We start from the raw sequence: 144,179 nt of genomic DNA, 5'->3' as shown, positions 1-144,179 counted from the left end.
TGAATTTCCTATTATGACCATTTCTAAGAAATAGATCTTCCTTTAGACATGGACACATCTGTGCTATGTGCTGAGCAGTAGATAGCTTATGTTTGTCATTCCCGAGGATTTGCATACTGCCCTGTATATTCATAAATACTTAAATGTAACTCAAAATTATTTGCACAATGAAATATCATACAAAATCTATACTTTGCAGTTGTTTAGACATTTGTATCTATATTGCAAATGTCCCTTTATATTAAAAATCTTATTTTAGATGGTCCATGAAGTCAGAGATAAATCTGAACACATACTATCCAGTGTGGGATGCACTGTATAATATATAAGTCTTATATATGGTGTACACAAATCACTTAGCTGAATAAGATAGAAATTCTATGACTAATTGTTAGTGATTTTATTTATATATAGTTAGTCCTGTAACTCTGATTTCTTGTCAAGACTACTCCTGACCTCTGTAGGACATTGTTTAACAGAATAACATTTAAAATGTAGCAATTAGAACTTACAACCACAAATAACTTCCCATACAACTGAATAAAAATTAAAATGTCTGCTCTGAGGCATCAGTACATTCGTGTTGTGGTAAATCCAATGCTTTGAATCCATTAACCTTTCATTGTGCGGCACTATCATCCACTGCTAAAGATTAGCTACTGACACATTTATCAAAGGATGATAAATGAGCTGTCCTTTTAGATGTCTGATTATTTGACCTTTATTCAGTTAAAAGCACAAGGGGCTGACAGTGTTAAGTGCTTGCCAGTTTAGAATGAAATTGAACCCAGGAAATGAATGTTTGGAATTGTCTTCAATAATGTTATGTTACTCAGTTAATTTAAGTTTAAATTAAACAAAACAAAATCTAATGTAAACTGTTATTTCATTAATGTGTTTCTTATTGAAAAAACAAAGTGGCCTCTTTTTTATAAAATCTTTTATAAGGCTTTGTCCTATCAAATACCCTGAATCCATTGAAGTTTATTCTAAAAGCTTCACTAAAACATGAAGTTGAAACAGTTTATGCCATCGTTATAATAATCTTAGGAGAAGTTCTGATCTCACTTACTGGTATGAACGAGAATGATTGTGATATTTAGCTTGTTGAGGAAAGGCTGTCATTCAGCCCAAAATGGCTTTGGTCCCTTAAAGAATTACCATGAGTCATCTGGACATCATTGGAGGTGGAAAGTAAAGATACATAGATCTTTTAGACTGCATGCTGGAAACAAAGTACAATAATCAATCAAACAAATTTAACAACCCAAGCTGATGGTTTTTGGCATGTAATGTAATATAAGCTGTGCTAATATTTAGAATAATAGGCCTCCAAGCTGCAAAGACCCCAGCACCTGCACAGAGCTCCCTGGAAGTCAACAGGTTTCTCCCATGAAAAGACTATTGCAAGAGTGTCCATGGTTGAGCCAAATTGGTTTAGGCTGAAGTTTATTCCCAATTTTGAAAGATGCAGTACAACTTCCTCCAAAAGAGGTATTATGTGAATGACACCACCCCATAAAATATATGGAGAACCCTCTTCAGTTTACAGAGACCAAATGTTCAATTCAGTCTGTATTAATAAACATATATCTGGTGTCACCAGCAGTGCTATTATACATGGTCTTTCCAGTTCTTTTCCTTGGCATGCTAGCAAAAGTTTAATGTTGGGAAGACTCATGTAGCTGGTCGTGTTGGGTTGTGCAAGGTTCTGTGTATAGGGAGTGGTCTTTCAAGAGGGAGAAGGAAAGATTTCTGTCTGCCTGAGTCTCTCATTAGAGTCAATTCTTGAGGCAAGTATTGGGAAGCAAGTATTGATGTTAGACTGAGATTTCTGAAAGAAGCCCTCTATACCAACATTCCACACAAAGATGGACTACGAGCCATCAGGAACAGTATCCCCGATAATGCCACGGCAAACCTGGTGGCTGAACTTTGTGATTTTTGTCCTCACCCACAACTATTTCACATTTGGGGACAATATATACCTTCAAGTCAGTGGCACAGTATGCCAACATTTTTATGGCTGACTTAGAACAACTCTTCCTTAGCTCTCGTCCCTTAACTCAACTTGTGCTACATTGATGACATTTCATCATCCGGACCCGTGGAAAAGAAGCCCTTGAGGAATTCCACCATGATTTCAACAATTTCCATCCCACCATAAACCTCAGCCTAGACCAGGACACACAAGCGGTCCATTTCCTAGACACTACTGTGCTAATAAGCGATGGTCACATGAACACTACCCCATACCAGAAACCTACTGACCGCTATACTTACCTACATGCCTCCAGCTTCCATCCAGGACACACCACATGATCCATTGTCTACAGCCAAGCTCTAAGATACAACCGCATTTGTTCCAATTCCTCAGACAGAGACAAACACCTACAAGATCTCTATCAAGCATCCTTAAAACTACAATACCCACCTGCTGAAGTGAAAAAACAGATTGATACAGCCAGAGTACCCAGAAGTCACCTACTACAGGATAGGCCCAACAAAGAAAATAACAGAACGCCACTAGCCGTCACCTTCAGCCCCCAACTAAAACCTCTCCAGCGCATCATCAAAGATCTACAACCTATCCTGAAAGATGATCCCTCACTCTCACAGATCTTGGGAGACATACCTGCCCTCACTTACAGACAGCCCCTCAACCTGAAGCAAATACTCACCAGCAACCACACACCATACAGCAAAAACACTAACCCAGGAACCTCTCCTTACAACAAAGCCTGATGCCAACTCTGTCCACATATCTATTCAAGTGACACCATCATAGGACCTAATCACATCAGCCATTCCATCAGAGGCTCATTCACCTGCACATCTTCCAATGTGATATATGCCATCATGTGCCAGCAATGCCCCTCTGCCATGTATATTGGCCAAATCGGACAGTCTCTATGCAAAAGAATAAATGGACACAAATCTGACACCAGGAATCATAACATTCAAAGAACAGTAGGAGAACACTTCAACCTCTCTCATCACTCAGTGACAGACGTTAAGGTGGCAATTTTGCAACAGAAAAGTTTCAAAAACAGACTCCAACGAGAAGCTGCTGAACTTGAATTAATATGCAGACTAGATACCATTAACTTAGGTTTAAACAGAGACTGGGAATGGCTCGGTCATTACACTAATTGAATCTTTCCCCATGTTAAAGTATCCTCACACCTTCGTATCAACTGTCCAAAATGGGCCATCTTGATTATCACTTCAAAAGTTTTTCTCCCCTGCTGATAATAGCTTCTCTTAATTAATTAGTCTCTTACAGTTGGTATGGGTACTTCCACCTTTTCATGTTCTCTGTATGTATAAATATCTTCTTACTATATGTTCCATTCTATGCATCTGATGAAATGGGCTGTAGCCCACGAAAGCTTATGCTCAAATAAAGTTGTCAGTCTCCAAGGTGCCACACGTACTCCTGTTCTTTTTGCTGAAAGAAATAGTTGCCTTACATGCTGTTTCTGGCCTTTTTTTTTTCTCCAAGACTGGTGTTTATTTGTTAAAAATCAAATTATAGGTAGAATATACCCAGGATCCATATCACTGATATCTCTTCCACTAGGAAGCCAGCTTGCAAAGTACTAAACATCTTCTACCGATTGGTAGAATGAAGATGCTGGTGTCAGACTGGGACACTGGTGTCTGGGGATGAGGCAACAATATTTAATTATTTATGTATTTATTTATATGGCAGTAAAGCTTAGGAGCCCTAATGAGTGCCCCATTGTGCTAAGCACTGTTTGAAGTTCAAACATACAACATAAAGAGGGTTCCTGCCCTAAAGATCCCACAGTCTGTTTTTTAAAATCCCCTATACTTCACGACTCCAGCCAGGTTGCATTAAATATCTTTAAAGTGACAAAGCCATAGAAATTTGTAGCAAGTTCCACATCCTAAAGAAAAGTCCACTCTTCTCATCAGTCAAGATGGGTGGGGGGAAAGCTTCTAGCTAGTAGTTGTGCTTGAGAATCTGAGTATAACTTGATCCCAAGATTGCCAACCTGAATAATATATGATTCAGTAACAAACTCAGTCAGTGAGGCTGATGTTGCTATATACTGATCGGATCCCACTGAAATCAACAGCACAGCCGTTGACTTCAGTAGGTGCATTCTCAGGCCCATACATTTTACCATCCCTTTAAACTGCTTTCCCCTAAATTGCCACAGTCTTGCTTGACAGATCCAATCCCTGCTCATTCCAGCTCCAGTCTCAATCATCTATAGGTCTCAGAGTGCTTTACAAAACATCAAAGATATCATTTCCCCCATTCATAAAGGGAGAAACTGAAGTGCAGCGAGGTTTATTTGCCCATTCCAAGGTCATATGGGTCAATAAAGCCAGAAATAATACCCAAGTCGTCCCATCTTCTGTTCTTTGCCTTGTCCACTAGATATCAGCTCCATAGTTTAAATGACTAATTAGGAGTGGGAGAGTTTTAGAAGATTTGATTCTTAGTTGAAACTTATCAAAACATTCAGAATGTTTGTCCATTCTTAACATTTGAGTAAAAGGCTTTTGCCACTCACTCTGTGTCCCTCACCTCACCCTGCATAGTGAACTTGTGGTCCTAAAATCTCTACTTTCAAAGGAGCATCTTCTTATTGATGATTATTTTTTTGAGTTTGGAAGATGAATGGACTTCAACTGCCCTTTCCCTTTAACTTGGCTGTCTGTTAATACTATGAAGAGAAATATCCATCAGTGGCATCCAAGTGTACTAGTCTGTTTCCATTCCAGCAGACTAGCTGACAATCCATCACACTCTACTAGGCTCCTGGGCAGCCCATAGGGATGCTCTGTCAAGAATCTAGATGAAGTCTGAACAGCTGATTACAATTTATTGAGATTCCCGACAGAACATTCCCATAAGACTGCCTACTAGTCTTATATACTGTAGGGCAAGGATTATACTTTCAGAATCAACATTAAGGGCTATAATTTAATATGTTACCTGTACTAGTCCACCAATAAACAATCCTGTAAAAAAGGTAAGGTGTTACAGAGGGGCGGGGGGAGTTTGAATTGTCTCTAATCTTTGAAAATGTCCAGTCAGTTTTCAGGACTCTCATCCAGGTTTTATCTAACAATTGTTTCCATATCTGTAGCTGTTGGGTGATGGCTTCTGCAAACCTCCTGCTTCTCTCTTACTCTCTTCCAAACTTATATGAGGTGAGCAAAGAATATAAACCCTCATACTTCAAGGCATCCAACGATTTTCAGGTTAATGGAGCAGGAGAACTGGAAGAAATGTACACTGTGAACAGGTAATGCCATAACTGCTTTTCATAGGAGGCTTTCAAGGAACTTTGCCACTCTCAAAGAATATTTGACTAGATGGACCCCTGGACTGATCAGGTATGATGATTTCCACGTATCATGACTTAAAATCCTATTTTCAAGAAGATGACATTCAAAAATACAGTGATGCTTAATTTGGAAATAATAATGGCATTAAAATGCTTTTCCTACCGTGTGCCTCTGTTTTTCAAAGAACCTGAATTTTCTCATTTGGTTTATCTTTTGTCTTTTGATACTGTTACCACCTTCTCTTGGTTTAAACTAGCATAATCTTCCAAATCCTGTTATTCTAACATCACCACTAGATTTATGGTATTTCCAATTAAACATAATCCTAAAAAACGTACCGTATGTTGAAGCAAGACATTTCCCATTCAAAAAGTGTGTTCAAAATTATTTCAAATTTCCAAGAATTTAATTCTTAAATCTTTAATTAGAATGGATGCTGGTCAAGGGCTAGGCTGTAACTTGACTATGTGCTCTGAGTGAGGGATGGGATATAGCTTTTGCCCCAGGAACAGATCAGAGAATGAATAGTGACAAAAATTCACTTTTCCTCCCTTATTACGTATAGGGGAAAAAATCCTCCAGCCCTTTCTTAGTGGAGCTGATTAATCTCCTTGTGTACCCCACCTGCTATTTACAGTGGCCACTCTCTGACCCTCTCCATCCCCACTGTACCCACTTACTCAGAGTGGGGTACTGCAGAGCAGGGCCCTTGCTCACCTCCTCATGACCAAGGTCACAATCAGAACAAGGCCATGCAGGAAAATGGGGGGAATCTTCCTCTCCTGGCCTTCTGAGTAAGGGCTGTAACAATCTAGCCTGATACTTTGGATGAAGTACTATTCGTGTCTAGATTTTATCACAATATTGAAATCCTCCTGAACAACATCCACACCCAGGAGATATGCAAAAGGTTGAAAGCAAAAAGGATATATATACCTAAAAGAGGTTCACTTGATAGATACACATAATCATACAATTAATAATACTCCATGCTTCTAAACAACAATTCTTCTGAAAATCAGAAAACACTTTGCATGCAGTACCTAATTATGACACATCCCTTATGGTAAGTTCACTTATCTCTTCACTATCCGCTTGAGTGAAACACAGAGGATGTCTAACAGCACACAACAGCAGCACAAGACAGGGACTGAAGAATGACTCCATATCCAGTTCAAACTGAAGGGAAAATGTAGGTGAGCGCACTATAATTCACCAAGTTGCCAGAATCAAGAATTTGACTCTCACAAAAATGGTCACGGGTTCTTTAATGATCATGGTTGCTTATATCCCTGGTTTTATATTACATCTGAAAGGTGGTATTTCCAGCAGCACTGAGTCCCCAAAATTCAGCTGGGACATTGCTCTAGGATTATATCAGACAGAAGATTGCCACTTCTGAATCACCAACACCAGCATTACTTGAACAGAATTGTCCATAAATAAAAGAGTTGTTACTTTTTAACGGTATTTCTTAACATTGCCATTTTTAAAACCCTAAACTGCTGCACAACATTCATTAAGATACATCAGTTCCCTGCCTGAAAGGTTTAGTTCGATAAACGAGTTGTGTACAGTTATTCTATCAAGTTTAATTTAAAATGCTATAGTGGAAACTGATAGAAACTATTGTTACTAATCCCAGAGGTTAGTTAAAGTAAAATATCCTTTGCATTAAGAGATTGGCTTTATTTGGGAGCAAAGAAAAACAATCTCTTTTAATTAGGAAAGATAACAAATTAGCTCCTATTTTTCTCCTTCACATTTGCATGGGACCTTTGGATGCAACTTAGCTCATTAGATTGTTGATGGCTACTGATGTAAATGGTCTACTGGAGGTAATTAATGGAGATTTGTTCAATAAAGTGTGACCTCAAGTTTTGTCATTTAAGATTATAGACTTCTCTGGAGACACGCAAGACGAGCCTGTAAACAAGACTGCACACATACACAGAAAATAGCAATCTGGTGCACAACGATAGTATGCTACAACCAGCATATCTGACGGCCTATAGATTGATTGATCTAGGCCTGAGCAGGTAGACAGATAACTTATTTACATTAAAACTTGGAGAAGTCAGGAAGGCACACCTGATGAGAGAATTTGTTTCTCTCTCCCTCCACCCCCACTCCAAAGATGAGTCTTGTCAAGTTCCCAAGACTCACAAGCCTAATTAAAATCAAGGTGACATTTTAAAGTCTGGAAAAAATTGAAGGAGTGTAATATAGTAAACAAAATGCAACAATGATAACAAAAGACTACAGCAATCAATAAAACCCCAGGAACAGCTACAGAGGATCTGATGACAGGCATTATTGATGAAAGGGCTAAACTGTCAAGGAGAGTAAATATCATGTACCCCACCATTCAGACTTCTAACAACAAAGCATATACATATAGAACAAGTCCGAGACTGATCTATTAATACAGTAACTGATATAACACAGCAATGTAAAAAAATATTAGCCCCTAGTGCTAATTCCAGAAACATGCAATATTTTTGTCCTAATCCTAGTGTTGCCACAGCAAAAACTATGAATCCTACAAAAATGCAAATTATCAATTGGAGGATGACTCAAACAAGCTGGTATATTTTATGTAGACAGTTGGCAACAAATATTGTCATATCTTGCATTATCAGTATTTGAATCTATAAAAGTAACTATGGGCAGAGCATCTCAATGAAGAGTAACAGTATAAAAAGGCAGTGACCAGGGGTGAAAAAAATGTTTCTTTCTTGAACAGATTGCTTTTTACAGTGTTGTAAAAATGTACTTGAGGTGGAGAACTGTTAACAAAAAGGGTAGTGAGATCTGACAATATATTGAGTTGTGAGGGAGGTGTCTAAAAGTTACAAGTCTTATTTAATTCTTAATTCAGAATCTGGAGGAAAAAATAATCATCATATGAATCAAATTAACAGATGATACTAAACTTTAAGGAATTGCTCATACTAGTGAAATGAGGAAATAGTACAAATCAAGATTGACCTAGGAGACTTCTGAAAATAGGCAGATAATAAAATTATATTCATCTAGAAGAAATGTAAGGCAATACATCTGGGAAAACATCATCTGAAACACATATATTCAACGGGAAGGAGAAATCATGGGAAGGAACAATGCTGAAAAAGATTTGGGAGCCATAGCAAATTGGTCATCAGTTTGCGAAGAGATATGGCAGTGTAAAAGACCAATGATGTTTTGGGTTGCATAATCTATAGGGCAAGAGACGACAGTCTCTTTCTCTGAAAATCAGATGCAACTGCACTCGAAGTATTTTGCTCCATTTTGGGAACTTCATTATCAGACAAATTAGATAATAAAACTTTAAAAAGCTGGAGCAAGCATTCCGCTTCCCCCCAGTTATAGCAGCACAGATATGATCATATCTGCTATATTTTAGGCCTTACCTATACCTGGAATTCATCAGCTGGTGACTAGTGACCAATGTAGGAGGATACTGCAAAACCCAAACATAGAAACTGATAGCCACAATTTGCACCAATTAAGCTTACTCTTGCTTGATAGGTCAACCAATAGAAATAATGATTTTCCTTGTCTGTGCTTGGGGTTTGTATCAAAATAGCTATTCTGGTTCCTAACTGCTGAGTGCTTAATCCAAAGGCCTACTGTATGATATATGAAAAAGAGACAATGGTAAACGTTTTATAAATATTTTAGATGACTAGTTCATGGATTCAAAGAGTTCAAGGCCAGAAGTGACCATTATGTCATACAGTCTGTAGCCCAATAAATTGTATTTGCCTAGAGCATATTTTCCAGAGAGGCTTCCAGTCCTGATTTGAAGACATCAAGAGTTGCACAATCCATCACTTCCCTTGGTAGTCACTTTCAGTGGTTATTCACCTTCACTGTAAAAAAAAATGTGCCTTATTTGTAATTTGAATTTGTCTGTCTTCAACTTCCAGCGTCTAGCCATTGGGTCTTGTTATGCCTTTCTCTACTAGATTAAAGAGACTTTTAACAGACAGTATTTTCTCCCTGATACTTGAATTGAATTGATACTTGAATCAAGTGAGTTCTCAATCTCCTTGTTGATAACCTAACCAAATTGAGATCTTTAAATCTCTTACTTAAGACATTTTCTCCAGCCTTCAAATCATTTTTGTGGCTCTTTACTACATTCTCTCCAATTTTGCAACATCCTTTTTAAAATGTGGACATCAAAACTGCACACTGTATTCCAATACTAGTCTCACCGATGCCATATACAGAGATAAAAATCACCTCACTCACTACTCCACTGTTTATACATCCAAGGGTCCCATTAGCCCTTTTTGCCACAACAGCAGTTCATGTTGGGTTACTTGTCCACTATGACCCCTAAGTCCTTTTAAGAGTTAGTGCTTTCCAGGATACAGTCTCTAGGGTAATCTGTTTGTGGCACATTGATAAAGGAGCTGTTTATGTGCAATGAAATTTATGAGTCATGGTATTATATCAGTATTTTATGCTTGATTGTTTTTAGTATGTTGATGAACATTCTGAGCCAAATTATGGCAGCTTATGTGCACCCATGCACAGACATCTCTTCTCTCCTTGCATTCATATAAGGAGATGTCATAATGGACAGCATGTAGCTGGTCAAAATGTGTGTGTGTGGGGGGGGAGGGTTTCTGCGGGAAAAAAATGATTTTTTTAACTAAAACATTTCAGTTTTGAAATTCATCTGCAGCACTTCATGAGAGTTGTAGCTGAGATGCTTCTTGGTCCTATTCTTCTCTCTAGGCCAGGAGCCCTGATTGGAATATATCTCCCCTGGTGCACCAAGTTCTCCTATCTTGGTGAGGGGAGGTAGTGTATCATGAGAAACGTATGGCTGCTCAATATCATAGGAGATTAAGTCCATCTGAGAAGCCTGGTCCATAAAGGAGAATGGAGGCATGAGGAAATTGAACTACAATCCTATGAGACCTCTTAGCATTTCAGAATCAACATATTTCTGTTTTCAGAAATATCTGTTTTCAAGCATTTGATTTTTGATGAAAAATCAATTTTCTTCTATCAAAAGAAGATCCTTTAAAAACATTGTTTTGTCAAAAACCCAACTTTCCATTGAAAACCAATTACAAAAAATTCAAGGAGCCTGAGTTCCATAATCTCCTTGATGGCAGTGATTTGGGGGTAGTACTTTCAACAGTGCTGAGTCCTCCTGAGGAGTTCCATTATACTATGCACTGTAAAAACAAAAACTAAGAGACAGTCCTCAACCCAAAGAGCTTTGTCTAAATAGACATGACAAGAGTGGGGAACAGAGACTATTGTTTTGCCTATTTTGCAGATAGGTAATTGTGGGACACAGAGAGTCAGGGCTGTTAGCTGTTAGAAAGTTAGCTTGACTCATCTAGGTTGCTCAGGGGTGTGAAAAATTCACACCCCATGAAAGATGTGGTTAGTTGACTTAAACCCCCATGTAAACAGTGCTAAGTTGATGGAACAATTCTTCTGTCAACCTAGCTACCGCCTCTCAGAGAGATGGATTTTCTACAGTGATGGAAGAACCTCTTCTGTCACTGCAGTAAGAGCCTACGCCAGGGATCTGCAACCTTTGGCACATGCCCTGTCAGGGAAAACCACTGGCGGGCCGGGCCAGTTTGTTTACCTGCAGCATCCGCAGGTTCAGCCAATCGCAGCTCCCACTGGCTGCTGTTCACTGCTCCAGGCCAATGGGGGCTGTGGGAAGCAGTGGCCAGCACATCCCTCAGCCTGCACCGCTTCCCGCAGCCTCCATTGGCCTGGAGTGGCAAACCATGGCCAGTGTAAGCTGCGATCGGCCGAACCTGAGGACGCTGCAGGTAAACAAACTATCCCAGCCCGCCAGTGGCTTTCCCTGATGAGCCGCGTGCCAAAGGTTGCCGATCCCTGGCCTACACTATAATGTTACAGCCGCAGAACTGCAGTGCTGAAGCTGTAGCATTTCTAATGTAGACATAGCCTAAGTTACTTGCTAAAAATTATAGAGATAGTTTGTGGAAGAGACAAGAATTGAACCCAAATCTTCTGAGTTCCAGACCCTTTTCCCTCTCTTGTGAAGCATGAGGGAGTGAAATATTGGTTCCACTTAATTCAGTGGCAAAATTCCTATTGACTTCCATGGGTTGGAATTTCACCGCAGGTGATTGTTTTTTTTCCTACAGCTGTTTCATAGCTCAAGCGAACGTGGGTGAAGGGAGTATCAGAAATGGTTTTCTGAGAGGCGTCACTAGTGCTGTTCCAAGTACAAGCTGGTTGATGTTTGACTGATTGACCCAACTCAAAACTTGTTCTAACCCACTCTTCTTTTTTCACTCACTAGATAAAACCTGTAGAAAGGGCTGACTTACAACATACCAGAATGATGTAGCTGCTCTGTTACCTACAAAACTCTGATGTCATGCTTAATAGATAAAGCTATTTATATACATTGATGTTTATTAGTTATCACCCAGACTCTATAAACACAAATCAAATTAAATTTCCTGTAATTGCAATTGTTTGAAAGTTGTTAAAGAAAAACAAAATTACTGAGACACAAAAGAAAACCCATCTGGCCTTTCAAATTTGCTCATTGGTCATTTTTGCTAGTTTTATTTGAATAGATTATGATTGCTTGTCTGTGGCTGAATTATTTTCTTGCTTTATGCTGCAGTTACTGTGACCATCAAATTAAAAAAAATCATAGATAATGATATCAATACTGCTATTTTTTTACATTGTTTAAGAGCAGATGGCAATAGTAACACTTAGTGAGAAAAATTGTCTTTTAGAATTCATTTTGAATTCTGTCAGTAATCTTGAAGTGTAACATTCACAGTCATTGATGCTTCTGCAGCACATTAAGCTTTTATGAAAGTAAAAGTTAATTACATATGATGACTAAACTCCAGGGATCATAATTAGCTGTACTGAATGACTGCACATCAGTAATTAAATGTCATTCCTCTTCATCGTTCTGAGCCCTAAACCCAACCCTTAAAATGTCATAGGTGTTGGATTCTGCTGTATCCATACGGGTGTTACTGCAGGAAACATGAATGCTGAAGACTACACAGAAGTTTATTAAGTGGAAACAATAATTAGGTGCTAGGTATATTGCTTTCTCATTAGACAGATCAAGCTTTTTCGAAGGCTGTCTGCAGAAAAGATGTTGTGATTTAGACAGATCTTTTATACTTGGGCTCTTTTTTTTTCTTTTTGGATTTATGCATGAATTCTCTGTTTCTTCCTGATTATTTTCTGCATGGCAGGGCAACTGAATTGCCTGCACAGTATTCTGACCATAGAATATCCAAAAATAAACTATCACACATCAGCCTCTGGGTAGTGTTTGACTGATGGTGCATTAGAGTGAGGGTTTTGTACAGAAAAAAGATCATTTATTTTAACTTTACTATAACCAGGGACAGTTTTCTGCCACAAAAAGGCAGCCTGCATCTGTAGTGCTGTGCAGGATCTTGGGACATAGCTGGTAAAATTGCTTCTGCACATGCTGACCATGCTGATGCTGCAGGTGTTGCCACTTCTGATGTTTGCAAAGCTTCTGTTTCCACATCCTATGCCACTAGTTCCTGCCAAATGGAGGCTGGATAAAAGAACATCTGGATCTTCATGTGCCAAGATGAGGATATTCAATCTTAATTCCCCCCCCCCTAGAAAGATACCCCAAATCAGTTCTTGTTGGGAAATAATAAATTGAGCCAAGTTCTGGCACTGAAGTCCTGAAAGGAACACCTCTGAAACAGACATAGCTGCTTGGAGGAGACATCTTTATGATTAACTGAAACTTGCGTGAAGTATATGGAATAATTTGTCCACTTGTCCAAAATCTCAGTGAGATTTGCCTTATAATTGATATGATGAATATGTTTGACCAAATTTTCTGCTGGTGTAAATCAGTGGACTTTCAGCAATGTATACCAGAAGATAAATTGGCCTGTTTGAAAATAGAGAGAATGAGCATGATTGTTACAGGATATATATCTGTGCACATGGTATGTGTACACCACTTTACTAACTGGAAAAAATATTACTTCTGCAGTGTAGATAATCCTGTAGTTTTTAGTCAGTCAAAATTCCAACTGAATGAAGGATACAGGCTGCAGATTTTGGTGCATATTAGTAATATGAATAGGGTAGGATCACCAGGAGTACTGTGGCACACTGAATCTTTCCATTCACTTGGTGACATGCTAGGGGTACCACAGTTTTAAGATTAACTTCAGCTGTTAAGCTGCATAGGTTTTACTACTTGGTGCAACCCCAGTAAGCACCTTCTCTGTTTTTGCATGAGTGTGCGCACACACACATATACACACACACTTACTTTAGCTACTTTGGTGCAGTCCAAGGGCAGATATAAGGATAGCCTTGTCCCTTAGATCGTCACAGACCTAGGACCTGGGCTGTCTTTTTACATCTGTCCTCATGGATGTTCACCTTTAGATCTCAAAGGTTTGAACAGGGTCCTGGCATCATCAGTGGTCTGCTTAGGGACTCTCCAACCTCTCCCAGATATGTCACTTCATTGAGAATAACTGTAGACAAGACCCTGTGAACTCTTCTGCAAACATTACTCTGCTGTAAGATTTCTAAAGTCTGCAGTAGTCTGAACAATCCAATCAGTAGAGAAGCCCCTGTGCTATTTATTTGGACACTGAAATCCACTTATTTTAAACTGCACCCTGTATCTTCAGTTTTCAATTTGTCAAATATTTTGTATATTGAGAACACAGATCTGCACTGTAGTATTGAGAAGTACAGACCACACCTGATCCTGATCAGCAGTTAGATTTGATAAAATCAGAACCCAAGGGTCTTGTCTACAAACAACATTTAAAAAACAACTTTTTAGATGGTCCCTCCCAAATACTATGTCACAGAGACCAAGCAGGAGTCCATGGTGCAAAGTTCTTGTTTTATTCACCTATGTACATTTCATCCAATTCCTTAAAAATGTATGTAAATCATGAAAATGTTTAAAATGCCATTCTGCATATTCAATGCATAAAAGATAAACTGTAATTGCTATTATGTAGTACAATTTGTTTTGCTCGGCTGGATTAAGCATCCTACTACCATATGTCAACATTTCTTCTTTTCCATTCACCACCTGAGACAATATTGACCAATGCCAGTACCACAGGAATAAGAGTCCAGCACAAACAGATGGTCAAATTGTAGGAATGCCAAAACTTGAAGACTAGTCAAAAGAGGTTTTTTTAGTTTGCTGAAAGCACTTTGACCTTCAGAAGTCCCAACAAAGTCAGTAGAAGCCTTAATCAGTTCAGAAATCCTGATCTAAACATGGATATAATTTTTTTCAGAAACTTCTCTAAACAGGATTGAATAATAGAGTCATACAGAAGAATATACTGTACTTGTCCATATCAGCTCTCTCAAAGGTATAACGTAAATCATTTAGAGCATACAAATGTAAACAAAGTTATTAACTTTTCTGTTCTAGATTACCTTTAACAACTATTCTGCATGTTCATGTACATTAACCAAATAGATAATCATAGTAATGATAATACATGTTATTTTTATGACAACTATCAACTTTAAATTTCTAGTAACCCTGGAATCACACTGGTCTCCTGTGATGACCTTTGGTTCGCAGAGGAAACTAAATGGTCCAAAAGGCTGATAAAAGTAAACGCCTATTGACTCCTCCTCTTAAACAACCTTGAACTGCATATATTCAATTGCAAAGTCTATGTCTGAGGAATAGTTAGCGATAACCAAGTCAGCATTAACCAAGATATAACCAGTAGTTAGCTGTAACGAAGTTTTTATTGTCACCTTGCCTAGGAAGCAAACAGTAGCCACCTTTCTCCCAGTCCAGTTCCTCCAGGCAAGAGTCAATCGCTGGCCTCATTACCACTCCCACTATCCAGTGGTAGCAGGGAGAGGGCAGAGAAGAAAGGGAAAGAGGGAGAATTAGCCCACATGCATGCTAATGGCAAGTGAGATTAAAGCAGGTAGCTGAGGAAGCCTGTGGAGCTGAGATCTCCTTCCCCATTCTCCAGGGTTTCTCCACTGCTCCCAGCCCCATCAAAGCTGCACCATGGCCAGCAAGGTGAGCATTTTTTGTTCCACAGAATAAATTTGTTTCTAAATGAACATCTAATTGACATGATAACAGCACTATTTCCTTCTATGGGTGTGTCAAAAGAGAGAACAAGGTTCTACTACACCTGAAAGTATTTAAGATATGAATTGTTTGCTGTCAGTAAATTAACTTCAGAAAGAAAACGGGATGTTTTGTCTGCATTAGTTTGTGATAAGAGTCCATTGTTGTTTTACAATTTAATTGTAATAATAGAGAGAATTTAATACAGCTTCAAGCAACAAAGCTCTAACCCTTGGACTAAATCCAACATATTCATTTATTAATTTATTCATGCATGTATTTACAAGCACCTATCCATTGCTCCAGGGGCTTTTGGGAAAATCTAAAATATACATCAGTAAAAGAATAAAAATCAGATATGGAAAGGCCTGCCCTGTGATAGCAACAATCTCCTGCCATACTGCCCCACTAAACAAAAACCTCCCCCTCCAGCAAACCGATCCCTCAACAAGTTCCCTTGAAAAGTACCCATAAAATACCATTGCAACATGCCCAGAATGTCAACAGTTGCAGGGTTTGATGGACCAGGTGAGTAGTCACAGGACCCTCTTCCACTCTTTTTAAAAATAAATGTTATGGGTTCATAGTTAGAGCTATAATGTCAGCTCCCTGTATTTTAAACTAGGTGGAGGTAGTTAACTTGGGCTTCTCGGCTGATCTCATGGAAACTGCCCAGGCAGGTAGCTTGCTTTATCTACTGTAAGAAAAATAGGGTATGAAGCAAACCTCAGTTAGGCAACTTATTACCACCCATCTTAGGCTTCTTTTAATTTAAAAAAGAACTCAGGAGTTGAATTTAGTTTTAAACAGTTTGATAAAGTATCCTAAACAACAGCAACTAACAGTACAGGATATAAGAAGGTAAAAATAGTATTGGACTATGAATTGTTAAGAGAACCTAGAAAACTGGTTGATATTACTATTGAGGTTTTCAGAATCAAATCACACAACCACAGTAGAAAATAACACTGATCTATAATCACTCTCTTGAGAAGGTAACTTTGTTTTGATTTTTGACTGAATCCCTCAGAATATGGTTATCAACTCTGGTTTTGCTAACACAACAGAGGGGGGAAATGATCCAAACTAAAAACATAAGACAATTTGGTCAATTGCTTATATGCCAATTCACCATAGTTTCCTTGACACTGCAAGCACTGGTGGAGTGAAAGGCAGACTTGATTAGTCTTTAGTGAGCTAACAGGCAACCCAAATTGTTGGAATATAGAAAAAGACAGTTAAAGGTGCCTAGATGGGAAAGGTATTTGATGTCACTAGGAGGACTCTAGGTGGCCAGCCCCTTCCCAGTCTTCTCCCTTCCAGGTGTCTTTGTCTTTCAGGGAGTGATGTATGCTGAAGGAGACAGGCTGTTTTAGCCCATTTCTGCTGAGTAGTCTAATTTAGTTCCTAATTTTGGAGGTGCTGGTGTGGACAAATCAGATGGTGACCCATACTTCTGCCAAAGATTCACAATGTCCAACCAAAATGTTACTCTGAAAAAGATTTGTGGTTTGTGGTGGATAATCAGCTGAAAATGAGCTCCCAATGTGAATCTATAGTTAAGGCTAAGAGTTTGTCATGGATACCTTTAGTAAAAGTAGTGGAGAGGTCATGGGCCAAAAAGAAAAGTTAACACAAGCGATGACCTGTCCGTGACTTTTAGTAAAAATATTCAATACAAAATGGGGATCTGCGGCATCGAGGAGCTCGGGGGTTCTCCTGTCACCTGGGAGCTCGGGGATTCTCCGCCACCACTGCCATGTGATTTCCATGACCTCTGTGACTAAATTGTAGCCTTATCTATAGTCAAAAGAGCTAATGTAATCCTTGGATGCATAAACTGGGGAATCTCAAGGAGGAGTAGAGGAATATACCTCTCTATTTGGCACTGGTGAGGCTGCTGCTGGAATACTGGTTCCAGTGCTTGTGCCCACAATTCAAGAAAGATGTTTATAAATTGGAGAAGGTTCAGAGAAGAGTCACAAGAATGATGAAGGGATTAGAAAATATGCCGTATATTGATAGACTCAAAGAGCTCAATCTATTTACCTTAAGAAAGAGAAGGCTAAGGGGTGACTTGATTAGAGTCAATAGTTTGCTCACCGGTGTTCTATGGTCTGTGTTATATAGGATGTCACATTGGATGATCACAATGGTCCCTTCTGCCCTTGGAATCTGTGCACCATTTTAGGACATATCTTGGACATTGGCTGGTTTGATTAGGTCAGCAACTTACCCCTTCAAGTCATTTTCCCTGGGCCCTCTGTAGTGCATCCCTTGGCCAACTTTGCAGTTGCTCAAGTTGCAGTTTCTCCATCAACTCATCGGCTGCTGAAATGTTCAGTTTAAAAGTTCATATAATTCATAAAATGTCCCTCCGTATTCTTTGATGATCTTTAAACTTGTTTTAACAGTCCATTGTACAATGCAAAGTCACTTCAAGAACTATTGTTCTCTAGCAGGCCAGAACCAGGGTATAAATCTTCCACTTCTATTCTCCTTGTTTTAACAACAATGGTGGGACCTTGGTATTTATGCCTGAGCTGCGTCTATGCATTATTAATAAAACAGTTACAATTCTGATTATTCCACTCTGTGATCAAGTGTCCTTATAAATACGCTATTTGGTTTCAGTTCCTTTTATTTACTGACTCTTTCAGCACAGGTGTATTTCATGCTTATGCTACCTATGATAGCATAAGCATGCTTTATTGCAAATATTAGCCTTACTTCTTCACTTTGTCACTAAACTAAAAGAAATCAATATGAATGTAACACCTTCCTGTCCCTAGCAGGATTGCCCATGAAGTAAAACCTGTCATTAAAGTTTACAATATTTTGCCAACACTGTATCACTCATAGTTGACTGCCCTTTCAGAAATATAACTTCATTTATATTCCCCATTTTACACTACGGTATCTGACACATCGTATAATATCTTACTGTTTTATATCAATTTTAAAATTAATTCATTCACAGATAGGTGAAAAAAGAAGTTTCTTTTTGGCTGCCCGAGAAACACATTCTCATGAAAAGCTGCAGAGATTGTAAGTTTCCCCAGACAAGCTGAAGAAATCTCGCTGTTAGATCTCAATTTTTTTCTCTTGACCCTCTCTCCTAATGGTTCTACACAGCCTTGATGCCTGGGCAGTTCTTAAATAGTAATAACTCACAATTTTGGGGCCTCATTTACTACGCTACTTTGTTTTCCAATGGATGGATTGTCTAGAAAACTCATCAACATAGTACTCAAATATTGCACAGGTAAATAGTTCTTAAGAGTGAGGTATATTAGACATTACAGAGGAATCTACTCTTCTCTCTTTCTGGTTTCTCAGAAACTCTTCCTCCTCCCCCAATTCCTTCTTCAGCCCTCATTCTTTTAAAGGAAGGGGCACCTTTGCTGAAAACAGCTTCAATGGTTGCCTCCTTCTCATCTAGTGAAGAGTGGAAAACAAAACACTGTCCACTCAGTAACACCTTCAAATTTAACACTCGCCCTAAACTGCAAATCTGAGTCACACGTGGCTGGTACCATCACCTCCAGTGAGCTGATTTTGATTCAGATTACATCTTTAAGGGACAACTCTGTTTAAAGGATGCTGGAGAGCCACCTCCCCATGGGGAGTCTGAGAAGGAATTCTGCTACAGAGAGACCCAATCCTACCTGAGCTTCCTCTGCACAGTGGTGGTACACAGGCTGCATTCAGGCTGTAACGTAAGCCAGTGACGAGGAGTGTAGATAAAAGGCCATGTTCTCCCCTTTTCTTGGCCCTTTTATCCACTTGTACAAGGGCCAGTCCTAATCTGGTATAGAATCTCTGCCATTTATCCTGATTGTATTGTTCAGCCATCCAATCTTCTATCCCATTAGAGCCCCAAACTCAGCAAACCACTACATAAATTGCTCAGCTGACCCAGCCCTAAAAAGTGATAGAAATGAACATCATTAGCATATGAAAGGCACTGTAATCCACCCTTCTAGGGCCGCATGTATACAATGGATAAGATTATTCCTCAAATGCCAACAACTTGCAATCCACTGGTTAGTTTATTATGGGAGTCATTGTAGAAGTGGCTCTTCAGGAGGAATTTAAATGAGGATAGTGATCTTGTGGTTCCACTCAAGAAGGGAGTTTCACAAGTAGGGGATATTTGTGGAAGAAGACGTATGGATGCTTACAGCAGATAAGAAGTGTTGAGGATGGTACTACTGGTGGAGTGGAGGATTCGGGGGTGACACAAAAACAGATTCAATAGATAAGAAGGAAGGGGCATTAAATGGCACAAGGAAAGGAAAGGAATTGCATCATTATCTAGAGAGAAAACATCAAGCAAATGGACAGGATAAAAATTATATTTCCCAATCTAGACTAACATCTATTATACACTGTTCTATCCTTGTGTCCCCTCTATCCTTCTCCCACCACAGAGATCAAGAAGGAAAAGCCCACCACAACTAGTCAGCATCCTGAGCCACTGCATCCTCAGGCATTGGCAACATGGTCCAGTCCTCTCAGTCACCACAAGTCTTCATCCTGCCACATAGAAACAATAATATTTCTTACCTTAACAATGAATTCCTTGGAAAAAGGGAGCAGACAAAGGGAGACAGAGACAAATGTAAGAGAAAATTATTACCCCTATATCTGAGAATGGGGAAGGAATGCATAGCTTAGACTGACTCATTCTCCCACTTACAGGAATATTTGTTTTAAAATATAGTAGCTTACTAGCATGGTTGGGTTTGGACAACACTGAACATTTATGGTTTAGGAGTTTTTTTAATTGTGACAAAACAAAGAAATAGAAAACTAATTCAAGTTAAAATGTGGGAGAGGTATGGCTTTTATGGCTGGTAATATGATTCAAGCCTTAGACCTGTAGATCACTTCTTCAAGACTTAACCAGATCGGTAGAGACAGGAAGTGTTCCCCTCTGACAGCTGTGCAATGGCCTATGCAAAATGATTTAGTGGCTTTAGTCCCAGTCCTAATGGACAAGAATCCAGATTACAATTGGCATTAACTGGCACACTCGCTTGCAGTCTGAGCAGAGGCCAGTGCCTGAACGGATCTTAAAGATTTAAAAAAAAATCTCTCACTCACAGTGAAGGTTCAGGTATAGTGGCAGAGGTGTATAGTAGGAAAGTTTTCCTGGCTGATAACCATGCTGTACAAAGTCTGCGGTTAAATAGAAAACTGCAGCTTTTAGTGCTGAACCTTTCATAAGCACTTAAATCTACTTGAAATTGCTAACAAAATACAAAATGAAGAAATCATAAAGTATACAAATGATTTGATGGATTAAAAGAGATTCACAGATATGGGAAAGAGAGAGCCAGTCAAATACAAAAGGATGGGGGAGATCACAGAATGATATTTCAGAAATCTTTAATTGGGCCTGCTAAGCTAGGTTGAAAGCTTATTAACTAACCAGTAGCCTCTAGTCTGCTACCCTTTGATCCCTAACCTCTTAAGAATCCTTGATGGGGTAGGGGGACAGTTAGCTCAGGTAGATCAGGGGTTTAAAAAGCCAGCTCCTAAATGACCAGAGTTGCTAACAAACAGCAGAACAGGGAGCAGCAAACAGGGAGTTTGTGAGGAAGTGTGAGAGGCTGATACACCTAACAAACATACTCTAAACTTAGGCCAACAACCATCCCCCAGAAATAAAACAAAACTAAAAACCCCCACAAGAGTAAAAATAATGCAGGCAGAAGTTCAGCAGCAGAGTGGGGAATATCCAGTTTATTGCACTGTAAGATTACCTGCCTTGTTGGCAGGTGGAATAGGGCTGCATGCATGCAAGCAGCCCTCGGCCTTCAGAGACACAACACAGGCCAGAATAGCTGAACTGAAGGAGCAAATGGAGACAGAGAGGTACACAGAAGAGATTTTCAAGGACACAGTAGAATGGCCCTAGCCCCCATCTGACAGCTTCTGTCATGTTCAGGAAAATGAAAGTCTAGGGAAGAAGAATATCAAACTGCAGCAGAAGGAAGTGATCCCATAATTAGGACCCTCCTTCCAGATGATGTCCTGGTATCATTTAGCACTGATAATAGCCCTCCTGGGGAGGGAACCACAGTTACGAGGAAGAGCCAGATAACAGTAAAGGGGAATTAAATTATTAGAAATATATACACAATGTACAGTCAACCTGTGAAACTAATTGCCAAGGCCAAAAGTATTACTGGGTTCAAACAAGGATTAAATAAGTTCATGGAGGATAGGCCCATCAATGGCTATTAGCCAAGATGGTCAGGGAAGCAACTCAATGCTATGGTTTCAGAGTAGCAGGCGTGTTAGTCTGTATCCGCAAAAAGAACAGGAGTACTTGTGGCACCTTAGCGACTAACAAATGTATTTGAGTATAAGCTTTCGTGGGCTACAGCCCACTTCTTTGGATGCATAGAATGGAACATATATTGAGGAGATATATATATACAATACAGAGAGCATGAAAAGGTGGGAATTGTCTTACCAACTCTGAGTGGCCAATTAAGTAAGAGAAAAAAACTTTTGAAGTGATAATCAAGATAGCCCAGTACAGATAGTTTGATAAGAAGTGTGATAATACTTACAAGGGGAGATAGATTCAATGTTTGTAATGGCTCAGCCATTCCCAGTCCCTAAATTGATTGTATCTAGTTTGCTATGGGTGACTCTAAGCCTCTGACTGCCAGATGCTGGGACTAGATGACAGGGTTTGGATCACTCAGTAATTGCCCTGTTATGTTCATTTCCTCTGAAGTATCTGACATTGGGGCCAATGTTTAGGAAGACAAGATACAGGGATAGATGAACCATTGGTCTGACCCAGTATCACAATCCGTATATTCTTATGTTATGTTCTTCTTATGTTCTTAGATAGTTGGGCTTGTGATGACCAGGAGAATCAAATGACAATTTGCCTTCAGGATGTGAAGGGTACAGATCTCATGAGACATCTAGTCAGATGTATGTGCAGTTCTGGAAAGAGACGATGGTTATGGCACATATAGGACCAGTGACATAGAGAAAGGTAGGAGAGAGGTCCTGGAGGCCAAATTTAGGCTTCTAGGTAAGAAATTAAAATCCAGGACCTCCATAACAGCATTTTCTGAAATGCTTCCAGTTTCACATTCAAGGTCATTAAGACAAACAGAACTGCAGGGTCTCAATGTGTGAATGAGATGATGGTGTAGGGAGGAGGGGTTTAGGTTTATTAGGAATTGGGGAACCTTTTGGGAAAGGAAGAGCTTATGTAGGGAAGACAGCCTCCATGTAAACCAAAAAAGAACCAGACTGCTGGCATGTAAAATTTAAAAAGTTGCAGAGGATTTTTTAAACTGGGAGCTGGGGAAAATCTGACAGGTGCAGAAGAGCACACGGTTTGGGTGGAGACATCTTTTAGGGATGAATTTATTACAGGGGGAACTACTTGGTCACCTTTGGTTCATTATAAAATGTACTTATGAGACCAAATAACCAATGTCAGTCAGGTTTATTTCTATAACCCAATAATAATATAGTAGAGGAAAAAGGTTTTATATGCTACTGGGAAGCCATCTCATGCAGCGATGTTACTTCTACCTTACGCAGAAGGTGTGTGTGAATATGGCATAACTAAGATATGTTTTATGCAAGATGGGTCATGTGAGATATCATTGGAAAGGTTTTGATTTACTGAATGTGTTTATCCAATTTGTATGCATGTATCTTTTCTGTATCTAAAGTTAGGAATATTGGCTATGTAACACTTACAACTGAGTGTGTACTTGGTAAATATCCACCAGAAACAGGCCATCAGTCTTGATGGGCCATTAGGAAGAAACAATAAGATTTTGAAGATACTAATTTCTCTCTTTCCTAAGAACCATCCTGGGATATTGCTTTGACACTACATGGTCAGATGGTCATGTTACCTGGTACTAAACAGCATCTTGGACTTCTAGTGATTTTCCACTAAAAGGAGAGAGAGGTCAAGACTGGGAAACAAAAGGTTCCCGCCTTATGTAAATTCTATTTAAGGCTGGGGAGTAAGTTGATCTTGGTTCACTCTTCACTGAATCCCCACCCAGGATGACGGCTGGAAATAGCTGAGAAACAAAGACATGGGAGGGAAGGAGGCAGAAGAGTTGAGCTCAGGCTGGAAAAGAGATCTGGTCTGCGAATATGGTGTCTGAAGATTTGAGCTGCAATCAGGGTAGCTAACCTTCAAGAGGAAGCTAGTTAAATAGAAATGAAAAGAAACAGTCTCAGGGATGAAATACTTGTAAACTGCCTTGGAAACTTTTAAAAACACCATAATACAGGCTCAAAATAAATGTATACCTCAAATAATAATTATAACAATTAATAAATAATATAAAGAGGACCATAAAATGTCACCATGGCTAAACAGCACAGTTAAAGAGGCAGCTAGAGGCAAAAAATCATCCTTTAATAATTAGAAGTCAAATCCTAGCGGGGAAAATAGAAAGGAGCATAAACTTTGGTAAGTCAAGTGTAAAAGTATAATAAAGCAGTCCAAGGAAGAATCTGAAGAGCTCTAGCTAAGGACATAAAGACTAATAATATATTTTAAGTATATCAGAAGCAGGAAGCCTGCTAAATAGTCAATGGAGCCACTGGATGATTGAGGTGCTAACAGAGTACTCAAGAGAAGACAAGGCAGTTGCAGAGAAGCTGAATGAATTATTTCCATTGGTCTTCACTTTGCATCAATGTTTGCATCAAGCCATTCTTTGTAGGTGACAAATTTGAGGAACTATCCCAGACTGAGGTGTCAGTTGAGAAGGTTTAGGAACAAATTGATAAATTAAATTGTAATAAGTCACCAGGACCAGATGGTATTCACCCAAGATTCTGAAGGAATTCAAATATGAAATTGCAGCACTATTAACTGTGGTATATCACTTAAATCAGCCTCTGTATCAGATGACTGGAGGATAGCTAATGTAACACAGATTTTTTTAGAAAAGGATCCGGAGGCAACCCTGGCAATTACACACCAGTAAGCCTAACTTCAGTACCAGGCAAATTGGCTGAATCTACAGTAAAGAACAGAATTATCAGACACATAGATAAACATGATATATCGGGGAACAGTCAACATAGCTTTTGTAAAGGGAAATCATGCATCACTAATATATTAGAATTCTTTGAGGTGGTCAGCATGCACTTGGACAAGGAAGATCCAGTCAATATAGTATATTTGGACTTTCAAGGCTCTTAAGCAAACTAATCAGTGAGGTTAAGAGGGAAGGTTCTCTCATGGATCAGTAACCAGTTAAAAAGACAGAAAACAAAGGGTAAGAATAATTGGTAAGTTTTCATAATGGAAAGAGGTAAATTGCTAGGACATGTGCTGTTCAATATATTCACAAATGATCTGGAAAAGGGGGCAGGCAGTGAGGTGGAAAAACTGGCAGACTCTACAAAATTATTCAAGATTGGTAAGTCCAAAGCTGACTGTGAAGAGTTACTAAGAGATCTCACTCAGGTGGGTGACTGGACAACAAAATGGCAGATGAAATTCAATGTTGATAAATGCAAAGTAATGCATACTAGAAAAAATAATACCAATTTTACATACAAAATGATGGGATCTAAATTAGCTGGCACCACTCAAAAAAGAGATCTTGGAGTCCTTGTCGATAGTTCTCTAAAAACATCCACTCAATGTCCAGCAGTACTTAAAAAAGCTAACAGAATCTTAGGAACTATTAGTAAAGGTATAAATAATAAAACAGAAAATATCATAATGCCACTATATAAATTCATGGTACACCCACACCTTGAATACTGGGTGCTGTTATTTTTGCCCCATCTAAAAAAAACCATTTATTAGAATAGGAAAAAGTGCAGAGAAGGGCAATGATTAGAGAGTTGGAACAACTTCCTAGGAGAGATTAAAAAAGACAGGGACTGTTCATCTTAGAAAAGAGACTACTAAGGGGTGGGATGTGATAGAGTCTATAAAATCATGAATGGTGTGAAGAAAATGAATAGGGAATGAATTACCCAAAAAACCGGAAGTCACCTGATTAAATTAATAGGCAATAGGTTTAAAACAAATAAAGGCAATGCTTCTTCACACAACACAGTCAACCTGTGGAACTCATGACCAGCAAATGTGAAGGCCAAAGTATAAGTGGGTTCTAAAAAGGATTAGATAAGTTCATGGATGATAGGTCTATCGATGGCTATTAGGCAAGATGATTGGATATGCTACCCCTTGCTCTGGGTGTCCCTAAACCTCCAGAAGTATCTGGTATTGGCCACTATCAGAGATAGGATACTAGGCTAGATAGATATTTGGTCTGACCCAGTGTGGCTGTTGTTGTGTTGTAGGTTGGGGATTAGGGTAACAGTGTCAGTGATTACTGTATTCTTGCTTTCAACCTTGATTTCTCAAATTTGGTTCTGACTATCAAGAGCAAACCAATTGGTAATTAAAAAGCTCTCCTAACTTCTGAGCTCTAGCCCTTTTCTGAAAACCAAATAATTTTAAGGTTTTGAAATTTTTAAATAAAGTCACCTCCTCTTCCCCACTTCTGGTTTGCAAAACTACCATGAGAGAGGTTTTCCTTGTGAGAATTCTAGCTATGGTGGGAAGTAGAGTGCCAGAAATCTAGATTTCCAGCTTCCTTTTTTGACCAATTTAGAAAAGTTCCAAGTGTGTATATATTTTGGATGCTTCTGTAAATTGAATTAAGCTTTGAACATTTTGAGATGTAGCCATCACTAGTTAGGGCTGTGAACACAATGGAGTACCCATGACGTGGTGCTGCATACAGGCAGGCTTTTAGTTGTACATTTGGATGGATCTGTGTTTAGGCACAGCCCTGAGCAAGGAAAGGTTGATAAATTGCATCAAAGAAAGAGCACGGCTGTAACCCAGAATTTGACATTTCCATGTGTACCCCAGAATTTGACTGTACTGTAGTCAGCCATTTTGTATGATGAACCTCTGCCAGCTGAAACTCTTCACCACACAGCTAGGGTTGGCTTTAGGACTCTGAGAGGCCAGGTTGTGCAGCTGCACATTTGCAGTTTTGCTATCAGAAGGGGAGGTTGGGACAAGGAGTTAAGGTTTCATGAAAATAGAAAGAATGTTTGGACAGGCAACTTTGGTTTTAGTTGGCTCTAATATGTAAGTTTTCTTGTTGTTATGACTAGAAATGCTTTGCTGATAAGGAGAATAATGAATTGCTATTGGCTGTTGCTAGGGAAACTGTTAACTTATTAGGGGCTATTATGTGTTATGTGTGTTGTCCAGAAAAAAAAATTATAAAAAGTTTAGTTAGAAAGTGGGCTTTCGAACAGTCTGAGGAAGCTTTCTTTGGGGAAGGATTTGACGCTTAAGTTCCCCAGCAGCTAGATGGAAGGAGTGCCCCCCTGAAGCTTGACTACTGATTCTTCAAAACCATCTCTTAACATTAGGTAAATATAAATGCTTTAGAATTCTATGAATCTACTACAGCATACATGAGTGTGTGTGTGTGTATGTGTGCTTGAGACCAAATAAAAAAGTATTTTTTATTGTTTGTATCACTATTGTTTCTACCAATCATATATCAGACGGTGGAGCTGTGCCCCCATTGATTTAATTCCTGACATCGCCTGGAGAGAAACAGTAAAGTTACCACTGCTTTGGGTTCTGAAAACCCTGGGTAACAGTGCCACCCTGTCAGTCAAATCCTCATTGCTCAGGGTGGTAATTTACTGCAGGCCTATGCCAGTATTAAATGTTTACTGCGGCCAGAGACTAGAGGGGTGGAGCCTTGGCTCCACCCATTTCCCAACCATTCTTTGATGAATTACTTCCATGAGGAGGTAAATAGTCAAGTACCCTCATTTATTCTGTGCATTTGGACCCTATATCTGGATAGACTGTGTAGGAATTAAAAGGATTTCTTATGTGGGTGCATAGGCTGAGTCACAATCTAGCTGGGTGCAGGTGTTTCCCCTTATACTTAGTGGGGTTAGCTGTTCCTGGTCCTCAGATGGTGTGGAAACCCTTTTGGTTCTTAAGTCTCTAAGGGATCAGTATGGAAACCCAGGCCCACCCATTCCAGTGGGTTCAAATTCAGGGCCCTGACACCGGGTAGAAAGAATCAGTCTCCAAGAACTTCTCTTGCTGTGTCCTGAGCTCCTTCCTATCTCCCTTGGTTCCAGCCTGTAGATCCAGCTTCCCTTCTCTAGGTGGCTTCTCACCAGTTTACTGGCAGGACTTTCTTCCTCTAGCCTGCTCACTCCTCTGGCAGCCATCCCACCCCTCTGCTTCTCAGTTCTTTTATTTTCCAGGCTGTTGTGAGGCTGCCAAGCCATGCTGGCTGGTGGTTGCTGCATTAACTCCCTCCTTAGTTGTCAGGCCAGCACGGGGTCTATACATCCCATGACAATGCCCCTTTGTTACACAATATATATGGTAAACTCATCTGGAAGCCCTGGGATTTTGTATTTTATTAATAGGGGATCTCGGAAGAATGAAACATGCTTTTCTTTATTTGTAGTGTTGCTGTAATCATGTTGGTTCCAGGATATTAGGGGTTCAAAGGATATTACCTCATCCACCTTGTCATCCTTGCCTTTAGACAGGAAAGTCAAACAATGGTGTGAATATCATGTTTGTTTAGGTAATAGCCTGAATTCTCTGCCAGTGGAAGATAACCAAATACTAGTGCTTGGGCAAGTTCTCCAATGTTAGCAGATACCAGAGTTTTAGCCAACTCTTTCAGTCTATCTCTTGAATTCCGGTGTTTTTGATTACTCTGGGTTTTTTTGTTTTTTTGTGGTTGTTAACTGGTTAACTCATACCCCGTTATATACAAATGTTAGAACTAAATCAGGCACATTTGACAGATGCCACATCTGATTAGATTGTAATGCAGTTCAACAGATTCCTCTGTGATGGCCCATTAGAAGGGTAGTTATGAAGAAATTGCTGATCCATAAAGAACTCTCTGCAGCAAGCCACACTGGTCTTTTTATATTGCTTGTCTTTTACAATCAAGAAATATTGTATAGTTCTTTGCTATAAATGAATATTCAGCTTGAAATTAGTATCAAAGAGCGTAAAATAAAGGCTTTATTAAGCCAGTCTATCTTTTATATCACACTGATTTATCCCATTGATGGGAGTCAGGCATCTTTCTGGATATTAAAATGGTTCTGTAATAAAAATAGGAATCCTCTATAGAATAGTTCTACAGCTATTATTTTAATATTTTAATAGACATATAACATAAAAAACCAATCAAGAACATGTTCTTTAAGCAAAAAAAATCTCACTAAGTTTAGTTTTATCTCAAAAAAGCCAAACAAGTTAAAAATGAAATCCAGCAAAGAACAAAAGCTGTTAAACAAATATTCTCCATTGGTATCTATACAACTAACAAGTAAATGTGCCTTGTATTAAGTAAGCATGTGGGTTTTTTTGTTTTTTGTTTTTTTGAAAAACTCTTCTTCCAGAAAGCCCACTATAAAATATTATCCACCCACTAGTACTAAAATTCCTCCAAAACTGAGCCTTTCTCTTGATCACCCAATGTATTGTGTTGTCCCATTTAGACTGCAAGTTTTTTGGGACATAAACTATGGCTTCTTTAATAATTGTACACAGTACTCTTGTCAATATCTAGCAAATTAATACCTTTAAAAATAATATTATACAGATTTGTCAAGATAACATAATAGAACATAGTACGCAGAGATGCAATAAAATAATAACACTGGCTCCAAACATTGTGGGAAAAGTTCAGATCAAGATCTGAACTTTGTAGCTTTGTCCATATCCAATATCATGCTAGCTTATGTAGATGAAGACATCACTTGAAGAGTGAAAGAGAATAATGCCTCTTTATTCAGCATTGGTACCAATATGCTTGGAATACTGCTTATATGTAGAAAATTAGGTGACTGAAATATCAGAGACTATTGCTCTCCATTGCTGTTTGTGTAGACCCTGCTGTTGTTTTTTCATATATAAAAAAATGTATATATATTTCTATTTTTTATATATATCCCCTTTTCTAAAAAAATAAATGAAGATATGGTTCATTTTACTGAATCAATATTTATTTTATTGATAAGGAAAAGGTAAACACACACATGCAATCATCATAGACAAACACATTCATCTCATATCATAATATGGATTTCTAAGTGACAGATACATACTTCTGTGATTGGTATGATTTAAATATGTGAAGAGCTGAACTGAGTGAACACAACCCTGATGAATATACATTAACATGGTAGTTCAATAAGGGGGTTGTAGCTTTCCTTCTCTCCAAACCATTTTAAAGTGTAAGTCCCATATTGGGTGAAATATTTGAGTTTCTCGTGCTTTCTGAAAGGAACTCACTCTATATTTAAGGCATAGTAAAATTGTTATTCACTGGTCTTCACTACGAATGGAGTGTTTTAAATAAGCTGTACATTAGGTTCTTCACTTGGTAACTGCTGTAGCACTAAGGAACCAAACTTTTATTTTAAAGCAAGTGCAAGGACAAATAAATTGAACTCAGTAAAAGACATTCAAATGTCAAATGCAATTTCATCCTCAGCATGAGATTATACAGGCTGCTAGAGATAATGTAAAACTTTAAAATACTAATTATTTAGAATAATATGTAAGCCTATATAGCATTGATAGAGGATACATTTTCCTATATTTAGTTGTACAAGGTGCTGAACTCACCTGTGATGTGGTGAGCACCCAAAATGCCCTTTGGTTCCAGTGAGAGTTTAGAGTATTCAGCATTCTGATTGAAGCTTGCCTTAGACTGTAGTATCAAAGGGCTTCTTTCCTCTCTGTTATTGTTGAGCAATAGGTAAAAGAGTTACACATACTGAATTATGTAAAATATTAAGGTTGAAGTTTTCAAAGGGTCAGTTAGATGCAGAATCTAACCCTAAATGCATATTAGGAAGATCTACGAATGTACATCAACAGAAAATGATACTAAAGTGTAGACAGAGTTTTGCTTTTTCTTTATGACAATTAAATGTTTTTATTTAATATAGCGAACATATGGCCAAAGTCTGGATTTAATTGGACCCATGCAACGTTGACATCAAGGGGATGTAATTAAGGTGAGAATTTGGCCCATTATCTCTCATTTGTTGTTATAATACAATGGGTGAGGTTTCTTATACAATTGTATCTTAAATAAAAACAACTTTTGTGCGTGTTCACCTCTGAAAAACACCAAATGGGTTTTGCACAAAGAATTCCTAGGATTCACCTGTGCAGACGTTACCTCCCAAGAAAGTGCATTCACATATTTGTACTCACAAAAGGAAGCCAGACTGTGGGTCCCTGGAAAATTAGACTTTATATTATGTACAGAAATTAAAGAAAGATATTTCATGAAAAAATGTATTTAAAAATAATGAAAAAAAAAGATAATGCCATGCTAACTGCAACTGCTATAGTGCAACTAACCCACTGCGTAGGAAAGATAGGAAGTATGGCAAGAGATCATGCTGGCTTAACCAGCCAACGGTAGTGGTATATCTTGACTTTAATAAAGCTTTTGATACTGTCCGCATGACCTTCTCATAAACAAACTAGGGAAATGCAATCTAGATGGAGCTACTATAAGGTTGTTGCATACCTGTTTGGAAAACCATTCCAGGGAGAGCAGTTTTCAGTGATTCACAGTCATGCTGCAAGGGCATAATGAGCTGGGTCCCACAAGGATCAGTTCTGGGTCCAGTTCTGTTCAATATTCTCATCAATGATTTAGATAATGGCGTAGAGAGTACACTTATAAAGTTTGTGGGTGACACCAAGCTGGGAGGGATTGCAAGTGCTTTGGAGGATAATATAATTCAAAATGATCTGGACAAACTGGAGAAATGGTCTGAAGTAAATAGGATGAAATTCAATAAGGACAAATGCAAAGAACTCCACTCAGGAAGGGATAATCAGTTGCATTCATAGAAAATGGGAAATGACTGCCTAAGTAAGAGTGCTGTGGAAAGGGATCTGGGGGTCATAGGGGATCACAAGCTAAATATGAGTCAATAGTGTAACACTTGCAAAAAAAGTGAACATCATTCTGGGATGTATTAGCAGGAGTGTTATAAGCGAGATATGAGAAGTAATTCTTCTGCTCTACTCTGCGCTGATTAGGCCTCCACTGGAGTATTGTGTCCAGTTCTGGTGGCCACAATTTCTGGAAAGATGTGGACAACAAATTATTAAAGGTCTAGAAAACATGACCTATGACGGAAGATTGAAAAAATTGGGTTTGTTTATTCCAGAGAAGACAAGGCTGAGAGGGGACGTAACAGTTTTCAAGTACATAAAAGGGTGTTACAAGGAGGAGGCAGAAAAATTGTTCTTCTTAACCTCTGAGGATAGGACAAGAAGCAATGAGCTGAAATTGCAGCAAGGGGGGTTTAGGTTGGACATTAGGAAAAACTTCCTGTCAGGATGGTTAAGCACTGGAATAAATTGCATAGGGAGGTTGTGGAGTCTCCCTCATTGGAGATTTTTAAGAACAGGTTGGACAAACACCTGTCAGGGATGGTCTAGATCAGGGGTCAGCAACCTTTGGCATGTGGCCCATCAGGGTAATCCACTGGTGAGCCGCAAGACATTTTGTTTACTTTTACCATCTGCAGGAATGGCAAACCGTGGCCATTTGGAGCTGCGTGGGGCCGTGCCTGTGGACAGTCAATGTAAACAAAATGTCTTGCAGCCTATCAGCGCATTACCCTGATGGGCCATGTGCCAAAGTTTGCCGACCCTGGTCTAGATAATACTTAGTCCTGCCATAAGTGCAGGGTACTGGACTAGATGACCTCTCAAGGTCCCTTCCAGTCCTATGATTCTATGATTCTATGCAGATATAGATCAAGAAACTCCATAAAGTGCAATACAAGAGACAAGAATTAAACATTGAAATTCAAAAGTAATGGAGAAATGCCAATTAGTGCTAAGCAAAAGTCACAATTTCCATCTTTTGAATAACTCCAATATGTCAACGTTTGTCTTTCTCGCAAACCAGGATAAAAAGTTGAAATATCAAACCTTTTCATGGAACAAAAATTCAGATACATTTTGATCTGGAAATGGTGAATCATTTTATTTCAGCATTTTCAGACCAAATAAAACATTTCCTGAATCAAAATATTTTGATTTGTTAGACTGATCTGAAACATTTAGTTTGGTCAGTTCAACACTGAACTGTGTTTCCCTATGGTGGTCCATGCATCATGGCAGTTGTAGTTTGGGGAACTACAATAGGGAAATAAATATAATGTTGAAATGCCTTGAAACAGAACTTTCTGGGTAAGTTCAACTCAACAAAACATTTTGATTTCGGTCAAACTGTCTCAAAATAAAGTTCTGCACCAATTGCAACTTACCTACTGAATCCGATGCCTAGCAGCCAGGGGCGGCTCTATGTTTTTTGCTGCCCCAAGCATGGCAGTCAGGCAGCCTTCAGCAGCGTTTCTGCAGGAGGTCCGCTGGTCACGTGCCTTTGGTGACCTCCCGCAGAAACGCCGCCAAAGGCTGCCTGACTGGCAGTGACCGGCAGGCCGCCCCCCATGGCTTGCCACCCCAGGCATGTGCTTGCTGTGCTGGTGCCTGGAGCCGCCCCTGCGAGCAGCATTATAGGGTCAATGTCTTCCTTGTCATCATTGACTCTATTCAGTCAGGACTTACATGTCAATTTAAGTCACTGTGACTAATGTGTACCCTTTTGGGGTTTCTTTGGCAGTTCAACAGACTGAGTAATGAAGATCTACTTTCTCCAGCTGAACAATTTCAGCAACAGTACAACAAAGAAATCTCAGTGACAAAGTCATCTTCCTCAAATGAATATATTCCACAAACTTTAAACAGGATTGCAAGCCAAAGGAATTGCTTCAAGAAATACTAGAACTTGGACTCTCTGGGGTATTTCCTAATATCACAATTGCATTGTGCATGTTTGTCAGTTTGCCTGCATCAGATGCTTCATGTGAATGTACCTTCAGCATGTTGGAGCAGGTAAAGAACTATCACCATTCAGCTATGGGATGAGCGTGTTTAAATGAGCTCGCCACGCTTAATATCAACTGTGATATTGTATGAAAAATAGATTTTTTTTCTCAATAATTAGTGCATTTGCACAGAAAGGCTAGAAAAGCATCTGTTAAATAAAAAATATTCAAATTATGTCTCACTCTTTTCTGGTGCCTTATTTTCTTTTCATGTGTCATCATTTTTTATTTTTATTATGGCTAGGGCCTCAAAAGCTGGAAGTGGTCCGGGCCACTCTGGATCTCTGAGAGAGCCTGCTGCCATACTGTGTACTATGAGCTTTTGTGGTTAATGAATAAGGTCTAAAACCTGCAAAGATTTACACCTTTGCTTATCTTCACTACCAGAGATGATTAGAAATTCTTCTGGAGCATTTTTCAGACAGAAAAAAGGTGATTCATTAAAAACTGAATGTTCTGTGAAATTTCATTTTAAACCAGTTTCTGAAGGAACCCTGTCTGCTTGGCAAGTTTCAAAACCTGCCTGTTTTTCTGCCAGCTCACTTGACTAGTTCCTCAATCACCCACTGGGCTGACTGTGAGGGAACCCCAGATTTCAGGCTCCTGGCTCCTCAGCAGCTTGAGCTCCAAGAGCCTCCAGTCTCCTCAAGCTGCCTGGCTTCATTCCTCGGAACCTTTAGGAAAGTCCCAAACAAAATGTCATCTTGACTTTTTCAAAATGACATTTTGGAATTTCCATTCTGTGGGGAATTTGGAGATTTTTTTTTTAATTTTGAAGTTGACAACGGAATTCGTATTCCATTGTCTCCAGCAAGCTCTGTGTTACATGCAGAGCATAAAGGTGAACAGATGCACGTGTGTTTGATATATGTAGCGGGGTGGTCACTCCTGCCCAGATGGGTTAAAGCAGCCAGGGGAGAGGGATGCTCCGGGAAGAGATAAACCTTTATGCTCCAGCTCCTGCAGGCCTTTATTGAAAGGCCAGGAAGGGTACTGGGGCAGCAGAAGTGCAGCCCAGGGTAGGCCAAGGCAGCAGGTCCAAACCGCCCTTGCCAATGATGAGTGGCCTTTACAGACTGCAGTCTGCCCCAGTGAATGGGAGCTAGATGGTAACTGGTAGTAGCCACTGAGGTGAGGTGGGGATAGAGGATTGGGGGTTCCCTAGGCAGGGGAGACCCAGATTTGTGGGGGTTGCTGCAGTGGGCAGAACCCCTGGGTAAAGGACACCAGGATCTGGGAGGGACATGGGGGCCAGCAGCAAGTGGGACACCAGCCTGCAGAGTGCGCTCTGGAGCTGGAAAAAGAGCTAATTCCCAGGAAACCAGCAGGAGGCGCCCTGCCGGTGAGTCGTCGCCCCACCACAATATACCCTTCTAAACCAAGCAATATTTTTCTGGGGATCTTTCTTTATTCTCAATATTGAGCCCTAACAATGAAACCGTCTAGCATATAAACATTGCAAGCAAGAAGACAATCAGGCCTTTAAAATCAGATATGGTACTTAGGAAAAGGAATTCAAATTCACTTTTCGGACTGCTCCAAATGATTTGCTTAGAATTTGCTGCTTCAGCAAACATTCCTGCCAGTAAAGTCTTCTGCTAAAATCACTACAGAAACAAATACAAATGCGTAGGAAGTCAGTCAAAGTTAGTTGGCTTAAATATTTGAGTAACTATTCACAGAGGGTTTGTTTTGTTTTTTGCAGTATTTACCAAGCTCTACTGATAAAGAAATATTGCCTATTTGCATTCATTTTTCATCCACAGATATCTATATTGTGATCTTTTCTTTCTGTATACAATATTAGTTTGTATATGAAGATAGTTCATTTTTATTTAATGTACTGCAAAATTTATAAGAAAAGATATTGAATTATAAAATACCAGACAATCCTATCTGTGAAGTAACATGGCTGAATTTTAAGAACATGGTTTTGGCTATAGTTTTATGAGAACAGCAGTTATTAATGTGGTTCAAGAAATGCATTTTAAAGGTTCACTTCTTTCACATTTTGAGTGTTAAGGGGAGGGATGCAGATGTTTTAAACCAGGTATTTCCTGTTGAGATTTTGCACATTTAAACATGTTTAAAGCTTTATGAAATCTGCAATTTTGAATTAGGGTGAAGGAGCAAGTTTTGACTTGTCAATTCCAGTTATGTCAGTTACTTATCATTTGTTGGAAACAATTTTGGAATTTTTTATAGAAATTTTCCAAGGGGATATAAACATTCTGTTCATAAATGTTGGGCTCTTGGACAACAAACAAGAGTCTTTGAAACACCTGTGCTTAATTTTCTATGCTAATTCACTGAGAAACTACAATTCAATGGCCTTCAAACTATACTAATTATTTGTAATAGTATGGTCTTGCGGTTGCAAAGTGGACTAATATTAATTAATTATGGTCACACTTAGGAGCTGTAATCATGCACCAGGATCCCATTGTGTAGGTGCTAAACAAACAGAGAACAAAAGCAAGGTTCTTCTTGCAAAGAATTTCCAATCTAGAGTGTGAAACAGTGAATGAGCACTTAAGAATTTGTGTTTTATGGCTTAAAATGTATAGTGACCATCTTTCTAATATCTACTTATATTTTGTTGTTGTTCAGAATCACTATAAAGAAATTTAAGTGCTATGGACGTGATACTTAGTTACTCTGTTCCTGCGCTTGTTTGGCTTTAGATGCCTAGATGCTGTTGTAATCTGCTCTAGTTTACACTTGCTTTCCATGATCCTGTGAAGGTAAGAATAGCTGTAGTGCAATGCACTACATACTGCAACATACCTCCTGCACTGATGGCTGGGAGCAGAGCCTGTGTACATTCCTTATGCCAGCTCTGTACCTTCCAGAGAGGCCCTCTGTGCAGGGAATAGTTTCAAGAGGCTACCAACATGGCATAAAGGGGGTTCAATGTAGCTGAAAATTAGGTCCTATGTTTCTAAAAGGTATTTTGTTAATGACAAAAAGGCACACAGAAGTCAGACACAGATTGAGAGGAAAATTCCTATGAGAGATAAAATATCTTGAGAGCTTGATTCAGCTTGGTCTGGCCCAATTGTCAATGTTCTCTAATACTGCCAAGAGGTCCAATAGTATCAGTATCAGCCCTTCATCTTTATTCATTATTAGATCCCTAGTCAGTAAAATCAGAGTAATTTCCCCATGATATGCATGCCTAAGCCTAAAGTAAGTCTGAAAAGTCCAAGGAAGGCAGAGGGCCCCAGATGATGCCAAAGTTGCTCTGTCAATATAATCTCAGTAACATTTTCCAAAGAAAGAGAGATGGAGACAGAGCAATATTTAGCAAGATTGTTAACATCATAATTTCTTCAACATCATCTTATGTGCCAATTGCCTGATATCTCTTCCCATTCTGAAAATAGGGATTTACAATCTCCAGTAATATCAGACTCGTACTCCATTTTCTCCAGTTATGAAGGAGATGAGTCCATTACTTCCCCAGAAAATCTACAACCACTATGGTAAGGTTTGCCCAAACTGAACCCAAATTGTCCAACATTTTCAAAAGTGACTAGTGATTTTTGGTGCCTCACTTGTTGGAGGCCGTTCCTGAGACACCATAAAGGGACTTGAATTTCAGAAAGCAGTGAAAACCTGATATCTGAAAATCAGGACCCTGTAGAGGTATGTTTGTGGAAGATTATAATATAGAGATGCTCCCTCATAAGGGATAATATTATGAATATAGGTGTAAGCAGAGTCAGGATGAGCTCTACCCTGACATCTGGTAGTGAAGTATGGGGAGTGTGGAAAGGAATTTTAGGTATTTGCATTGGCACACCCACCCCACCTAGGATAGTTAATGGCAGCCTGGGATGGTTATTTTGACAGCTCTGGGATCCCCAATTTCTTTGATTATTGGGGCAGGAGGAATAAAGTGTTGTCACCCTGATTATGTGAATGAGGAACTATGAGACTGCGGTCACAGGTCGGCTGGAGGAGCGGCACAGCTGGTGGAGTGGAGCTGGTCGTGGGGAAGGCTGCAGCAGAACTCCACGGAGTGGCGGAGCAGTTGGCCCCGGCCCACGTAAGGTGCCCCTTAACACCCTGTGTGCGCCCCCCGTCCCAATTTCCACTCAGGCTGGGGGGGTAAAACTCTGCAGATAAACTTTTGAACTCTGGGGTGGCACTGACCAGAGACAGAGACGTTTGGGTTGTTGGACTTTGGGGTGATTGGACTTAAGACCCTAAGGGGGAAAGGACCTTGCCAAACGTACTTGGAGGTGGATTGGTTTTTTTTTTTTTTGGTTATGGTTTGTGTTATAATCCGGTTTGTGGTATTTCTCCAATGGTGACTCCGCATTGTCTCCCTCCTTTATTAAAAGGATTTTGCTACACTCGGACTCCATGCTTGCGAGTGGGGAAGTATTGCCTCCTAGAGGCGCCTGGTGGGGTGGTATGTAATTGCCCCAGATCACTGGGTGGGGGCTCGAGCTGGTTTTGCATTCTGTTATTGAAACGGAACCCCTGGATACTGAACCCGGCCCTTGTTGCTGCCAACTCAGAGGGGCAGAAGGGTTACACAGGGATTTAGAGATGTGCCCTGGAAGCTGGGGTTCAGAACACAGGGTAGCTGTGTACAGCAGTTCACCACAGAAGCTCTCTAGTTTGTTTTATTAAAAGTTTTATTCCTTTCTCATTCATTGGTTTGTTGTTTAATGAACTCCAAGATCATTACAGTCATTTGGATGTCTCCGAAATTGGGTACCCCAAAACTGAAGCACCTAAAATCATTAGTCAAGTTTCATATTTATCCTTCCACTATATCACAGAGGCAGCTAGTCTGGTCTGAATCTACTCAATCTCTGCAAGAAAAATGGAAAATTTCTCAGAGTGACATACATTTGAGCTATTAGCAAGTAGAAACAATTCAGATTCATCACTTGAAGCAGTTCCATTCTTTGGGATTTAATAGATGCTACATTTTAGTTTCCCTCATTGCAGTTGTTTGATATATATGGGAACACATTCAAAGCATAATTTCCCACCCACCCTCATAGATCTCAAGTATACTCTCCACAATCTTCAACTATCACCAGTCATCTGTATACCAGCTTGACTTATGAGGATGGTATAAAAAGACTGAACATATAGGAGTAACCATAGCATTAGAGAAGAGCAAGAGAATATTATATTGCTCTACAAGGCCTTTAAGGGAGTAGTCTGTTCTGTAACCTATTTGGTTCCATTAATTTCTAAAGGCAAAAGGTAAAATGGTTTTACTGCCCTGACAGGAACAATGATAAATCTGATTTTGGCCATTGCTGGTAACTTCTTTTCAGTACTTGCTCCCTGGTTACTGGTCAGTAGTTATCCTGTTCTCAGTGCATTCTTCCTTCTTTGCAGAACATCCATTTTTTTTGTTAGGGAAAATGTCTATGGAGGCTTTCAATCTATCTTCTATTTATTCCTCTTCCCATTTGCTACATTATTCTATCTGCTTTCTTGTCCCTTTATAATCATATTATTCATGATCTCACATGCTGCATTGTTTCAATGATTCCTTCCTTCATATTTCATCCACCTTTGTTTCCTCAATATCCCCAATATATATCCCAGAAATCAGCTTATACAATAGAACCTCAGAGTTACAAACACCTCAGGAATGGAATTTGTTTGTAGATCTGAACAAAACATTATGGTTGTTCTTTCAAGAGTTTACAACTAAACATTGACTTAATACAGCTTTGAAACTTTACTATGCAAAATGTTGCTTAATTTAAATGAAACAAGCACAGAAACAGTTTCCCCTACCTTGTCAAATGGTTTTTTTAAAACTTTCCCATTATTTAAGTTTACATTTAACACAATATTGTACTGTACAGTATATGATCTTTTTATTTTTTTGGCCTCTGATACCTGATTACATACTGCCGGTTCCAAACGAGGTGTGTGGTTGTCTGGTCAGTTTGTAACTCTGATGTTTGTAAGTCTGAGGGTCTACTGTACTTGCTATCTATGTAGGCTACCTTGGTTCTTTTAATAAAATGACTTCTGCACAGCTTCTACATCAGACTGGCTGTACTCCATCTATGCCAATTATATATCCATGGTATATTATTTAAGATAGTTCCTTCAGTTGTTGTAAATGTCCAGACATTTCAGCCTCTGCATTTCAGGACTTTACTTCTGGAACTTCCTCAGTACTCACCTCTTTGCAACTCTCTGTCTGCAGCTTATGGAATTCACTGGATCATAAATATATGTAACTCTTCCACCAGAAGCAGGATTATGACAGCCTCGTGCAAAGTGCCAACAGCCAGGCTTCTGAGTCAAGCCCTGAAAATGTGTAAAAAAGTTAGATGATTTGTATTCATTTTAGCATGGGAGAATGTGGCAATTTTCATTTCCAAATATTTATAGAATCTGTTTCTAAGAAAAAAAAACAACCACCAAAAAAATCTTTTGATTGTTTTAAAGTAATATTAAATACTGGAGTGGTCTGTTGCAGTGGTTCAAACAGTCAACTCAGGGTCCAGAGGGTCATTGATGGAGCTTGCACAAAACAAGATTAAGTGTGCTCATGCAAAGCAAAGGACAAGATTTATTCATTGATTGATTAATTTGATTGATTACCAGTCTGACAGAAGAGGCAGTTATGGATGTGTTGTGGGTACAGTAATAGAAAATGCAGAGGGCATAACTGTGCAGGGAAGGGCACGGTTCTGCAGCAGCAGCTAGTGATGACTACTTAAATAATTCTCTATTTGCCTTTTACAAAATAAAGTTGAGGACCATTAGTGTAGTGTGTACACATGCCTGAGGACTAGGTAGGGACAGGAGAATATACTTCCATTTTTCTCCTGATCCATATACAATAAAATATAAATACAGCTAATTTTACCGTTAAGAATGAAGAGTTTGTGTTTGGCCCTTTTTAGAGATAAAGAGAGATTTGCAAAATTCAGATCCAGATCTGGGTATGAATTTTGGTGGTGCATGGTTTAGGTTTTAATATTCATCAGTTCCTATCACTCTTCGCCTTCAGATAGCTACCAAAGACTCCCTAGTTCATTGAAGCACTGAAGCTACAATAACACTTTTTGCTGCATCTCTGTTTTATTTTATTTTGCTCTGTATTGTATATTCAGGGGAAAACTGTTATTTTCCTGACATATTTTACAAATCCAGGGCATTACTCACCTCTGTGCAGAAACAATAAATCACAATAGCAATAATATGGTAGAGTCTCTCCCTCTAAAACTGTGATCAAATATTTAAATATTGGTTGATTCAGATGTCCAACTCTTGACTTGGTTAATATCTTACCCATTCGTTTAATGATAGGCCATTAAAAACAAATCTATTTTACTTAGTCATATGGCACTATACTGGATGTCAATTCAGCTACAGTATTAATGGCATTAAAATGAGGGATGAGTTCACCCCTGCAGTCTGTGCCTTATTTTTATTGCACACCTTCCGAGTCTGCATCTCCCAATGCATTGTGACATCATTACATCAGAAGCAGGATGGAAGCATGGCAACATGTAGTAAGAATACACAGTACAAATCACCTTAGCCAATTGTTGGCAGCTGTGTTGTGGAGGAGGGGGCACCTTCGCAATCTCTCTATTGATTGCTGTATGCACCTGTAACAAAATGAGTTCCTCTTCTTTTTCTAAAAAGAGCCACTTAGTGTGCCTTTCTGTTCCCTTCTACTAGCCAGACCTTATACAGGTTTATCAGCCACTATTGCTGGAGCTAAAAGACAAGGTCTGACATGAACAGCTGCAGCAAGACGTGACAGATCCCACTTTTCTTGACCCCATGGGCTAACATCTTTAATCCATTTGTACACAGAGAGCAAAGAAGAGAAGAGGGAGGTGATCTTCTCCTTGAATGCATCCATTACTGATCAATGCTGTCACAAGATGCTTACTACAGTGGAAATCAATTATAGGAAGTACAATGTCATTACTGTTAAACTGAAGGTTGGCCATAAGAGGAGTGAAAGTCATGTGACATGCATGCTAGTAATTCAAGACTTTCACCCAGGATAAGCAGGTGTCATTATGCTATTGATACTGTACTATGATATTTCACTTCAGAAAATCACCTAAGGTATTCAGCAGCCACTTCTCATTCTGTCCCAGGAGACAAACTGGGTGCATTCACCAGCTGAACAAATCACAATCTGAACCACAAAACACCAGTTACCCGACTGTTCTTTATTTAATGTAATGTCTAAACTTCTGTAGTGTTTGTGTGTTGCATTTCACCAGATCTCAACCACATATAGTACATTATGAAGCATCACAGCTAGCCACTACACAAGCCAAACCAACAATGGAAGTGGAATATGAAACTATGAAATAAGATTCTGTCTATGGGTTAGAGCAACACAGGGGTAGCCACAGATATATAGAAGATCAAGGGGTTAAATCCTAGCTTCATTGAAATCAGTGGCAAAACTTCCGTTGACTTTAATGGGGGCAGAATATCACCCAAACTGTTTTACTGAATAACACACAGAGCAACATACATTTATCCTAAAAGCATTTTGTATGACACTGTAGAACCTGAAGCTGTCATAATCACTCACACTTAGTAGTGCGAGAAGATCCTTTTAAATCAATGGAACTAATCACATGAGTACATGCTACTCAACATAAATGTTAGTGGAATTGGGCCCATAGTGTTTGGCTAGTACAGAACAGCAAAATAATAATGCAAAATATGGTACATGACTTACTGTCAATGGAAAACATGAGGTTTTTCTAGCTGAAACACTGCATAGGTAATAGCCCATGTGGTATTGCTAGGACTAGGGGAATGCTGCAAACAATCTACCACAAAACATTTTTAAGTAAATCTGTGTTGACAGGGACCTTCTGTGTACACTTTACACTAATAAGCAAATGAGCTTAGTGATAGAATATTCAGTGATCAAAAACAAATTTAAGCACACATTGAAGAATATTGGTGGAAAGTGAATTCTGAATCTTAAGCTTGAGGTTTCACACTAGAAGCTTGATTCTAAGTGTCATCCCTTTGGGGAACCAAAGTATTTCATATGACCTGTGTGTCCAATAAATAAAAACAATGCTATCTTTCAATACTGAATAATCATAAAAAACTGCTTACAGATGAGGCACAGGGCAAGAATCATTTGCAGAAGTTATTCAACAAATAAATTCAAATAAGGAATTTATCTGAGTACATAATAATCTGTTTCTTGACAACTGGCAAACAGAAAGAGGCAAAATCTGTCAGATAAATTACACATCGTGAATTATTCACTCAAATGCTGCAACACATTCCAGTGTTTCTCAACCTTTTTGATACCAGGGACCTACTTGCTGCCTTCCTAAACTGTGTCAGGGATATCTCAGGGACTGGTGCTGGTCCATGGACTAGTTGTTGAGAAACACTGTATTATACTCAGTAATCAAATACTGTGCAACACACTTTACTTCACTACAGAGAGTGAGGAGTGCAAGAGAAAACTGGGTTCTCAGCATACCATCACCCTGAGGTTCCAGAGTTCAGAAAAATAGCTGGGTCTTACCGTTTTAACTCTTCTAATAATTTGTCTCTACAATTTGGATTGTATGATATAAATCATAAGCAAAAATCAATATAAGATTTCCCCCTCCTTATTTTAACAGCATGTTTGATCCCTTTCTGTCCTGTTTGTGAACTGTACTTTGTGGCTCATATGATTTCTGTCTAATGTGTTTCTACATACTGGAGGAAAACTAAACCTTTCCTCTTAAGCAAGAAACCTCTATACTCTGTTCTTCAAGACCAAAGCAGGTCTCAGCAATTTTTGGACTCACATTTTGGTGCAAACATTAGCACACCATAGTGAGATACCACACCATGAGTTAATTATTCCTTGTCTCTGCTTACTATATAACTAAGAATGGTTAAAAATCAGTATCATCATCCAGTCAACAATACCAAAAGTGCTTCAACTGGTCATTGAAAAGAAGGGAGAAGCCACAGCGATGTGGAAGGAAGGAACACCTTATTGCACAATAAACAGAGCTGTGTAAGTGTATTCAGAAATTATGACAGTTAAAAGAAATGGACCCTTGTAAGGAGTCATGAACATTGCATTTGTCCCAGAGAGAGAGAGGCATTACTAGTATTAAACAAGGACTACACATGGTCTCTCTCTCTAACTGCTGTAAGAAGTACCGCATGACAAATAAAATCATAAATAAAGTAGGTACTAAGAAGGGGAGGTGTGGGGCAAGTGCCACAGATTAACATTAAAAAGATTTTTTGCAAACATAGCATCAACATCATTCTTCATGGCATGAGTAAGGGAATCACTGTACAGAGCAATACACCATACTGCAGACTGTTATGGCAAATGTTAACAACTTAGAAAATGAAAGAGCCGGTTCAGCCGCTGTGACTTATGGCATGAAAAGATAGCATGTGATTACTCTGCACTTCTATCCAACAGAAATTACATGAGAAATGGTAGGAAGAAAAGATGCAGGATGCTAAGGGAGGCTGAAGCCCAAATGCATACTGCACTGTTTATTTAGGAAGTGAGCATGTCCATCAGATAATCCATTGTCAAACTCAAAATGCAGTTCACCATGCCACCACACACACACATGCTGGACAAAGCTGGTAAAGAAACTTCTGTGCAACACCTGGCACGCTGTAAAGATATTGCAATACATTTAATTTCCATAGCTTTTGCCATATGGCATTGTCATGAAAGTGCAAGAAAATACACAGAATGTTGACTGTTAAATTAGCAATAAACAGAAGTTTGCACTGTGGGGGTTGACACCAATTTCTGAGTGCCATTATCTTTGTACAATTGAAACTGTGCTGATGGTAGCTGCCACAAGTATACCATAGACTAAATTCTGTAAAGTGCTGAGTGTTTCCAGTTCCTACTGAAGTCAGCAGGGACAAAGAACTATCAGCACCTCACAGGAATGCTCAGTACCTTGACACATCTAGCTCATAAGGAATCAGTTTGTGAGCTACTTGGATTTTCAAAAGATCCAGATTGCAATGCAGAATAGCACCACTCTCAATTCATGTTTTCTATGGATGAATACACATTACAGAGAACAGATTATAATGAATACATTATGATGGTGAGTTTAAGATCCATCTGAAATGAGTAAATTCTGAAAAAGAAAATCCTTGTGCTCTGCCAGAATGAACGTGACCTAAAAGATAAACGTTCATTCATACATACCCACCGCCTTGGTGCACCTCACCCCAGGAAGTGGCCCTTTAAGAAGAGAAGGGCAGTGCATTTGGACTTCCAGGGTTGCCTAGAAAGGCCTCCCGGATCATCCATTGATGAAACCAGTGAGAGTGTTCCTCCAGCCGCTAGAAGTGCTGGGAGCAGGCAGAAGCCAGTCAGTACCCAGCAGGCCAAATAAAAAGGCTGGCTGCCTCTATCAAATGGCAGTTCCTGCATGAATCCAGTGGAGGGAAGATGGATCTGACTTGAACATAACCCAATAAACCAGGCTTGTTCAGGTCCTATTGTTGACCACACTTTGTGTTTAAGTCACTGAGAGACATTTTTTAGTTACTTTGTGTGAATGGGAGGCCATGGAGGGCCAACTTGAGTTTAGACATCAGTGGATATTGAAAACTAGGTGAGCTTACTTCATAAGACACTCCTTGAGCCACGCAAGCCAGTGATAGCAGTCAGTGCCTCTGTGTCAATGCTGAGCACTGTTGTGTCTCAATTAAGTTAATTTATATGATCAACAAAATGAATAAAGAATGAATAGAAGGAGAAAAGTGAAAGTTAAAAAAAATGTGATATCAAGCAGTATGGGAGCTACAGCATTCTGAGGCCTAAGAATAGTGGACATCAGAACCATAGAAGATGAGGGTTGGAAGGGACCTCAGGATGTCATCTAGTCCAACCCCCTGCTCAAAGGGGGACTAATCCCTAGACAGATTTTTACCACAGTTCCCTAAATGGCCACCTCAAGGATTGAACTCACAATGCTGGGTTTAGCAGGCCAATGCTCAAACCACTGAGCTATCCCCCCATACTCCAGGATATTTTTCAGATGAACAGTTAATGGACTTCCATCCCCTCAAGGGCAGAAAAGGAAATGCAGTGAGTATCTCATGCAGAATAGAAAAGATTTGTCAGCATTCAGTTTGAATAATTTTGATAGGCATGTCCAACAATCACCACATCCCATCACATTAACTATATTTTGGAGAAGATGAAGTCACAGGTCACATATCACTCTGAGAGATGATGAGGGCAGTGATTGAAGATGTTGTCAGAAGTACAAATTGTCTGAAGACAACAAGCATCCTTACTGACAGCAGAGAACTCTTTACCCGCTAATGAATGAATAATAAAGGTTTCCCACGCACAAAGCACCCAAACTTAATTCATTGTTGGTCACCAAGACACTGCTCTTTAGGCGTCCTTTTCAATGTAAAGCATAATGAACCAGCCACCATCTTGCCTACCCCTGCTCTGAAGCAACTAATAAGCAACTTGTCTTGCTTTGTCCTCCCCTTCTGCCTTCCTTGGCACACACAAATACATTTTATCCACTTTATCAGTGTTCTTAACCACTCACTTAGCAGCTTCTCGCATAAATATCTCCATGCTCCCACACAGCCCTATGTCACAACCTCCCTGAGCCCATGAAGGCCCTTGTCCCCTCCACCTTTAAATCCTTCAGTAAGTCTTACATCTGTCACATTTACAACAGTCTGTTATGGGAGTGCTCTATGCAAGAGATATGTCTAGAGATATATGGACAGCTAGTTAATACAGCACCATCTACTGGCAGATAAAAATATGTAACATTGTCAGCAAGGTAGTAGCTGCAATTAAGTTGTTGCTACTTACTGCAATGTGAGGGGTGCTCACCCCACACTTGCCCTGAAGCTTAATGTAGATTGAGAAGGAGAGAATTAACCCAACAGGCCACAGTTGAGGGGAATCAGGTGGCTAGGTAATCCCCTGACGGAGTGAGGGAGCTCAGCTGAGGAAGAGTGAACTGGGCTGGGCTTATGAAGGCAGGAAATTGCCAGCAGAAAAGGGCTGCTGAGCAATAGGATACAGTCTCTCCCTGGGAGAAGGTATGAGTAGGGTTGCCAACAGTTGCCAAAAAGGGACAACCCTTATTTAAATAGAAAATTGCCTGTCCCATACGAAATCAATATGGGACGTCTTTTATCCTGTATTTCAACAGTAAGGGTCAAGTACTCCCAGGCACATCTTTCGGAAAGCAGATGGGGCCATGCTCAAGCACCATTTAAAATAATGACTGACTGTTAATTGCTAATTTTATTCTTCTGGTGAAGAATTTACTTAGTGGGTTAGACTACTTAAGTGGAGACATGTCTATATCCTAGAGCTGGCTGAATAATGTGAAGTATCAGGGGATAGCCATGTTAGTCTGTATCCACAAAAACAACAAGGAGTCCAGTGGCACCTTAAAGACTAACAGATTTATTTGGGCATAAGCTTTCGTGGGTAAAAAACCATGGGCAGCTTTGACCCTTCGCCCCCAAAAGTAAAAATTTCCTGTAAACATATTTTGTTTGTTATCAAAAGTTAAAACCAAAAACTAAAACAACTTTTTGGGTTCTTTGGCTTAAAAACAAAGTAATAATTTTCAGTTTCTAAAAATAAAAATTGTTACAGAAAAGTTTTATCAAATAGTTTTTTCTACCAATATGAAAATGTTTTATAAAAACTGCAGTTTGGCCAAAAAGCCATATTTCATTGCTAAACAAAATGTTTTGACAAAAAAATTAAACAATTTACACCGCTGAGGTGTAACAATTTACACCATCTGGCCTTACATTTCTATTTTTTGGCAACTACATTTTTTATAGTGGCTCATTCATGGTATGTTTAAGAAAACAAGTTTTTAAGCAGATCTAGGGTCTAAAATGAATGAGCAGGAATTGGAAACCTAATTATGCATGTCATTTATAAGAGTTTGGACTTAAATCCTGAAGAGCGGTATTATCAACCATGATCCTATCTGGTGAAGTTCAAAACAACATATAGGACTTGTTCTCAGTACTATTTTTAAGCTTTAAACAAGAGTTGTTAACTTTTTTTCACTTAAATAATAATAAATCATAAATATTAACTGTCAATCCCCTAAAGATATACAGGTCCAACAAAGTAACATCCAAATGGACTAATGGAGATACTTTGTGTCTTCCCATGTTCCTTTTATTCAAATGATGGTGCCACAATGCAAAGAAGTAGCTCATGAGGTTACATTAGTATAACTTGTTTAACAGAGTGGTGGCTGCAGATAATTTGGCCCAATTATTCAGAAATCAATGGGGTTAACAAAAAAATTTGCTTTTTCAACTTCTTACTTCTTCATCTTCATTAAATATTAAAAAAAATCTTCTTTTCAAACCACTAAAGTAGTTTATAAATGAAAAAAAGAAATGGAAAGCAGTTTCTTTTCTAGCTGCTATTGGGTCAAATTAATCTCTGAAGGAACTCTAATGACTTCTATGAAGCTCCATTTAGTCTTAAAAATTTATTTTTCAAATTCACTTATTTAGGAAATGAGTAGCTCTAATATATTGTATTTATATAAAAATAAGTTGCGTGTAAAGAATTTGTCAGCCACTGCATAAATTTACAGTTTTAAATATTAAAACTTGTTTTCCAGCATCTGAGTGGCTCTAAATATTAAATAAGTTGGAGCTGCTCAGTGCCTGAAAAAGCAATTTGGAAGTACTTTTTTTTTAAGTACTTCTTTTCCATCTGCCTAACTTCACAACAGCATAAATATCAAACTTATTTTTTTCTAGAAATCAGGCAACTGGACAGTGAGCTCAACTCAAGCAATATCATTGGAATGCTTCATATCTCAAGCAAACATCTTGTAGAACCAGTACTACCAAAAATTAAAGATGAAGTCAGGCCAAGTTGACCAACAAATTTATACCTTAAGAGAAATAATTCTTCAGAAGACCCAGAAAACACTTAATCTGGGGGATCCAAAGAAATCAGTGTTCTGATTAAATAAACAGCAAACCAAACTATGGTATATTTAAAGATAGCCAGAAACAAATATAACTACTTCTCATAGAGTAATACTCACAATGTTGTACATTCCTGGCAATTTGCGCCAGAATCTAGCACAAACTGGCAGTTTTACCCAGCTCAGGATGCAAACATTGTCTGGATAAATAATTAGCAGAGAATTCTGCCAGTGTAAACATGGAAGAGTTTTTATGTTCACCAGGCACACCTTTCAAACCTTGTGTAAAGGGTATGTCAGGGGAAGTGGGAGATATGTCAGTGGCAGGCACACACACAAATCCTATAGAAAACCTGCAGAAGAAGGTCAGAAGGCCATTTACTCTATAGCTTTGTCTCACAGAGTTTCTAAGTATCCCTAAAGGTGGGGGCCTTGTTAGACAATTTCCCAGTTAGATATAATGCAGTGTCCTTCAGAACAGACAAGAGGCAAGACTCAGATGTAATGAATATATAGATTTGACTGAGTCTATTAAACACAGAGAATACCCTGTACAGAATTTCACGATGGATCTCTAGGTCCCAAAGCAAGCATCTGTTTCAAAGCTTGGGATCATGGGCAATTTAGACATAACTATTCCACTTCTGGTCACCACACAGGATCTATCTAAAACCTGGCCTAGGCAAAGCCATCACAGAAGAGACTGCTGACTAACTTATAGGTATATAGGTAAACAAGATAGTCTGAGACTATCACACCCATTAAAACATTTGCATTTGCCAACAGTTACAACACAGTGGAATCTTTGGTGCCTTAATATTTCCCTATAGTTAGAATAGGAAACAGCTGTACTGTTTCATGTAAGTTAGTAAATGCTGATATATTAATTGTGATCTCTGTTTCTACTTCAGAGAGACCCTGCCAAGTTTTCAACCTCATATTCAGGCCACTAAGAATATATATACTCTTATTTTTCTTTCTGAGGAATTGATTTTCTGTATTATTTTGTTTGGTTTTCCATTTTTATTCAAATTTACAGATTAAACCAAATATCTCTGTAATTTCAAAGCAAACTTCATACTTACCAGAGGTTCCTTCCCCTGCATCAGGCTCACTCGTGCTCGACTGTTGGGACTGGCTGGATTGCCGTGGAGTCAAAAACATGTCATGACTCACTGTGCAGCTGGATCCCCTGGTTGCCTGTCCCCTATACACCTCTTCCTCTTCCTCATCCACCTCCTCCTCCTTGCTGTTCATGCCAGGAACCTGTGACTTGGGCTCCTTGGAAGTATCCAGGGTGCTCTTGGGGTGGTGGTGGTGTCTCCACCAAGGATGGCTTGCAGTTCTTTGTACTGGATCAATTGGCCTGCCATAGCTCCTCGGCTTTCACACGGACTGCTGTTTGTCCCTGTTGTATCCCCTTTTCTGCATCTCCTGAGGAATCTGATCATAGATGTCCACATTTCTGTGGCTTGTTCAGAGCTGTACCTGCACAGCCTCTTCTCCCCACAGGCCCAGGAGATCCAACACCTCCCTTGTACTCCAGACAGGAGTGGGCCTGCAGCTTGTAGCTGCCATGGTCTGATGGGAAATTGCACACAGTAATGGAGCGCTTCTAGGTATTTTCGCCAAGCTGTGCAGCCAGGAAAAGGAATTTCAAAAATTCGCAGGGCTTTAAAGGGGAGGGGGTCTTCCTGTCTACCTGTCCTCCAGAGTTTACAATGGTGACCAGAATAGTCAGTGTGGGTGATTGTGGGACAGCTCCTGGAGGCCAGTAACAGTCAATGTAAGTAATGCAGTGCCTACAGTATCACTGCATTAACCTAATTACATCAGCTGTGATGCTACACTGCTTAGGGATGTAGTGTAATTAAGTCAGTGTAGCGGGGCACTTACATCAGCAGGCACCAAGTTTAAGTGAAGATACATCCACAGCTAGGTTGACATAAACTGCTTTGCCAAATATACACCTCCAAATTCACAGGATTACAGCTTTCAGCTGTTAGGATTGTTCTTTTCAATGATGATATTCAACGTGGCCACTTAGGCTTGAGATGAAGCACAGACTTTAATAAATGTGCAGCTGCTAAGTAAGGGCAAATCCTCAAAGTCTTAGAGGTATGGTTTAGATAAATGCTCAAAATTGCAAATGCTTATCTGCTCTATCTGAACTTCTTAGCTCAGGAAAATTGGACTGTAAATCATGAAAACAGGTTTGCTAGTGGGATTTCTGGTGCTAGCTTTTGGTCTGGCTAGAAATGTTATGAGAATATCCTCACTGGCAGTAGTTTTAACTTATTCTTTCTGATCCAAGCAGAAACCTCAAATTTCAGAGGTGTGTGAAAATGAAAAATACTGACCAAAGTTAACTCGTTTAATACAAATAAAAAAAAACTGACCAAACAAAGAAACCTCAAATAAACTTTAGTTTGGGTTGGTTCAAATTCTGGACAAGTTTTTGAAGAAGTTTCTTATTTATCCTGAACTAATTTGTATCTCCCTCAACTTTAAAGGGCATTAGATGTTAATACTAGTTTTTTTGTCTTCTGTAGGTTTTGAACCTGTGTTAAATCATAAGTAAAAATAAATTTACTAGTCTGTCCTTTGTCCCCATTTGTCTGCATCAGGGAGCAGCCACTCTACCTGACAGTACCTAAATCATTAAGAAGAGTCACCAGTTAATGTCATCTATTTGCTTATATTGAGTGTTAATTTTCCTAAAAATATAATGCAAATTTTAAAAATTTCATTGCATGTTTAGGCTTTTCAATTTGACACACCCAAACACTTTTTGTCAGCCTTTGCTCAACAGAAACCCAGGACTGCAAAGGCAGAATGTATAAGTCAAGACTGAACTACACTGGCAAAAGTTATGTGCAAATTTGGCACAATAAACGCCCACCCAGTGCCTGGCTCTTGACAGTGCTGTTACTCCTTCACTTTCACGAGCACAGAAAAACAAATTTATTTTTGAAGTGATAAAAACAAACCATTAAACCAGCAAGACATGTAAACCATTCACTTCTAAGTATGGAAATCACTATAATGTCTGAATTTTAAAGTAATGGTAAGAATAAGTTATCTGTGCAAACTTTTCTTTTGGTGGTAGCAGGCTTGTGAAACATTAATTTTGCTGCCAAGAAATATCAAACCCATTAAGTTATTACCAGATTTTTAGGTTTTGAACTTCTATGTTGCCTTGAAGTACTTATATGAATATAGCCTATAACTGACAGGTTTATTTTTAATAGTAGATACATGAGCTTCTGATTTCAGTCTGTGAATGAAAACTCAGACACATTACAAGCAGAGCAGGTAGGAAAATTTCTAGCTCACATTATCTGACATTTTCATTACAAGATCCCATTTTCAATTGCTTATAACTTTGCAAACTTTAAGCATTGAGGCTTTAATTTTTCCATGCCAGAATGACATTAGAGAAAAAGATGTTTTGCTGCATTAAAATACTGTTTTGTAGAGAAAATCTAGCACCTCTTTATCTTGGAACAAGGACTTGAAATTTGGCAGGAGGATTATCCTGGAGTCTGGATGTGCCTTTGGCTGGTCCCATGAAAATCTGCCCAAATTTGGCCAATTTATGAGCCTCTAAAAATCTGAGTTTGCACATGCTCAATAGAGACATGTGGTTTTGCAGTTATTTCTCTAAAGATTCCATCAAAGGGTGACCTGACTGATCATGCTCAATCCCAGGGTTGCAGGGTCTGAGCAGGACTTTCCCTAAAATTGCTTCTCCAAACTCCTGGTAAGTATGGTGGCAAGAGACACAAAACTGTCTCTTTTACAAAGGGTCATGGCTGATTCTCTATCACTAGCATTTTGTAAATCTAGATTGGCTGTGTTTTTCTGAATGATATGGTCTAGGAGTTGTTTTGGTAAAGTTCTATGGACTGTGGTATAGAACAGGTCAGACTAGATCCGGGATCGGCAACCTTTGTCACACTGCTCACCAGGGTAAGCACACTGGCAGGCCGGGCTGGTTTGTTTACCTACCATGTTCACAGGTTCGGCCGATCGCGGTTCCCACTGGCCGTGGTTCACCGCTCCAGGCCAATAGGGGAAGTGGTGGCCAGCACATCCCTCGGAATCTGTGAATCTCTCACAGAATGTCTTTCCAGTGATCTAAATGCTCCCACTAGTGACACCCTGACAAAATGGAGAACATGGAGGAAGCAGGAACATGAATGCAGAGGAGTAAGAAGCTGGGCCTGGAGATGTGGTGAGGGAGGTAACTGTGGCCAGGCACATGACTAGGATGAAAAGCCCAGGGTGTGTGGAAACTGGGATGAGGAAATAATAGGGGATTGCAGAAGGACTGGGTCATAAAGTCAAGTGGGATGGGGAACTGGGAAAAAAATTGGGGGAGAGTCAGGGATTGGGATGAGGATCTGAGGATCCAGTGGAGCAGGGTGGGGGTTATGACTGGGATTTGGAGCCAAGGATAGGTTGGGGACACGGGGTGGGAGGCTGGGACATTCAGCTGAGGAGGGTGGCTCTGGGTCTGGGTTGTGGAGCTGAGGAGTGGACAGGTTCAGGGGTAGAGGATTGGGTCTGGGCTGTGACTCCAAGGGAGAAGACTGGAACTGAGACTGGGAAGTGGAGCCAAGGGAGATGAAGGTAGACTGGTGTGATGAACTACCTCTAAGCCTGAGCCTTCCTAAACCTGAATGACCTCTGAGACTGAGTCTGTTTAAGCATGATGAGTCATCCCTGAACCAGAGAGTGTGATGAGTCATCAGAGGCAATTACCTGCAGGTCTTGTGATAGGTCCCATGCCATTCAACCAGGGTTCAGCCAATCCACAAGCAAATACTCAGTCAGATGATCCCTAGGCTGGGATATGGGCTCCTAACGTAAGCAATCTCTCTAGTCCACTCAGTGTCATTTGTGGGCTGAGAACATTCCTATTGTCTAGTAGTTCTAAACCGACTGTTCCAGTTCCAACCTGCCATTGCTCCTTCTCCTGCTCTTGCCTGATCCCACACTAGCCAAATGCTGTTCCAGACTTGGGCTGCTCCTGCCTCAGCCACCCACCTGTTGATTGTGATAACTGGGAATGACTTGTTCAGCTTCACAAATAAGTTGGAGAAAGCGTTTCAGAAATTTGGAATCTAAGGGCACAGGCAGAAGACTGGTAGGTCCAGTTAATAAAGTGGATACTTGGCTTATGTTATACAATGAATTTGAAGGTAAACAGAAGGAAATTTTATTATTTTTTCTGGGTGATGGAAAGCAAAAAATAAATAAACACCAGGGTTCATCTTGGAGATCTGGAGATTGTGGAGACTGAAACCCATGTACGTCCCATGGGAGGAAGCCAATCCCAATAGGGCAATAGGGGGAACTCTATAAAAGGCACTTCAGAGAACTTTTCTTCCCCTATGCTTGTCCCTTCACAGTCATTTTCCTGCGGGACTGAATGATCAGGCCACTTTTAAAAATGGAAGTGATGAGTGCAAACACAAGACAAATGTGTGCCTACAAGAAGGGTTAGGCGTCTGATGAAAAAGAGTAACACAAATAAGAATATAGGCTTGTTTAGGTTTGTCATGAATGCATTTTGGTAAATCAGTTTGTGAAGTGGGATATTGGGGTTTTGTGGCATATATTCTTTGCACATTATGGGTTAATGTAAGTAATTATTACAATTTGTCCTCTGATTGTCCTTCTCCTTTCCTGCTATACATTCCTTTCATTTATTTGCATGGAAAACTGTGAAAATAAGTGTAAAAGAGAGCAAGAAAATAACTGAGGAGTGGGCATTTTGTTTCTGAAGAAAGCAATATAAGAAATCCATAAAATGAGAGGTGAGACTATGATGTCACAAGTGTAGCATGGGCACTGGGGGTTTGGGATTCATTTAGATCAGCGAGAGGGGAAAATAACAGAAATAAGACAAGAAGATCCATTATTTCTGTGTGTGTGCAAGTATGTATGTATGTGTGTGATAGAGATTTTGTTTAAACCATATAAACTCTATAAAAGAAGGAATGGTTAAGCTTGCAAAGGACTGGTAACATCAATACAGATCATAATTAAGTATTCCAAAACTTAGATTTCATAGTAGCTGAGAGGAAGAATGGTCTGGTGGTTAGAGTACTGGCCAGGGACTTACAAGACTTGGCTTCAGTTCCTTCTTCTTCTGCAAACTTCCCTGTTGGACAGGTCACTCAGAGCTAGGGTTACCAGATGGCAACTGTGAATAAATGGGACAGGGGGTGGGGGGCAATAGGCGCCCATATAAGAAAAAGTCCCTAAAACCAGGACTGTCCCTTTAAAAATGGGATATCTGGTCACCCTACTCAGAGTGAGAACCATGAAGTGACTCAGGAATTGCAACGTTGAACACCATGGTTCGTAGAAAACCACAGGAACAATGCTGTGATCCACAAAGCTGAGTTAGGTGCCTATGTTCCCTATGCAACAAATAGGAGAGATAGGAACCTAAGAATGTAATCCACAAATGCCAGCATGCTAAGTATGGAGTCACCTACATTAGCCAGTAGGAGATGCTAATGAGAGGGTTGTGTCCTAATCCTCACCCCTCTCTCAGAGATAGAGATCATCTTAGTGATCCACAAATAGGAACCCACTGTTTGGAGTCAGGTGCTTAGGAGCCTAGGATGCTTTGTGAGGAAATGAGTTAGGTGCTTGCCTCACTCTTTCACTCTACACAAAATGGTGGCAGCAGGAGGAGAAGGTAGTAGTGTGGCTGTGCACTTTATAACTTTTATCCTGGTGGTTAGAGCACTTGCCTGGGATGTGGGAGACTCAGATTCAATTCCCCCCTCTTTGCCAGAGGGGAAGGAAGGATTTGAACAGGGGTCTCCCAGTTCTCAGGAGAGTTCTGAGTTACATGCCAATAATTTACATTAAATTATTCAATAAATAATTGTGAATATACAAGAAAAAGCATAATATTGGCAAATAAAAAAGTGCAAAAATTTAAATAATTTCCCTGTACAAATTATTTGTCTAGCTCGAGTAAGATGATAATAAAATGAATGAGAGCCACTTTTCATATCTGCTTGCTAATGTAAATAAAAATAATGGGTATCGTACATCTGATATTTGCTATGTCTACTTTTTTATGCACTTCTGTTGTCCATTGTTCTTCCTCTCATCTTCCACATTGGATTCTGTGTTCTTGTTATCACATCATTCAGTTAATACAGTCTACCTCACCACACCCTTTTTTCTTTCTCCAAACCTCATTACTATACTTTTTTTCTATTCTTCTCCATAATTCTGGGCCTCTTTTCCTATTCCTGTGCACCAGTGTCCTGATCTAATGTCCATTGAAGTCAGTGCTTCCATTCACTTCAATGGGTATTTGATCAGTCTCCAGGGATCCACATGATATTCACTGATAACCTTCCTGAAAAATCCTTTCTTCCAAAGATCTCTAAATATAACTTATTGCAACAAAAGCTGTTACAGTTCCATTAAATTAAGCAGCTCACCCCATTCTCTGGGTTTCTCGTTGTTTCCTTGTTTTTCTCCATTTAAGCTGTAAGCTTCTAAAGGCACGGTTAATGTCTTTTTATAAATCGTAGAGCACTTACCTCAGTTATGACACTTAACAAATAACAATAAATAAAAACACTAATCTCTCTCATTATAAGAATACTGCAGAAGCTGCAAGGGAGAAATTAACTGAAGAGCCACTTTTTTGTTGCCTATATCATGCTATTAAAAAGACGAAAAAGTAGGATTTTATTTTTTTTCCTTGTGTGCTCGTGTGACATGCAGAGATAGAGACTGTACAATATTTGAACTGAAGCTCTCCCACACTCATTAGGTTTAATTGGTGCACTTTATACTTATCCTTGTCCTCCAGGATGAGAAGAGTTTAGGCGGTGTGTGTGTAATTTTGTTATCCAAAAAAGCTGCAGGAGCCAAAATGATCGGATATACTGTTGACAGTAGGCACCCGGGTGCATAGAATTCAGATGCTTCTTCAGTCGTTGAGCCTTTAGCAAGTAAATATGCAACATTTCCCCAGCAGTGCATTGGGAGATTTTACTGCTTGACACTTTATATACATTTAGTGTTTGGAGGCGGAAGGAGATAATCCCTCCATTTCATTTGCTTTATCCACCATCACCACACTCAATAAATGGCCTACCTCAAGGCAGAGCTCTCTGGAGCTGAGAGGCTGGATGTGGTTCCTTAAAGAGTACGTGAATGCCACTCAATATCAATTGCAGCAAATGTACAGTATACAAATAGTGACTGAGGACAATAGCTTTAAAATATTACTTGAAAGTCAATAGAGTTCCTATGTTACAGCTCCTGCCTGAAGTTGAAGGCCTGGGCAATATTACAAAATGGAAAGAACTATTTTTCCACAGGGGCTATTTCCCGCCCTGGTTCTTTCTCTCTGAGCCAGTCTGTACTTATTGGGGCTGCCTTCACCTTCTGCTGCTTTACCAAGGCAGAAGCAATATTCAGGGGAGGACTGGAAAATTCTGGAGGTTTGTCCTTTCAGCTAGAGCTGCCTTAGGCTGAGAAGGGGCAGCATGTGGGGGTGCAGCTTCTGCCTAGCCCCAGCAGGAACTTACTAAGAAAGAGTGTCTCTCTAATCTATGCACCTATCACCTTAGTGCTAAATAGTCACTGCAGGGCAGCAAAGCACCCTTCCCTTAATCCCCTCAGGTTGTGACTCCTGCTGAGTCCCCCTTCCTGCCAAGTGGATATCCGAGCCAGCCTGCAGAGACGCTGGAAGCAGCCAATACATTTTTGAGGATCTTCGTATAGGACAGTGGTTCTCAACTCGGGGTCCAGGGGTCGCTGGGGGACCCTGAGTAGGTTTCAGGGGGTCCTCCAAAATAAATCAGAATGCTGGGCCGGCATTGTACTTGTTGGGGCCCAGGGCAGAAAGCTGAAGCCCGAGCCCTGCTGCCCAGGGCTGAAGCCCAAGCCCAAGCCCACGCCCCACTGCCCAGGGTTGAAGCCAAAGTCTGAGCAACTTAACTTCGCAGGGCTGCCTGTTGTGTCAGGCCCCAGGCTATTCCCCTGCCTGCTACCCCACTAATGCTGGCCCTAGCTTTTAATCTACTGGATATGCAGAAAAAACAGTTATTGCGGCACAGACGGGCTGTGGATTTTTATGGCATGTTGGGGGGGCCTCAGAAAGAAAAACGTTGAGAACCTCTGTTCTAGGGGGGAGTCAGGAGGTATGTAACTGGCACTTGTTGCTACTGGTAGTGCTTTTCAAACTGACACAGCACATGTGAGTGATGACAACTAATAGACACTATTGCCCTCCCACCTGAAGGTCAAAAGAAGAAATCTATTTTTAATCATCTGACCAGTTTTAATCAAGGGGAATTATTTAAAAAAAATTAAGAATGTTGAATATCTCAAGGGACCTATCCTGTTCCCATTGTACTTAATTTAAAATGCATCACTGCCTTTAATAAGATCAAAATTGGCCCCTAAATATTTATGTACATAACACTCAGTTTACATGGATTAAACATAAAGTATTGAAACTTCTTAATGAATTTCACTGTTATCATGGCCAAAAAGTCAAACCAGGTTACTTAACATTAGACTCCTAAGTCTGGGCTAGATTGTGACTAGCTGTGGCGTAGGCGAGCATGAGGCAATCTCTTACTTCCCTGAACTGGCTACCCCTATTACTGGCAACAACACTGGGGGAAAAGTGCATCATCTCCAGGATCACCCCCCACCCACCCACACACACACACCACTCCCTCTCGCACATGCGGATAAGCAGGGGTGGAGGATGGACAGATCCAAGGCTCTGTGCTCCCCTCCCCCCTGCATACCCCAAACACATTGGCCAGCATTTGAAGGGAAGAAATCTGTGTCAAATATAGGACTGTCACACGTTACTTCCCACTGGAGCAACAGGAGTCTGGAAACTAGACTGTGAGTGAGTTCCACATCTGCTCCGGCAGCCCCTTTAACTGGGGCTTGTGGAAAAAACATGATTTTGTTACTTATACGTAAGCACCTAAATAAATGGCCTGATTTTCAGCAGCTCTGAGCACCTGACACTCAAGTCAGAGATGTTAAATAGACTCTAGAATCCCTGCCTATTGCCTCCTAGCTACTGACTCTGCTTCTCTCAGATTCTTCACCTAAAGCCATTGTCTTCTTCTACTCTAATTTTTTCACCTTCTTCCATAGCGCACTCAGAGCTACCTCCTTCTCAACTTTCAAATTTCTCTCATTAACATACTTGCCTTGAGCCACCTCTCCTAATACTGACCCTATATAATAAATAATATAAATAATAAATATAGTCATGAGTATATGTTAATATATAGAGGAAAGTATGTTGTCCTAATAACTGTTTGACTTTCAGCCTAAGTATAGTATGTATTTATGTGTAATATGCACATGTAAACTCTTGGGTCAGAGTCTGGGATGTTTAATAATGCTTTGTACAGGGATGAACACATTGACGATGGTAATAAAAACAGTATGTATCAAAATAAAGGGGGTGATTCTGGTTTGCACCTTTTAAGAGGTGCTGTACAGAAGTCCCATCCCAGGGAAAGGGGGATAAAGTGGTTGGTTCTGGGCTGCTCTTGGGGCCAAAACAGGTCTTGAAATAACATAGGCAGCTCTACATGGCTGTCTAAGTTGCAGGAAGGAGCTTAACCTCACTGCCTATGGGCAGCTCAGAATTCCCACAGCATTGCTGATACATCTACGTCATGATTCCTATGCCAGGGCTTGTGTGGAGGGTCATTGGAAGACAGCCAATGGACATCAGATGCAGTGATAATCTCACGCAAAAATTAGAAAAGAAAATAAACATATTCTACAAACATTTCAGTCTCTTGGTGTGGCCGGCCAAATTCTCAGCTTCACTTTGAAAAGAAATGCATTCCACTTTAATATACTGCCACACTTTATATCAATGGTTCATTTATATGTAGTCCATTAAAAGAGTGACTAATATATTCTCGCAGCAAAATTGTTTCATATCTTTTGTTCTCAATTAAGCAAACCAAAAAGAAGGAAGTAGCATTGTATGAATAAGCATTGTATTGACCCATCATAAATTCGGTGTTAGCATAGCTGGGTTACCGTTTGGAATAATATTGTGTGAACTGCATCAACTCTGTTTAAAACACCATGAGTAAGACAAGAGCTGTACCTGTCATTTCTGTGTTGAAAAGCACTGACCCTTTAAGAGAGAATTAATAGACGTGGACTGTGATGACACTTTAATTCCATTATTTCAACACCGACATTGTAATGACTGCTCAGATTAAGTAAGAATCACCTCAGGAAACAATAAATGGATAAAACTTTCTTTTTATCTCTATGTGCACAAAAAATGTGGTATTTATAGAGGTAATACAGGGATAAAGGCATCAAAAATGTCCTGGGAAGAAAAGATCATTTGTCTAAACAAACGTATAATGACCAATTTATCTCAGTCATACCTTTCTAATTTTGACAATACTTTTTTCGGTCCAAACCTTCTATACCAATATCCAACAATCTTTTAAATCCATGTGTAGTGTTTTTTATGTAATGTGTTACTTGCCAATGTACTCCATATATTAACTATGCTTTAAACATAAATTATATGAACCCAATTTTATTTAACTTCCTAACTTTCACACATTGTCCCCTGGCTTTTGACATCATCACCAGTATGAACACTTTAGCAAGTTATAAACTATCACTACTCTTCATAAACTTGAATACACTCTCAGCTCTTCCAGTTGGTATGGGTACTGCCACCTTTTCATGTTCTCTGTATGTATAAATATCTCCTGTCTGTGTTCCATTCTATGCATCCGAAGAAGTGAGCTGTAGCCCACGAAAGCTTATGCTGAAATAAATTTGTTAGTCTCTAAGGTGCCACAAGTACTCCTGTTCTTCTTTCAGCATGGAGAGGCACTGTTGTTACACAGGGAATTATCTCAAGATCTTACAAAGCTCACTGTGATCGAGTCATTCCATTTTATTCAACGAAAAGAATGGTATAATGGGATTTTGTAGTAAATAGCTTGAAAGTGGACTTGATAAATATGCAACTTTTGCCATCTTGGTACATTTCCTTCAAACATTTTTTTTCTCTAATAGAAAAAAAATTCCCATGTCAGCCATTTGAATTTATTATTAATTTTTCCAAGGATCAACACAATAATTTATATAAAAAAGCCAAGATTTAAAACAAAGCATTATGAACCATAAAAGGAATCACAATAAAATAACATTTCCTTGCAGCCTTTGCTTCTGGCAAAAGGTCTTCAACCTGGCTTGTTGCTTTGACCCTCCTGTCCCCCTTCTGCTGACTCCCCTTTTTCACTCTAACAAACACAAACTACGTGTCTTCATTTTTAAGGCCATTTGCAGCTTAACACTCTAGCCTACCTATCATCTTTCATAAATTATTGAGCCACTGGCACCTACCTTGGCTTCACCAGTGATGCTAGCCTTTATTGCCCATTAGTTACATTTTGTCCCAAGCACTGTTGCACTTTCTCCTGATGAAAAGAAGATGGTCCCTGTAAAATTCCATGATGCCACTGCATTATCCTTGAAATCTCTCCTTAAATTTCACTTCTGATATGCTGCCTAAAAATGCTTGACAGATGGCTTCATGTAACAGCTGCTTATTCCACCAATCTTAATGGCCTTGCTGTCCACCTGTTTGTTAGAACATAAGAATGGCCATACTGGGTCAGACCAATGGTCCATCTATCCCAGTATCCTGTCTTCCAACAGTGGCCAATGTCTGGTGCTTCAGAGCAAATGAACAGAGTAGGTATTCATCAAGTGATCCATCCTCTGTCATCCATTCTAAGGTACTGGTAAACAGAGGCTAGGGACACTTCAGAGAATGGTTTTGCATCCCTACCCATCCTGGCTAATAGCCTTCAGTGGATCTATCCTCCATGAATTTATCTAGTTCTTTCTTGAATCCTGTTATAGTCTTGGCCTTCGCAACATCCTCTGGCAAAGAGTTCCACAGGTTGACTATGTGTTGTGTGAAATTATATCCACTAGTTGTGTCTTGTCTTTTTTTTCAGATTGTGTACTCTTTAAGGCATGTACCATATTTTCAGTGTATGTGAGTAAGTACAGTGACTACTGCACAAGACCCTGATGCCTTTAGGTGCTACTGCAATACACACAGATAAATAAGCCTACAATTTCAATTTCAGATTGAATGCATTATGGGATTATTAGAACTTCAATATGTGGAAAATCCTGATAAACATGACTGAGTTAGAATCCATCAGGATTACAGAAGGAAGGAAGGAAATCCCAATTTAAATTCCACCCACACTTAATGGGCTGGAAAAGTAAACTAGTCACAGCAGGACTCAGCCTTTTCTTTTATCTATGTGATGTTCAATTGCTTTCTATATCCCAGATTTTGGAGAACACTCAAATACTGGAGGAGAATCAGTCCTTCAGTTTTAATGGAGTTATTTTTACACATCAATATTAATTTTAATAGCTTTTACCAATCTTCTTTCCTCGATTTGTAATAATTGTGTAGATATATAGGTCTTAAGTGACTTCACTGGAAGTTGGATCAGGCTCTTAAGTGGTTATAAGATTTGTGGAGGATGTGGGGCTGCTTGTGACAGAAATTTCAATCCCATGAAATTGGGGACCATTGTATTAAATGTATGAATGTTTTATATGTGATTGTGTTTAATGGGGTAACCAGGGCTGGTGTTAGACTTGCTGGGGCCCGGGGCCAAAGCCAAAGCCAAAGCCCAAGGGCTTCAGCCCTGGGTGGCAGGGCTCAAGGTTACAGGACCCCAACTGGGGCTGAAGCCTTTGGCCCCCCTTGCCCGAAATGATAGGGCTCAGGCTTAGGCTCTGACCCTCCAACCTGGGGCTGCAGAACTCAGGGGGCTCAGGCTTCGGTCCCTCCCCCTGGGTTCGTAGTGGTCGCAGTGCAATGAAGTTTGAGAACCCCTGGCTTAGAGTAAGATCAGATTCAAAGATAAAATAGTAAGGAAAAGCAAACACATAGAAGTTGCACAGAAAATAACCATAAAGACGCAACCTCAGGCTTTATACCTCTATATTAGCTAAATTCCCTTCTCTCATACAAGTTACCTGTTGCCTCTTAACTGTTCCCCAGTGTGCCCTCTATCCTAGAAGGGATCCTATGTTTCCCGGACTGCATTTCTGGATAGCCTTCATTTACAATCTCTGCCCTTTTAACAGGGTTTGCAGGTTTTTTCTCTCTGACTATAGTAATTCATGGTTACACAGAGTAGGAGAAACTCCCTCCTTTGCTAGTTTTCCACGACTGGGGTTTTCTTTTCAATTTCAATGCCTTTACCATTAACTTTCATGGTCTTTCCCCAGGTTGTATAATGTTAGGTGCTTGGGGTAGTGTAAATAATTAGCCTTGGAAATGTCTCCCCTGTCCCCACCTAATTGCTTCCCCACACTGCTGTGAGGTGATGCTGTAGTTCAGGGATGGCCAAATTTTTGGCCCAAGGGCCACATCTGAGTATGGAAATTGTATGGCAGGCCATGAATGTTCACGAAATTGTGGGTTGGGGTGTGGGCCATGGCTGGGGGTGCTGGCTCTGGAGTGTGGCCAGAAATGGGTTCCAGCTGTGGGAAGGGGCTCCGAACTGAGGCAGGGGGTTGAGATGTATGTGGGGGGGGTGAGAACTCTGGCTGGGGATGCAGGCTCTGGGGTGGGTCTGGGGATGAGGGATTCAGGGTGCAGGACAGTGCTTCGGGCTGGGGACCGAGGAGTTCAGAGGTTAAGAGGGGATCAGGGCTGGGGCAGGGGTTTGGGGCATGGGAGGGGGTCAGAGTTGTGGCTCTGGGCGGTGCTTACCTCAAGCAGCTCCCAGAAGCAGCGACATGTCCCCACTCTGGTTCCTATGTGGAGGCATGACCAGGAGGCTCTGTGCGCTGCCCTGTCCGCAGGCACTGCTCCTGCAGCTCCATTGGCTGTGGTTCCCAGCCAATGGGAGCTGCAGGGGCAGAGCTTGGGATGGGGGCAGCATGCAGAACCCCCTGGCTAGCCCTATGTGTAGGAGCTGGAGGGCAGACATGCTGCTGCTTCTGGGAGGCATGCGCAGTCGGGTAAGTCCTTGACCCTGCTCCCCAGTTGGAGCACCAGAGCAGGGCAAGTCCAAGACCCCACTCCCGAGTGGGAGCTCAAGGGCTGGATTAAAACATCTGGAGGGCCAGATGCAGCCCCTGGGCCATAGTTTGCCCACCCCTGCTGTAGTTGCACTTTGGTTACAGTTAGGCATGTTGATTAATCGCAGTTAACTCACGTGATTAACTCAAACAAATTAATCATGATTTTAAAAATTAACCGTGATTAATTGCAGCTTTAATTGCACTGTTAAACAATAGAATACCAATTGAAATATATTAAATATTTTAGCATGCTTTTCTACATTTTCAAATATATTGATTTCAGTTACAACACAGAATAGAAAGTGTACAGTGCTCATTTTATATTATTATTTTTATTACAAATGTTTGTACTGTAAAATGATAAAAGAAATAGTATTTTTAATTCACCTCATAGAAGTACTGTAGTGCAATCTCTTTATCGTGAAAGTGCAACTTACAAATATAGATTTTTTTTGTTACATAACCACACTCAAAAACAAAACAATGTAAAACTTCAGAACCTACAAGTCCACTCAGTCCTTCTTTACTAAGACAAACATGTTTGTTTATATTTATGGGAGATATTGCTGCCTACTTCTTATTTAGAATGTCACCTGAAAGTTCGCATAGCACATTTGAAGATGGCATTGAAAGGTATTTACGTGCCAGATATGCTATACATTTGTATACCCCTTCATGCTTTGGCCACCATTCCACAGGACATGCTTCCATGCTGATGATGCTCATTAAAAAAATAATTCATTAATTAAATTTGTGATGGAACTCCTTGGGGGATAATTGTGTGTCTCCTGCTCTGTTTTACCCACATTCTGCTATATATTTCATGGTATAGGAGTCTGGATGATGACCCAGCAAATGTTGTTCATTTTAAGAACACTTTCACTGCAGATTTGACAAAACACAAAGAAGTTACCAATGTGAAATTTCTAAAGATACAGCACTCGACCCAAGGTTTAAGAATCTGAAGTGCCTTCCAAAATCTAAGAGGGATGAGGTGTGGAGCATGCTTTCAGAAGTCTTAAAAGAGCAACACTCTGATGCGGAAACTACACAACCGGAACCACCAAAAAAGAAAATCAACTATCTGCTGGCGGCATCTGACTCAAATGATGAAAATGAACATGCGTCAGTCCGTGCTACCTTGGATCATTATCGAGCAGAACCCATCATCAGCATGGACACATGCCCTCTGGAATAGGGGTTGAAGCATGAAGGGACATATGAATCTTTAGTGCATCTGACATGTAAATATCTTATGATTCTAGATACAACAGTGCCATGCAAATGCTGTTCTCACTTTCAGATGACATTGTAAACAAGAAGCGAGCAGCATTAACTCCCGCAAATGTGAATACACTTGTTTCTCTGAACGATTGGCTGAACAAGAAGTAGGACTGAGTGGACTTGTAGGCTCTACAGTTTTACATTGTTTTGTTTTTGAATGCAGTCATTTTTTTTACATAATTCTACATTTGTAAGTTCAACTTTCATGATAAAGAGATTGCACTACAGTACTTGTAATGGGGAATTGAAAAATACTATTTCTTTTTTTTTACAGTGCAAATATTTGTAATAAAAATATAAATTGAGCACTGTACACTTTGTATTTTATGTTGTAATTGAAATCAATATATTTGAAAATGTAGAAAACATCCAAAATATTTAAATGATATTCTATTATTGTTTAACAGCACGATTAATCACATGATTAATCACAATTATTTTAATTGTTTGACAACCCTAGTTACAATTACAATTTTCTACACATATATACATGTGTACATTTGTAACCATAAACTGTACAGATACCTCCTAATGACCATCAAGTTCATAACATTACATGCTTTCATAAAAGACTGCACCTGATTTTATATAAACACACAAAATAACATTGTATACAACCAGTTGATTCAATTGATTATTCTTTGGGGTTTCCCTCTGTTCTCCCCTTGCGGTGTCTGGACTCTGATTGTCACTGTGTGATTAAGGCAAGTCTCTAAGCCAGTAAACTATTTCAGAGAGTTACCATCCTTGGATTGGCTTGCATATACTGATTCAAACTGTTTTCAAGAGACTAAGGCCAAGTCTACACTACATTGCTAAGGGGTGTGAAAAATAGTTATACTGACCCTAACCCTCTGTATAGATGGTGCTATGTTGACAGGAGAGATTCTGCCATTGTCATAGTTACTACCTCTTGGGGAGGTGGATTTACTATGCTGACAGGAGAAACTCTCCCGCTGGCATAGGAGCACCTTCACTAAAGCGGCACCAGTGCTGCTGTGCCACTGTAGCGCTGTACATGAAGACAAGCCCTAAGAGACAAAGAAATAACTTAGGATACATAAAGGCTGAGTTTAAACAGACTTGGGGTCTTCCTTTCAACTCAGCAAATGGGCAGGAACTTTAGTCCAAGGGGCCCACAACCTTGCTGTGGGATTGGAGGAATCCTAAAATTTGACTGGGCACTCCTAAAGTGGACCATGGTGGGGAATGCAGGTGAAGTTACCATGAAACTGCAATGTTGCTTTGTACTAATTTTATTAAAACTGTATTTGGCCTAGTTATTGAAATATACTGTATAACTAGATAAGGGTTAGTGGAATGTTAATTATATGCCAATTCATTGGGGCAGTTGTAAAAACAAGCAGGAAGTCAACATAGTGGCTCCTCAGATTAAAAAATAATAATCTTGGCTCACACTTCGAAAATAATGAGGAAAGCTTTGAGGAGCCTCAGTCTCCTCTCCTCCATGAAGATGCAAGTCTTGTTTTGCCAGGCTGGGAGCATAGAAAACAAAAGGGCACCGAACAATTAAATAGACCCTTTCAGAAGGTGAAGGCTGGGCCAACTGTTAGGGGCTGTCTAGGAAGACAGGCTGATGCAGAGACAAGTTCTGCAGAGGGAGTCTAAAGAAGTTGAGTGTTCCATAGATCCAGGGCTGGTAGCCTTAGGGGTAGGCAGGCATGAATATAGACTGTTTGATTGTTATAAGATCTGTTTTCTAAATAAATAGTTCTTTTCTCTAATAAGTCTGTTTGGTTACTAGACACCATTCTCATAGCTCCTGGCGGTGAAAGAACTTCAGACACTGAAGATAGAATCATAGAAATGTAGGACTGAAAGGGACCTCCATAGGCATCTAGTGCAGTCCCCTACACTGAGTCAGGACTAAATATTATATAGACCATCCCTGATAGGTGTTTCTCTAACCTGTTCTTAAAACTTCCAGTGACAGAGGTTCCACAACCTCCTTGGGTAATTTATTCCAGTGTTTAACTATCCTTTCAGTTAGGAAAGTTTTCCTAATATCTAACCTAAATCTACCTTGCTACAGTTTAAGCCTATTACTTCTTGTCCTATCTTCAATGGTTAAAGAGAAGAATTTGTCACCTTCCTGTTTAATAACAACCTTTTATGTATAATAAATAATATATGGAGCTTTACCTATCTCATAGAACTGGAAGGGACCCTGAAAGATCATTGAGTCTAGCCCCCTGCCTTCACTAGCAGGACCAAGTACTGATTTTGCCCCAGATCCCTAAGTGGCCTCCTCAAGGATTAAACTCACAATCCTAATGCTCAAACCACCAAGCTATCCCTCACCCCTGTACTTGAAAACTGTTATCATGTATCTCCTCTAGACTAAACAACCCCCTTTTTTCAATCTTTCCTCATAAGTCATGTTTTTTACACCTTTAACCATTTGTGTTCGTCTCCTTTGGACTTTCTCCAGTTTATCCACATCTTTCCCAAAATGTGGTGCTCAGAACTGGACACAATACTCCAGTTGAGGACTTATCAGTGCTGAGTAGAGTGGAAGAATTACTTCTCAAATCTTTCTTATAACATTCCTGCTAATTCATCCCATCATGATGTTCACTTTTTTGCAACAGTATTACATTGTTGACTCATATTCAGTTAGTGATCCACTATAACCCCCAGATCCTTTTCTGCAGTACTTCTTCCTTGGCAGTCACTTCCCATTTTGTATGTGTGCAATCGATTATTTCTTCCTAAATGTGGTACTTTGCATTTGTCCGTATTGAATTTTATCCTATTTATTTCAGACCATTTCTCCAGTTTGTCAAGATCATTTTGAAATCTATTCATGTCCTCCAATGTACTTGTAACCCCTCCCAGCTTGGTATAGTCGGCAAACTTTCTACATATATTCCCTATTCCATTATCCACCTCATTTCTGAAAATATTGAATAGAATTGGATGCAGGACAGATCCCTGTGGGACCTCACTTGATATGCCCTTCTGGCCTGATTGTGAACTACTCTCTGAATATGCTTTTCCAACCAGCTGTGCACCTACCTTATAGTAGGTTCATCTAGGCCAGTGTTTCCCAAACTTGGGACGCCGCTTGTGTAGGGAAAGCCCCTGGCAGGCCGGGCCAGTTTGTTTACCTGCTCCGTCCGCAGGTTCTGCCGATCACAGCTCCCACTGGCCACGGTTTGCTGTCAAAATCAAATCTAGAGTAGCCTCTCCCCTACTGTCTTTCTTCACCTTTTGTAATAAAAAGTTGTCTCCGATGCATTCCAAGATGTTGTTGGATAATCTGTGCCCTGCTGTACTATTTCCCCAATGGATGTCTGATTAGTTGAAGTCCCTCATCACAACCAAGCCTTATGTCTTGGATGATTTTGTTAGTTGTTCAAAAAAAACCTCATCCACCTCTTTTTCCTGCTTAGTTATTCTATAGAAATCACCTAACATTACATCACCCATGTGTTTTTCCCCTTTTATCCTTACCCTAAGACTTTCAATAGGCCTTACTCCTACTTCTATCTCTACCTCAGTGCAAGTGTATATATCTTTGCTATACAAGGCAACACTTCCTCCTTTTTAAAAAAAAATGTGGTTGATTGAAGGGGCCTATAGTCCAGGGCCCAGTAAGAAAATAGGAGAATAGTGTGATTCTCATGTGATAGCTTGAGGCCCAACACCTGAGGGGTGCACTCAAGGACATCAGTAGGGCTCAGAAAACAGTATGGTGGCAGTGTTTTCAAAGTATTAGAGCAAAACAAGTTCTTGTGTTTGTTATCAGAAGTTGTGATATCTAACATTAGTATTTCCCAGATTAAAATGTTTCTTAATTTCCATGGGACATACATTTCCCACTTTTATATAAATCTTATATTCTTCTACAAGTTTCCATCCAAGGTTCTTCATTGTTTTCTCTTGCAATATTATATTGTGGATGGGAGTTAGTGAGAAAGTATGGGCTTGTCTACTTGAACATTTAGTTCCTGATAAGCTGGGGTATGAATCTACCTTGTGGTAGCCTGCTGCAGACTAACTGCCCATGTGGAACTGCTGACACTCATTAACACTTAATGCACTGGATCAAAGCACACAAACTAACTGTTAATGTGTATCAGTAGTATTCATCTGGACAGTTAGTCTACTGCAGGCTAGTGTGGGGTAGATTCACACCCCAGATTGCTGCAGACTAAATGCCAAGTCTCTTGACTCTTTCTGGATAATTCACGTTTTTTGGTGTTAATTCTCAAGGTGAAGTTTATTAAAATCTCCTGATATTTTTTTGGCCAGTCTCATGACTTTTAGACTTACCAGATTGGTGGTAGTGAAAACGTCAGATTTTCTAGTGCTGCAGATGTGAACATGATGTAGAATGGAGTAGCCCCATGAAAGAGGGATGGCTCCTGTTTGAGCTCTCAAAACACACTGTTTTCTGGAGCCATTACAGTTGAGGAATATGTTGTTTCCTTGATATTACAAAAAACATTTATAGGGTTTTAGGTAACATGAGAATGAGAAACTTGAAGACAAGCATGCACAGAGCTCCCAAAATGAGAGTTTCTCAGCGTTTCAAGTTTCCTATAGAAGGCAGGTGTGTGAGAAGCAGCATAGGCATGGTGAGCTGAGTCTGGGGAGAATGAGAGGGAGCTGCTATTGTCTGAACTATAGCTGATGCTACAGTCCCTAATGACCTGAAAGAGAAGCTGCAGCAGAAAGTAATCAATCCTTATTAATGTGTGCCATTTCATGGTGATAGCAGGGGGTAAATCTATGAGTATCATACACAGTGCATAAGACTGCAGCTCTGGGAGTTCCTGTACACTTTGCTGGGTTAATATCTGGATTTATGTACAAACTGAAAACAGTTTGTATATTTATCATAACCCTGATCACAATTCTTTAGTATCTCTCCTGATTAATATGCCTCCAGAGGTTCTATTTAATGTGTACTCTTCATTTGTCTCAATATTTATTTTTACCTAATTAAAATACTTTTATTTGCTGATTCAGTCACTTAAAATATCAAAACCATGCTTACACTGTTTTTTCCCCATTATTTGTTTTACTGCCAGCATTGAAGTCATCAGCATACTTTGATAATTGCATATTTCCTCATTTTCAAGAAGTACAAACAAGAGAGGTTTCCAAACAAATTCCTGAGGGATCTCACTACTATTTATTATCATTAATCAAACAGAACTTAGCTGTAAAAAGCAAAACATTACAATATGTAAAATGCATGTTTGTATCTCTGCTTGCCTTCTCCATGTCTCCATGGATTTTCCTGTGCAATGCCCATTATAATGCAGGGGAGTCCTATAGCCAAATCACCACACCAGGGTCTGAAAATACATCTCTTTAATTTCAGTTTATCTGTGCTGTTAAGTAAACTGTCTGACAATACTACGAGGTTTGTTTCCAGAAGCTGTTCTGTGTCATCATGACAAGATAGAAAAGGAGTTAGAGATAAAAGGACAACTTTTATACTTGCATTGGGGCAAATTTTTCTGAAGTCACTGGATTTAATGGATTATATTAGTGTAATTGAGAGCAGGAATTTGCCTACAGTGTGTGACTTGGACTATGATTGCAACCAGACTGAGGGCCAGACCCATGCATAGTTCCTACTTTGTGATATGATTGATGCTGATGTTCCTTCTCCACAAGCAAACAATAAATGACACTGGAGGACTATAAGGAAAATATATGGGAGCAAACAACACAACAAAAACAAAGAAATGAATGTATAGCCTTGTTAAGGTGGAGCTTTGACTTTGATAAAAGAAGGGTTGAATTAATGAACAAGATAACTTTCAATATTTTCCCCATTTATAATGGGCATATTTACACAATATATTATAAACATGTAGCTAGATTTTCAGGGTATGTTTGTTACATTGCATCAGCGCAGCCTTTGTTGATGTTTGTGGGTTTTGGGTGTCTGAAGAGGCTTAGCCACAAACTTTCAACTAAAGTCCAAGAAAGCCTGAGCTAGGCAAAAGTGGCCAGAGTATGAGCTTCTAAGGAAAGGATGATATGATGGCTGATGCTCTTCCACCAGGACATGCTTACATAAAGATAAAAAAGAGAAAATGATATTTCATAATTTGTTGGCTCACGCCAGATGCACAAAGTTATTTAGGTGCCTATCTCCCATTGAAGTCAATGAGAGTTAAGCACCCAAATACTTCTGAGGATCTGGGTCTCAGTTACCTGTCTGTAACTGTGTGCTCATCTCTCGTGAGTATAAGATATGACACTAGGTGATGTTCACTACCCGATCCTGCAGGCTTGCTGAACTCTGTGACTATAGGGGCAAAAAATACTTCAAGTTACATTTATGGTCTCTAAATCCTTGTACTCTCCAAGAGCTGGTCTGGTCTCTGTTGTAAATTACAACAGCCCTAAATGGCCATTCCACTCCCTGGGGATCACCAAGGTGAAAGGGTTCTTTCCACTGGGAATACTCCCAGTGCTGAGAGCCAGCAGATGGGGTGATGTAGTCTCTATTGTGACATACTAGGGTACAATCCAGACTAATGAGTAGATGTGTCACCCCTTCCCCATAACCTAGTGTGCCCTTTACAATGCCTTGCTGCTAACAAACAGCCTCCAGCATGTAAGTAACTCCCAATTATGTCTGTGTGTGCTGCAGCCAGCCAGTCATGCCTTGGCTCTTATTAGCATTAAAATTATCACAGGGTGACCCCAACCACTCCCAGAAACTTATGTCCTTTACAGCCCAGTCCTCTCCTGGAAAGTACCAATACATTAAGTCTGCTATTCTTTTAGGGCAATAATATTCACACAATTTGTTATCTCAAATGGAGTTACTCAGACACTTCAACTTGAACACACTGGATTAGGTAAAACAATTAAACAAGTGTATTTACTACAAAGAGATATATTTTAAGTGAGTACAAGTAGTGATGCATAAAAATCAGAAATGGATACAAGAAAAATAAAGGTAAAATGTTTACTGATGTTTAACTTAACAAAGCGAAGTTTTCTCACCACATGCTTCATCAGCAGTCTTACTGACCAAACGTTAGGTCAGGACCCCTCCCCTAAAGTCCAACAGCTACTTCCTTTGTCTCTTCAGATGCAGTGAATGCAATGGGCAGGGAGAGAGAGGTGGGTGTCTTGGGGTGTTTGTCCCTCCTTTTTATAGTTTCAGTCCCCCTCTTGAAAAAAATTGCCAGCTGGGACCCAGGAGACAAAGAGTCTACGTGGAAGGATATTTCCTGCTGTTATTTACCTATTCCCACCTCCTTTGTTTTCCCTCCCTGCTTGATGACTCTATTTACTCCTTAAAGACAAATTAAGGCAAACACAATTCCCTCCATTATTTATCACACACCTGACTTCTGCCTCGGCAGGGCTGTGGAGTTTGCAATGTGTGTTAATAACACCATACCAGGGTATCTTATAACTTATACAATGTGGCCACACATTTTACCAGGATAATACTGATCAGCAAATTATGAGTTTTCAAACGATACCTTACAAGGCATACTTTGTAAGAGGGTTATTGCAATAGTTTGAATACAGGGGTGTTCTAAGGGAATCCACAGAAGGGCAGATTCCCAGCCGTCAGAACAGCCTTGCACCACTGGAATAGCAGAAGGCAGCCAGCTCATGACTGAGGATTTGGCCCCATCTGTGACTGGAATTTTGTAAATATTTTTAATTGTTCCTGTTGTCTTGATAACCTGTGTGAATTCCCTTCCTCTTTCACTACAAGCACGACTGATCGTAAAAGATCATTTCAGCTCATGAAAACAAAAGAGAAATGTCTCCTTTGATCCTGCACTCCCTCTTCACAGCAGAAGGCAGTCTCCGGGTACATCTACACAGCCATTAAACACTCACAGCTGGCCTGCATCAGCTGATTCGGGCTGCAGGGCTGCAAAATTGCTGTGTAGATGTTCTGGTTTCGGCTGGAGTCTCAGCTCTTTGACTCCATGACAGGGGGGAAGGTCCCAGATGCTGGGCTCCAGCCTGAGCCTAAATGTCTACACAGCAATTTTTAGCTCTGCAGCCCACGTCAGGTGACCCTGGCTAACCATGCATCTCCTATTCCACTGTAGATGTATCTTCAATGGCTTCCTTTGCATTGCACATTGCTCTGCTCTCCTCAGCATGATTCTTAGTGTTTATGGATGGATCAAAACCCCCTTCTGTTGTGTGTCACACAATTTTCATTTTGGCCCATTCCAGACTAGAGGGAAACCACACTGCTCTGCTTTTAAAAACTTTTTTGTTGAACTAGCAAAGAATTTAAGTAACACTGTTTCTCATTAGGTAAAACTTTTCAGATAGCCATAGAGAGATAGTTCTTTGTCATTCATTATTTTATTGCTGCTCTTACAATGTTTGGTATAGCAGATTTAGTTCTTATCATGTTCTTTCAATTACAGTCTTTTCTAACAGTTTTTTTAAATAATGTACATAAAACCATACCACAGCAATGTAGTGAGCTTTCTCAGTGTGTGTGTGCTACCATGATCTAGAGCAAGATAATATGAGAAAATAACTCACTCTTTTCTTCTATCTACATCTTCTTTTAAACACTAATTGAGTTAAGACAGGTTGTGCTGATTATCTCCACACAAGCTGCTCAGATAGTGGGAGGTAACTAGTGTTCAATTCACTTCTGACTAACCATATTGATTGCTCACTTGCTAGCAATAGTAAGATAAATAAACCAATAAATAATGTTTGGCCTTATCTCCTCACAGCATTACACAACTCCTCCTGTTTCCCACCCATCCCCACTCCCTGACAACTAATCCTGCAGAACAAGCCACCTGCCATTTCTGGCTGACATCTCCTACTACTTAATATATCATTCCCCTGGTTGTACATCAAAGGCAACTAAATAAACCAAAGTTACTCCCTGATGAGCACCAGCTTCTTTGGGAACCACATTCCACTGTTTTAGTCTTGCTTTAAACCAATATTTGCATTGAGCTGATTTTTAACATCCTCATTTGCTGGTTATAACAGCTGTTCTCTATGCCCATGCATGGTTGCACTTATTTACTCTTTTCTCAGATGCAATCAGCGTAGAGCTTTCTTTAGCATTACCTTATGTAATGTAATGCTAATGTGTATCTATTGATCCACTAGATGGCACGGTGTATAAAATACCCTTTTTTTAAACAAACCTCACCCTATCTGGCAGAGCATGAAAGGATATTATGAACACATCTTGTGCATATAAGCAAGCTCTGTAGCCAGTCCATATCAGTACATAGAAGTACACGACATGGTGTCAGAAGTGTCATGAGTTCAAAGATGATGTAAAGGCATGTGTGGATGCCGTGGGCACATACAAATCAATGTCAGAAAAGAGACTATTCCAGTTACAAAAAGCAACCTTGACAGACATGCAACTTCTGGGAGTTCTAAGTTACATTGAGGCAGCTGGCCCAAGTATATAAAGGACATTAAGGAAGTGACAAGAGACTATTTTGTGGTGCGTGGACAATTAACTAAGTCAAATGAACTCATGATTTAAGGCAATTGCATTATAATTCCAAATGAAATGGGAAGAGAAATCTTAAATATCATCCATGAAGGACATCAGGGATTAACTAACTAACATGAATGAACCATCAGTTGTGGTGGCCAGGCATCAGCAAGGATATAAAGAATAAAATATCTGCAATGTTCAAACTGCAGAACTAACAAACTAAAACAACACAAAGAACCTTTAATAACAACACCACTACCAGACAGACCTTGAAAGAGGCTAGCCACAGAGTTATGCAAGTTCAGAAGACATCATTACCTGGTCATCATGGACTATTTTTTCCAGTTATATATAACTAATGTACTTTAAAGACATAACATGTCACAGTGTTATCTAGCTACTGAAGCACACGTTTGCTCACTTCAGTATTCCAGAACAACTAGTGATGGACAATAGTCCTCAATTCACTGCAGCAGATTTTGTCATTCCAAACAGATATGATTTGATCATCTTACTAGCAGCCCACATTACTCACAAGCAAATGGAGAGGCTGAAAGAGTTGTTCAGACAACCAAGAAAATCCTACAGGAGGAAGATCCATTACTTACTCTTATAAGTTACAGATCAACAGCAGCGACTAGCTATAGGTCCAGCACCACTCCTGATGAGAAGACAACTCAGAACTACTGTTCCCACTTTGGAAATAGGTTATTTTCCAAAGTGGTCAGACATGAAGAGAGAAGCTAAATTGGATAAAAAGACTAAAAGAGCTTAAGGACACTTCTACAAAATATGTCAGTCAATTAGAGAATTGCCAAGTCTAGAACCTGATCATGTCAAAGTAGATGGAGAAAAAAAATGGAGAACTCCAGCTGTCATAAAGGAAAACGATTTCAGTGCTCAGATCATATGTGCTTGAGACCAACATTGGAGAGTTCAACACAACCCATTAACATCCACAGTTTGTTCCTCAGAAAGATCAATCACCAGAGCAAACTGGCAGATGCAGAGCAAGAAGAAAAGGATTCCAAACTGACCACACCCAGTAGTTGCAATTATTTATAGAATCATAGAATATCAGGGTTGGAAGGGACCTCAGGAGGTCATCTAGTTCAACCCCCTGCTCAAAGCAGGACCAATTCCCAACTAAATCATCCCAGCCAGGGCTTTGTCAAGCCTGACCTTAAAAACCTCTAAGGAAGGAGACTCCACCACCTCCCTGGGTAACCCATTCCAGTGCTTTACCACCCTCCTAGTGAAAAAGGTTTTTCCTGATATCCAACCTAAACCTCCCCCACTGCAACTTGAGACCATTACTCCTTGTCCTATCATCAGGTACCACTGAGAACAGTCTAGATCCATCCTCTTTGGAACCCCCTTTCAGGTAGTGGACAGCCAGATGAGCAAGTTGTTATGCGTTTGGGACATATAATCAGAAAACAAGTATAATTCAGAGACAATTTTGGCTCAGAGATAAAAAAAATTGACAAACTTTTTTACAAAACATTTTGTGTTTTGACAGATTGTGCAACCAGCTCTACTTTAGATATATTTCTGTGCCCGACATGGCCACATTCCAAATCCTTCTGGCTAAAATTAAAGCCAAATCAGGCACCGGAATACATTTAAAGTAGAGCTGGTTGTACAGTTTTCTCTCAGGTTCAGGATGGAATTTCTGGTAAAAGTTAAAAAAAACAGGGAGAGATTCCAGAATACTCAATAGTTTGGTGGTAGGGCACTCAGCTGGAAGACCCAGGTTCAGCGACAAATCAGGCAGAGCAGGAACTCCTGCATCTCAGATGAGTGCCTTAACTCCCAGGCTATTTGGCTTTTCTGGGGTGTGTGTGTCACTCTGTCTTTTGTTTTTTCACAACAAAAATTCTAATTTTTGTTCTTCATAAGAACCAAAACAAATTTCAAACTCATTTATTTTTTTCACAAAACAAAACTGCTGTTTTGTGGCCAGCCCTAATTTTAAGGCACTTGAATACCCTATACTTTACCCTATTGCATATAAGGTAATGCCCAGCCCAGAAATGCTATTTTAAACTAATCATAAGTGTATAGTTTTTGAATGGTGTCACTGTGAGGCATAGTTTGGATTATTTGGCTGTATTAACTGTGTGTCTCCAATCTCCATACCTTGACAATTTTCAGTTTATTTTAAGTGCGACTTTAACTCTGAATTCCCTGGATTTGTAATGCTTGATTTGGGGCTAATCACAACATCCCTGTAGTGATTTAACTTTAAATTACTGATATGTACTCAGATTTAGTAGTGCTTTCTTTTTTAATCTCAGAATGTATATAGACTCTGTTTGCTAGGTGCTTTGCAGATGTGTAGGAAAGGTCTCTACACTCAAGAGCTTGTTGTCTAAATAAACAATGTACCATGGTGTACCTAGTTTCGAGTGTTACAAACAAACAAAACACAATGAAGATTAGAGCCAAAAGAGAGATCAGAGTTAATTTATGTAAGGCCTTAAAGCCAGAGCAATGAAATTAAATTGAAAGCATGAAGTCAGGAGGTATTCAAGGAAGTACCGTAAAGATACTCAAAACAGCCAAGACATGGTAAGAAAAGTGGGAAATGTAGATGATTTTGTGGCAGCATTTTGAACAACTGAAAATTTGTCATGGTGATGTATGTGAGGCTAAAGAGGTCTATGGTATGGGAAATAATGTTTTTTGTGGTAGAAACGGGGAGGGGGATATAGCAGGGTAAAGATGTCTCTGGAGATGTGTAGGAAAAAATAACAGTATCTAGTGATGACATCCATAGATAGACCCGTTTTGGTGATTTCCTTAAACCAATTTTGCAGATTCCTGATGGATGTTTGTCAGTACAGGCTCTAATGCTTATTGGTACTTGTAACGGGTCGTACTCACCCCTGGGCTGCCTCCTGCTGGTGACTCAGGAGAATTAGCTCGGTTTCCAGCAGGGAGCACCTCTGCAGGCCAGTGATCCACCTGTTCCCTGGCCCCGAGTCTCTCCCTGGACCCCAGTGCCCTTTTTCATGGGGTACTGCCCCCTGGCAGGAACCCTCTTCTCTCAGGGTCTCCCCTCTCAGGGAACCCCCACCCTTTTTCCCACCTTGCCTCAGTGTGTGGCCACTGCCAGTCATTGTCTAGCCCCAGGGCCTGGGGCAGACTGCAGTATCAGCCTATTCATCACTGGCAAGGAGGGTTTGGACCTGCTGCTTTGGCCTACCCCTAGGCTGCCTCTGCAACCCCCAGTATCTGTTAGCCCAATGCTAGGCCGCAGCCTGGGGCTTTCCAGGCTGGAGCTCCTCTGCCTTTCCCCAGCCCTGCTCCACTCAGGTACCTGGTCTAGCTCCCTGCAGCCAGGCCCATCTCCCTCTGAATGCAGAGAGAGACTGTCTGGCTTCCCTGGCCTTCTTAGAAGGCTCTGTTGCTCAGTTTGGGGCGTGGCCCCAGCTGCAGCCACTTCCCCAATCAGCCCAGCCTAAAGGCTGCTTTCTCCAGCCACAGCCCCTTCCCAGGGCTGTTTTTAACCCCTTTCGGGCAGGAGCAGGGGTCCACCCTGCTACAGTACTTCATATATGTTAATATGTCCCATCATATCTTAGGAAGTGGAATATCATAGTTGGAGCACCTCTGGAAACAAACTTTTTTCACCTTGACACAAATTCCTATTACCATCCTGCCAGACTATTTCTACATTATATGCATCCCTAAGCCTAACATCTTACCACTCACCCCAAACTCTTCACTAGCTGAGAATAGCAGTATTTCACACTGGAGTTCAGTGTAAAATTTTCCGGATCATTTCTCCTTTACAGGAATTTTGAGATTTCCCAGACCTAAACTTCATGAGTGCCACACTCCATCAGCTTCTCTAATGCAGAAATTATCCACCTGGTCTCTACAATGTTCCTGCTGTAATTGTTAAATCATTGACACATGCCCCTGCAGGATGGTTGCATGACCCCTGTTCTCATTAATGGGTCTCTGCACTCCATTTGCAGCTGATTTAGCTAGCAGTTTCACTGCTAATCTAAAAAATGTTACAGAAGGTGGAAACTGTGTTATAATAACCTGTCTAACCCTTTGATGACTTCTCCAGCCTAAAGCTCTGAAAGAGTGGCAATGTTTTCTAATGAGGGCCTATATCTGTCAGGAATGTAATGCTTGCTTACATGGTTAGTTTTATTGGGGTCTTCTCCAGCTCCACTTGAAGTCAATGGTAAAAAGCCATTGACATTATGAGCAGTTTTGGGCCCTTAAAGAAAAAGAGATAAAGCTATCTAAAATAGACAGGTCAAGGAAAGGTAGAACTAAATTGCAATTGCTTTTTACATTTCCACTGTAATAGCCAAATTGTATTCAAAAGCATAGATTCCTATTAAAGAGAAGCATGTTCTCTTTCCATAGTTAAGGCTGATAACCTTTGGTCCAGCATCAAAAAGATTATTTTCCTTTCTGTATTTAGCAAAGGAATTGTTGTACTTCCCTTGATATCTCTTGAATCTTCCTTCTTTTGGTTTAAAACATTCTTTTGATGTTTATATATTCAGTGGATTTTTTTTCTGGCTTTTTAAGTCATTATGATTCATATTACATTATCTGTCCTACTTTTGTGTCAGGATCATTGGTAACACTGGAGCTGTGTAAACCATAATTAAAAAATATGCTACAGCTCAAATAAGTTGTGGGGTTGGTACAGAAGTAATTGAATGAGGTACTTTGCCCTGTGTTGTGCCCAAGGTCAGGTGAGGTGATCACAATGGTCCCTTTTAACCTTTAAATCTAAAAAAAATGGTGAAAATATTACCACAGAATGTCACGTACTAACTTTCACTGCTTAATTTTGCATATCAAGGTTAAAATGACACTATCAAAATCATTATCATTCTAGTCTATAGACCAGATTTTCAAGTTCTCAATACCCACAGCTACAGCCATGTTTTGGAAAGAGCTCATCTTCCACTTAGGCACCCAAATAAGATCTACATTTATGCCAATGTCTTTTGAAAATCCAGCCACTTATTTTGGCACTGGGCTGTTTTGAAAAGTTTAGCCTTATTTAAAAAGTGTCAGTTCTGATTGTTTTTTACAGTCAAGTTTTTCCTGCATTTTTAATTGTTCCACATTGCTGTGGGAAAGATACCAGAAACAAATGAGAAACTGACTAATTGTCTATACATAGGAAAGAGTGGAATTAGCTATACAGAAAGTGCTGTCAAAGTCACTAAATAAACTGAAGAAGAAAAAAAACAAAGAAAATATTAGTTTCTCTACATTCTTTCAGTTATAGCAATCTTAAGTGTCATTTGCAACAGGTAAAATATTTCAGAAAAAATTGTGATATTTAAGTTGCAATTTTCCATTAAACTTAAAAATGGTTATTTACTGCAGTTGAGTTGGTTCAATGGTTAGGGTGCCAGCCTGAGACTTGGCAGACCAGATTCAGTTCCCTCCACTAACACAGACTTCCTCTGTGACCTTGGGCGGGTCATAATGTCTCTCCATGGCTCAGTTTCTCATCAGTAAAATGGAAATAATTGCACTTCCCTACTTCACAGGTATGTTGTGAGGATAAATAAAGTTTGCGATGCACTCAGGAACTACTATAATAGGGACCATATAAGTACCTAGGATAAATCGATAGTCCTGATTTTTACCAATGTCGTGAGAGAAGAATCAGCCCTGAGATATCTGGGCTGGGTGCTAATATTGAAAACTTTTGTATGTGCCAATAAAGGGGTCAGTGGAGTAATACAATACCTATCCAGTCAACCAAGGTCCGAATCAACCAGTCTCTTAGCACATATCCTTCTGGATATTTCCCTCTTAAAAATAAATCAGTTTTCTGTACATTCTAATTATATTAGCCAGTCCACATGTTCTTGAAATTATCACTTGTAAACATATTGCTACAAAGAGCAAAATATTTTGCACATCTGATTGTCCATTTTCCAGTAAAGTGTATTAAATCCTTTTTGCAGTGAGGTTATTTCTTTCTGTTACTATTTTCTCTAAAATTTACAAGTAAAGTAAGATGATCACCTTCACACCTCTCTTTGTATCTACGCAGCCACTACTTTTTGTGTTCCTGTATCTCCCAAACTATGCCTCCAATATATTCTTGCTTCAGCTCATTCTTGCTTCAACTGGTGGTCCTTCTTTGCTGTCACTCCTTCTAGGTCTAAGGCTAGCTACCTGTCTTCCTGAAAATATCAGCCTATCTCACTAAATAGGTTATATGAACTCAGTCAACTGACTAGACTTGCTTTCTAGCAGCACATCATGAGCAGGAATAATCAAAGTAAGACATTACATGTAATATAACTGCAATGTACCTACTTACAAAATTGACGGCTACTTCTGAAATAGGGGAAATGGCTCCAACCTATCCAACTCTTAAGTAAGAAATGAGGAAGGATGAAATGTACTTCTTTTCTGAATATTATTTTGTAACCAGTGTAACCAGTAAGACGTCTCTACTTTCTCTCTCCTGCCGTTCTCTCTGGAGACAAATAAACAGCCCATTTTGGCTTCTAGACAGTTAGTTTTCCTCTACACTAAGAGTATAGTCACACAGCTGTACACATAGAATACAAAAATATAAAAAGTAGTGATAGAAGCTACAAACTGAACATTAATGTAAAAATTGCTAAAAACTATAGCACAAGAGATGCTCTACTATATAATGCAGAAAAACATATTCACCAAAACCCATCAGTGCCTCAAGGTACCAGGATTGGTAAATGTGCGGAAGACTGCCTTGATCATTGCCACAATGCTCTAATCAGGCATCAGATGAAGGCAACCCGATTCAAACATAAAACCTTCTGGTCCAAAAGTTCAGTTTTCCTATCAAAAAAGTGAAAGCAGCAACAGCAGTCAGACTTATTTAAATATAACTGTTCTATCTCATTACAGTGCAGAGAAGTGGTACATATGTACACCAGTTCATTACACACTGATTATTCATAGGTCATAGAAGACACTGCTAGAGGCATAAGTTGTGAATAATATTGAAAGTGCTGGATCACAAGAGGCTTTACTGGGAAAAATAACCAAGCAGTTGACAGAATGCTAAACTCTACTGCAGCTGGAGATATCTGCTTAAGGCCAATTTAGACCATGTTCAGCAAATATAATAGTTGAGATTTGTTGTGGGTTTTTTTTTTAAAGCCCATTGTGCAATGTAATAAAAACAGAATACTTTTCACTTTAAGATCAAGTAATTCTTTTTATTGAAGGGAATAAAGACAATTTTCACTTGTGGGTAATTACTTAAGCTTTTAATTAATCTATAAAAAAAGGAAGAACTAATGTTTCATGCCTAAATTAGAGTGCTCTGTAAATAGGTCCTACCTTCCCCTTTTTAGTGATGTTTGAACCACACACCTGTAGACTGATCTGTAGATTATGTATTAATTATACTGATTACTTGAGAATTGCCAGTTATCACTTTGAGGGTTGACAGCTTCTTGTCCCAAACTCAGGCCCAGTATTATTCAAATTATTATGTAGTTGGGAACCCTGATGTGCACAGCTGCAACACTCACACTGTAGGAACTCTTCTATATTGACCAATACTTTATTAATACATTGAACACAGTCACAAACATGCCAACTCAGTAAGGTAGATAGGAATACTACAGAATATACATCTGCACATCCATATACTCACAGCATTCCTTGCAGAACAACCTGAAATGTTAGCCATGATCATCCTCACCATCAACACCTCCCTCTCCCCTCCCCTCAGTGGCCATCTTTCCGGCACTTTCCCAGGACTACATTTCTCTCTCCCCTACTGCCCATAGGCTGGGATGCCACTACTGATAAGAACAGAGGTGTTCTATTCTCTCTTCATAAAACCTTGCATAATAAGCAAGTGGCAGCTTTCTATACTAACTTCATCCTCTGATTGTTCCCTATATCAGAGGTTCTCAAAGCCAGTCCGCCGCTTGTTCAGAGAAAGCCCCTGGCGGGCCAGGCCAGTTTGTTTACCTGCTGCGTCCCAAGGTTTGGCTGATCGTGGCTCCCACTGGCCGTGGTTCACTGCTCCAGGCCAATGGGGGCTGCGGGAAGGGTGGCTAGCACATCTCTCGGCCCACGCTGCTTCCCGCAGCCCCTGTTGGCCTGGAGTGGCGAACTGCAACCCATGGGAGCCATAATTGGCCAAACCTCTGGATGCAGCAGGTAAACAAACCAGCCCGACCTGCCAAGGGCTTTCCCCGAATAAGTCACAGACTGGCTTTGAGAACCACTGCCCTAGATCTAACTTGTCATTTGGAGGGTCTTTTTTTTTTTTTTGGTCAGTATACTGTATTTTCTTTAAAATGTTCCCAGTCAATAATACTTACTGTTTCTTCAGAAAAATATGACTCCAATGACTTGATTCAGGAAATGACAATATTTAAGATGAAGTGCAGATCAAATGAGGTAAAATACCCAAACAAGGGACACACTGCTATATATCACTGTATTTGGAGTAGAGCTATTCAAATAATGAAGAAATGTATTTGTAAATAGTGTATTGAGTGTCAGAAAGAAAAAAAAGTTGACTTTTTTTTTGCCAAATATCATTTGTCTGACTATCAAGCTAGTGGAATAATGAATATCATTTATTCAGTGAAAAATGCTAATGTTCACCATATACATTGTTGATACCAAGTAATACCACCAGCTCCAATTTTTAGGTACCTGTTCCAAGCCAAACTGTGTAGATAATTTTCAAGAAATGTAATTTGCTAGATTATTCTTCGTCATCATGCTGTATTGCCTAATCAAATGTTATACATAATAAGTAAACCTATTGATAGCATCACAGAAATTATTATTAAAATTTAATAGTTTCTCATCATGAAAGATGTATAGCAGTTAGGTTATAGTGATGCATACTTTGTTTTCCCCAGAAAGTATTGTTGCATCAAAAATGGAAACAAGGATTGTTTGAAAGGATGTTATTATGACACACGTGACACATGCCTAACAGTTGAGAAAAAAATCCCTTTTTTATGCAAATGGGCTCTCAATGTGCATGTGTAGAGCAAATAAAAAAGCCAACCAATTAGTAGTCCCTTCGGACTGCTTTGGATCAGCAGTAAGTTTTTATTGCTCCATAAATGGCTATATCCTCTATATTCTCGATATCCTATCCTATATCCAGGCCCAATGATTATTATTTATTACCACAGACACTCCTGTGCTATTATTCATTTTATAAGAGGCATGTACGAGTTACAGTATATTCTTTGTACAAGTTTCTATTCAAAGGTGAATTTGTGAAACATATCAAGTCCAAACAGTATTTTCTTAGTCTGAAAGTGAGACTGAGACTTTGGAAAGTACTCTCATGACTTTATCTTTGGATATGTCTACACTGCTATAAAAGACCCACAGCATGGCTGCACATGGACCAGGTCACCTGATCTGGGCTTGCAGGGTTTGGGCTCTGGGGCTATAAAATTACAGCATAGATGTCTGAGCTTCAGCTGCAGCCTGGGTTCTGAGACCCCGTGAGGGGCTCTGAGACTCACTGTACTGGTTATTTTACTGAAGTGTAGACATCAATCAATCATTACAGAGCATGGTGTACGTGCTGATGAGTTCTTTGATGGCTGCTGAGTCTGATGTGCGGGTAGGGCACACCCCCACACTAGCAATGCTCTGGATCTGAGCAGCAGATTCTTTCCTCCTGTCGTGGAAAAATTGACCACGCCTTTGATTTTGGGTCAGACACACTGAGGCACTTTTATTATAGTACAAGCATGCATGCAGGGAGAGGGTTAAAACTCCCCTCTGCCTGTTACAAATTTTACCGAGCTTATAAAGTTTAAAACCGCAAATTAGCATTTACTTAAAATACCCTTATTTGGGAGTATCAGTTGTGACATTTGCAAGCTACTTCAGTTTTTTTCATACATGGTGTTTCCTTTTATTGTTTCTGGGCAGTTTTCGTAGGTAGTCTGCCTGCCTGTAAGACCCCTCCTTTGCGGTTGCATTGGATAAGGCTCAGCATTCTAGCTGAGCTTCCCTCCGTTCCCCTTTCTCTGGTTTCTTCATCACCCCCCCCCCCTCATGCCCCTGATATAGACAGACAAGAATTGCAGAAGTTAACCTTTGTTCTATATAGCAATTGGGTTTTGCTAACAGACCTGGGCCTGAAAGGCAGGGGTTAGGATGCAGTTTGCTTCTGACCCTATGGGTGGGGGTCTGGATCTTAATTGTTAATAACGCCTTATTGTTTACCAAATTGCCCAATACAACTACTTCCAATAGAGTTGCACAGCAAGCCCTCCCAACTACATGTGGCTACATTGTACAAGACTCTTTATTAATTTTCCATTGCTAATATGCTGTTATACTAGGCCATGTTTCACAATTATCAGTAGGCGTTGGTTCCCCTTTCTCCTGTTGGCCTTTCGATTATGCCATACCAGCTATCCTATGTCTTAATATCAAGCTGACCTATAATGGCCTAATGTTAATTATGCTCAGCTAATTCAACATGGGGCAAGCGGGACACAGTCTGGGGCAAGTGGGACCCCTTAAAATCCCTAACACTCCTATGACACCGGTCATCACAGCTGGGCAGGGAGCAGGATGGAGCAGTTGCTGCCTGAGAGTCAGGCCACTCCTCCCAGTCAGGTTCTCCAGGCAGAAGCAGCTCTGTCCTGCTCCCCACCCAGCTGCCAGGTAGAGCAGCCAAACGTGGTGGGGGAGAGGCTCAGGGAGAGAAGGACAGAGCCCCTCTCCTTCCCTGCACCTGGCAGGCCAATCGGAGGGGTGGGAGGGGGGCACTTGACCCGCGTCTTCTCCCTCCACTATGCGTCACCTCTGCTGTTTTGCCATCTTTGAAAATTTGAAAAAAAATATGCAAGCATCTAATATTAACACTTTTTAGTCTTTTGGTATGTTTGGCATAAGTCTTCCATGTTTCTGAGCCATATAGAAGAGTGGATAAAGCACATGTCTCATAAATATGGATGTTCACTTTAGTTGACAATTTGTCATAGTTCCAGGTTCTGTCTTGCAAAAGACCAAAGTTTCTGAATGCTTTGCCAATTCGACTAATGAACTCAGCATCAAGATCTACATTGCTGGCAATAGCAGAGCCAAGGTAGCAAAACTAGTCAACAACATCTAGACGAATACCATCTAATGTGATATCTGAAACTGGTTCTGAAGAGCCAAAATGCATGATAACAGTCTTATTCAAGCTTATTGCTAGCCCAAAGATTTTTGCATGAATCAGAAAACTTAGTAATAAGATGTTGCAGGGCATCAACACTATGAGACACAAGGGCTGCATCATTTGTGAACAGGTCCCTTATAATGATCTCCTTCATCTACATCTTAGCTCTGAACCTTGCAATGTTAAACAAACCTCCAACATGTCAAGTGCTGAGATAGACACCCTCTCGAACATCATGGAATGCATGTTGAAGCAGGAATGAGAAGTAAATATTAAACAATGTAGGAGCCTGTACGCAACCCTGCTTCACTGTATTGTTGATGTTAAACGAGTCAGACTGTTGTTTTTCATACGTTACTGTTGTCTTTGTGTAAGTATTGTGTAAGTGTAGCAATATAGGTGGACAACCAAGCTTCTTGAGAACAATGTAAAGCCCTGCCCATCTAACCATATCAAAGACTTTTCTTAAATCTATAAAAGCCATGTACAGTGGAATATGCCTCTCTCTGCACTTTTCCTGCAGTTGTCTTACAGAGAAAAGCATGTGTACAGTGGATCTTCCTGAGCGGAAGCCACACTGGCACTCAGGATAGATTATTTCAGCTAAAGTTTGAAGTATAGGTAAAAGAATATGGCTTAAGATTTTTCCCACGAGATATACCTCTGTGGTTTTTACAGTCACTTCTCTCTTCTTTGTTTTTATAGAGTTGCATGGAATAAGCATCCTTAAAATCTTGTGGAACAGTTCCTTCCAACAGAGTATCGATACCTCATACAATCTTTACAGCAAGTCTTTGTTTGCATATTTGTAGATTTCAACAGGTAAACAGTCAGATCCTGAAGCTTTGTTATTGGGAATCTTTTTGATGTTTTGTTAAAGTTCCTCCAGTGTAGGTTTGGCATCCAGCAAAGTCATAACTCCAAACCCAGGCCATTTGTATAACACAAATTGGTCTACTACATACTCCCTCTATAGTGCTCAGTCCACCTCTCCAGTTTCTTCCCTTTATCAGTTATATTATTGCCATCCAGATCTTTCAGTGGAGCTGTTTAATTCTTTATTGGCTTGATGGCCTTTTTAACACCCTCATACAACCATCTACTGTCACCTGTGTCAGCCATCTGTTGGATGCTGTCGCAGAGATGCAGCCACAATTCTTGAGCATACCTCCTGGAAGCTATTTGAACAACCTTACAAGCTTCTCTTAGGTTGTTGATCGAATCAGTAATAGGAGTAGAATTGTAGGTGATCAGGGCAGATCTTTTTTTCTTAATGAGTGGAAGCAATATCTCCATATGGTCTATGAACCAGTCAACCTTTTTCTTAGTATTGTTTCCAAAACTCTTGATTGCCACATTGTACATACTTGTCTTCGGGATTTCCCATGTGTCTGAAGTAGTTTCATTCATTCACTTCTTCATTAAAAAGCTGTTTCTTGACAGGGTCATTGATTCGACACAAGTCTATATGAGGTTGTACAACAGTTTAATTATGGTGGATTTTCTTAGCTTGAAATGTCACTTTGCAGCATACAAGAGGGTGGCCTGTGTCACAGTCTTCACTTTGGAAGGATTGTGTATTTAAGATAGCTTCAAATATGTACATCTTGTCAGTACCAAGTCCAGCTGGTGCCAGTGCTTGGACCTTGGATGTCTCCATGATGTTCTTCTTCTGTTGTTACCAGCAAAGAAGGTCTTGGTCACTGATAAGCCTTGACTGTCACAGAGCTCGAGACCTCTCTGACTATTGTCAGTGTAGACACATCTTTTATGTAACTGATTTTCTTTCCCCTCTGTAACATAAATATCAGAGCTGGGCAAAAAATTTCTTCCAATCATTTTAAACAGCTATATGAAAATTTGTATATTGTCATATTACAAAAATATTTGACTCTTACACAGTAGCCCCCCAAAAAGCAAACTGGCTATCTTAGTGTTATTCCTTTCTTTGCAACCTGAATACAGTACAATAAAAACATCAGAAAATGGATATCCTCTCCATTATTTGAAGATATGAATATTGGCTCCAATTTACTACCCTGGCCCTCAGTTCCCATCAATAAAGTGGGAGTAATACTCTCCTACCTCTCAGGGGTGTTGTAAGGATAAAATAAATTAATGATTGTGCGGCACTCAGATATTACAGTAATTAGGGCCATATAAGTACTTAGAAATAAAATCAAATTTGAGAGGATTTTTTCCTTGGCCCAAAACATTTTTCCCATTGGGCCAAAAAACTGTACAAATTCTCATCCTCCTGAGTGCAGCCTCCTGCTGGAGGGGTGGGGGGAAGCGCCTATAACACAGGGGTTCTATGGAAGGCTTTCCCCACTCTTGTGAATGTCCCTAAATTATGCAATGGCCTCCCAAAAGCACCTGAAAGTTTAAAAGCCTTAGCCCAAATGCTTGTTCTGCCACTCTCTGTTCCTACACTATGCTCATCTTCTCCTCCACCATGCAATGTTCCATGTTCTTCAGTAACTACTTGGAAAGTATTAAAATTCCTTCAAGCCACCAGGAAATAATTCAACCGCAGCATGTTTAAAATAGGCCACTTGTATTATGTGAACATCCTCTGTGCTGTTACTAGAATCAGACAGCTGCTGAGTAACTTGGTTGGGTGTAAGCACAGGAAGAATCAGGGAGACTGGATAATAGGCCCACAGACAGGGCCGGCTCCAGGCACCAGCCGAGCAAGTTCGTGCTTGGGGGGGCAGATTCTAAGGGGCGGCATTCCCTCCAATCCTTTTTTTTTTTTTTTTGGTTCGCCGCTCCAGCTGCCCTGTAGGGGATGGCGGCGTGAAGGAGGGGAGTGTCCTCTGTCTGCCCCAGCTGGTGCCAGGTGTGTAGCAAACCCGGCAGGGCAGCCCGTGTCCTTCCCTCCCCACCGACCAGAGCAGCACAGAGCCCTGGCCGCCCCCGTTCTCTCTCCTCCCGCCCCCCTACTGCCCGGGGCATGTCTGCAGCGCCGGGAGTCCCCTTGCACCCGTGCTCCGGCCACCGTGCATGGGTTTTTTTGCTCTGCTGCTCCAGCCACCCCGCAGGGTTTTTTTTTTTGCTTGGGGTGGCAAAAAAGCCAGAGCTGGCCCTGCCCACAGAACTAGAAGAAAAATAATATTAGGTATGAGACTCCTGCCCCACCACTCTGTGAGAATTATTCAACTGTAAAGTGGGGAAGGGAGGGGAGATAAGACAGTGTTCTAAGTCCCATATAAGACCTGGCCTGATATGTGCCCTGCCTCCAGGGATATGTTAAGGAAGCAGAGTGCCTTTGGAAAAGAGGATGGGGAAGAACCACTAGGCACAGGTTCTGACAGTTCTTTTACGAGACTAATGGGAGATATTAACATTCATATCAAAATCTATCAGCTCTTCATGTCTCAGATGAGTATGAATATTAGTTTCTGTTCAACAGTTATATTTCACATCATCTTATAAAATATGTTTCATAGAACTCGCAGAGCCATAGAATGTGTAAATTCAGAAATGAAAGAATGGAGACTTTTCATAGAGTGGAGTACACAGAGATCCAACTAGTCAATTTTTTGATATATCCAGTAAGAGATGTATGCTCAAGAGATCCTCTTACATGCAGAGGAAGTGGATGATGAAAAAGGTCAGAACTGATGGTCCATGACCAAAGAAATTAATTCTAGATGTTGGATGAGAATTAGGCTCCACAGGGAGATGAATTTGTGAATTAACTACTGTTGACAGAGTCACAAATGCAATTTTCATTCACCCACTATCCAGGTATTCAAAGAAAGTAGACTAAGGGCTTCTCCATGTGAATATTGAATGAATTAAAAACTGAAAATTATCCCAGAACACCAGTTTTATGCATACAAAATGAATATAATCATTGTCCTATAACCCATTCTTATATTTAGAGAAAAGATTGGCCTAATACCACTGTTATTAACAGTTAAGTATATTTGAATTAACTTGTGCATGTATATACAAAACTGCACCACACAACCTATAACTAAAATAGAGTAGCGAAGGCCTTGAGCAGCAAGGCACTTAAGCATGGGCTTATCTTTAAGCACCTGAGTATTTCCACTCAATTCAGTAAAAATATTCAGCTGATTAAAGGTAAGAATGTGTTTGCTTTGCTGGTGCTGGACTTAAAAACATAAAGCCATTGTGTGCCCAGTTAAGCAAAGAATCCATCATTCTAATGATCTATATGAATCCCTTATTAAATGAAAGAGCTTCGATGTAGTGAAGCTTGAGTGTACTGGAAAATGACCATGTAACTTATTTCATGATATGAATAAATACTTGACTAGAGCTCTAGCTGGAATTTTCTGTCTTGTGAATTTTTTATGAGAAAAATATGTGATTTTTCTTCCAATTACCTCAGTTACTCAAAGCAATGATTGCTTATGGACATACTTAAAATTTGTCTACACAAGAAAACTGCATCCATTCTAACTCATTTTGGAAATTGATTGTTAAACTAGTGGAACCTGTTTAAATATTTTGTATATTAACTTTGTTGGTAACTTAAGCAAAATGGATATAAGCAAATCAGAAACCAATGTAACCGAGTCCACAAAAGGAGGTTGCACCAGGCTAACTGTTCCCAAACTCAAATCAGTACATTTTCTTGTGTTGACAAGGTTTTAGAGTTGTCTAATGGGTGTTCAGGAAAATAAGGAATTATTGTAGAATGAATGACACAAAAATCTACAATCAATCTACATAAGAATCTACAATCAATGAATGTAGATGAAAGACAACATTTAAAAGAAGAGCAGTGGAAAAAAATAAAAGCTTTTCAACTGGTGAATGAATTCAGTGTCTGAAGTTTATGGATGAAATCCTGGCTTCATTGACGTCAATGTAAAAATTCCCATTCACTTCAATAGGCAAGGATTTCACGAACACACATCCATGTGACGTGTTCAGATACTATTGTGAGGAACACCATAGATACACCCATTAATATTATAAATAAATAAGCGGCTAATGCCAGACCTGGATTTCTCTTTGGTGCTAGACAATAAACAAATGTTGAAAAGAGGGGTTTGGTAGGAAGGTTGAGAGAAAGTTTGAACAGCCTTTTTGTTGATTTTGGTTTTCATAATGAAAGTTTTTCTTCAAGTTCTTCATTCCACCATAGGTGTGTGCAGGCCCAGTGCACAGTGGTACCTTGGGGTGGCATGAGCACCCTCTGCTACTTCACACTACTACATGCAGGTATGAAGAGTGGAGCCATCCCAGACTTCTCTCAGTTTCTTCTTACTGTCTGTGACAGTTGTTGGAGCATGTTACTTCTTGCAATTGCAAGCCCTTCCCTTTCTTTCTTGTATATAACACCCATTTTTACTAGTTTAGAGTAGTTTATAAAGTTTTGGAAAGATAGATTTTAGATAGAATTAGAGTTAAATTTAGCTTTTAAGACTTTGGCTTCACAGGTTCCCAACTAGGTTCCAAAGCCAATACCAGGATCATGCCTTGGTCTTCAGCTTTCCATTGACATATCAAGGAAAATAATCTGCTGGTGATAACAGGCAACACCTTAGCTGTGTTTTATGTGAACAGACAAGGAGGAGCCTGCTCCATTTGATTGTGCCAAGTAGCAATTCTCCTTTGAGATTATCCAGCTCTATGCACCTGAGAGCTGCATACCTTCCAGGGGTATGGAATACATTGGTAGATCAGCTGAACAGGTCATTCATCTATCACCCCAAGTGATCACTTCGCCCAGATGTGGACCTATCCATCATCCAACTGTGGGGAACTCCCTAAGTGGACCTATTTGGAACAAGGGCCAACAGAAAATACCATCAGTTTTGTTCCCAAGTGGATCACAGCTATGATTTCTTGATGGATGCCTTTCTGCTACTCTTGTCTAACAGCCTACTGTATGCTTTCCCTCCAACTCTGCTCCTGCCTACAGTCTTGTTCAAAATCAAACAAGACCAGGGTCTACTCATATTTATAGCCCCAGCATGGCCCTGACAGCACAGCTTCATGGTGTTGCTGGCCCTATCAATCAGATCTGCACTGTCTCATCTGATGGATATAGATGGGTATAGATCTTCCAGGACATCTGGCACCTCCTTCACTCTAACCTGCAGGCCCTTCACCTGACAGCCTGGATGCTTCATGGCTGATACCGTTAGAAAGGGATTGTTCCAGGAAGAAGCAGGAAGTGCTTTTAAATAGCAGAAAGTCTTTGACTGGGGGTACTTACCTGTCACAATGGAAAAGATTTTCCATCTTGTCCCACCAGAATGGTGTTTTATCCAGTCTGGGCTCCCATCCATCAAGTATTGGACTATCTTTATTTCTAAAACCATAATGTGTGGCAGTTAGTTCCATCACAGTTCAGCTAGTGGCTTTTCAGTAGATAACCACTCTATTTTTTCCAACCCTATGTCTATCTGATTTTTAAGGCATCTGGACAGATTATACCACAGGCAGAGGATCCTAGTCCCCCAAGGGACATGAACCTAACTCCAACAAAGTGGATGGGTCCTCCCCTTTGGCCTGATGGAGTCCTGTTCCCCACTACACCTTTCTATTAAAGTGGTCTTTATGATAGCTATTATTTCGGCAGGAGAGTGAGGGAGTTGTGGGCTCTGATATCAGAAGCTGCCTGCACAGTTTCCTATAAGGACAAAGTTTTCCTTCATTCTCACCCAAAGTTCCTTACTAAATTGGTTTATTATTTTCACATAAATCAATCAATTTACTTATCAACCTTCTTTCCAAAGCATTATACACATAAAGATGAGGGAAAGCTTCACACTCTGGACATTAGAAGAGCTTTGTTTTTTTACCAAGATTAGACTAAGCCATTTAGGTCATTATTGCACCTGTTCACTGTGATTACAGACAGAAGAAAGAGCTGTTCTGTGTCCTCCCAAAGAATCTCTTCCTACATTTCAGCCTGTATTTTTATGCCATCAGTTGGCTATTGTGACACCTGCGAGTAGAGTATTACCTTATGCAATCAGGTCTCATGTAGCTTCTGGAGCCTTTTTGGCTTATGTGCCCATCTTGGGCATTTGTAAAGTGGCAGCTTGGACATCTGTCCATATGTGTGCCTCCCACTATGCCAACTCTCAACACTCTAGAGATGATGCCAGATTTGGTCATGTGGCCTATCAATCCTTGTTCTAGTAGACACCAAGCCACTCCCAGTTCACACTGTCTGTGAGTCACCTACAGTGGAATGGGCATGTGCAATCACTCAGAGAAGAAATAGCTACTTACGTTTCCATAACTGTTCTTCAATATATGTTGCATATGTTCATTCCACAACCCACCCTGCTTCCCACCTCTATTGGAGTCTACTGGTAAGAAGGAAATGAGGGGAGTCAAGGGTGACTTTATACATGTGCACAGTATTACGAGGCAGCAGAGGGCACTTGTGCCATTACAAAAGGTATGCCTGAGGGAAAAACTCTCCAACAACTGTGCACATGGTGCATACACACATACAGTTGAATGGACATGTGCAACCTGGGATGCCCTTAGCAATGACTTGCTGCTGTAACCTCCAACCTGGACTGCTCACAAACAGTCTCCAGCATGTAAGGGTACGTCTACACTACAGGATTATTCCGAATTTACATAAACCGGTTTAGCAAAACAGATTGTATAAAATCGAATGCGCGCGGCCACACTAAACACATTAAATCGGTGGTGTGCGTCCACGGTCCGAGGCTAGCATCGATTTCTGGACTGTTGCACTGTGGGTAGTTATTCCGTAGCTATCCCATAGTTCCCGCAGCCTCCCCCGCTCCTTGGAATTTCCGGGTTGAGATCCCAGTGCCTGATGGGGCAAAAATCATTGTCGCGGGTGGTTCCGGGTAAATGTCGTCAGTCACTCCTTCCTCTGGGAAAGCAACGGCAGACAAGCATTTCGCACCTTTTTTCCCTGGATTGCCCTGGCAGACGCCATAGCATGGCAATCATGGAGCCTGTTTTGCCTTTTGTGACTGTCACCGTATGTGTACTAGATGCCGCTGACAGAGGCGATTCAGCAGCGCTACACAGCAGCATGCATTTGCTTTTGCGTGACAGCAGAGATGGTTATCAGCCATACTGTACCATCTACGATGCCATAAATTGGCAATAAGATGATCATGGTTACCAGTCCTTTTGCACTGCACCATCTGCTGCTGTCATAAGTGGCCCTGGCTGAGATCAGCTGGGGGCGCAAAAGCCAAAATTGGGAATGACTCCCTGAGTCAATCCCTCCTTTTTGGTATCTAAAAATAGAATCAGTCCTGCCTAGAATATGGGGCAAGTGTACTAGAGAACCAGTGTATCATAGAACCAGAGAGCACAGCTGCTCTGTGTCAGATCCCGCAGAAATTATGAGCTGTATGCTATTCACAGGGGGTGCTCCTGCAACAACCCCACCTGTTGATTCCATTCTCCCCCAGCCTTCCTGGGCTACCATAGCAGTGTCCCCCCACTTGTGTGATGAAGTAATAAAGAATGTAGGAATAAGACACAGTGACTTGTTAGTGAGAAATGAGTGGAAGGCAGCCTCCAGCTGCTATGATAGTCCAGACAGGACATTAAGCAGTGTGGAGGAGAGGAGCCCAGCATCCCGCTGCTAGTCCAGGGACAATTTCATCTTTTCTTTACACATGAAGGGCGGGGGCTGATGGAGCTCAGCCCCCTGTTGCTATGATGAAGATGGTTACCAGCCATACTGCACCATCTACCAGGAAAAATCAGGAGTTTTTTACACAGGCGCCCATGGTCGACCTCACTGGATGCTAGTCAGCATGGTTACCAGTCCTTTTGCACTGCCCCATGTGCCAAAAGGCTGATGATGACAGTGGATATCAGCCATATTGCACCATCAGCCACCCATGGCGGGGGGGGGAGCAAGGATGTTGGTGTTGACTGCTGCAGCATCACATCTATCTGCAGCATTCAGTAAAGATAGGGTGACATGTAAAAGAGTCAAGAGAGGATTGTTTTCCCTTTCACTTCTGGGGGTGGGGGGGGCGCGTAAATTGGCGAGCTATGCCCTGAACCACCGCGGACACTGTGTTTGACCCTAGAAGCATTTGGAGCTCAGCCAAGAATGCAAATGCTTTTCGGAGACTGCAGGAACTGTGGGATTGCTTGAGTCCTCCAGTCCCCGCTCCCTCCCTCCATGAGCGTCCATTTGATTCTTTGGCTTTCCGTTACGCTTGTCACGCAGCAGTGTGCTGAGTCCCTGCTATGGCGTCTGTCTGGAGAATTTTTAAAAATGATTTTGAATTTCGTCTTCTGTAACGGAGCGCTGATAGAACAGATTTGCTTGCCCTTACAGCAATCACATCCGTATGGTCCATGCTGGAGCTCTTTTTTTATTTTGATTTTTAACTGCATCGCCACACGTGCTGATCGGAGCTCCACGCTGGGCAAACAGGAAATATTCAAAAGTTCGTGGGGCTTTTCCTGTCTACCTGGCCACTGCATCTGAGTTCAGATTGCTGTCCAGAGCGGTCAGTGGTGCACTGTGGGATATCACCCGGAGGCCAATACCGTTGATCTGCGGCCACATTAACCCTAATCCGATATGGTAATTCCGATACTAGCGCTACTCCTCTCGTTAGGGAGGAGTACAGAAATCAATTTAAAGAGCCCTTTATATCGATATAAAGGGCCTCTTAGTGTGGACAGGTGTGGTGTTAAATCAGTTTTACGCTCCTAAAACTGGTTTAAACGCGTAGTGTAGACCAGGCCTAAGTCACTCCCAGTCTGTGTGTGTGCTGCAGCCGGTCAGTCACACCTTTATTCTTGCCAGCCTTGGTTATGCTGCAAGGTAACCCTAATGCACCCCTAGTCCCAGATCTTCCCCACAAACCTTTATGTCCTGTACTGCCCAGCCCTCTCCTAGACAGTACAAATATAAGTCCATTATTCTTTTACGGGAGTAGTATTCACACAACTTGTTACCCTAATGGAGTTACCCAGACATTTCAACTTAGAATCATAGAATCTCAGGGTTTGAAGGGACCTCAGGAGGTCATCTAGTCCAACCCCCTGCTCAAAGCTTGAACACACAGGAATAGATAAAACAAGAAAAATAAGTTTATTAACTACAAAGGGAGATTTTAAGTGAGAACAAGTAATGAGACATAAAAGTCAGAAATGGATACAAGACAAATAAAGATAAATTGCTTACTGGTGCCTAACTTAACAAAATATACTAGATTCAAAGCAAAGTTTTCTCACCACATGCTTTCAGAAGTCTTACTGACCACACACTTTAGGTCAGGACCCCTCCTCCAGAATAGAACAGCTACGTCCTTTGTCTCTTCAGATGCACTGAATGCAATGGGGGGGAGGTGTTTCCTTGTCATGATTGTCTCTTCTTTTTATAGTTTCAGTTCCCCTCTTGAAACATTTCCAGTTGAGACCCAGGAGACAAAGAGTCTACGTGTAACAATATTCCCTGCTGGTTTTTTTCACTTGTTTGAATGCCCTTTGTTTTCCCTCCCTGCTTTATGACCCTGCTTACTGCTTTAATGCAAATTAAGGCAAGCACACATTCCTTCCTTTGTTTAGGCCAGATCTAACTTCTGCCTGGGCAGGGCTGTGGGGTTTAGAACATGTGTTAATAATGCCATACAGGGGAATCTTATAACTTCACATTAAATCTTGCTACACATTTTACTTGGGCAATACTGACCAGCAAATTATGAGTTTTCAAGGGATACTTTCCAATGAACACTTAGTGCAAAGATTATTACAGTAGTGTGTAGGGTGTGAGTACAGGGGTGTATTCCATCACAGATAGTCTTTGGTGAGCTGTGGAGCTTGTCTCATTAACAGAGGAAGATATTATTAAAATAGTTTATTTTAACAAATCTTTCCAAAGTTATGAAGCAGGCTGGTAAGTAGAGTAAATGATGGTTGATAATAATTTTAAAATAATTTATTTCCACCTTTAAACATGATGGAGCATCCAAATCCTCTAGACAGATTTGAAATTATCAGCCCAATACGTAAGTTTATTTTCATCCTAAAGGAAATTGATTATATATATATATATATTTAATTTAAATGAATGTGAAGAAATGAGAAAGATACTAGAATTCATGATATCTTGATTTAGATATTTTTAATAATGTTCCTTGTCAAATAACCCTGCCCTGGAACTGCCATGACTTAAACTTACACAACTTCCTTTTGTAAAAAAATGATTAAATATATATATATATATATATTACTTATAGCAGAGTTTGACATAAATTTAGTATTGAATGGAAAAATATTTGATTGCTATTAGGTGACTGCTTTCTGCTGTGGTGAATAAAAAAACTAACAGGAGGGGACACAGAGAAGAGTGCAAACTAAAAATAGAGTAGGATAAGGAGGAAGTTGGATAAGGAAATGTAGACAGACTGTAACATAAAAGGAGAGGAAATTGCTGAAGCAAAGTGTGTGAAATAAGGAAAAAGACAATTCCTAGGACTACATATATATATATATATAAAGATTCTGGAAGTGTGTATTCTGGGAGTATGTGTGTGGCAGAAAACAAGAAAGATTAGAAAAAATGTTTAGGATTATAATCATCAGTAGAGGGAAACAGTATATAAATGTAGAAAAGAAAACCATTGACTGCCCCGTGAAATGTCAATTTTATGCCATTGATCAATCCTGGCAGGTGGAAAACTTCCCCGTTGTGTATTTTCCTACTTTGCCACAGGTGTCCATTTCTCAGCTGCAATGAGAATAAATTAGCATCATTGGCTGGATCTTGGCATGGTGAGTCAAGGCATTATTGGGGGAGGAGTGTCTTCCACCCCTAGTAAAACCTAGAAGTGTTTTATTTGTGTGTTTATTTCATTTATACATTTTATTTTGCAACTTGAGAGGTACATTCACTTAATACTGTTAAAAAATAGCTGCATAATTCTTAATGGAGATCATCATCATTTCAGGAAATCTGGAAAACATTAATGACAAAAATCTGCAAGGTCAACTAGGTGTCTCTCCAGCTACTTTAGGACTGCCTACAGTTGATTAATGCAGTCTTGACTATTGAGATGTAAAATGAAACACTTTGTATACACTCTATTTTACACAGAGGCTATAATTTTTCAAAGTAATTTCTGATACCTACTACAAAATAGAAATTTAAAAAGGTGGAGCCAACAAATTTTCCATTTTGAAATGGCTTCTTTAAAGTTGGAAGATACAGATTTAATGGTTCCCCTGCAGCTACAATCTTCTATTTTGTATGGAGACCATAACTAATGTATAGTTACATTTTGGATTTAGGATACAAGAGTGTATCATTAGTTAGAATGAAAACTTTTTCTCTTTGTGGTGTAGCCTTGCTCTAAATTGCATTCCTGTCTCTAATTAGGGACCAAAATTTCAGGATATTTAAATGGACATTGGATATATTTAATGCGATTTGTGATTAATGGTGTTAACAAATATGATCCCTGCTTTTACTACTCTTGATTAAATCTACTTCCTGATGGAAATTTAAACATCATTTACACATTTTAAAAAATATGTTGATCACGGGAAAATGTTGCTTGGAATTAAGGTATATAATGAAGATTAATCTTGAACTGTCTCTAAAATATTAAGCTGAATTTGAGAGAGCTTCATGGGGCAGAAACTGCTGAAGAAGGGTTTGGAGACTGGAGGAGGTGAAAGCTACAGTCTCACTGTGTGGATTCTGAGGAAGCGTAGAGAAAGGAAGGTATACCCCAGTGGACAGCTGCTCCTACCAGGGGGATAGGTGTCTCCCTGTTCCTGTTGGCATCATGGGGTCCTCTGGAATTCTTTCATTGGTAATAACTTCCTGCCTCACATAGCTCCTCTTTAAGTGAGTGCAGGTGTGGAGTTAATGTTTCACTTCTATGAAAATATTGGTAGAACTCAGAGGTTCTCAGGCAGCCCCCTTGCGCTCCTGGCAGATTCCACCTAACCTGTCATATGGATTGGGGAGTAGATACTTCTGTGGTCTTGAGGGAGTTCAGGCTATGAGCTACTGTGCTCCCTTCAAACTTTTCTCATAGCTCAGTGTTGGTGCATATAGAGCCTAATTTTCAGAGGTGCTAAGAACCCAAACTAACTGAATTCAGCATTAGCTGTAAATCTCTGAAAATCAGGCTCACAGTGAAAACATTTAATGGCTTTATTCTCATGGACCAATGTTGTCCAGGGTCTTCTGAGTACAGCACCCTTACTGGAAAGAGGCAGATGCTTTTTCAGAATGCAGTCACTTCAAACCGATAAACACCCAGCAGCTCAGTGTCTAAGTCTCACCCAGCAGGGTTCATAAACTAGGTGCTCCACCACCTATCTTGCCTGCAGGGCCAAATCTAGTAGATGTGGTACAGAGATTTGAACCCAAGTGTCTTATATCCTAGGTGAGAGTCTTAACTCATGGACTATGGCATACTCTCAGGTGCATCTTTCTCAGTCTCTCTTGTTGGTACTCTTCCACATTATATAAAATACTTGTATAAAATCCCAAGTGGAGATAGGGGCCTAACTCCCTTTGAGGGTTGGGGATTAGGCCTCACACCTCTTCTCAGCATTTCATGCCTAGCTAGTTTATTCAGCTCCTTACTCAGAGTTCTGTCTTCTGTGAATCCCTTTATAAAGTGACTAAATTTCCCTATGTATTGTGTACGGATCCCAGGTGCCTAATTCAGGATTGTGAATTCTATTTGGCAGCAGAGCACCTAAAAGATATGTTTTCAATGCTCAGCCTATGTCCCCCTTATGAATTCCACTCTCAGCTGTTTGCTACAGCATTTCTGATCTTGGTCTGTGATACTGATGAGAACACGAGGCAGAGTTTCAGTGTAGAAACTGTGGGCCTGGATGTGACAGCTCCAGAACTTAAACTTGCCACCTGAACGGGAAAACTTGAAGAACCTCACATGACGTCTAGCCCCTAATCAGCTCTACACCTGCCTATCACAGTCAATGCACTATCAACATTTCAATATAACAGAATAGAGATTAATTTATACAAGTATTTTACCTGAGTTTATGGTATCAAAAATTATTGGAAAGAGGAGTGGGGGGAAATAATTCTTTAGTAGTTATTCTTAATTAATTATTGATCTCTGAATTCTCTTTATGTACCAAAACTAGTAATGATTCATAAAATCTACATTTTAGACTAATTGAATTCTTAACAGACAAACAGAGGTGGGGAAGAGAAAGAAATAGAAATAGCAAAAGATAGGAAAGGGAGGAGTTATGATTATGTAGACATGATCAAACTGGTTGGAGAAATCATTTGGAAAGAAAAAGGAGGCAATGATATGTTTGCTGTAGGAACATGTTCAGATTCAAGAGCTGACATGATAAAAAACAAAGCAAAAAACAGAACATGTATAACATATGCTCAGGGGTTCTGTGAAGAGTTTATTTTGTGTCTTTCTTGGAATAGGCTGATATTGCCTGGACCTGAATGAGGGACAACGAAAGTGACATCCATGAGCTTAATGAGATAACATAAATTTCCACTGATCTATACACTTGCACACTTTCTCCATTACACAAGTGAGCTATGAGAAACCTACCTGGAGCTTCTTGAGAACATAATAACATAAGAACATAAGAATGGCCGTACCGGGTCAGACCAAAGGTCCATCTAGCCCAGTATCTGTCTACCGACAGTGGCCAATGCCAGGTGCCCCAGAGGGAGTGAACCTAACAGGCAATGATCAAGTGATCTCTCTCCTGCCATCCATCTCCATCCTCTGACGAACAGAGGCTAGGGACACCATTTTTACCCATCCTAGCTAATAGCCATTTATGGACTTAGCCACCATGAATTTATCCAATCCCCTTTTAAACATTGTTATAGTCCTAGCCTTCACAACCTCCTCAGGTAAGGAGTTCCACAAGTTGACTGTGTGCTGCGTGAAGAAGAACTTCCTTTTATTTGTTTTAAACCTGCTGCCTATTAATTTCATTTGGTGACCCCTAGTTCTTGTATTATGGGAATAAGTAAATAACTTTTCCTTATCCACTTTCTCGACATCACTCATGATTTTATATACCTCTATCATATCCCCCCTTAGTCTTCTCTTTTCCAAGCTGAAGAGTCCTAGCCTCTTTAATCTTTCCTCATATGGGACCCTCTCCAAACCCTTAATCATTTTAGTTGCCTTTTTCTGAACCTTTTCTAGTGCTAGAATATCTTTTTTGAGGTGAGGAGACCACATCTGTACACAGTATTTGAGATGTGGGCGTACCATGGATTTATATAAGGGCAATAATATATTCTCAGTCTTATTCTCTATCCCCTTTTTAATGATTCCTAACATCCTGTTTGCTTTTTTGACCGCCTCTGCACACTGCGTGGACATCTTCAGAGAACTATCCACAATGACTCCAAGATCTTTTTCCTTACTCGTTGTAGCTAAATTAGCCCCCATAATGTTGTATGTATAGTTGGGGTTATTTTTTCCAATGTGCATTACTTTACATTTATCCACATTAAATTTCATTTGCCATTTTGTTGCCCAATCACTTAGTTTTGTGAGATCTTTTTGAAGTTCTTCACAATCTGCTTTGGTCTTAACTATCTTGAGTAGTTTAGTGTCATCTGCAAACTTTGCCACCTCACTGTTTACCCCTTTCTCCAGATCATTTATGAATAAATTGAATAGGATTGGTCCCAGGACTGACCCCTGGGGAACACCACTAGTTACCCCTCTCCATTCTGAGAATTTACCATGAATTCCTACCCTTTGTTCCCTGTCCTTTAACCAGTTCTCAATCCATGAAAGGACCTTCCCTTTTATCCCATGACAGCTTAATTTACGTAAGAGCCTTTGGTGAGGGACCTTGTCAAAGGCTTTCTGGAAATCTAAGTACACTATGTCCACCGGACCCCCTTGTCCACATGTTTGTTGACCCCTTCAAAGAACTCTAATAGATTAGTAAGACACGATTTCCCTTTACAGAAACCATGTTGACTGTTGCTCAACAGGTTATGTTTTTCTATGTGTCTGACAATTTTATTCGTAACTATTGTTTCAACTAATTTGCCCGGTACCGACGTTAGACTTACCGGTCTGTAATTGCCAGGATCACCCCTAGAGCCCTTTTTAAATATTGGTGTTACATTAGCTAACTTCCAGTCATTGGGTACCGAAGCCAATTTAAAGGACAGGTTACAAACCTTAGTTAATAGTTCCGCAACTTCACATTTGAGTTCTTTCAGAACTCTTGGGTAAATGCCATCTGGTCCCGGTGACTTGTTAATGTTGAGTTTATCAATTAATTCCAAAACCTCCTCTAGTGACACTTCAATCTGTGACAGTTCCTCAGATTTGTCACCTACAAAAGCCAGCTCAGGTTTGGGAATCTCCCTAACATCCTCAGCCGTGAAGACTGAAGCAAAGAATCCATTTAGTTTCTCCACAATGACTTTATCGTCTTTAAGCGCTCCTTTTGTATTTTGATCGTCAAGGGGCCCCACTGGTTGTTTAGCAGGCTTCCTGCTTCTGATGTACTTAAAAAACATTTTGTTATTACCTTTAGAGTTTCTGGCTAGTCATTCTTCAAACACCTCTTTGGCTTTTCTTATTACACTCTTGCACTTAAGTTGGCAGTGTTTGTGTTCCTTTCTATTTGCCTCATTAGGATTTGACTTCCACCTTTTAAAGGAAGTCTTTTTATCTCTCACTGCTTCTTTTACATGGTTGTTAAGCCACGGTGGCTCTTTTTTAGTTCTTTTACTGTTTTTCTTAATTTGGGGTATACATTGAAGTTGGGCCTCTATTATGGTGTCTTTAAAAAAGGCCCATGCAACTTGCAGGGATTTCACTTTAGTCACTGTACCTTTTAACTTTTGCCTAACTAACCCCCTCATTTTTGTATAGTTCCCCCTTTTGAAATTAAATGCCACTGTGTTGGGCAGTTGAGGTGTTCTTCCGTCAAGTTTTGTAAAAGGTGTGCCAAGAGCTGTTAATGAAAATTATGCATGCATGTTTGCTTGGTGGACAGAGAACAATGGAAGAATGTCTTTGAAATGAACAAAGATAAAAATGTAGTTTGGGAAACTAATAATTATGGAAGAGTAATGTGATATAATAAGATGGCTTAAACAAATGTCTATATCTATCTATACCCTGTCCATCACACCCAAGTAATCTAGGTTCTGAGTACAGGATTAGAACCGTATGTTTTGCTCTATTATGACAGGACCATCATCTTTCTATCTTAGGTACTTATATGGCCCCCATCAATGTAATATCTGAGCTTCTCAAAATCTTTAATATGTTTATTTTCATAACACAAGTATTATCATCCCCATTTTACAGATGGGGAACTGAGATACAGAGAGACCGAGTGACTTGTCCAAGATCACAGAGGAAGTCTGTGATAGAGCAAAGAATGGAATCCAGGTCTCCCAAGTCATAGGGTATGTCTCTAGTCACTGGACCATCCTTCTTTTCTCTTTCTAAGCCTCATGCTAGATAAGAGAAATCTAGTGGGAGGAGGAGGCAGCAAAAGAGGTTTTCATGATTTTATAGAGTTCTTTACTGGAAAAGGAATGAGAGGCACCTAGACCAAAGCTAGTGGAGACTGATGGCCCCAGGAGAACAGGCAGAACCACCCACAGAGATATGACAGAGTTCACCAGGTACAGAGAAAAAGTTTTGTCCACTCTAGCTAAGAGTCTGTGCTTCCCCTCTTAGAGCAGAACACACAGCCCAAGGGGACAGGGTTGGCTAGGTGACTTTAAGTCTTCTTTATGTTCCCTTGATTTTGGATTGGACACACACACCACAATCTTTTCACTGCCAGCACGGCCTCTTTTGTGCCCCTAGGCCCAGATTTGGGAAAGGCTCCTTGAGAGGAAGCCTTATGGCTGACTTTTTTCAATTCTTGCACCCGGGAGTTCTCTCCTAGTCAGGCCTGGGGCTTTTAGAGCCCCTTTATGCCACATATAGAGTCATAGAGTCATAGACTTTAAGGTCAGAAGGGACCATTGTGATCGTCTAGTCTGACATCCTGCACAACACAGGCCACAGAATCTCACCCACCACTCCTGTAATAAACCCTTAACCTATGTCTGAGCTACTGAAGTTCTCAAATCATGGTTTAAAGACTTCAAGGTGCAGAGAATCCTCCAGCAAGTGACCCGTGCCCCACACTGCAGAGGAAGGCGAAAACCCCCCAGGGCCTCAGCCAATCTGCCCTGGAGGAAAATTCCTTTCTGACCCCAAATATGGCGATAGTTAACCCTGAGCATGTGGGCAAGACTCGCCAGCCAGACACCCAGGAAAGAATTCTCTGTAGTAACTCAGATCCCACCTCATCTAACATCCCATCACAGGCCGCTAATAGTCAATGATCAATTAACTGCCAAAATTAGGCTATCCCATCATACCATCCCCTCCATAAACTTATTAAGCTTAGTCCTGAAACTAGATAACACCACGGGGAAAAAAGACCAGAGCATGGCCAAGAATCTCCCTTCTATGTGGAAAAGAAGTCTTCATATGTGGTTGCGGCAGGTAATCTTTGCATGGTCCCAACTATGGAACATTATTATGATGTTCATGCATCCCTGTGCCCAGAAAAAAAAAAATCCGTGGTTGCATTCAACAAAAATGCCTCTCAAACTTCTGTAGTTTGGTGAAATCCCCACTAAGTAGAAATAGGGCAGATGTGTACATAAGAATATAAGAATAGCCCTACTGGGTCAGACCAAAGGTCCATCTAGCCCAGTATCCTGTCTTCTGACAGTGGTCAGTGCCAGGTGCTCCAGAGGGAATGAACAGAACAGGTAATCATCAAGTGATCCATCCCCTGTCACTCTTTCCAAGCTTCTGGAAAACAGAGGCTAAGGACACCATTCCTGCCATCCTGGCTAATACTTCTAACTTCACTGAGAAAAATGCCTATATAACTAAGGCAACTTTGTTCCAACTAAGCGTAACATTTCTAAAAATATTTTTAAAAGTCGATGTACCTTTATGTATGTGTCTATTAGGGAGGAATTAACTGCCTCATTGACAATGAGTCAGACAAGTCACAAAAATTCTGAGACTATCTTGAGAATTAAACTTCCTTAATGTTTATACCTATTATGAATTAAGCTAATAGGTAAGTTGACAGTATACTAAAAAGTTACATAAATTATTCTGGATAAAAGTTTCTATCTATATTTGGGGTCAGGGGAATTATAGTAACTCCGGATGGGACAATAGATTTCCAACAATTAAATTGTGAAGGCTAGGGCAATACAACATATTTCTGCTACTGGCAAAGCACTAGAAAGAAAGTCTATGTCATTTTAAATATTTCAAGTTTGAGGAAGAAATGCGAATTTGGCTACAGAAAAAGAATTCAGCTATCAAGTTCAGTAAAGGACACAGGTAAAATGAATTGTTCTATGTCCTCTTGATATGCATAATTACAAAATAATAATTTTAGTTTATTAAAAATGGAAGTTGTACTATATATGTGATACCTTCAGGAGATCTGGATATTGGGGAGTGGTTGAAATAAGCCCTTGTGTGCTGAATACCTATGAAAAATGACCCTCTAGCCTAGTTCTATAGTAAGAGCCATCACTAAATATACTTTAAAAAATCGGTGTGCCTCTTTGCCATCTGCAAATAAGGTTTGGAATTAGATTTCTAACAAAGTCAAATTCCCAGAACTTCAGATGCCAATCAAGTGAATTGTTCTTGAGAATGCTCAATCCCTTTGCACTTTTACATATAGAAAGTACAAGGTGTAAATATATGTCAAGGTTTTTCAGCATGTCAGAAGAAGTCTAAGTGAATGAAAGTACCTTGGGAGTCATACCATCATGTTTTTCATTTCAGTGATTTGTTACAGCCAAACAACTGTTTTCACACAGTGAGCACAATATATATTATTGAGGCAGAGAAATTAGAGCCTGGAAATACCTGTTGGGGCATTTAATCCACCTGCCAATGCAACATTATTCCCTATTGCTCATTTATCAGTGCTGACATATAGGGCATGTCTACACCACCATCTTAAGTCAACCTATGTTAGGTCCACTTTCAGCCACTGCAGTAATTACTGTGGTGGCTGATGTCCACAGTACCCTCCTTCTGTTGGCGGTGCGTGTCCTCACCAGGAGAGGGAAGTGTGGGGGGCTGAGAGCCAGGGCTCTCAGCTCCACGCAGCACCACACTGGAAGCACAGCTTTTCCCCAGGGCTTCTTGCCTCTGGCAGGCAGATCCATGCCTGGAGTCCGGTTGTCTGCCAAGCTCCTTGTGGGGAGAAGGGAGCTGGGCCCCGGGGGGCAGCAGGATTTCCTAAGGTGAGGGGCAGGGTGGCAGCCCGGCTTGGAGCAGAGATACTGCAGCAATAAATTATTTGAACTATTTGTCTCCCATGATTGTCTTAATACTTTCTTCCCCACCTTCACCACCCATGGAAACCCCTTCTTGAGCTGCTCCACAAGCCCACAACCCATTTCTCATTCAGATCTACTTTGCAATGGCACCTACAAAAAACAGTCAACAAATTATGGCTGGGTAGAGGGGCATTTGGAAATAAAGTATACATACTAAATAAAATAAACAACATAAATATGTTGTATCCTGTTTTCCCCACATTTCATTGTCTGACTTTCAGATTGCAAACTCTCCAGGGCATGGGCTGTCTTACTATAGGTCTATATGGAGTCTAGCACAGTTTCATAAATATTGTAATATAAGTAATAATTTGCACAGATGAAAACATGAACCATACAGGCTACAGAGAGAAAGAGAGAGAAACAATAGGAAAGTTTGGGTCTCACCTGATTGAGCAGGTTGATTGAAATGACTGTTTGAAACAGCAGGAAAAAAATAACAGAAGCAGGAACTGGCAAAGGCATCACACTGGCTTTGCTTCTACAATATATCACCATAACTTTGTCATCAGTACATCCAGTGTGCCTCCGAAATGTAAGAGAGACAGCAACTTGATACTTCTGGATGAGGTAGAAGCCTAGCAAAACTCCCTTCTCTGAAATATATTTCTCAGGGACGGAAGTTCTCATTTCATACATGATTTCCAGCTCACCATGGAGATTATTTTAAATATGTTTTGTACAAAGTTAAGAGGGGGACAACTATTTCTCTCTCTTTTTTTTCTAAGTTCACTGGTGTTGCTGTTTGAGCACATTAGGTTCTGATTTACAGTAATGGTATTGCAATAAATTATTTGAACTATTTGTACCCCAGTATATAACTGAGTTACCAGTACTGCACCTCATCACAAAACTGGAGTAGAAAAACAAACATGACATCTCCATTTTTTTCTTTATACTTTCAACTTTTGGTTTAAACTCCCAAACTCTGACAAATCACAGACAGGGTGATTAATTTTAAAAAGAAGGGGGAATTTCAGGGAATATTTTCTACAAAAAAAAAGAAATGATTTTTTTCCTCTGTTGACACCATTTTAATTGAGGTCACAAATCTCATCTTTTTTATATATGCACCACCAAAGCTGTGCATGGTGTCCGGTCTACAAATCAGACAGGCACCTTTCCTCAAGTTGTCAATCTAAGTTATACAATTATTTTGTGTATATATAACTTTTCTATACAGTGGGTCCAATCAGGAATGGAGTCCATTGTTCCAGGTGCTGTATAAACATTTACACATATACACATACTCAGAAAGTCCATGCTCTAAAAAATTTACATTCTAAGAATTTTTGTATTTTTTTAAATGTACAAAGAGATAAAGTACATGCAAGTATTCTGGTGCTGATCTTTTAAAATGTTATGTATTTTACCTTATGCAACTATTTTTCCATAGTGGTGTAATCAGCTTAAGTGGAGTAACTTGTGTTTTGGCTTGACATGCAGTCTTCAAATCAAATGCCATACCAGCATGTGTCTGTATTATTTGACCTTTAATTATAGATGGAGCCGGTAGCATCTCATTATTAAGGTTGCTCAACACGTCCCTTTATAGGACCCAGTTTTCAGTTGCTTATACCTTTGTCAAACTAACTGTTTGGGCTGACAGTTTTCATATTCTGTTGTCCTCAGATTGGATTGTTTTGGAAAACTTCAGTCAAAGTGATTCACCTATTTCTGAGACTGAGGCTAGGGCGGAAAATGTTGCTTTATACAAATTAAAAAAAAATAAAATTGCATTTTTTTTAAATAAGTTCTAGTGCCTTCCTCACCGCTGCCGCGCGCCGGCCTCCTGGTCGGTCCGGTCCGGTCGTGGTCCTCCGTCCTCGGCAGGCTGCCTGACCGCCTGTTCTCTGCCGGCCTCTGGCCCCCCCCCCGTCCCTCCCCCCCCCGGTGCCGCTATCTATCCCTCCCCTCCCCCCCACGCCCCTATCCCTATCCCCGGCTAGCCCTGCGCTGCCTCAGTAGTGGCTACTCCCCCCACCCTGGGGGGCACTATCCTGGGGCCCACTCATCTCACAGGGCAAGGGGTTGGGACCTGCTGGCGTCCCTACCCCCCCCTCTGCCCCCCTCCCAACCCCCCTACCCCCCGGTTGTTTGCTGGGCCCAGCTGGGCCTGTCCTGGCTAGGCTGGCCTCTCAGCCTCCTCCCAGCCCAGCCCCCTTTCCCCTTCCAGGCCTCCAGCCTCCAGCTAAGCAGCCCAGCCCCTCTCTCTGCAGGCAGGAGACTCTCTCTCCTGGGCTCCCTGCCCTTTATAAGGCCCTGCCTCCTCTCTTTGGGGGCGTGGCCCCCAGCTGCAGCCACTTCCCCAATCAGCCCAGCTCTGTCAGGCCACTTTTAGCGCCTTAAAACCCCGGAGCAGGGTCCACCCTGCTACATGCCTCCATGCTTTGGTGCTGGGCTTTGAAATGTGGGTCGGGGTGGCCTTCATGTCAGTAATGTGCCTTTTGCTGTTCCTGTGAAAATCCATCCACATTTGGCCAAGTTATAAGACAGGAAATTTTCAAATCTGCACATGCTCACTAGAGATTTCTTTGATTTTAACGGCTAAACTCTCCAAAGCTTCCATCACCACTGAACATGCTTGAGCCTCTCACAGCTCCTCCTGCTGACCGAACTGTGCATACTCCATTCCCCACAGAGTGACTGAGCATGCTCCACCCCTTCATAGCTCCTGTGCTGACCAGACTGTGCATGTGCCTTCTTCACAGAGCAACTGTGAAGAAGCTGAACTTTCCCTGTAATTGCTGCTACCAGCTGCTTCAGGTCTGTTTGGGGCCTGGAACTGAGAGCAGGGAGCCCCATGCTGCCACCCACATAACATGGAGGAGGAAACCATCTGATTTAAATGTAGTGAGGACAAAAGTTTGCTCAGGGGAGAGGGAAAAGAGTAGATGGAGGTAAGGAGTCTGGTTAGACTGGGAATGGAAGGGGAGTAAGAAAAACTGGGAGCTGGGGTGAGTCTGGGATTGGCTGGGAAAGGAGAGTGAGTCTGCTGGGTGACCTTAGGCAAGTCACGTCTCTTCTCTGTGCCCATTTCTCTTCCCACCCATTTTCTTGTTTATTTATATTATAAAAGCTCTGCAGGGCAGGGACTCTTCCACATTGTGTGCTTGTATGGCATCTAGCACAATGGTGCCCTGACCTCAGCTGGGGACTCTAAGCACCTCTGACATGTGAAAATGATATCTCAGATACTTTGAGGGTGAGTAACTGGTCCTTTTATCAGATCCCCACAGGCAGACTTACCCCTACATGAAATTCCAATTGATGTCAATGAGTTCCACACAGGTACACAGGTCTGTTCATGTGGATCAGGCCTTCATATATTAACATATGTACTAGGCAATCCATTTTCATAAAAACAAGGCACTGATTTTACAGGTTAGTTGAAACGGAATCACTGTGATATGTAGTTCTTTGGGTATTGTCCCACACACAAAGAGTTTAACCACATCTGTTAAAGTGGTGCTCAACGGACTTGTTCTTCTCTGTTCTTGTAGTGAAGTCATGTTCAGCACTGGTTCAGCTGCACCCCTTGCTAAAATCCACTGTTGGCAACAAGAAATTTCCCAGAGTATATGAGGCTTCAGGGAACCCAGGCAAGCAAGTTTAGCATTTAGTAACAAATAAGGCTTTGTCAATTTAAGGCTAGGGAGACTTAGACAGCAGTGTGGGGACAATTTGAGGACTTGAACATGGAGCTGTGTTTCAGCTACCGCTTCAAGTGTGCATGCTTAGCAGGTGCTTTTGCTGTTTATCCATCCTTGTTGGAGCTAATAACCATTGTGCTGCTTGCAATTTGCTTTTTGTTGAAGGGAGTGGCTGGGATCTCCACATGACAGCAGGCCTACTGGCCCACCCCCCCCTTGGATAAGAAGGCTCCACAGAATTGGGCTCTGCTGTGCACACCACCAAATGTGCTTCTCTCCCCTGAGTAATGGAATGTGCCAGAACTTCTGGAAGGGGACTTTCAGGTCAATTGGGAAGAGAAGGATTTTCTCCATTATTAATAAAAATAGACAAGGAAAGAATACTGCAAAACTATGTCCACCTGCAAAGAAATATCACACTCTAGAAAGCTTTGGAATCTGGAAAAATAAGTATTTATGATTTGTTAGTACCCTAACCACTGGATAAAAGGAGACATCCCCCCAACCTGTACAGAATTCAGGCATCTCCCTCCAGGAAAGGGTTCACAGCTGAGAATCCCAAGTAGAGACAGATGCAAGTCCTGAGAGAGTTAGAGTTTAGGCCACTCCTTTCTCCTCAACATTCCCTATTGACTAGCTTAGGTGGCTCCCCATTCAGTGTGCTGGCTTTTGTGGGTCCCATGCTTAGGCACCTAACTCTCTTCATGGATTGTTTAGGGAGTCTGGGAACCTAACTACGGGCTGTGGATCACACTGGGTTGGAAGGTGCCCCCGAAATAGTAATTCCATAAGTCCTTTAGTGGGTCTAGCCCCAGTGCTTTATTAGTTTCTGTGAAGTAACCAGAACAGTTTTGGGTGTTTAAGAACTATAATAAAAATAGCCACATTTTCAGATTCTAAATGTGTATATATTTGATTCATTTTACTCATGCTTTTTATTTTTTTCAGTTCAAGTGTAAATTGTAAAATTGTAATAATGCAATAGTATCCTAGGAACAATGCTATTCTCTTCAGATAAGTGAAAATAACTTCTTTTTTCCCCTGACCAACTTATATGTTTTTAAAGAAAAAGATATCGGGAAGAAACAGTTAATGGCACAGCACAGAATTAAATGTTTATGCTTTCAAATTATCTGTTCCACCATCAGAAAATTTCACCTTTAGAAGTGTCAAGGACTATAAAATTTGCTAAATATGCATGTAATTGTCAATACAATTGAGGAATTAACTGACATTTCAGATCAATAGGTTTATTAAGAATTATAAACAATTATTAAACAAGAGTCTTGAAAATCTGATTAAAAGATTAAAATTATTCATTGGATCACAGAGAATAATCAAGGGATTTGCAAATATATTTTATAAATTAAAACTACACAAACTAAGTAATACAGAACCTTCATTTACTGTATAAAGGTATTTATGTACGTGCACTGTTTACATGTATTTTTAACCTAAGAAAAACATGTCTGAGAGCATGGTTTTGGATACTAGCTTCACATTAAATGCTCATCAGTCCCCTGAATTAATAGTAATATCTATTTATTTTAAAATAAATAATTTTTCCAAAAGTACAAGACAGTCTACTGTCTTTACTGTGTTTAAATACTCTATGTGGTAAAGACCTTATCCAGTGTCCATTGAAGTCAATGGAAAGACTCTAATTGACTTCAGTTGGGCCATAACCATTTGTATTATGCTTCTCTTTAAACATCTCACTGTAATATTTTCATTTCTGACATATAGAGAAATGCATATGTTATGTGAGGACATGTGAAACAAAAAATCCTCTGCAGGAACTTCTGAAAGATACCTAATAAATAGATGTATTGATAAAATCAGTCACAATGGTTGAAAGGTAGGCTAATGCTTGAATGCAACTTTATGTCACCAATGTTGAAAGCTGTAGGGAGACAAAGATTTGTGACAGATGGTAGGCTTTTAATTGGATCTTGTTCAGGAAATATACATGCTAAGCATCTGTGGTCAAGTCACCAGTTACATAATTGTCAGTGAACAAGCCATCTACAGTAGAAACTGGAAATTTCTTAAGACTTGAAACTGAGCTTTGGTGCTTTTCAGTTTTTAAAGTTATTTTTCTTTTATCAAAATATACTAAACTGGAAACATTATAACAATGTGCCCCTTGATACTGTATTTTATCTTAATACCACATTTTTCACTTACATAAAAGGCTTGCTTTCAGCAAACATGAATCTTGGAACACTGTGGGTCATGATCCTCTATAACTAGCTGAAAGGCTATTGGATTTAGGATATAGTTTTCTATCCAAATTGCTCATTCACTTTAAGGGTGCCTAAAATTCCTCATCTGGGCTGCAAAACAGATTATATGATTTGAAGTTTCCTATATACTATAAAATTAATTCCACTTCTTATATGATAGCCACACATTCATAATGTTACATTGAGATGCATACGGGTCATGCTCAGTTACAGGATGCACTGCAAATCTTGTGCAATATTCCCTTTTAAGGTAGGTGATTTAATATGATATAGACTGAGTTGTTATAATGTAAAATGTCCTGTTTCAAACACAAAGCATACATCTTAGACTACATATATCTGACAAGATGACATTGGAAGCAACACAGTACATATTTAGTAACCATTTAAGATCCTCTTGTTTCTTAAACAATGTTGGTTTTCTTTATAAACAAATCCCATTAACATGCAATATATTTTTTTCCCAAGAATAACATCTTATTACTGAAAATATTTTTAAGTTCATTTTTTGGAAATAAGCATATGAGTAGAGATACTTATGTGTTTAGTGTCCACAAGAATGTGCCCTTAAAATAGATGAAGTGTCTTCCTATTTTTTTTTGTATAGCACCTGGCATAATGGAGCTTTAATCTTAACTTGGGCCTCTGGGCACTTTTATTTTAAAATGAAAATTATAAAGAATAATAAGAAATCCAGGTCTAATAACCAATATGAAGTCAGCAGAAAAGGATATTTTAACGGGGCCAAATTCTTGTCCCATTGAGAATTCAGTAGTGACTTGTAGTTTTAATATCAATGGATATTAAAAGGGACTAGAGATCTTCATGGAATGAAGTATCTTATCCTCCTTTGGTGACTTAGTGTTCTTGAGAGCTGGAGGGAGGATTGCTTTTCTGAACAAATGAAATGTCTACTAAATGCAGATATGTTATATTATTATTTAATATTTATGTCTGCACATACACTAGGATAAAGTCAATGTGCAAAAATAAGAGGCGTCATACTTGCTCTAGAGAATCTAAAATCTAAAATAGACAAATATAGCACAAAACATACAAAACTGTAGAGAAGGGGAAAATGATAACATGAACTATACACCGTTGTGTATGACACTTATGCATATCAGTTTTACAAACTGAGAATGCGGATGTGGCAAAAGGAGATGAACAGATAAGAGAGGAGAAAAAATGAATGTTGAAAAGCATAGAGGGATTTGGACGTGTATGGTGGGAGAAGAAACAGTAAATTAAATAGTAATGAAAGCCAAGAAAAAGAGTGTATTGAGGAGAAGCTGATTCTTGATCACATCAAGAACTGCAGAATGACCAAAGAAGAGAAGTGACCCTCAAACTGGAGAAAGAAGTGGTCCCTAATGATTGTTACAAGGGCAGTTTCAGTAGGATGGAGAGGATGGAAGCCACAGTGCGCAGGATCAAGAAGCAAGTTGCATGAGAAGTCAGTCCACCAGTAATAAAGCACTGAGCTATAAGTAGGATAGGCAGGCTCAGAAAATTAGAGCCAAATGAGAGAGGTTGATGAGGAGAGGAGAGGAGATAATGAATTATGAATAAAAGGAGTTAGGGAGAAAAGAGGCGATGGGGCTGAGAGGACGAGTCCTGGCCATTGAGGCAGACAGAAGTTTAGAAACACTGGATAAAGGAGAACATAGAGTTTGATAAAGACTTCAAAATGACTCCTATCACGGGTTAAGCAGCCTGAATAAAGCAACTGGGAGTCTACAAATAGGCAAAAATATGAAGTGTTTATGGTCATTAGTAATGGTAGGAAATTATCCATATATGTCTGAAACACAGATATGGATAGTCCTTTGAAAGTAATATCCTCAAATACAAATACATCAGTTAAAATATGCATGTGATGATGCAAGCTGTGCTACCCTTACACTGAGCAGAGATGCACCTCCTTTTTAAAAACGAGTTTTTTATTCAAAGATCAGAATAGAGTCCTCAGTTAGGGAACCAGGATTTCAATTTCTCATATTTAAATTGTATACTCTATTCAAATTAGCACTAATTGCTCTCCAGAGAGCTGAAAATGTCCCCTTCTTGATCTGTGTAGCTATTCTATATGCTCTCCTGGGACCACAGGAAATATTGGAGGGATTATACAGCATGCAGTTTAAATGGAGTTAACAAAACAGAAGATGCACACAATTTAGGAATGTTATGCCTATCTCAGAATTGAATTCTCCAGTTGTTTTATATTTAAAGCAAGAGATACAAAACATCTTGATGAAAGAGAACCTGGTATGTGATGTAGTTGATTACATGAGCCAGGTGTTTCTAATGACAGTTGATTTTGTTTACTTTAAAATTTATGAAAAAATGGAAGATAGGCTATCATTTCTCAGTTAAATACAAGAACTATTTCTGAGTCTTTGGCCAAAAACAAAAACAAAACCAGGTCTCTAAAGTTAGGTTCTTTCACAGCCACTCAGAGAATTTAGAGGCACAAATATATCTGAAATTAACCAGAGTTTTGTATTTACATATTTAACTATGTTCTGTAATTCGTGCAGCTGCAGGTACTTCCATGGTAATCTCATTTCAGTTGCATTAAAGATTAGCTTGCCACTGTGGACATAAAGAAATCGGCCAAATTAATGGTTTATACTTTAACAGCTTTATGTCTTTCTCTGAGATGTAAGCACATTCACTTATGTAGAAGCTAATTTTTAAAATATATACAGATTCACTGTTGCTAAAACAAATTAGCAAAAATACCATTATCCTAAAGAAAGGTGACACTGACATATGTGATATGTTAAGCTGCTCAGCTTCAAGAATATACAAAAACATTTTAAATCATAATAAGAGATGACTAGAGTCAGAAAAGTCTAGGAATTAGAAGTTAAAATTGTCATCTTCCAAAAAACAGTGGAAACAAACTAGATCCACAATAAGAAAAAAAATCTAACTGCAGCACTAGTTAAATCCATTTTTTGACCAGCTCCGTTTGTGTAATAATTTAACTTATTTTGTCAAATTCTCAGGGATGGGACTCGAGGGGAGATTCTCAGCTGGTGTAAGTGGTCACAGCTTCACTGAAGTCATGTATATATCTTTGCTGTTCTACTAAAGTTGATGAAGTTAGGGCAATTTATGCTAGATATGGCTCTGTCATCATGTCTTTATTGTTATTGTAAAGCTCTAGGTACATCCCTGGAGTAACATAGAAAACTGTTAATAAAAAGAGAAAAATTCCACAGCAGATCTCAGAACATGTGTAACTATGAAAGACCTTGACCCTCCTGCCTATTTAGTGAGTGGAAACCTTATGATACCCCAGCACCACTTCCATGATGGAGTGAAAGGAAACTCTAGAATAGGAAACATACACAATTTCCTGGCTCTCTGGTGGGTTTTCACAGAGGAAAGGAAGATTTAGCCCTCAAAGAGCTTGTCCTGTTTTATCCACCTTTTCTGTGATGACTCACTTCAGCTGGGGTTCTGTGGGATGCAAGTCAGGTCATAGTGTGGACTAAGATTCTGTTGAAAAGGGCAGAAAATTAAGTGTGCTCAGTTCAGAGCAGGCCCTGCCCCATTTTTTAATGCCAAGTGGTGTTTTGTAAAATGGAAGAGGGGTCAGATTGTCAGAAGTTCCACGTTAGACTCATCGGTCCAAGCTTACCAACAGGACCCAGAATTGCTTGCTAAAGACAAATCAATAGGCTGGATCTTCAACTGGATAAATTGGTGTAGCTTCATAGAAGCACTAGGGGATGGTGAAATCAGTGGATCTATGCCAATTTACTCTAGGGCTGTGGTGGGGTAGACAAACCACACATGAGTTAGGAGAAGGTGAATGGGCTGCTGAAAGCCCTATCAGCCCCAGCCCGAGACACCTGAAGTGAGTACCAGGCTTTGAGGGAGGGGCTAAAAAAGGGAGGTCCTCATTTGCTGCCTGGATTGGAGGGAGAGCAGACCTTGACCCCTGATTGTGGCAGAGAAGATTGTATGGGGCAGGAAGGGGGGAGACTGATGTCTATCAAGGCTTCCCTAAGGTAACAGTTGAGTTTATGTTCCTTCTCTTTATTTTGGACTTTGAAAGGGGTGGGACTGTTATGTGACATAGCTGGATGGCTAAGTGACCTAACCCAGAAGGCTTTGTAGGCTGGGTGGATCAGCTGAAGATCCACAGTGAAATATAGGCAAAGCCACTGCCACACCAATCTGTGCTATAAGGGTGCACACCAACAAGGTGTGTGGCCACCGGACAGAGTTGCAGAGTACTTATTAAGTCCTTACTCTGGCAAAACTCCTACTGACTTCACTGGGAGTCTTGGCTGAGTAAAAGAATGTTGGGATTTGGTCCAGAAAGATTACAGAAGGCAGACTGGTTTGGATTACTAATAATGACTTTCACTGAACTTTCTTTGCTTACACCCGGTGAGACTGGCAAATCAGGTGCCAAGATCCCCATGCCTCATCTGAATACCGATAAACACATAGTGGGAATCTATCTGGTTTACTTGTTTATTAGTGTTGCTATAATAGGTATTAGAGTTATTAAAATGTTCTAAGTCTTTAGGATTTATTAATCCAGGAAGCCACACACAAGCATTCAATCTCATGTATAACATCTGTATTCCATACAGTAAAGCAATATTTGAACATTTGCAGTTGTAAGCCTCTGTGCAAGTCACCAGCTTGGAGAGAATAATTAACTATTGTGAAATACCAGTCTCCAGCAGAGGTGTTATCTCTTGACCTGCAAAGAAGGCTCATCAAGATCAGACAAACTATTGCAAGTCCAAAATCAAAATAGTGTTGCATGTTTGTACTGACAAACCCTCCCATGCATTGACTTCAGTGTGACTTCTTGCAAGACTAAAGAGTAAGGGATTGTAGTCATGTAATTCTCATTTTAGCAGTGTTTTCCTTGCAAATTGTATCATGTTTTCCTCCTTCTCCTCACTTCCATACTTGTGTTGGTCATTCAGAAGAAAGGAGACCCAGTTTAGCCAGGAAATAACTGGCCTGCTTGGAAACAGGTTACAGCCTGACTGGGGATGGAGTCTTTAAGGGGCCAGATGCCTGGGTGTTGGGAATTTCTAGCTCCACTGCTAGTTGAAGGATTTTTTACAGAAACATGTCATGGGCCCACCCACTACTCCAGGATCTATCCCAGGGTGCCTACAACTAGCAATCCATATCTGCTCAGTTTCAGACCATATTGTTGTTTCCCTGGGCTCCATCCTACTCCCCTCCACACTCTGCCATCTCCTTGCCTATCTCTGGGTTTGCCAACAGAGATTCCTCAGCTCCCTGTGTCTACTTTCCCTTCTCAGCCCCTTGTAAGACTCCCAAGTCCAGAGTAGAACCCCATGATTCCTTCTGGTCAGTCTTTTTCCCTCTAGTGCACAGGTTCTTAACCAGAGGTATGTGTACCCCTGGGGGTACACAGAGGTCTTCCAGGGGGTACATCAATTTATCCAAATATTTGCCTAGTTTTACAACAGGCTACATAAAAAGCACTAGCGAAGTCAGTGCAAACTAAAATTTCAAACAGACACTGACTTGTTTATACTGCTCTACATACTGTGCATTGAAATATAAGTACAGTATTTATATTCTAATTGATTTAGTTTATAATTATATGGTAAAAATGAGAAAGTAAGCACTGTGTGCTGTAAGAATGTAAGAAAGTGTGCTGTGACATTTTTGTATTTTTATGTCTGATTTTTTAAGCAAGAAATAAGGTGAAACTCAGGGTATGCAAGAGAAATCAGACTCCTAAAAGGGTACAGTAGTCTGGAAAGGTTGAGAGACACTGCAGTATCTGGAAAAGTTGAGGAGTGACTGCAGACCTCCTCCATGCAGCCACTTTCCGGCTCTTGCTTCCTGGCTGTGTAATCTTTTCCCAGATTCTCCCTCAGCTCAGCTTTATCTTCCAGTAGCCCTGTCAATCCCTGATTCCTCTCCAAGAGCAGTATCTAAGGTTAATTGGCCACTTTGGGCCTGAAATAGCCCACACAGGGCTTGTGTGGGGTGGGCACCCTATCCCTGGCCCTAATTTTATCCACAAGGGTTTTTTTTGCTAAATACTCTGGGAGTTTATAAAATTTATTTGCGAGTCAGAGAGAGGATACCTAGGCTAGCTGCATTTCATGCTGTGTCTCTTCAATTTTTTTGGTAAGACATCCCTCTTGGCAGGGCTTTTTGCTCATATAGGTTTTCTCTCCACGCAGTTTTGGTTGTGTGTGTAAATACAACATAATTGCATATAGGTTACTTAAGAAGTAAGGAAGAATATGAGCTATATAATTAATATCAGTGGCATATCCCTCTGAAGATCATTGTGGCCTGATGTATGATTTTCAGGTGAGATTCTATACCTGATTTGGCTGGCACCTGGTAGGCTGTGGTGTTTATTTCCAAAGAGGATGAAGAACTGATTTGGTTGCAGAAAAATTAAGATTTGATTAGAGGTCATTAGCTATAGACAGAAGCCTGTAACCATATTTATTTGTCAAGAGTCTTATTTTGGGGCATTTGAGGACAACCAAATAAGGGAAAAAGAAATCTACACAAGTTTTATACAGACACCAGAAAAATCAAATGAGAAATTAAATATTTCAGTAGCGAGTACACTTTTTGGTTCAATACTATTTTGCAGTTGTCTGACGTGTCTAATGCAGTGGTGGGAAACCTGAGGCCTGCAGGCCACACACAGCTAGTCAGGGTAATCTACTGGCGGGCCGCGAGATAGTGTTTACATTGACCATCCGCAGGCACAGCCGCCCGAAGCTCCCAGTGGCCGCAGTTTGCTATTCCTGGCCAATGGGAGCTTCAAGAAGCAGAGGCCAGCAAGTCTCTGCGGCCTGCCAGTGGATTACCCTGATTGGCCGCATTCGGCCCGCGGGCTGCCGGTTGCCCACCACTGGTCTAAAGTGTTTTTCATTCTTCTTTGACAGTAGGAACAAAAACAATGAGGAGTCCTTGTGGCACCTTAGAGACTAAAAAATTTATTTGGGCATAAGCTTTTGTGAGCTAAAACCCACTTCATCAGATGCATGGAGTGGAAAATACAGTAGGCAGGTATTCATACACAGCACAAGAAAAGATGGGAGTTGCCTTGTGCTGTGTATTTACACCTGCCTACTGTATTCCATGCATCTGATGAAGTGGGTTTTAGCCCACAAAAGTTTATGCCCAAATAATTTGTTAGTCGTAGTTTTTGCTGATACAGACTAAACGGCTACCACTCTGAAATTTGACAGTAGGGTTATTAATGAATGGTTGATAAATTTTTCAAGGCTCATTGATTTCATTTTTTTGAAGTTTATTTTGAGAATTTTTTGGATTTTTATGGAGAGGTCCAAAAATTAGGGGAGGGGGAATTTCAGGGCTTTCTCTCTGTATATACCATATACAGGTAGCATATTCTGTAATGAGTAATCTCTTTGTAATGTTACCCGATGCGCTTTAATACAGGACTGTTTCAAACAGCACTAAGTTCAAGCATACTAGGGATCATTTAGTGTGCACCAACAGTGTCTACTCAGATTGATTAATGTGCACAACATATTAGTGCGCTTTACAAATCACACCCTTGTAGTCTGCATTACTGCCCCTTGTAGACAAGCCCCTAGATGCACGTAACTATTTCTAGTGAGTTGTGGTGTATATTGGATAAACATACTTAATTTATTTTGTATCAAGGATATTTTATTGGTATTTAACAGTTCAGAATCAAAAAATCAGAAGCCCTATAAATAATCAATGTTCTTATTTTCATTTGCTAGTCTTTATCATATTGACTGGTACACTAGGACTGTTTATTTTTAATATGGGAGACAAGCTAATGGACAAGAAAAGCAAATGTTAGTATTCTACTTTTGCCATCTGTTTAATGCCTAGTGACTGTAAAAACAATCTCTATGATTTTCTTAGCTCATATGACATTTGTGAGCTAGGGAACATGAATAGCTCTTCTGGAAACCACTTGATCTGAGGGTAAGTGTGTGTTTCTGGGATTGAAATAGTTATATAGACATTCATTTGGTTAATTAATGTATTTACATTTTAAAACCACAAAGAAATATTGATGAAGCAAAAACCATGAAACTATTGCTATATTGCATGCTTCATGAAAATAATCGAAATGTTCATCTGCAAAATATTTTGTTTTATAAGGTTTGCGTAGGTCAAATATTTATGAAAATAGGAGATAGAATTCCTATTTTTATGTGGAGAGATTGATTCTTTCACCTCAGGCATCACTCCTTCATTAAAAAAAGATTTATCTGTATTCCCAAGTGCCCTTTTTCTGTTGTTTTGTTGTATAACATCACACAGAAGCTGCTGGAATATTTAGAAAAAGTTTTACCCTATGAAAATAGTTTAAAAAATAGACAATGAATTTTACACCTTATCCTTTAAGAAGAACTTCCCAAATTAAGGATTTGTAAGCTATTTATGGTTATAGGTAAGGTGTACATTTCAGTACATTCAACAATGTAAGTTTTTGAAGAATATCCAGGGAACTCATTAAAGGCCATGACCTTGAGTAAAGTTTATTTAGCCTGGAGGTTATTGAAATAATGCAGTGGGTTTTTTGGAGTTGATGGTATGACTGCAGAATATTAAATACTTTTTTGAAAAAGATTTTCTTGCCACAGTACTTCTATATGTAATTCTACAGGGATTAGCTTCCTCTACACGGCTCTTCTTCCAAATACACTGTCTTTCATTCACTGCAAAAACAGAATAAGATTATGGAATACATAACACAGAGAACTGTACAAAACTAACTGATGTCTTATATTATGTGTGAACTAAGTGCTATTCACACTCACCCTTATAAAGCCATAAAGGAAAAAATAGATATGATGAGAAGGAAAGCAGGAACCAAATGTCTCAGATTCGCTGGGAGTTTAAGGGATGAAATCTAGGAGAATGCATCACACAAACAATTGTCACAATATTCAGTTGCAGCAGAACTGAGAATGTGAATGTTTTCCACCCCAAAACTGTTTCAAACAAAAAACACATGGTAAGCACTCCGCAAGCCCTCTGTGACAGAAGCCATGAAGAAAGATTGTAGAGCCTGGTGTGTGGGGGTGGGGGAGGGAGGGAACAGAGAGAGAGAGGGTTTGAACATTTCTCTGTGTGTTGTATATCCCAATTATTTCCAAACTCTGTTACAAATTATATTAATTAAAAACAAAGCTCTCTTTCAGTTAGCAAACTTTTCATGAATTGTGCTAATCTTCTTCAGATATATATTTTCAAACTGTTTGATTTGACTCTTAAATTTGTGCGGTGTGGTTGTTTAGCTAAATCACACAATGTTTCTGTTCCCCAGTTGGGTAACTGAAATATCTTAAGAGTAGAATAGCAAATAGTGAACAATAGGGCTGTTGATTAATCACAGTTAACTCACACGATTAACTAAAAAAATTAATCACGATTAAGAAAAATTGTGATTATTTGCATTTTTAAACAATACAATACAAATTGAAATGTATTAAATATTTTTGGATGTTTATCTACATTTAAAAATATATTGATTTCTATTACAAAACAGAATACAAAATGTACAGTGCTCACTTTCTATTATTATATTTATTACAAATATTTGCACTGTAAAAATGATAAACAAAAGAAATAGTATTTTTCAATTCACCTCATACAAGTACTGTAATGCAATCTCTTTATCGTGAAAGTGTAACTTACAAATGTGGACTTTTTTATTACATAAATGCACTCAAAAACAACAATGTAAATCTTTAGAGCTTATATGTTCACTCAGTCCTACTTCTTTTTCAGCCAATCGCTAAGACAAACAAGTTTGTTTACATTTATGGGAGATACTGCTGCCTGCTTCTTATTTACAATATCACCTAAAAATGATAACAGGTGTTTGCATGGCACATTTGTAGCCAGCGTTGCAAGGTATTTACATGACAGATATGTTAAACTTGCATATTTCCCTTCATGCTTCGGCCAATATTACAGAGGACATGCTTCCATGCTGATGACAACGTATTAATTACATTTGTGACTGAATTCCATTGGGGAGAATTGTGTGTCTCCTGTTCTGTTTTATCTGAATTCTGCCATATATTTCATGTTATAGCAGTCTCTGATAATGACCCGGTATTTGTTTGTATTATGAACATTTTCACAGCAGAATTGACAAAACACAAAGAAGGTACCAATGTCAGATTTCTAAAAATAGCTACAGCACTCGACCCAAGGTTTAAGAATCTGAAGTGCCATCCAAAATCTGAGAGAGACGAGGTATGGAGCATGCTTTCAGAAGTCTTAAAAGAGCAACACTCTGATGCAGAACCTACAGAACCCACACCACCAAAAAAGAAAATCAACCTTCTGCTGTTGGCATCTGACTCAGATGATGAAAGTGAACATGCATTGGTGCGCACTGCTTTGTATTGTGGTTGAAGCATGAAGGGACAAATGAATCTTTAGATAATTTGGCAGGTAAATATCTTGTGATGCTGGCTACAACAGTATCATGTGAACGCCTGTTCTCACTTTCAGATGACATTGTAAACAAGAAGCGGGAAGCATTATCTCCTGCAAATTGTAACCAAACTTGTTTGTCTGGATGATTGGCTGAAGTAGGACTGAGTGGATTTGTAGGCTCTACATTTTTCCATTGTTATTTTTGAATGCATTTTTTTATACTTAATTCTACATTTGTAAATTCAACTTTCATGATAAGGAGATTGCACTATAGTACTGGTATTAGATGAATTGAAAAATACTATTCCTTTTGTTTTTTACAGTGCAAATATTTGTAATAAAAATAAATATAAAGTGAGCACTGTACACTTTGTATTCTGTGTTGTAATTGAAATCAAGATATTTGAAAATGTAGAAAACGTTCAAAAATATTTAAATAAATGGTATTCTATTATTGTTTAACAGTGTGATTAATCTCGATTATTTTTTTAATCGTGTGATTAATCACAATTAATATTTTAATTGCTTGACAGCCGCAACAGTGAATAATGCAAATTTAGATATTGATTTTCAAATGACAAGTCACACAGACTAAAATTCATGAACCTTTCACATTTTCACAGACACCCCTGATATGCACAGATATTCCTGAGACACACTTGCCATAGACATACTTGTGAGCAAAAAACAAAACAAACAAAAATCACGCAAAGCTGATCTACCTTTGTTGTTGTTGTTGTTTGTTTATACAGATTGTGAGCATTGTACTTTTGGACAAAGTTACTTGGAGCTCAACAACCTGATGGGTAAAGCACCTCTTTTGCACCCACACTCTACAAGGTGGAGGTGTGGCCAGCCATTCTGATGAACCTCTTTCTCTCTATTTCCATAAGCTCTTTTCTAAAGCAAAGTGCCAAATGTGCCTCAAAAACCAATATGCAAAAGTGATGGTAACCTCATCCCATCAAAATTAACCAATTAAAACTAACATGTAGAGGTTCCATTTCTGAATGTTTGCTCCCACTTTAGAGGCCTCTGCTGTGTTGCTAAAACAATTTTGTGATCTTGTTAGGATCCTTGAAACAAACTTAAAATAATTTTTTTAGTTTAAATACATTCCATTTCTGCCAGCCTGTTTGAAATGCAGTTGATGCTTATTTTATATTTTTTTAGATACCATTTTTTCCAGATGACCATCACCTTCTGCTGCCTTTTACCCACTTTTCACAATTCAAAACTCCAACCCAGGCCTCAGGAGTGTCTTACATCACTCAAGAGCCACAGTTTCAACGAATGAAAGAAGGACATTAGTGAGGCTCAAAGACAGTCTGATCCAATCCCCCCCAAAACAGAAGAATGGAGGATACAGTTAAAGTACGGAGAAATGGGAGGAATGATAAGACTTCCAATGCTGAGTTGACTTGGAGAGATGTTCAAGGCAGATTATCTTTACTTGGATGAGGGGAATATGGGTTTTCAAGAGGATCACCGTCATTCTCCTTGCCATTTTCATGTAGCGAGATAACCCGATAAGAGAAACGTCTATATGTAGCTGTACCAGTATACTTTGACCACTTATTAAAATCCAGCCTGAAGCATGAATCGGTTAGAGGGATGCCAGAAGATCTTTGTATAACAGAGTGTGGCTTTTTTTTTTTTTGGAACACAGGAATACAATGCTACTAAATTGAAATAATCCTGTGAAGCAAAACATCTGTACAATAGACTTTATTTTCCTCTCACTTCATGTATGTTTTATACAAGTGTACCTCTAATGATCTCATTTGACTGACTCCGGTTTCACAGTCAAAAAGTTGTGAGAAGCCCTTATTTTCTTGTTTCAGCCTGCATTTAAGTTAACACTTTTGTTCTTTTTTGCAGCACACATTGACTCAGAATCTCCCACTTTGTTCTAGATTATATTTAATAGGCCAGGAGGCCATAGCAATTTTCTACAGTTACTTTTATTACCTCAATTTGCATATCATCATTCACTGAACTGTGAAAGCATCATCATGATGCTCAGGTAAGCAGCAGATGAAAAATCATGATGAACCATAGATAAGATCTGGAATCAGATCACCTTTCTTCGATCTCCTTACTGTAATTACAACATGTCACTGTCCTGAAATTGGGTAACTGGGGAGCCATACCATTTTGTACCATCTTAATGTGAAAATAAGGTTTCCTACTACTTGGCGTTATAGTATCTGATAAAAAAGCACACACCAATATACCAGTGCAGTAGGTGGCAGAAGAGGCTCAGGAGCACATTCTGCTGGAGCTGTTCCATTTGTGAATAGTACTGATCAGAGACAGTGTCCTAATCATAGAATCATAGAATATCAGGGTTGGAAGGGACCTTGGGAGGTCATCTAGTTCAACTCCCTGCTCAAAGCAGGACCAATCCCCAACTAAATCATCCCAGCCAGAGCTTTGTCAAGCCTGCCCTTAAAAACCTCTAAGGAAGGAGATTCCACCACCACCCTAGGTAATCCATTCCAGTGCTTCACCACCCTCCTAGTGAAACAGTGTTGCCTAATAGCCAACCTAGAACTCCCACACTGCAACTTGAGACCATTGCTCCTTGTTCTGTCATCAGGTACCACTGAGACATGAAATTAATAGGCAGCAGGTTTAAAACAAATAAAAGGAAGTTCTTCTTCACGCAGCGCACAGTCAACTTGTGGAACTTCTTACCTGAGGAGGTTGTGAAGGCTAGGACTATAACAATGTTTAAAGGGGGTTGGATAAATTCATGGTGGCTAAGTCCATAAATGGCTATTAGCCAGGATGGGTAAGAATGGTGTCCCTAGCCTCTGTTCGTCAGAGGATGGAGATGGATGGCAGGAGAGAGATCACTTGATCATTGCCTGTTAGGTTCACTCCCTCTGGGGCACCTGGCATTGGCCACTGTCGGTAGACAGATACTGGGCTAGATGGACCTTTGGTCTGACCCGGTACGGCCTTTCTTATGTTCTTATGAGAACAGTTTAGATCCATCCTCTTTGGAACCTTCTTTCAGGTAGTTGAAAGCAGCTATCAAATCCCCCCTCGTTCTTCTCTTTTCAGACTAAATAATCCCAGTTCCCTCAGCCTCTCCTCATAAGTCATGTGCTCCAGCCCCCTAATCATTTTTGTTGGCCTCTGCTCGACTCTTTCCAATTTTTCCACATTCTTCTTGTAGTGTGAGGCCCAAAACTGGACACAGTACTCCAGAGGAGGCCTCACCAATGCCAAATAGAGGGGAATGATCACATCCAAAAACAACAAGAAGAAAATTCCTAACCTGAAACTTTTCAGTTTACAAATGCCATCCCAATACCTCTTTGAAGTTGTGGTTCAGCCCTCAGGCTCTTCATTTTCCTCTTTGGGTTACACTCCCTGAAGGAAAAAAAATTACAGATAGCTCCAGTGTGGGGTGCTTTTCAGACCATTGAAAAACACAGTCCATACCTCAACATGCTTTAATGTAAAAAAGATCAAAGAGGATCAACATATATACAAAGTGTTCAGGTGAGTGACTGGCACCACTCTTGTTAGTGCTATTTATTTTCTTTTATATATAAATATATAAAATGATCCCATTGTTAGTTCTTGATCTAACTCTCATTAACCAGGCTCTCTTCTTTCATCCTTCCCACACTTCCCTACCAAAGCTTTGCCTCTTTCCTCTGCACAAATCCCAGTACCAAAGAGATTAGATACTTAGGGCTAGTCTACATTTACCTGCCGGGTCGACGCGGTGAGTTCGACTTCTCAGAGTTCGAACTATCATGTCTAATCTAGACGCGATAGTTCGAACTCCCCGCGCGCTCCGGTCGACTCCGGTACTCCACCACTGCAAACGGCAGTGGCGGAGTCGACCTTGGAGCCGCGGACTTCGATCCCGCGGCGTCTGGACGGGTGAGTAGTTCAAACTAGGGTACTTCGAGTTCAGCTACTCTATTCACGTAGCTGAACTTGCGTACCCTAGTTCGACCCCCGCCCTTAGTGTAGACCTGCCCTCAGAAATGTCACTCCTGACATCACAAGAGACATCATATGGGGTTGTATTTCCTGCCGGCTCCTCCACAGCTGCAGGCTCAGTCTCTGAGCTTCTGGCGCCTTGCCCCATCCTAGAGAGATGTGACTGCTGCCCCAGAGTCTACCTATCTAATGTAACTAATTTCATTTGACTCTGAAAATTTTGGAGTTCGAGGTTAGCTCATGTTTTGCGTTACTGAGGAATAGAATAGGGACTTGCTATCAGTTTTCATATAGCAGAATGTTGAGGCAGAATAGCAGTGAGATTATTCAGCAATCACCTAAAACTCAGCCAAGCGTAGGCTTGTAAGTCAGAAGCAAAGTTTTTTCCCTCTCCCTCTCTCCCCATCCATCCCCTCCTCCCATCCCTGCAAATTATTCTCAGAGCACAAAATCAAATGAAGGAAACATTTTATGCAAAGTACATGTGTCCTTGGGAGAGACAGATGTTTCTGAAGGATCTTTACCCATCTGTAAATAATTCAATTTTGAATGTGGTAGAAAGAAATAAGATCACTTTACTCAAATCATAATGCACTGACACATTGAGTGTCATCCCAGCAAATGTGGGTTGAAACAGTTTTTTTAAAAGGAAAAATATTCTAGGATGGATATACAGCCAGAATAAATCCTACCTTTGTTTCTCTTGCAGGGGTTAGGAACCTGGATGCAGTGGGACCAACATGATGCTATCTGCAGATGAATAGGGGTGGTATTTGCAGAATCTACATTTAGGTATGCAACCACTGTCTGCTACAGAGTGCAACTCTGTGGGGATGTCTGAGATCAGCAGAACTCTGGGTGTAAAGATTATGAATACAGAAGAGGGACAGGCCAGAAGGTCTATGACTAGGTGACTTATGAGGGGAGGGCAGGGGGGTTGGAATGATTCCAGTCATGGGGCTAGGTTTCTCGACACCCTACCTTCCCAATGTGCACAGCATGGTGATTTGGCTGCGTACTGAACATGGAGTTTGAGTTTGTACATGCTCTACAAAAAAGTAAACAACTGATATAGCCAGTGGCTTCTCCTTTTTATTGTATTTCAGAAACATCTAATTGCAAATGAACTTGTTGCTTATACGGAAAGAAACAGAAGAGATGTGTCTTCACACAACTAGAGGACAGACATGAAATTATAAAATGATCTCCTAGCACACCATGTAGAAATCAAATTCCATTCATTTGACAAATTAAAGAAATGTCCTGTACTTATGCCAAAGTATTGAGCTCCTCAAGAGGCTCAAGGAAACCACAGGCAGAATATGCTCCAGAAGACTGTCTGGCATAACTTTGACAAACTGAAAATATATTCAGGAAGTATACACACCATATTACATATTGAGTTTGTGTTGCACTGCATTGTTATTTCACAGATGTAATTTAAACTGCCTTGTATCAATGACTGAATATAATTTGTCAATAGAGCAGTATTTTAGTTGAAACTCAACAGTGAACATAATTATTTGTTAAGATGCAAAGTTGCATATTCTCTTTTCTGAGGATATTCTGCTTCCTCTAGGCAGTTTGCTGTTTTCTCTGGAACTATCCATTTTGGCTAAGCTTGATGATTTATACACAGCCATGCACAGGGTCATTGCAGAGTCAGACTTCTCTTTGAGGAACTCTAAGACCTCTTGAACCTCAGAAAGGTCCAATCCTTCCTTGAACAGCCAAGTGCAGGAGTATTGTGCAGGCTGCATCTTCCTTTAGGGATGATGTGCGCTGCTTCTCCATCTGTGTGGCTAGCTTATTGTACAGCTGATGCAAAATGGATTGCAGCCATGTCCCTATTTCTCCCTGCCCCAAGTGTTCAAGGGCCAGGCACAACAAGGGAGCAGACTCCTGAGTGCAGGAATTTCAATTGTAAAGAGTGTGTGCCACATGGGACTGGGGGGAGGGGAAGTAGGAGGCAGGGCCACCCGGGGGGGGGGGGGGGAAGTATGGTAATTTGCCCCAGGCCCCGGGCCCCGCAGGGGTCCCGCGATCCCTGACCTAATGGTGGTCCGGGTCTTCGGCGGCATTTTGGCGGCGGGGGGCGGGGGGGCCCGTCAATGCTGCCAAAGACATGGAGCGACTGAAGGGCCTCCCGCCACCAAAATGACCCGCGAGCCCTGGTGTGGCGATGGTCCCAGTCTTCGGCGGCAGGGGGCCCTTCATTCGCCCCAGGTCTTTGGTGGCATTTCAGCGGTGAGGGGCCCTTCAGTGCTGCCAAAGACCTGGAACGCCACTGGGTCAGTACAAGCGCTGCAGCTCCCCCGCTTTGCCCTAGACCCCCTGTCCTCTGGGTGGCCCTGGTAGGAGGAGATTCCTTTCTTCTCCCCTTCCCAGATCCTCAGTTTCCTTCTATGGGTTCACTATAACCTTAATAAGCCACACTTCCAGATCAGCATTGGCTTGTTAGGAATGAAGAGGGAAGTGAGGATTGACCTTTCCTTGTTTACAATTTAGTCCTACTTCTTGTTAAAGAGAGTAACTAAAAATTATGATCTTTAATCTAGCCCTTAGTACTATAGAAACTGCCCTTGGGCAGGGTTTATGTATTCACCTACACAAGCAAAATTTCCAGGTGATCTTTAACAGTTTCTGGGCTCTCAAGAACATTTAAAAAAGGGGGACAAAATGTAGACTTGGTGTAAATTAATATACAATGACTGACATGATGGGGCTTGCACCGTGAGTGTGAATTTCTGGTGAAATCCTGGTCCTTTTGAAGTTTGTGGCAAAGATCTCATTGACGTCAGTAGAATTAGAATTTAATCCAGTAATCTGATATGTTTATATTAATACTGATTTCTTATTGGCACAAGTTTTCACTTCCTACTCTACCTGATATTTTTATTTATTTTTTAAACCATATTGAACTAGTGTTGCATGAAATATTCACCATGAAATTCAAAAACCTTTTCATTTCAGGTTTTACATGAAATCAGATTTTTTTTTATTAATTTGAACTCAAATGTGAAAACAGCTAAACTATGTCTATATATTTGTACTTCAGCCATCACTGAATCACATGAGTGCCAGCTGGCTCAGGTTCATTCAAACATGGTTCAATTTTTAGTAAAACTCACAAAATATTCTAAATGCTATTTTCCCATTTTTCTCTCTTTGGCTAAGTCAGATGCCATATACATTAGTGGTTCTTGGTATCATTACTGCATTTTATATCAGCACATTTGGAATCAGTAATTGTTCAGAACCAGTTAAGACTTAAATCCCAATACTTAGACACCAGCTTAACTCCATGCAGGTGAGCAGTTCCACTTGACTTCAGTGGGACTGCTCACATGCTTCAAGTTAATCATGTGCTCAAGTGCTTTGCTGGATTGGCATCTAATGCAGTGACAGAGGCTGCTGTTGTGTGGAGTGGAGTTGCAGCTGTTGGTGACTACATAGGCAAAATAGCCCGGGCACTGAGCCATAATCCCATCGTGGTACATCAATTGTGCCTAAATTTTTTACTTAATTGTAAAAAAAATGCACATGCTAAAAGTGGAATTATTAAAGTACGTTTGTTTTTTCTAATCCTAGCCTGATTTATTCAGCAAGTAAAATAACTAAAACGTCCATTATTTATTTGTTTGTTTGTTTAGTGACTTTTTCACATGTACATTTTTAATATTTTTCTCAGGTTACATTATAACTGACAATACAGGCCCCACCAAAATGCTCCATTTATGTTGTTTTTCTAATGCCTTTGTTTATTTTACATGATTCCTGTATAATCTATTCTAGACAGTCTTTTAGACAAAGAAAATTATACCGAGGAAATATAATGCATAATTGTGTTCGGCAGATAAGAATGCACTTGTATTCTTTCTCTCTCCTCAAATTACTAATATTCCCCAGGAGCTGTCCTGTGGTGAATTGGTCTTTTTCATGTCATTTGTCTTCATTCATTATAGCTGTTATTATAATATGACAAAATGTTTTTCAGATTGCGTTTCTGGATGATTTCTATCTACTGTTCTGAAATACATCAAGGGTTATAATAATCCAAAACTGATTAGACTTTAAGGTGAGAAGATGTTAAATGAATAGAGCCTGCATATGTGTACTAAGATGGCTAATCGTCTTTGGGGAGGAAAGATGATAGTAGCTGCAAAAATAATATATATCTCATTTATTTGGGCAAGATATTTCTTATTTTTTTCATCTTACTTATCTGATTGTCAGAATTGCCAGACGGATCTATAAACTGACTGAGTTTTTCATGGCACTTGCTGCATGTAATGATCATAAACTGGCTTGCTTTGCTATGGTAACATAAAGCTAATTGGGTATAACAACACTGAACAGGTATTTCCAGAATCATTGTACATCTAGCAGTTTTTCAGAGTTGCAAATGATGAGGGAAGTTATGGTGGTTATTGATACTGCAAATTAATTAACTGTTTCGGTTCAAATGCCTTGATAATCAAATTATATTGGTTCAGTTGTCTGGAATATGATGTTGAACCACATGACCAGATTTATTAAGAAGCAGAAAGAGATTCTATGACGTTAATGTGGAAATTTCATTGTATTATGCCATGCCTCTAGAACACATTTGTTAATTTTCTTTTGGGGATTGGAAATGAGAGTGTGTAGGGGGGTTATCAATTAATAAAATTATAACTTATCAGCAAAGGTGTTATCCTGACTGTTCTGTTTGCCACTAACAGTTGACCAGAATTAATTACAGCATCCACAACATTCATTGTTTTGTGTAAAATAAATACATTTAATAAATGGTATTTACTTAACTGTTCAATAATATGGGCCTGATTATCTTTCACATGGTGTCTCAGTTGTACTGGTCACTGCTGTCATGGATACAACTGGCTTGGTTGGCTACTGGGGAATCCTTGAGTGGTGAAGAGCTGGAATAGCAGTGATGAGTACAATATGAGAACATAAATAGAATATTCATCCTTTCTTTCCTTTTCCTATTAACTTACCCTCACTGCATATCCACCTCACCACAGGGCTCTGTCTTATCTATCTATCTATCTATCTATCTATCTATCTATCTATCTATCTATCTATCTATCTATCTATCTATCATAATATAAATGGAACTGGCATGGCATATGCTGACCAACACTTTGATGGTTCATTGCATTTTTCAGTGTGCGTGTATGCCTTTTTTGTTTTGTTTCTGTTTCATTTGTCTCTTCAGTTGTGATCTCTTCAGTTGTGATCTCTTCAGAACTGCATGACAGTATCCTCCCAAGAGGTCCCTCCATGCTGAAGGGAAAAGAGTTTTCACTCAGTCTTCACTAGGGATCTGTGGTCTTGGGGCCTGATTAAAGGCAGCAATCAGGACCTGACCCTGGAAACTTCTCCTACTGGCTTCCCAAGATCATAATTCCTCCCCGGAACACATGAGTTCCCTGTCTCTTTAAGAATGGTCTCTAAGAAAGAGTTTCAGTTTTCTCTCCTCTGGGTGGAGATCATGGCTAGCAAAATTAAACTTAGATTCTGATCTGCCTCTCCTGGGGATGAACTGCAAAACTTTTTGGGAAAACATCAGGCAAACTCCTCATCCTAGCAACAGGCCCTTTACACTGGTTAAAAGGATCAGAACAATATAAAAGGGGACTCAAAATCTCCAGCTGTGCCTAAGGGGAAAATGTTCTGGGTGCCGCCACTGTGGCATACTACCACAAGGATGCCTTCTGAGAACCTCTACATAGGTCCTGGTGTAGGGGTTGTGCCAGGACGGGAGGGGTGTCTCAGGATCAGGCTGCAGCATGAAACAGGACAGTTACAGAAACGTCCCATAACTTAGACAGGCCTCCAGAGATGTCTAAACTGTTGCCTTCACTGCAAAAAAACAAATGTGCTTAACTTGGGTTAGCTAATCTGAGTTAAAATACCAGTGAAGTCAAAGCAATTTAGCTTTTAAATCAAGGTAGCTATCTCAAGTTAAGAACACACTTTTTTCAGTGAAGACATACCCTAGGTAGAAAGATGGCTGTGAGCAGCCCAGGATTGGCAGGATGATGCAAAAAAGATGGTAGGTTATCTTAATATTCAGCCAGTAAGATCTATAGCCTCCTTGTGACAGGTGACACTTCTCAGGAGAGTTCTGCTGGTAAACTGAAAAGCCCCTACTTATGTCCAGTCCCCTATGCTCATGCTCCAGTAGATGAGTAACTCAGTTAAAATCAGAGTGATTAAGACATGGAAGAAAACATCATGGAAGAAGATATGGAAGACATTTCATATTTGCATTTTGGGTAGGATGGGTAGGAAGTGGGACAGGTTTAGTATTAAAATAATTCAAGAGAAAAGAGTATGAGCTTAATTTTTCCCATTTGGAGCTTGAGAAGACTGGAGGCCATGTGAGAAGAGATCCCAAAAAAATGAGAAAACAGTCAAGACTGAACTGCAAAAGATAAGTGCAACTTGGGGAAGTCATTGGCATATTCAGGAGTCCTGTGCTCCTGCTCCAGGAACTAGAGAGCAACTCTCACTGAAGACAGTGGGAATTAGTTATATCCTGCAGAAGGAGCATAGGGATCCTAGATATTTTCTCTAGAAACTGGGCATAAATAAGGGAAATTTATTAATGGGACTCTGCTGGAAAAGGTCATTTTAATCCCAGTGAAGTTGTGGATAGTATTGACTGGGTGTTAGGAAGGCCTACCATCTTCTGGATCACCTGCCACATTTCAGACAGCTGGATCTTTTTGCCTCTATCTTTACTGTCAGCTGCTGACTCCTGCTTTTCCTTTTACCTCCAACTACCTACTTTTAATGACAGCACTTTGTTACTAACTTAACTCAGCCATGGAATCTTATTTCTAGCTCCTTATTTTATCTTCTTTTAACCTAGAAGGGATAAAATATTTTAATATTTTTCTTTTGCTGCAGGGTGCAACACCTTGCAGGGAACTTTCTCTATACTTTAGGCCATCAAACTTCTTGACTTTCCATAGTAGCACTGTCTGCAACTTAAGACAGCCAGGCAAGCTTATTTCTATCCCTTTATTTCATCTCCTTTTGACCTGCCAGGATATTTTAATATTTTCCTTTGCTGCAGGGCACAATTCTTTGCAGGGGAACTTTCTCTATACTTAGGCTCTGAGACTTGCTTGATTTGTCATGATAGCACCATGTGCCTGATACGCCTTCTGTTCCTGTCCCTCATCTTAACCCCCCCTGTAGCATTCCCATCCACTTCTCCAGTATGATGGGCCTCTTTAATCCCAGCTATGATGTTACTTTATCACAGCAGCTTCTCTCTGTCTTGCTACAACAAAGCTTTTTGTACAGTGATATGTAATCCAACAGAGTCATGATAGCATTCCATTCTCTATTGATACAGTCGGGGCTTTGAAGGATATTCTTTTTGCCTCTCATATTTACATCCTGATGTACTTGCACAAAAATAGTGAGGCACATGCCAAAATGCTCAGGGCCTGCATTGCTCCCATTTTAGAATGGTATAACAGTTTTGTTAATATATTGGATGTAACAATTCTGGTCTTAAAATCGGTGTATGTATCTTCTGAATTTTGTATTCTTGATGGACATTGCTTTTGTAGTCTGGAGGCCTTTCTTTGGGAGCACAGCTGTGTCCCTTTAAGGGTCACCTTTGGGGTCTTGTTAGGGAGTATTTGGGGTCCTTAATCCTAATGGCTGTAGAAAAAGGAAGAGAATTAAATCCAAGACATTAAGATACTACTAATGCAAACAGGGCCACCCGAGGGGGGGGAGAAGGGCAGGGCAAGTGGGGCAATTTGCCCCAGGCCCCGGGCTCTGCAGAGGCACCCATGAGAATGGCTGAGTCTCCCTCCCCGGCCCTGGCCCAACCCCACCTCCGCCCCTCTCCCGGAGCCTCAGTGCATCCAGGAGCGTCCCTGGACAGTGGTGCAGCGTGGCTCCTGTGGGGCCTGAGCTCCTCCCCGCTCAGAGCCGCATAGTAAGGGGGTGGGGCTGCGAGCTCCAGCAGGGCCTGAGCTCCCTCCACTCGGCCTGGAGCTAGCAGCCCCGCCCCCTTACCATGCAGCTCTGAACGGAGAGTAGCTCAGGCCCTGCCGGAGTTATGCTGCAGCACTGTTCAAGGATGCTCCTGGATGTGACGCGCTGAGGCTCTGGGTGAGGGGGGAGCTGGCGGTAAGGGGCCGGGACCGGGGGGTTGGATAAGGGGCAAGGAGTCCTGGGGACAGTCAGGGGACAGGGAGGGGGCAGAGGTTGTGGGGGGGTGGTCAGGGGACATGGAATGGGGGGGGTGGATCATGGGCATTCTGGGGGTCTGTCAGGACTCAGCGGGGGGGTGGATAGGGGGTCGGGGCAGTCAGGGGACAGGGAGCAGGGTGGGGTCCTGGGGTGGTGGTTGGGGGGGGTCTCTGGAGGATGGGTCAGGGATTCTGAGGGGGGCGGACTGTCAGGGGGCAGGAAGTGGGTGGGGGTCGGATAGGGAGCAAGGCCAGGCTGTTTGGGAGGCACAGCCTTTCCTACCCTAAAGCTTATTGAGTAGTTTGAGGCTTACAGAAGAGCCAAGCTGTTAGTTTTTCCATTAGGGCTACCATCCCTTTCACTTCTCAAATGCCAAATTATAGTGTATATTTAATTTCAATGTCATAGGGAGATTCATGTCAGGGGAGGGTAGCTTCATTTAAAATTAGCCACTGGGGGAGGGATCACATGAGAAGAGCAATATCCTACACCACCTACCTCCTTCCCAACCCTACCAAGGGAGACCCCCCTCCCCTGCATTCCCTGAGGGTTCAGAGGGGTTAATTCAGTGGTTCTCAAACTTTTGTCCGGGTGACGCCTTTCACATAGCAAACCTCTGAGTGCACCCCCCACCCTTATAAATTAAAAACACTTTTTTATATATTTAACACTATTATAAATGCTGGAGGCAAAGTGGGGTTTGAGGTGGAGGCTGACAGCTTGCGACTCCCACTAATAACCTCGTGATCCCTTGAGGGGTCCTGACCCCCAGGTTGAGAACCCCTGGGTTAATTTAATTTTAGCACCCTGTGTCCATTCACATGCATGTGCTATTTTGAGCATTTCAGTTTTCACAACATAGGCTCATCCCAGATTCTGGCACAAGCTCAAATGCTCAGTTCGTGGAGTATGTGCATAAGCTATACTAAAGACAAACCAACAGCAACCATCTCCAGTTTGTGAGGGATCCCATGGAGCCAGTCTCTAGGAAACAGATAAATGTATGGAGGTTAAGTCCATTAACGGCTATTAGCCAGGATGGGTAAGGAATGGTGTCCCTAACCTCTGTTTGTCAGAGGGTGGAGATGGATGGCAGGAGAGAGATCACTTGATAATTATCTGTTAGGTTTACTCCCTCTGGGGCACTTGGCATTGTCCATTGTCGGTAGACAGGATACTGGGCTGGATGGACCTTTTGTTTGACCCAATATGGCCGTTCTTATGTTCTAACCTAAATGAACCCAAAGTTATGGATACAGATATGAGTCAAGGAAGACAGCAGAGTATCAGAAACCTGGAAAAATCTCTGACCGGATGGGCTCAGGCGTTTGATCACAAGTTTAGGTAGTTCAAAAGTTTTGGATTTTTTTTAAGCAGAATTTTGTTATTGTTTCTTTAAACAATCAAACACAGCAAACAGCAAGTATTTGGCCACACACTTCTGAAACCTCAAACCATATTCAGGTTTTGGCAGACTAATTTCAGCTTTTCAATTAAAAAAATCACAACAAATTTTGAAGGAAAGCAGACATTGTCCGTGATTTTTTTCTGCTTTTTAAAAACCCCTAGTTTTCGATCCAAAAAAAGTTTTGACAGAAAATATTTGTCCAACCCTTTTAATGAGCTTTAGTGCCTTTTAGCACTAGCTGATGCTGAGAACCAATGATTCCTTGTAAAGAAATTTTCTCAAAACTGGGTTTGTGCCAAGATGCGGAAGGTTTCTTTTTCCCAGGGCCGCCCGTTGGGGGGGTGGAGCAAGTGGGGCAATTTGTCCCCAGCCCCACAGGGGCCCCCACGAGAATACAGTATTCTATAGTATTGCAATTTTTTTTATGGAAGGGGCCCCCCAAATTGTTTTGCCCCAGGCCCCCTGAATCCTCTGGGCAGCCCTGAATGCTAATAATAATTCTTTTGTAGTAATTGTCATCCAATCCAAGCTTTCAAAGTGATTTGTTCCTCAAGTGTGCAATTCTGGGGCTCTTTTTTTTAATTTCCTCTCTTTTTTGAGGATCAAACAGGAGCCAGAATGGTCAAAATGTCCTTTTTTCACTCTAATCCTGATCAGGAGGCACTGTGTCATTTCCTCTAGAAGTCGGAAGATGCTATTATTATCCATGCCTTTATGAGTTCTAGATTGGACTACTGCAATATACTCTGCATATCACTATATATGAAATCCCTGTAGAAGATGAAATTTACCTCTGTATGTGGCATCCTGCTTGGTAAATGGTGTATATGGCAGTTAATGCATGGTGCAGTTGGAGCTTAAGGTATTGGTTTTGACTTGTAAATCACAAACAGACTTGGGACTTCCTTCCTGAGAGATCACATTTCTCCCAAGGTGAGCATGCCACAACAAAAATCAATGGTGGTACTCAGACTGGAGCTTCCTTGGTTTAGCAGAAGGAGCTGCAGAATGTTTTTCCAGGAGGACACTGTGACTTCGGAATTCACGCTTCTCCCTCCTTGGTTCCAAATTTCCTAAATCTGATTATCTTCAGTGTATGCTGCAAGTTCCATCTATTAGCTCAGGTATTTGAGGAGGACTCAGGTGTGGGGGGTACAGGAAGTTATGGGGAGGGAATTACGGGATGTTGTTTATGTTCTCTTTGAAAAAGCTAAACTTTGTGAAATCTGCTGTTACTATTTTCTATATTTCACTTGTTTTTTTCAGTTTCTTATAGAGTCTATTCCAAAGCACGCCAAAATCGATGAACCATTCCACTGAACTCAAAGGGCTTTGAATAGGGCCAATATAATACATTTTAAATATTTTCTTAAGGCATTTAGATCCTGAGTTAAGCATCTTTTTGTACATTTTAGATGAAAATAAACTGAATACATTTTTTTAAAAGCCAGCATTCATATAAATAAGTTTGTATTGAAGTTACTTTAGTAGCTCAAAGCTTTCTTGAAGAATGTGTCTAATTTTCATGTAAATTGTGTGGTGTTCTGCCAAAAACTGGAAGGTTATGTCTTGTGTCTTTATCTTTGTTTTGCAACAGCTGTTATTTCCAACAAGCTAGAAAATAAATGAGCAAAAGGGCCATACCAATAGAAGCATAATCTGAAGAAGGAGCTTTATATTTTTTGCAAATGATTCATAACGAAATACATTTTAAAAATGTTTATGTAGTGGTGGTTGATGCAGAATATTTGTGTTGAAAGGTTAAAGTGACAATCAGGAAGGATTTGTCAAAAGCTTTCTGTGTCAGAAAGACGTGGAGAGGTGGCAATATCCATTGTGTGTGTGAATGACAAACAGCACTTCAAAACAATTTTATTGAAGAAAACATCAGAGTTGAGTGATGTGTATACAGTATAAGAAATTGCCATTTAAAATGGCTAAGGATTTATGAGAAGCATACCTCTGTGTTAATAGCCTTGTTCAACCAAGGTAGGAAACTACATGCTTATTTGTTTTATTTTAAATGCAATTAAAATTTGAAAACACACTTTGTTGATTAATTCCTAAGAAATTGGACACTGGGGAAGTGATGTTAAAAATTATGTCCTAACATAAACCAGATTTAATTTTAATACTTAACTATGTGTCCACCTGGGACAACCACTTGAGGTTACAAATGCCTGGTTCTTTAGGGAAACTTAGAGACCACAATTTCCAAATTTGGATCCCCAAAGTTAGATAGCTAACTCCACAGTTATGGACATAAATAACTTTAGTCTAGTTTTCAGGGATGCAGAACACCTGCAACTCCCATTAATTTCAGTGGAAGTTGAGGATATTCAGCACTACTGAAAATTAAGCACTTGTATTTAAATGTCTAACTATAGAGATAGGTGCCTTCTACATATCTTTAATTACCTGTAAACATATATCCTTATGTCTAGCGTGCCCCTCCTGTCCAGATGCAGAGTTGTGGAGGACTTTGCGTCATACTCTTTTGGTGGCCACTTTCTAAGCTGTTATGACCAGTCTCAGCTGATCCCTTCCCCAGATCCTCTCAATAGGTCTGCTGTGGCTCAGTCCTCCAGCCAAGTCACACAACAGTTCAGTCTCCTTTTTGGGTTCAGCTCTAAACAAGAGACTGGTACTCAACTTCAATTCCTCCCCCTTCCTAGGCTACTGACTCCCCAAGCTTTTCCCTGCTGGGAGTCCAAGTCCCACTTAAACTACCGCTCCACCCCTCACAAGCTTCTATCTCAATCCCTGGTCCTCACAAACCATAGCTCAGGGCTTCTCTCTATTCTCTAGGACCCCACCACAGGTGTTAACCCTGTTCCTGTAGCTCTGCTTTCTGGCATTATTTACCACATCACCATATCAGAGATTCGGGTAAGTGTTGTTATATAATTCTTCTTTTTCAATATACCCATCATCCATTTATTACACACCAAAATAAATTTACCAATTGAGTCCTACTGATAGAAAGGGAATTTCTATTAAGCTATACTAACTGAACTCTGGCTGGATTTCTATTTAATAACTTCTGTATACTCTTGTCTTATACATAGTTTGGTAGCAACATGAGAAGAGAAACAGTTCAAGCATGAGAAATCTACTAAAATAAATAAATAGAAACCCCGCCACATTGTGGCTGAGACACCTAAGTAAGGAGAAATACCATTGCATCTCTGATATGGTGGTGTGGTAAATACTGTTTTGTTAATGGCTACCACTGGAGAGACCTAAAAATATCTGGAAGGCACAGACAGATTTTTCATGGTTGTATTTTCTATAGTCATAGCTACAGTTTTGAGAGTCACTGGTGGGTTCAAAAAAATTGTTAACGGAGAATAAATGCTTTCAGCTTCAGGTAATTTGAGTTGGTGGTCTCAGATAGGTTGCAATAGAGAAATGTTCACATCACAGTTAATATTTTCATGCTAGAGGCCAAGGACTGAAGTGAACGTAGTTCCCTGAGACCCTGTTGAGCACCGGTTCCTACTGAATAAGGAGAAGATACATTGGGGTATATATAAAGAATCTTTCATTGCTGGTGCCTCTCCTCTGAGCGACGGTATTGAGAATGAAATCCTCTGTATATCTATTGCAGACACTCAAACACACACACAAAAAGGTAAAAAATGGTTCAAGATTATTTTGTGGACAAGTTTGAAGGTTTTGAACTGTATCAGAACTAATTCTCTTTTTTTTTAAATAGGGACAGTAGAAAAGCATCTGATTAAGGTTTATTTCTCTGGTTTTTATTTTGTTTTAAAAAAATATGGTGTATAAAATAGGAAAAATAAAATAAGAAAAACAGTCTCAGTGAATGTTATATTGATTGCCTTGACCAGCACAACCTTATTGTATTTACCATCTTATTTATAGAGCAGAACAAATAACAAAATAACATAAGCTGTACCCTCTAATAAAAATAACTATAATAAAAGTGTGCTATTCATTTTAGAAATCTATTTTTCAATTTTCTTTTAGATTACATATACTAGCCTGACTTGATTGTGGTCATGAAAGGCATCCAGGGGCTGAGTATATCAGACCTAATTCTGTTCTAACTTACACAAGTGGAAATCAAGAGTAACTCTATTGGCGTTATATCCATGTAAAACCAATATAACCGAGAGCTGAGTATGGTTCACAGAGTATTAAATAAAGGAGTCATTGCCCACAAGGAGTGTTTCTTCTGAGAACAAAGAAAATAACATGCAAGCAAAGATAGTTGCTTTATGGTCGTAGTGTCAACAAATTAAATAACATGATAATTTGTAACCTTTACATTTGCAAACAAATAATTTCTAGTGAAAATCCTCCTCCTCCATTATGGGATTGGTTATCATTTTGTACAGAGTGATGTACCCTAGAGTTATCATTTGGAGTACATTTTGCTTTCAAAACCCACCTCTGCTACCCATATAACAGCTGATATTTTTTAATGCAAAAATAATAGTGATGGAAAATGACTAGCAATGCCTTATAAGGAACTGGGGGGGTGGGGGGAATAAGTCCGTGTATTTTAGTATTTAGCAAAGCTAACTAAAAAAAGGAACCCCCAGATGCAATTGTGTAAGTGTGTTATGGATTTCAGTGGGTTTAACTCATGTGAACAGTTACTCATGTGGTTAAGCAATTGCAGTGTTGGGGCTTAAATAATTAACTGAGATTAAACAAATAAACAAGCCAAGTGCTTTTTAACAAATGCCAATTAGGAGGCTAATGTGGTTAACGCACCAAGCTTGTAGCTGAGTGAAGTGGCCTCTGTATCCTGGTCTGCTAAGCTCAGGCAGGCAGCCAGCCAGCTAGACGCGGGCGGGGCGGCGGGGGGCGGGGGGGTTGGTGGCTCGGTGCTCCTCGCCGCCATGCCTGCGGCAGGTCCACCGGGCCGGCCCGGACCTGCCGACGCAGGACTGGCGCGGGCGCGGTCCCGTCTTCCCGGCTCGGTTGAGCTCCACAGGCTGGATGGCTGCCCGGCAGGTGTCCCGGGCCGGGTGGACCCTGGCATGCGGGCGGGCGAGCTCAACTCAACCGAGGGAAGACGGGGACCGCCGCCCGGGGGGGAAAGGGCGGCGCGCTCGCGCGCGCTGGGGGGGCCGATTTTCTCGAGCCGCCCCTGCTGCTAAGGACTTTGGGCTTGATTCTCTAAGCACTGACAAAAGGATGTAACTCAGGAATAACTCCACTGAAATTAATGGAGTTACACTGGTATAAATGAGTAGAATCAAACACTTCAGATCTCACTTTCCTTGGTTTTGTACTTCGGTGACTCCACTAACTTTAGGGGAGTTACACTTATGTGAGAGAGGAATTGTGCCACCCTACTGTACAGCCTTGGACAAAGTCACCTAACCTCTGTTTGCCTCTGTTGTCCCATCTGTAAAATGAGGAGGAGGAGGCTAATATTCTTCAATTATTATTTGTAAGGTATTTTGAGGTCCTCTAGGTGCCACAGGTAACCAAAGTATTACTATACAATAAAATAGTATATATGCCTGTGCAACTATAGGAAGAGAGAATCTTTCATCTAGTAATACCACTGTATATGTATTTCATGGTAGCCTCCATCTAAGGAGAAGCCCACAGCACTCTATACACATCACAACAAACCACCAGTAAGTAAACTGGGAGAGTTTGTGCATTATTGTGGGATTTTGGAGAGTTAAGATTTGTTAAATGGTTGTTTTGATTATGTAATATAACATATATTGCATCATATATTGCATAATATGTAATATACTTTGACTTAGTCCCACACAACATTATGATTAAGAAACTAGAATGGTACAAAATCAACATGGCACATGGTAAATGGATTAAAAACTGACTTACTCATAGGTCTCAAAACAGGGAATCATCAAGTGCATGTTTGTCCAGTGGGATTCCACAAGGATTAGTTCTTGGTCCTATGCTATTATATTTTTTTTATCAGTGACCTGGAATAAAAGATAAACTCATTACTGATAAAGTTTTCAGATGACCCAAGAGCAGAGGAGTGGTAAATGATGGAGAGCATGAGTCACTGACACAGAGCAATCTGGATCTCTTGATAAACTGAGATGCAAGCAAACAATATGCATCTAGGAACAAAGAATAGAATACTTGCAAGGTCAGAGATTTTATCCTCGGGAGCAGTGACTCTCCAAAAACTTGAGGAACATGGCAGATAATCAGCTGAACATGAGGTCCCAGTGCTACACTGTGCCCCAAAGGGCTAACACAATGCTTGGATGTATAAGGGATAAGCGGTGACTTGATCATAGTCTAGCTAGAAGTTTCTACATGGGGAAAAGACATTTGATCATTGAGGGCTCTTCATTTCAACAGACAAAGGTATAAGATGTTCCAGTGGCTGCAAGGTGAAGCTAAACAAATTTTTTGTGCAAATTTTTAATCAGCATTTGGAACAATTCTCAAGTATTGTGGTGGTATTCTTCAGTACTGGCAATCTTTAAATCAAGGTCAGATGTTTTTGTCTAGAAGTGTGCTCTATTTCAACCACAGCTGTTGGATTTGAAACAAGAATTAATACAAAGGAATTTTATGGCCTGTGTTATGCAAGATGTGAGATGGAGATCACGGTAATCCCTTCTGGCCTTAAAATATATTAATCTTATATTGCCCTAATAATCATAGTAATCAGAATATCTATGATAAATGTTAAATATAAAATCAACATCAGTAATGATAACTGGATTACCCCTTATTTCCCTCTTAGGTTCTGCCCATACTGTGGCTCTGCAAAAAGTGGATGACAGCAGGAGATACACGCTTGATACTCCCTCTCCTATGTAAGGGGAAGTAGATAAGGAGTGTGTCTGAGAGAGAGTGAGAGCTATTCTGGTGAGTGTAGCTGTCCAGGCATATGGGGGAAGTAAGCTGCTCCATGAAAATGGATGAAATAACTTACTCCCAGCTCCTTCTGGAAATCAAGAGACCTAGCAGGAAAGGATGTTATTCTCTGAGTCACAGTTCATTTTCCAGGTTGCCTCTGGAAAGGAAAAGCTGTGAGTTGCCTCCTATTCAGGGAAGATTGCAAAGCTGCAGTACAACTACATGTGAACTGTTAAATTTCTTAAGATTTGGGTACCTTTTCATATAAAAAGAACAAGGAGTAATTGTGGCACCTTAGAGACTAACACATTTATTTGGGCATAAGCTTTCATGGGCTAAAACCCACTTCATCAGATGCATACAGTGGAAAATACGGTAGGAAGACACCATTAAATTAGGCTTGAATAAAGACTGGGAGTGGATGGGCCATAACACAAACTAAAAACTATTTCCCCATGCTAATTTTCCCCTACTGTTACTCACACCTTCTTGTCAACTGTATGAAATGGGCCATCCTGATTATCATGACAAATGTTTTTTTTCTCCTGCTGATAATAGCCCACTTTAATTGATTAGTCTCATTAGAGTTGGTATGGCAACCCCCATTTTTTCATGTTCTTTGTGTATATATATCTTCAAATATCTTCTTACTGTATTTCCCACTGCATGCATCTGATGAAGTGGGTTTTAGCCCATGAAATCTTATGCCCAAATAAATTTGTTAGTCTCTAATGTGCCACAAATACTCCTTGTTCTTTTTGCTGATACAGACTAACATGGCTCCCACTCTGAAACCTGTTTGCATATAAAGAAACTTTTAAGGACTGAAGTTCCAAAAATCTCAAATTGTGGCCAAATACAAACCCCCACAGCTCTTCACACTAAGTTCATAGTTTAAATGTGATGATGGCTATTTTGTGTTTTGGGCATGCAAATATATGTGCTTGCAAATTTTGAAGGCATGTTTTCAAGTAGACTTGTGCTCCTAAATTAGTGAGGTTCTTTTGAAAATCGCACCCATAGTGAAAATTTGGAAGCCTGGAAATCTGTGTCCTTTGCTGTTTGTGTGAGAGAGACACTAAATCAAAGGAATCCAGGTGCTAAAACGTCATACACAAGCACAGAAGGTGGTTTGTTAGGATACATTTCTTTTTCATACAGACACAAAATGGAAAAGGAAGTTGTATAATGCTGGTTTTATTTTGTTGTTAGCAAAACAGTTTGTTAAAGCTGCCCAAAGTGAGATGACATTTCTATATATCACTAAAAAGTCTCCAAGGAATAACACACTGAGCAGCAGCTGTTAAGCTGCCTATAATATGCCTTCTTTGTGAATTGCTCTTGTCTGATTGAGGAAATTAGTTTGGCAGAACAAATTCTATTGCTTCATGAATATATAATGACAAAATAAATACAGTTACCTGTGTGCAAGGAAAGTGATGAGCATGCCTTTCACTGAGCAGATTTCTTTTAGAAGATTTAGCAACAGAGAGTTTC

At 40.2% G+C, this 144,179-nt stretch overlaps 1 long non-coding RNA gene across 1 annotated transcript; it reads left to right on the top strand.

The window, feature by feature from the left end:
* Positions 1 to 53,399: 53,399 nt before the first annotated feature.
* Positions 53,400 to 128,091, top strand: LOC120383952. The gene is made up of 5 exons (XR_005588567.1): positions 53,400 to 53,578; positions 119,696 to 119,758; positions 124,115 to 124,259; positions 126,912 to 126,994; positions 127,309 to 128,091. It is a non-coding gene; the product is annotated as an uncharacterized LOC120383952 (long non-coding RNA).
* The last annotated feature ends 16,088 nt before the right edge of the window (positions 128,092 to 144,179 follow it).

The sequence above is a fragment of the Mauremys reevesii genome, linkage group 1, assembly GCF_016161935.1.
Source record: "Mauremys reevesii isolate NIE-2019 linkage group 1, ASM1616193v1, whole genome shotgun sequence".
In the NCBI taxonomy this organism is placed as follows: Eukaryota; Metazoa; Chordata; order Testudines; family Geoemydidae; genus Mauremys; species Mauremys reevesii.
Note: the sequence above shows the minus strand (reverse complement) of the source record. Positions and strands in the feature narration are given on the sequence as shown.